At 33.4% G+C, this 133,583-nt stretch overlaps 1 protein-coding gene across 3 annotated transcripts; it reads right to left on the bottom strand.

The window, feature by feature from the left end:
- Positions 1–23,779: 23,779 nt before the first annotated feature.
- Positions 23,780–98,382, bottom strand: LOC126749408 (transcriptional regulator ATRX-like). Of its 3 annotated transcripts, XM_050459096.1 has the most exons (24): positions 98,320–98,382; positions 98,146–98,253; positions 91,378–92,865; positions 88,613–88,723; positions 88,385–88,444; positions 75,972–76,040; positions 75,811–75,900; positions 75,180–75,245; positions 74,891–74,983; positions 61,594–61,727; positions 61,437–61,531; positions 61,296–61,367; positions 60,977–61,139; positions 53,382–53,510; positions 53,172–53,319; positions 52,921–53,119; positions 52,757–52,869; positions 52,528–52,707; positions 52,154–52,316; positions 44,841–44,992; positions 44,645–44,784; positions 44,229–44,310; positions 34,284–34,417; positions 23,780–28,450 (listed from the first exon to the last, which is right to left on the bottom strand). In XM_050459096.1, exons 1-24 carry the CDS (start codon positions 98,365–98,367, stop codon positions 28,306–28,308), a joined length of 4,182 nt encoding a protein of 1,393 aa, XP_050315053.1. In that variant the 5' UTR covers positions 98,368–98,382; the 3' UTR covers positions 23,780–28,305. The 3 variants fall into 3 exon arrangements, with proteins under 3 accessions (XP_050315053.1, XP_050315055.1, XP_050315054.1); XM_050459098.1 differs by lacking the exon at positions 52,528–52,707; XM_050459097.1 differs by lacking the exon at positions 61,296–61,367.
- Positions 98,383–133,583: the final 35,201 nt, after the last annotated feature.

The following is a 133,583-nucleotide window of genomic DNA, read 5'->3' as shown; positions in this document are numbered from 1 at the left end:
TAATTTCCTTTTTTTGTGTATTCAGTCTTAAGGGTAAGTAAAAAATTATTTTTCTATTATTATAGGAAGGTTTAAAAAAAAAACTGATATAGACCCTTCTAAATATAATAAGTTTCGGCTTTGAGTGGCCATCATCAACTCGATTTTTTGGAAATTTTTAAGAGTAATGATGTATCGTAAATTTAAATTTTCCTATTAAAGGTAATATGCAATAAAAAGTGAAACTTAAGTCAAAAACAAGTCAGAAGGGAAATATTTTGATCCGTTTTAACATTTTCGGTTTTAGGCCAATGATTAATAATACGGAAATTTTCAGTTTTCTATTGACTTAGTCGTAAAAAAATTAGCTGAAAATAAATCATAATTGTTAGGAATAGGAACATTTAGTTATTTGGAATAATTGAACTAAAAAATAATAAAATTGATTTTTACATTCATATACAGGGAGACAGACTCACAGAAATAAACTTTTTTAATTAGTTATGATAAGTTATTATTTATGGTGCCAAAATCAACAAAAGGCAAGATCGTATTAAAAAACAATTAGCTGATGATAGCTATTCAGACCGAAACGTCGGATATGTTATTTAATGAAACCCCGCTATTTAGGAGGAAGTGTCGATTATTTATCTAAAAAAAAGCAAAAATTTATTATCCTCATACTTTTTTTAAAGACTTGTCAGACCCTGTATCTATACAGGTTGCCTATTTGCCATGTGTGACTATTGCTATTTACGAAACTATGAGATACGAGGGCGGTTTAAATGAGAAAAAAGTTGCCAATTTTGATGCTTCTAAATGCTTTTACAGCCTTGCAAAATGTTTTTTAGTTCGTGAGTTACAGGGTGATTATTTATAAAAAACGGCAAATTTTTTTTTTTTTTAATTTTAATCTTTTTTTTTTAATCAATGCTTTATTGTCAAGAAATTATTACAATTTGTAGACAAAGCTGTAAAACAAAAAGACACAAAAATACAAACAAAACACAATTAAAGAAAAGAAAAACAAAACAAAATTTAAAAAAAATAAATAAATAAATAGAATAGAATATCTACAATATATACAGATTAATACAATTTAAAAGTTGTAAGTAGTCAAAAATATTATTATAAAATATACAATTTAATATATACAATGTCAAAAAAAATCATTAAAAAATCTCTATAAAAAATAGCTACACAAAGCAGTATACCTAACATTGTACAGATAGTAAAAATACATAATCAGCTAGTGCGAAATTTTAAATCAATGATTAAAAAAAAAATCGTTAAACTGTGTAAAAAGCTCTCTCCAGTAAGAATGCTTTTAATAGTTTTAATGCTTCACGAAGTGCAAAAAAAGATGTGATGGATTTAATTTCCAATGGCAGATGATTGTGCATTTTTTTTTGCATTATATAATATGGAACTTTTGACCAACTCTGAATGTGGGGTAGGCAGGTATAGATCGTGTTCCGTGTTTCTAAGTGGATAACTACTAAGAGTTAATATTTGAAATTTTTTGAACAAATGCTGGCAATGACTTCTGTATTTAAGTCTCAGTGTATAACGTAAAGCTCTCTTTTGTAGTCTAAAAATACGGTCAAATTGAGTTGCACTACATGTACCCCAGAATGGAAGGGCGTTATCGAAGGTGCGATTCAAAAAGGGCAAAATAAACTGTTCTAGAAGTAGACAGGCTAAGCTCCTTAGAAACTGATCTTAACGCAAAACAAGCGAAACTTACTTTTCTTGATAAAGAGTCAATATGTGTGTCCCATTTTAACGAGTTGTTAACAGTTAGGCCCTAAAAACTTTACAGAATCAACTTCGTCAATTGTTGCGTTTGTATTGGCTTGCAAGAAGACATAGTCGAATAAATTCTCACAGCTTGACCGTTAGTGAGATAGGAGTTAAACCATTCAAAAGGCGCTCCTCTGAACCCGTAATATTGCAACTTTTTTAATAAGATGTCATGACTAACCACAATCAAAGGCTTTAGAAAAATCACAGAAAATTGTTGCTGTAAGCTAGAGTATACATTATTAAAAAGAGAAAACATAGCATCATTTGTGCATTTGTTATTTAAAAATCCAAATTGATGGGAAGTAAGTATTTTATATTTTAGCAAAAATGATAGAAGTCTTTTTTTAACCAATCTTTCAATAATTTTTGAAAGTGTGGGAAGAAGAGCGATAGGGCGATAGTTGGAAGACTGATCTTTGTCTCCTCCTTTATGTAGTGGAATTATTATCGCCACCTTAAAGCAGTTAGGAAAAACACCTTTTTGAAAAGACTGATTAATTAGAGTAATGAGATGGCATAATGTACATTCGGGCAGATTTGAAAACATTTTGAGAGTAAGTCCATCAATTCCAGAAGAGCCTTTGTTTTTGATTTCCCTAATTGAACTGCAAAGCTCTGGTAACCGTACGGCCGTAAAGAAAAAAACTGTGGAAATTCTCATTTGCAATGGGAAGATATGAAAGTGGATCATGGGAAGGCGTTATGGTACTCGTAAAATTATTTGCCACATTTACAAAATAATCATTAAGGTTCTCAGATGAAGTGGAGATAGTATTCTACAAAGAAGGCTTATTTTCTCAAAGCATTAACAATCGACCATGTTTCCTTACCCACATTTTTAGATTTAGCCAGTCTCCTATTATAGTACTTAAATATCCTTGGCGGCTTTTAAAGTTCTCTGATAAATCTTTTTGTAAAGTCTTACGTATTCATGAAAAAAAAGCGCTATCTGAAAATTTCTTAAGATGAGATAATAAGCGCGTGTTCTTAGCAGAGGTACGCAAGCCTTGGGTAGACCAGGGGTTATGTTGCTTCTTTTTAAGAGGTCTCAAAGGAAAGGATTTGTGAGAAAGACTAGATAGCGTTTTTACAAATCTAGATAATTCTGAATCAACGTCGTCAGAGAGAATATTTCAGTCAGTTGATTGACAAAGGTGCCTAAAATGTAAAAATTTTTATCCGAGAAAATACGGCCTAATTTGCGTAGAACATTTTTACTTTTAGATTTGGTTATGGAAAACTTTGTTAACACTGCTTCATGGTCTGAGAAACCTCGACGAAATCTGGCTCAAAGGAAGATACGACATAATCTATTGTACTACAGCTGGTTTTAGTTATTCTGGTAGGTGATTTAATGTGCATGATTAAGCCAAAAGAGTCAAAAATGGACTGGAGAGATTCTTGAGCAGCACACACACTGAAAAAATCAATGTTTAGGTCGCCACATAAAATGAGTTTGCTTTTTAACGCCAGAGACTTAAGCAAGCTTAGTAATTTTTGGAAAAAAACATTTACGTCAGCATCAGGTGTTCTGTAAAAATTATTATTGTAGACAATGGAAAATTCAAATATTTTTTTAGAAACTAAATTATCGAACTTGGTTACCATTGAAAAGTCGTTGCTAGTAGATAATATCACAGTACCTCCATGAGTTAGATTTGTTCTATCAAATCTGGCAACTGTAGTGTAATTATCCACCATCACAGGCTCACCACCATGCAACCAATGTTCAGTTATGGCAACGATTTCTGGAAAATGAATCTCTTCTAGTAAAAGAAATAAATCATTAGTTTTGTCTTAAGGACTGAATATTTAGAGAGAAAATACTAAGCTTGCATTGTCCAGTATTTCAGAGGGTGCTTGATCCTCTGTTCGCGTCAAGTCATTTAAAAAATTTTATTCCTGGCAGGAGATCCACCAGAATAATAATTGCTATGACTCTCTGATTTTTTTAAGGCGTAGCAGCTTTTCTGATGAGAAGACCTGATCTGAAGGGTGACAGATTCTGCTTCAACTTTAGTTGGACCAATACCATAGGCATCATGGTACCGAAAGTAGAGCCTCCGCAAAGAGTCCACGTCACCAGGAAGTCCCTCTGATGCAAGTGCCAATCGGATGCTGGTGTTGGTATGTCCTTCAAAACACACACTGGAGGATTGATCATGCAAATAGGCAAGGAATAGCCTAAGAGGTTTTAAGATGGAAGGGTCTCTCATTCTGGCCAATAAATAGCGACCATCAGTCGCATCTGAGTGTCTTGATAGTCGCACTATTGGTGGAGTCAACGGGTCCATATTTGCTGCTTTATTCGCCACTGAATTATTATCGATGACAAAATCAACCTCTAATAATTCTGTGGCAAGGGATTTAGAGGCATGCAATGGCCTCCCTATCAGAACTAATTTTTAAGGATTGAACCTCTCTGGATATTGTAGCAGATGTTGATGGAACTGAGCGAGTTTTAATTATTATTTCCAAAACTATTGATTTTAGAAAGTTACTTTTAATTACAAAGTTTTATAATATTTTGTGCTTTACAAAATTTCATCTTTCATTTTTTTATGACGTTTAGTATCTCGACAACTGCTATAATTTTTTTTTTTTTAAAACGGACCTGCATTTTTTTTATATTGTAAATTAATTACTTATTAATAAGTGATAATTATTTAAAGTGATAATATTAATAATAATAATTCCATTTTAGACACAAATTCAATATTTATTCAATAACCACCTGCTGGATAACATTATTGCTTCTAAATGTTAAAATTAAATATTAAAAGGAGATTATTAAAAAAAAAATAAATATTACAACAAAGATCTGACTAACTTTATAATAAATTTACTTTTAATAAACGATATAATAATAAACAAAAATAAATCCAGAACTTATTTAAAATAAATAAAGGCTATTAAATAATATGTACATAATTATGAAATAAATTGTTATTAATCTAAATGTTCGAAATGACCACCATTATTTTGTAAGCATTTACGCGCTTTGGTTACAACTTTTCTTTGAATGTTGTTGAATGAATTCAGATTTTATTGCACGTATCTCTTATTTTTAAACTTAGGTCCTCTAAATTTTGAGACGTAGGTTGATAAACCTGGTTCTTAAGAAAACCACATATAGAATCCATGGGTGTTAGATCAGGCGATCTTGCGGGCCAATTTATAGGACTGTTCTTACCAATCCAACAAATATTAACATGAATAAAAACTGGCGCGAAAGTTTGATGACTTCTGTCAAAAATATTATTTTTGTTTACTTCAACTACTATCACAGCCAACTAAATTAAACGGATAATATCGATAAGTATCATAATTTAAGACTACATTTTTTAACATTTAGATTAGGGTTCATCGGGTTTAACACAAATAACCACTAGTTTAATTAGCTTAAGCTTTTAATTAATTAAATTTTAAATCATGAGAAAAAGAATAAACATTTAAAAGTATTTACATTTTTAGCAATTAAAAAAGTCAGATCGGCACTAAGGAAAAATTCTTGATGATGGTTATTAATACGTTGAAATGTTAGGAAACATATGAATGAGGTACATCATTTTAAAGTGAATTAAAAATACTTCCAAATTAAGTAAGGTAAGGTAAAAAATGCAGGCCCGTATTTAAAAAAAAGAAGTTAATAGCCGTTGCCAAGATACCAAATGTCACAAAAAAAAATTAAAGATGAAGTTTTTTAGAGCACAAACAATTATAAAACTTTGTAATTAAAAGTAAGTTTCTAAAATCAATGTTTTTGGAAATAATAATTAAAATAAAATTTGGCATTTTTTATAAATTACCCCGTAACTCACGAACTAAAAAACATTTTGCAACGCTGTAAAAGGATTTAGAATAAGCATCAAAATTGACAACTTTTTTCTAATTTAACCGCCCTCGTATCTTCAATAGTTTCGGAATTATCAATAGTCACACATAGCAAATATGTGTATAAAAACCCTGTATATATACAATTTTTAATTTTTTTTCTAAAAACCCAAAAACTAAGGAAAAACAACATTTTTAAGAAATTGTATGCAGTAATTTGTACCACATTTTTGAGGATACTATTTTTGTTTTTAAAAGATTGCGTTTTTTTTTAAAATGCATTTTCACTATTTTATATCTAGTTAAATGTACCTCTTAAAATAATTTATTAGTACATATTAGGGCCAAAAAATTATAGGAAAACAGTGGCGGCTCGCAGTATTGGCTAAAAAAATTTATGACGTCAATTATTTATTTTCTTCCAGGGATTTCACGTAATTTTTCCTGGCTTTTTTTGACGTCATTTTTACATGTATATCCCAGGCAATTGATTTCGTTTCTTCCAGGCCTGGACCTTTTCATGTTTTCCAGACATTGAAAATAATTTCTTATGTCTTCTAGGCTCCTCAAGAAGTTATTTCTCATATTCCAGGCATTTCGAGAGGTTTTTCGTGTTTTTCCCTTCATTCCAGGCATTTGCGGGTTATACAGTGACCGCCTAAAGTTCCGCATAAATTCGATAAAAATTAGAGACATGATTTTTTGAGAAAACGCTCGGACCCGTCGATTTTTATTTTAGGTTGCGCATTATTTCACATACATTTTTGTATACAGGGTGGAACAAAAAAAAAGATATGACGTCATCGGTCATTTTTTTAAATGGAATGCTATATTTTTTATTGCATTTATGAAATATAGGTGAAATGCCAAGCAAGTTTCGTATAACACACCTTATCTCAAAACTCAACTGTTTCAGAAATATTTACATTTAAATAACAAGAAAACAAATAAGTATATACGACTATTTACAAATTAAGGTAAAATCGAGGATAAAAATAATGTTATAAACACTGCCAATTGTTTCTATTTCCATGGTTGCACTTGTAAAGAATCTCCATTTTTGAATGTCACTGTCAGTTCGAAAATTAATAGTTTTTATCAGAATAAATTATGGCTAATTCAACGGAAACCCAACGAATTGAAATTTTGATGATGAATTTTGACTCGATCCCCTAGGGTATGGGGATCGAGTGCGCACGCAAAAAAAAGTAAGTGAATTGTTTAATGCCAAATACCCAAATCATCCTATTTCTAAGTCAACAGTTAGTAGAATAGAGCACAAATTCATAACTCAGGTCATGTTAGGGATTTGCTAAGATCAGGTCGTCCAAAAATTTCTGAAGAAACAAAATTAAACGTTCTGATGCTCTCCGTCGAAGAAAATCCAAACAATGCAACTTCACAAATTTCAGTTGATAATAATATAGCCGGAACGTCAGTAATACGCATCTTAAAAGAGGACGATCCTGATCGAAGAAACCAATTTTGCGAGCAAATGATGAACATTCGCAATAATAACCGTCAGTTTGTGTTACGAGTTTTGTTTTCGGATGAAGCAACTTTTTGTTTAAACGGTGTCGTAAATCGGCTAAATTGTCGGTACTGGTCAGTGTCAAATCCACACTGGGCAACTGAGGCTCATACACAGTACCGTAAATCTATTAATGTTTGGACTGGTATCGTGGAAAATAAAGTAATAGGGCCATACTTTTTCGAAGAAAACTTAACAGGACAACGCTATTTGAATTTTCTTCAAGAAGATCTTATCCCTGCTTTGGCTGCCCTATACCCAGACGAACAAGACCCTGCTGTCCCGACAGATAATTTGTGGTTTCAGCAAGACGGCGCACCGCCACCTTTTTTTCGAGATGTCCGTAATTACTTGGATACAGTGTTCCCAGGAAGATGGATAGGACGAAGAGGGCCAATAGAGGGGCCGGTCAGGTCACCAGACCTAAATCCCTGCGACTATTTTCTATGGGGGGTACCTGAAAAGTAAAGTTTATATTGAGAAGCCAAACAATGTAGAAGATTTGAAAAAGAGAATTAGATATGAAATTACGACGTATATCACCCGAAATAATTGATAGTGTTTTACATGAGCTTGTAAACCGTCTTGCTTTCTGCCAAGAAATAAATGGGGTTCAGTTTGAACACTTGATACATTAATAAGAGTTTTCACAGTTTATAACATTTTATCTTAATTTGTTAATAGACGTACTTACTTGCTTTCTTGTTGGTTAAATGTAAATATTTCTGAAACAGTTGAGTTTTGAGATAAGGTGTGTTATACGAAACTTGCTTGGAATTTCACCTATATTTCATAAATGCAATAAAAAATATAGCATTCCATTTAAAAAAATTACCGATGACGTCATATCTTTTTTTTTGTTCTACCCTGTATACAAAAATTTATGTGAAATAATGTGCAACTTAAAATAAAAATCGACGGGTCCGAACGTTTTCTCAAAAAATCATGTCTCTAATTTTTATCGAATTTATGCGGAACTTTAGGCGGTCACTGTATTTATTGCCCACCAATCCTGGAATCCAATGAAAAATTACCTCACAATAACTGAAAAATAGTTCAACGTCTGGACGACATAAAAATTATTCCATTTTTTTTTTAATTTCAAAATATCTGTATTGAATCATTTGCCGCTACTGTTTAAATATACAAATATGAACAGTAGCGGCAAATATATATTTTATATATATACTTTATAAATATATATACACGGTGGGCCAATAAAAAATATAGTAAATTTGAAAATGCTAGTTATAATAAGCGTTATTATTTAGGGAAAGTTTATTTGGCCGCCCTGTAAATGTTATTTTGTGCCAATTTGTAATACATGTTGTAATACTTCCGTGTTGTATGTGATAAAATATAGTTATGGAGTTCATATTAATATATATATATAGGGGGTGTTATAAATTCAAGGGTAGTCTCTATAAATTGCCCTAGAGCTTCGAAAAAAAATAATGAAATTTTGACTAACTTAAAAAATGAAAATCTCAAAGAATCCAATAGGATATTCGAAAATTTGATATTGCTAGACCTTGGCCTAATACCAACAACTATCCTAAACATTTAGATAAATTGAGGAGCAATCAGACAAAAACCGATAAATCCATTTTTTGGCTAAAACGAGTTTACCATTGAATCTTATTAAATTCTATTCGGTCCGATACATCGACTGGATATCAGATTCAACGAAAACCCGATATATCCTATTTAAAATCGGCACCAAAGGCAACCAAATCAAGCAAAACACGTTAAATCCATGAAAAAAGATATTTTTACCCTGTTTCATGCAAAATACGATAAATCCATGTGCAGCATATTTTTATTTTTAAAAGGTAGTTTTCTATTCTTGGCTCGAATAATAAATATTATTCACGGGTTACATTAGGTTTCTTGTCAAGACTAGTTTAGCGGGGAGAACTTTTTTTTACCTAAGATCGGTTTGTTCGTCACATCGTCAGTATTTCAAGGAACGTTGTGGTAGCAACATTACTGATTTTGGTATCAGTATTGTCGCATAAGTTTAGTCTTCGTTGCTTGTTTAATAGGGCGGGCGTTTAATAAAGTATTTACTTGGGTGGTTGTTAGGTTCGGTAGTTAGTTTTAGTAGTTTACTAGTTAAATTTAGCAGCTTCCTGAAAAAAATATGGGAGATGAGGAAAGGGAGATGGATATACCTGTCAAGTACGGTAAAAATCTGTTAAGTATTATTTAACACATGCATGTACATGTTTTATTTTCTGTTAGGCAATATAGGTAGCCGCATCAAGGTTGCAAAAACGCCGATAAAAAGAAGATTACAGAAATGCCAGAAGTACATAGATAAAGATCCGGAATTACTAAGGTTTAAAAGGCCATGCAATCATAATACGCCAAGTTTTAAGTGCAACAGTGTTAAGTTAATTGATATTAAATTAATTCGCAAAAATTTTTATGATATTCCGGACAAATCGGTGCAAGACGAACTTTGTCATATGCTTGCTGTTTCTTGTGCAACAAGAAAGCGTCCTAAGAAAGATGTACCAAAAAATAGTCTGCTTAATATTGCGTATTATTTAAAAACTAGAGAACAAAAAGCAGTCAGAGTGTGCCAAAAAATGTTTACATCGAGCCTAAGTGTTACAAAAGACCGAATTAATACTGTCGCAAAAGTTATAAACCAGGGAGAAGTACCCAAAAAAAAACGCGGTGGTGATAAAGTGTCAAAAATCAGAAGAGAAGAAAACCACAATAAGGGAATTTATCGGTAAGCTAAAGGGGAACGAAAGTCATTACAACAGAAAGAAATCCCAAAGGATTTATTTATCATCCAATTTAAGTATTGCAACACTACATAAGATATACAACTCAAAACATGACGAAGAATCTTTTCTAGAGAATTTAACATCGGATTTTCTTCGCCTGCTGCAGATGTCTGTTCCCTTTGTGTACGCCTTAAACATAATATCAGAAAAGAAAAGGACTCTAAGAAAAAGTCCGACCTTATGATTTAACGCCGTATTCATATAAAAAGAGCAAATGCTTTTTACCAATTGGCGAAAGAAAACCCAGAAAATTCTCTTCGATAGGTAGCAGGTGCAACCTTTACCCTGGACTCCCATTTCGGACGCCTTCTACTCACATCAAGCTATTACGTATTACGCATAGCTATTACGTATTCTGCTGCGTTGGAATGGCTTCTAAGGATCCTACGTTCTATATCTAGACAGAAGATCAGGCTGGACGAGGTTCAGTTGAAATTGGTTCTGCACTTTTGACACACCTAGATACTCTAAACCTTGAGAATATTGAGGTAATTAGACTATTCTGCGACGGATGTGGGGGGCAGAATAAGAATTCCCACATCGTTCATGCCCTTTACTATTGGCTGAAAGTTAAATCCCCCCGGGACTTAAAGAAATATGGATGACATTTCCTGTCAGAGGTCACACACACAGAAAAATCCTGATGGATTTTTTCACATTTTGTTGTGTAAAAAAAATGTTTAATTTTAATACACAATTGTTAAATAATATCTCACAGTCCTGTATAAAAATTCTTAGGCATTTTGTATATGTTTTAATGTGTATATTTCATACAATTATTGCATATTAAATTAATACACCATAAGTGGATATTAATTATTAAGATAATGTGTATAAATATTCCACATTTTTTTAAAATCCAATGCAGTTTGTTAAAAAATCTAATAACCAAGTATATTTTTACTACAATTTTTAATTAATTTTTTATTCTGGCTTGTGTTGATTTTATTTACAATTGTGTAGATTAAAAAAGATTCTTGCTACTAGCCCTTCACAATTGTAGAATTTTAAAACATGTATTGTGTAGTTATAATACACAATTGTGTATAAAGGAGGACGCGCCCGACGCCCTTGCCACAGCATAAAGAAACCAGCAGTCGCACTTCAATAAAAATACATTGGCTTGAATAAGCGAGTTCGGTGCATGTGTACTAAGGCAGGCGAGGCATTTTTGCTTATAGTAGGGATGCCGCTGACACTCGCTACGGTCCGCGCGGCTTTTGCCTTGGCTAGAGCCGGACTTAAACATTTTTTTAGATGTTATTATCTTGTAAAATAAAAATACCTACATAGTACAAATATTGATTTTTTAATATAAATAATCCGTGCAGGAAGTTAATTAGGTATGTACCATAAATTTAAGAGACCATTCTTTGAGTAATTTTAAAACAAAAAGTTCATATAAATATATGTCCAGAAATTCTTCGTTCTCAATATACAGGGTGTTAAAATGTAACAACTAAAATATATGCCACTGACTTTTGTGCAATTTTTATTATGTTCTGTGGATTATACAAATAAAACTTTTCTGTCTCTTGAATTTTTTTCGTATCTTGCTTAGTTAATAATAAATTCCAAATGAAACTTTTCCCCAAATTCCTTGTGTGATCCAGGGACATGCAATTAAGTGGACTTTTTTTTTCTCGAAAAATAAGCGAGATACGAAAAAGTTGTATTTGTATTTGAGTAAATCAAATAACATATTAAAAATGGCACAAAATTGAGGTGCCCCAATTTTTTTGCCACAAATATTTCTTCAGGTCCCGTTCGAGATTACACTGGACCTAATAAATTTAATCATGTTAGGGGTAAATTAGCTCCTTAATGTTATAAATAACACCGCCAGAGAACTTGCGGACCTATGTTCATATGAACTTTTTGTCTTAAAATTACTCAAACAATCGCCTGTTAAATAATTTATGGTACATACTTAATTAACACCCTGTATAGTAACGCTTTTAGATTAACACCTGACTACATAGTAGTTTAAGGATAACTAATTATACAAATAAAGTAATATATCAAAACCAATAGAAACTCTTAGGCCAATAAATAAAGACAAATAGTTGGCAACAATTCAAAACAATTCTAACATCTGCGAATTTTTGTTATATTATTAAGTACCAACTAAAGTAAAAGTATACAATTTTGCAACTCTTTTAAATATGGCAACACTGTTAAAATGGCAGAAATATAAATAATGTCCTTAAAAATCCAAAAAAAAAATATTACATTGCTGCAACTTTAATTGATGCTTAATTATGTTATTTGAGCCATACAGCCAAATTTGCAGCTATTAAAAACTTTGGCAAAGTCAATTATTTTGCTTCATTAATAATTTTTGACATACCCCTCTTTTAATACAAAAGTTTTTATAAAAAACGCTACGCTTTGTAAAAATGCTATTAAAATAGTCACTAAGTACGGCGCTGAACTAGGCGATACACCTATGAACACAGTTCGATAAACAGTGAGCTCGGCATCCGGAGAACATGGCTGCGGCATGGCTAAGGATGCTATTAGTTCGCTTACATTTTCGAGCGGAGTGAGACTGCTGGTTTCTTTATGCTGTGCCCTTGCCTTTGCCGCTAGAACTTCGTTGTTAGCGTCAATGTTGCCAGATTCAATATTAAACAGTTGTAAAGGTATGCATCAAAATTTGCAGTCGATTTAAAGTTGTTAATTAAAAATGATTTATTAGGATATTTAAAAATAAGCCCAATCAGCATAAGTTCTAATTTTATTTATTTAAATAATATCGTGATACTAACACGCGCAAGGAAAAAGGAAACGTAACTTTTTTAATTGACGGTGTAATCTTTAAGATACCTTTGATTTGGCAGCATTGCTATAATTCCCAGTGCCAAGGTGTTCGACTGTTCATTCTTCAGTCCTTCAATCAACCGACCGGCATTAATTTGTTTTAAGGTTTTTTCGTTTCATTAAGTGTTAAAAGTGTTAAAATTGCATAAGAAAAATATGGATATATTCGTTGAAGATAAACTTAAGGAGTGGGGTTTATTGGAGCAACTCCAGGAGCATATTATTATGTACCTGTAAATAAAACCCTTAGCTTAAAACTGTATGTTGTTAATATGTAGGTATGTATCTACATAAGAATTTTCGTTAAGTTCCTAATTACGTTCCTATTAGGTATTTCTATTTTCTTTTAAGTTTTTTCGTTTTGTTGTGTCATTTATTTTTATTAAGTGATTTTGAAATAAATTGATGAAGGGCGATTTAAAACGAAATAACAATCATTTTGATTTCCATGGGATATGAAAATCCGGTATATGTAAACATGCCAAAACCTTACTTATTGTAAACGAACCACCCTATAGTCAACACATTTTTAAATTCTACATAAAATGTTAAAAATTTTCATGTATCATAATGTCATACTTGTTATAACATTATGATACATTATTATAACTATTTTTTTTAAATAAGGTGTTGAAAGTGGCACTTTTTATGACTTTAAAAGGGATCTAAAGCTAATTCTGTTATGAAGAAAAAACATATTTCAATTTTCCATTTCGTGATTTTAATTTAAACTTTTTAAATGATTTCTAAGGTTTTTTTTCTATTTTTAACAGAATTAGCTCTAAAGCCTCCTTAAGTTATGAAAAGTGCAATTTTCAACACCATGTGTTAAAAAAAAATTGATAGCAGTAAATGATTGTTGTTTTGTTAACAATTACCCGCCTGATATACTGTAAATGTTAAGTAACTACATACATATTATATGTACAGGGTCATTTTTTATATTTGCGAGCCCATATACAGGGGTTAATATTAGTGATATAACTTTGCAATGCGCTTTTGTTTTTTTTTACAAATCTAGAAGATAATACGGAAAAAAGTATGCAACTTTTGTATAAAAAGTTTTTCTCTATCACTTAAATTACCCCTGTTTATGGGCACGCAAATATAAAAAATGACCCTGTACATAAATGTATGTGTTTATGAGCCTTTAGGTTAAAATCCTGTTTTTACAACTCAGAATTTCCATTTTACCTATACAACTAAAATTTTTATAAAAACATAAATGTTAGAGTGCTTGGGAAAAACAGTCAATATGGAAAATAAGTCAAATTAGGAAAATACATATTCAATCTGTATTTTTCTAATATGACTTCTTTTCTTACCAAACGTTGGGCCTCACTTATTTGCCATTTTTTACAAGACTTATTTTATTTTAATCAAATTATGACCTATCCTGTTTTTCCCAGGCGCCCTAGAATTTATTATTACACAGATTTATGACAAAATTCTCTAAAATGTATTTTAAATTTTTAAACAATTTGCTTATTTTTTTATACAAATATATTGATTATTTTTAAATTTTTGAGAATATAAATACAAAACATTCTAATAAAAAACTCCAGTCCTTATGTTAGTTTGATATACAAACCTAAAATAAATAACCTACACTATATTTAAATTTATAAAATAATATATAGTATTAATATACACAATTTGTAATAAAATTTTATAGTTGAAATGAAGGAAAATAAAATATATTGTAAAAACAACAACCTACACTAACGTGTGTATTTAAAATGCACAAATTGTGTACTATATACAGGGTGTCTCACGACGAATAGACGCGATCGATATCTCGGAAACTAATTTTTCAAACATTTTGAAAATTTGGCAACATGGCACAGTCGATGGGGGCTACACAACTAAAATATTTTGACAGTTGTGACGTTTCCAGTTATACCGGAAGTATGTGTCAACTTCGTTATTTTAAATGAAACACCCTGTATATTTTTACATTTTTGGCTTCCACGTGAAATTCTAGGTATATTTTGTGTATAATGTCCTATACCTAAGTGTAACCGTTTTTGCCATATTTTTAATTTCATGTGAAAAAATATGTTTATAAGCCCTAACATAATTACCGATTACTCCCTTTTAGTAGCCTTTATTTATTGGTTAGTTTTGGTTTTATTTTAAAGGAAGGACCACTTTAAAAGACTATTTTAATATTTGGCTAAAAAAAGATACAGGGGGGTCAAAAACTAGCATTAAAAATTGAAATGAAAAAATCATTAAAAGTCAATTTTTTTAAATGGAAACCCCTTATTTTTATTATTTTTTCATAAAGATAATTAAAAATAAGGTTAACTTTGTAAAAGGTTGTCTAGTCCAAAAATTGATAGTTTCCGAAATATTGGCAGTTTAAATTTGGCCTAATATTAAAACCCGTATAGTAAACACGGCTCAAGAATTGTTGATTAGTTGATCATGACGGTTGTCATAGTAACCGCTAGAAGCCGCAGTAAGACAATGGATTATATGCATTCAATTTATAAGTGACTCGCTATTTAAGTGTTCTTCGTAAAAGTGTAATTTAATGTCTAATTTATTTAAAAAGTGTACATTTCTGTTATAATCCATCTTACTGCCGCTTCTAGCGGTTACTATGACAACCGTCATGCCCAACTAATCAACAATTCTTGAGCCGTGTTTACTATACGGGTTTTAATATTAGGCCAAATTTAAACTGCCAATATTTCGGAAACTATCAATTTTTGGACTAGACAACCTTTTACAAAGTTAACCTTATTTTTAATTATCTTTATGAAAAAATAATAAAAATAAGGGGTTTCCATTTAAAAAAATTGACTTTTAATGATTTTTTCATTTCAATTTTTAATGCTAGTTTTTGACCCCCCTGTATCTTTTTTTAGCCAAATATTAAAATAGTCTTTTAAAGTGGTCCTTCCTTTAAAATAAAACCAAAACTAACCAATAAATAAAGGCTACTAAAAGGGAGTAATCGGTAATTATGTTAGGGCTTATAAACATATTTTTTCACATGAAATTAAAAATATGGCAAAAACGGTTACACTTAGGTATAGGACATTATACACAAAATATACCTAGAATTTCACGTGGAAGCCAAAAATGTAAAAATATATAGGGTGTTCCATTTAAAATAACGAAGTTGACACATACTTCCGGTATAACCGGAAACGTCACAACTGTCAAAATATTTTAGTTCTGTAGCCCCCATCGACTGTGCCATGTTGCCAAATTTTCAAAATGTTTGAAAAATTAGTTTCCGAGATATCGATCGCGTCTATTCGTCGTGAGACACCCTGTATACAATAAAATAAATCAAATTGATACACAATTTGTTGATTATAGAACCACAGTTGTTTAAACACAATAGCATAGAGAAATTCTACACAAATTGATTCTGTACCATTTCCAGAATCAAATTGTATGTAAAATCTATACAATTGTTGAATTTTTATTCACCTACTTTTAAGAGTGCAGTTTCCTTCCAGCCGATAGGGTCTTTGGCCGCATGGAAAAGAGTCTGCGAAAAAGTACGACAGTGGTGAAAAAAGAAGAATATTGTGAGATGTATTCCCAGTTTGGTAGTGTAAAACAACAAGGAATTGATTGGAAGTTGTATAATAATAAAGAGCTGCAGGGAAGTTTGAAAAAAGTTACAGGCATCTCCGACGATACACTTACAGAAAACCAAAAAAAAAAGGCAGAGAATATTGTAAAAGTTCAATGCCATCAAAATTACAAAGTAGTGCTTTTAAATGAAACTTCTCAACTTTTATTAAAAGCGCGAAAGACAAATCCATTTAAGTTAACTTAACTTCCGCTGGGTCGTCCATTTCCTGACAAGAAGAAAAAAAGTTTAATTCATTTAATGGTCACCTGGTACCTAAACTTATTATGCGAGCCCAACGAAATCAATGCTGAAGAAAATGATAATGGAGAATTTCATTGTGACTGTCTAGAGGATGACGCCGGAATGCTGATTTAAAGTTTGTTGTTAAATTTAAAAGGACTGTTTTAGGGTATCATTTATTTTTCTTTGTTAAACATTATCAGGGTAGTAGCATTTATTTTTGTTTATTTAACATTTTCTAAAATCGTAAATTTGTCTAAAATTTTGTATTATCTGTTTTGTTTTTTTTATTTTGTTTTTGTAAACTGGCTCTGCCGTATATTGAAATAAATAAATAAATAAATAAAATTACGGAATAACTTTTAGGTAAAAAAAAATTTTCATTAAATATGTTTGACTGCGCAATGTGTGTCTTTTTTTTTAATAATTTTTAGAAGATAATATAAAAAATCTACGTTAGGTTAGACTTATTTTGGTTAGTACTGGGTAAGCAAAAGTAGACAAATCTGTTTCATTCAAGCAAAAACCGATAAATCCATTTTTTAAATTGCAATAACTTTTTTATAAATAAACTGAAAAACTTAAAATTTTCTATTATAAAATGTTTATTATAGCACCTACCCAAAGCAAATTTAAATTACCAAAAAAAACAGTTCGGATTTAGCACCATCGGTTTTTCGCGAATATCTCAAAATTGTTTTAAATGGATTTATCGGTTTTTGTCTGATTGCTCCTCAATTTATCAACATGGTAGATGAGAAAACCCAAAATTTCCTTTAATTTTGGCCCTTGAATTTATAACACCCCTAAAGTTCCCCAGTACAAAAAGCTCAAACAAAGTAATTTTTACCTTTTAATTATCGAAAATCACCATAGGAAATGTCATATTATACGTTATTTATTAATAAAAATGCATTTAAACGAATTCATGTAGGTTATAAAAAAAAAAATAAATATCGTGTTTAGACTTATTTATATGTTAAACGATAAATATTGTTATAATGTGACACGAACGAAATTAAACAAAAAAAAACAAACGTTATTAAAATTACCGTAGTTTTATTTATAACAAAATGAAAAACTATGTATATAAGTACTATTTGTATATAATATAAGGCTTTATTCGTATGTATATAAAAATCACACTACAATAAAATATGGTAAAAAATTATATAAAAAAAAAATTGTCACATTCGCACGTACACATATAAATATAACTTTTAGGTTAAGGTAAGTTGAATAAGTTTACCAGCAGTAAAAAGTGTTTATAATGACGTTTCGGCCATTTTATTGTCATCTTAAGGACACCACCCAAATATACAGTGTGATTTTTTTTTGTATTAAATCAATGATATTGGGCATTGAAGCTATTCTTCGTGAGGAATTATAAAAGGGTTCCGAAAAGATTATTATTCATTAGTCACAAGTAAAAAAAATTTTTTTTTTTAAATTTCACAGTACGGCAACGTGGATTATTTTAGGGCGCGGTCGAACCTTTGTCTGGGGCACATCCACCCTTAATATCTTAAGAGGGGAGATATTTTTTTGTTGTCAATGGGTTTGATTTCATTGTTAACAAAGTTTTTTTTACGGTTTCAGCCCAGAGGATAAAGATATTAAAAACTGAGTATTGCATTAAATTCTGTAGAAAAAAAAATAAGAAAATGAGGTAAAATGAATGCCATGTCAATGAATTGATTTTAATTTTTAGGCAAAAATGTCAATTTTAGGAGAACCGTCAGGGTACAAATATTTGATTTTACCATTGAATAGCATGTCGATGGGTTTTAGTTTAATTTAAAAAACAATTCAGGAAAACTATCAGTGGTACCAAAAATCTGATTTAATTATTGGATTAAATGGGAAAAAATTAGCTGAAAATGAGTATCATGTTGATGGGTTTATCTAAGTTTTTATGAAAGTTTTTTTTTTTAATTTTAGGCCCAGGGGATAGAAATATTAAAAATCTGAGTGTTCCCTTACTTCTGTAGAAAAAATTACATAAAAATGAATATATTAATTTTAATTTTTAAACAAAATTTTCAGTTTTAGAAAGACCATCAGTGGTACTAAAAATCTGTTTTTACCATTGAATTAGTTGGAAAAATGATCTAAAAATGAGTACCGTGTTGATGGGTTACTCTCACGAGATGTGTAAACTTTTTAATTTTTGGAAAACCATCAGTGGTGCCAAAAATCTAATTTAACTACTGGATTATTTGTGAAAGAAATTAACTGAAAATGAGTACCATGTTGACGGGTTAACTTTAATTTTCAAGCAAAATTTTTAATTTTAGGAAAAGCGTCAGTGGTACCAAAAACCTGATTTTACCATTGGATTAGTTGGGAAAAATGAGCTGAAAATGAGTAGGGGAGAGTGGGGCAAAGCGGAATGAGAGGCAAAGTGGAATTATACATATGGCAACGTCGCATTGATAAGTCATTGCCCAAAACACGTGGTAAATTAGCGGTTCATTTCAGTACGTCAAGCGGTGAACACTGCGCGTATGTGCTGTTTAGTTTTTTGACGTTATGTGAAACTGGTGGATATTTGTTTATTTCTTAAGGTGATAAATTTGTGTTAAAATCTGGATTGTAATATTTTAACAAAAACTGTAACAGCTATTTTCAAGGTAGGGCATATAACTAAGTGTACTAAATAATATAGATGGATCGAATCACAGTTGTTAAAAAAAACAAACATTTACTAAAAAGATGCCAAATGGGGCAAAGTGGAAAATGTCAAAAGGGGCAAAGTGGAATGCATTCTACTTTGCCCCATTAGAAAAACAATATTTAAACTAGATTCATTCAAATGCATATGTTTATTTTTTATTCCTATTTTTTTTAGAGGTCCGACAAAAATGGTTAGGAATTATGTCCGTAAATCCGCACAACATGTTTGGGATGAGGAAGATATGGTCAACGCTATTACAGCAGTTCGAGCAAATCGTTTGAGCTATGAGCAGGCAGCTCTTAGCTATAATGTGCCACAAACAACATTGTTTCGAAGAGCTAAAAAAAACTGCGCGTCCGAGGAAGCTTCAAGAAAAAGTTTGGGCAGATTTACTCGTTGTTTTACACCACAACAAGAGCAACAGCTTGCTGAACACTGTCTGTTCATGGAGAGCAGATACTTTGGCTTAAGCATATCAGACTTAAGGCATCTAGCCTATCAGTTCGCTGTAAGGAACGGGATAAGCCATTCATTTAATAATGAGAAAGGAAAGGCGGGAAAAGATTGGGTTTTAGCCTTTTTAAAGCGGAACTCAAGGCTTTCTCTGCGAACTCCCCGAAAAAACCTCAATCGCTAGAGCTACGGTCTTTAACCGGCATACCGTTTCTGCCTTTTTTAGCCTGCTCATTGAACTACAGTGACTCTCACGAGATGTGTAACGATACAATTTTTAATATTTTAAGCTAAAATCATACGGTATATTTTCTATTTGCACATAAATGTTTTTATCACTTCATGTTAAGCTTGCACATGCATAAATATTTGGATTTGAAACAGGTTTGGAATCTGATATTTTAACAATTTAGAAATACCTTGGACAGCTAAATAAAAACGATTCATCTTTTGTTTTTTTTTATCAATTTTTGTCGAATATGAATGTGTAGCATTTATTTATCATTTAGTTGGTGTCTCACTTAAGTAATACAAGGTCAATATAAAACAAACTTTATGGGTAAAAAAAAGAGTTGTGACCCTGAAAAAAGACAAGTAATTTTAAATTTGATTCAAGAAGGGCATTCATACAGTAAAGTTGCAGCAATGCTAAAATGTTCCAAATTTATGGTTCATAATGCTATTAAACATTATAAAACTCACGGCACGGTTAGAAATGTACCTAGGAAGAAAAGGCCTAGAATAACAACCGCAAGAGAGGATAAAATTATGGTACGTTTAGCAAAAAAGTCGCCCCATTTAACAGCAGTAGATATCAGACGTGAAATGTATGCACAAAACGATCCGAAGCCATCAGTAAGAACAATTCGCCGCCGACTTAATGAGTTTCAACTATTTGGAAGAGTTTCCCGAAAGAAGCCACTTGTCTCAAAGAAGAATCGTAAACTCCGATTGCAGTTCGCACGCGATCATTTGAGTTGGACCCTTACCCAATGGAAAAATATACTTTGGTCGGATGAAACAAAACTTAATTGCATCGGATCGGATGGTCGTACTTACGTACGAAGACCACCTGGTGAGGAATTAAATCAAAGATTCACAAAATTAACTGTTAAACATGGAGGTGGTTCAATCATGATGTGGGGCTGCATGTCATGGTATGGAGTTGGACCAATTTATAAAATAGATGGAATTATGGATCAGGAGAAATACAAATCTATATTAGAAAATGTGATGCTTCCATATGCAGAAGAAAAATTACCTATTACCTGGAAATTTCAACAGGATAATGACCCCAAGCATACAGCACGTTCAGTAAAAAGGTGGTTTGAACAAAACGTCATTGATGTAATTGAATGGCCCTCGTGTAGTCCAGACCTCAACCCGATAGAGAATCTGTGGAATGATCTTAAAAGAATAATTCAGCCAAAGCAATTTAAAAACATGGGCGAACTAGTGAAAGGTGTTCAAGAAGCTTGCTATTCCATCCCAATTACTCGCTGTCAAACTTTAATAGAATCTATGCAAAGAAGATGTCTAGCAATAAAAGAAGCTAAAGGATATCCTACCAAATACTGATTTTTTTTGGTGTAAAATTAAAATATTGAATTCGTTTTTAATTTGTTGTCCATTAATTTTGTAAAATTTTTTTTTCCCTACATTTTTAAATAGATTACTATTGATTTATGGTAGAATGTGTTTAATATGTCTAACCCTTATAAATAAATATCATTCGTAAAACTGCAAGAAATGGTTTTCCAAAAAAATTAAATTTTGTGTCGTTTTTAATTAGCTGGCCGCCACTGTATATGATCGCTACAAATTCTCGCCAAGCCAAATTTATAATGTGGACGAGACAGGAATCACAACGGTTCCAAACAAACCGTGAAAAGTGAATCTTACTAATTCTTGATGGTCACGCAAGCCATACAAAAAATATTGCTTTACTTGAAACAGCTAGAAAAAAATCATGTTCATATTATTTGCCTACCTCCACATACCAGCCATCGCCTTCAGCCACTTGACGTTTCGTTCATGTTTCCTCTCAGCAGCTTTTACACGCAGGAATGTGAACTTTGGTTACGAAATCATCCTGGAAGACCAATAACAATACGACAAGTTGGACAATTGTTTGGGAAAGCGTTCCTAAGGGCCTCAACTGCGCCATTAGCGGGTTTGCAAAAACAGGCATTTGGCCTGTTAATCCACATATTTTCCCTGATGAAGCCTTTGCAGCAAGTGAAACAATTAATAGGTAGGTATCAATTTTGACAGTTTATTTTATACCTAACATAAATTTGTTATTTTACAGACCCGCTCCGGAAAACGAAGACTCGTCATCCGATGATAATATTCCTCTTATATTGTTAAAAGGAACTGCTAAGCAAGGTGATAAAAAAGCCATTTCTTCCTGCAGCAAAGATGTTGAAGACGAAATACCATTATATTCGTCGAAAATAGTAGCGGTACCAGCTCCCGATAAAGATTTTGTGTTAAAAATAACTGAAAAAGATAGAAAAGCTCTTCCTTCTTGCAGCAAGCGTGTAGGCAAAATGCCCCCATGTTTCCCAAAAGTAGTAGTGGAATCAGTCCCTTTGTTATCAATTCATTCTTGTTCTTCAAATGTCTCTCCTTCCTGTTCTCCACAAGTTCTAGAGGAGACAGGTCTTTTGACCGAAAACCAAATTTGCAGTCCCCGTGACATTATACCGGTACCCCAGGTGCAGCAGACTACTAAACAGAAACCAACAACACGTAACAGAGGAAAAACTGCAGTGTTAACCGCAAGTCCGTATTATCATGAACTGCTAGAAAAAAACGGTAGTCCAACTCCCATGGAGTTAGTGACTGTAAAAAAAAAAGTTTTTGAAAGCAAAAAGAAAGACCCGGAACATCGTCAAAGTAAATGCAAAAGGGTAGAACACGTTTCTGCACAAGGTGTTCAAAATGATGATGATACAAGATGTATTTTTTGCGATGGTGAATTCCTTAAATCCAGTTCTGGAGAAAGCTGGATATCCTGCAGTCGCTGCGAAAGATGGGCTCATGAACAATGTACCGCCTATGATATACACTCTAAAAATGCTTTTTATGCGACTTTTGTGAATAAAATATGTTGTTAACTTTTTTAATGCCTAAAAATGCTTTTATATGCGACTTTTATTGATAAAATTTTCCAATTCACTTTGCCCCGTATAGTGTTCCACTTTACCCCACCGAAGGGGCAAAGTGGAATGATTTTCTCTTTTTTTTACAAAAACCATTCACCTTAGATATATTTTATCACTGCCCTTTTTAAAGAAGAGTCTAAACTTTTGATTGACAGCATTTTTACACCTTCTTTTTAAATATTAAGATCGCCAACTAAAAAAAAGAAATATCATTCCGCTATGCCTCACTCTCCCCTACCACGTGGAGAATTTTTATATTTAAACAACATTTTGAATTATAGAAAAAGTATCAGTGGTACCAAAAAATTTGATATTACCATTGGATTGCTTGGACAAAACTAGCTGGAACCATGTGGATTGGTTTATTTCAATTTTTAAACAAAATTTTCAATTGTAGAAAAAACAATAAGTGGTACCAAAAATCTGATTTCACCCTTGGATTACTTGGATAAAAATACCTAAAAACGAGTATTATGTCGATAGGTAAATTCTAGTTGTTAAAAAACTGTTTTGATTTTCAACCAGGAATTAGAACGCCCGGAATTTAGGATTTTCATGGATACTTTTGCGAAAACATTTTTATTCATTGTTTACAAGTAAAAAAAAATTCACAACGCGGCAACGTGGCCTATTTTAGGGCATGGTCTAACCTATGCCCGGCTACATCCATCCTTAATAACTTAAGAGGAGAGATTTTTCAAAGTTGTTAAGAGGGGAAATAGTTTCTTGTTGTCTTTTTTTCCAGCCATGACTACAACGTTGTCAACTCTTGCTTTAAGATTAAATCACTCCCATTATAAAAACCCATTTTAGCCTCCTTAAGATGACAATAAAATGATCGAAACCCAATTTAAAACAAACCTGTAACCTCAATTACCGCGTCACAAAACACTTGGCTTTATTCCTTAAAAAAATACTAAAATATGCAACTTTTTTTTTAATTAAATGATCCAAATCGGTATCGTTTGAAATATTGTTGGGTTTAGGGATCAATAAATAAAAGTCCAAGCCCATTTAAATTTGCCGACGTTTCGCAAAAATATATTTGCATCTTCAGGGCGAATTCCGGCGTGGGCGGACTCCATTGCAAGTATTTGCTATTGGACTATTTCTTCACTTTTGTTTTCAGAGTATTGTATATATTCATGTATTGTCTAATGTCACGTACCTAGAAAAAGCTTTCAGTATAAATGGGTCATTCTCATTTAACTTTGATATTTGATGTCTTCAAGACTTTTTTCTTCAGGTTTTGTTTGTTAGTGTCGGTTAGATGTTTTAAAATAAAAACTAAACACGGATTAATCACATGTTTAGGAAATAATATATCTTGATTTTATCAATGTAATTTTATTTCATTTTAAAGTCACAAAATGTCAAGGTTCGTCACGGTCTCTTTCTTAGTTGCTTTCATACTATCATGATTTTTCGTTAAGGAATTGTTTTTTACTTAGGCTTTTCTTAGATAACTAAAAAATATTGATTTAATTTTTAACTTTTCGCCTATAGGAAACACGTCTTTGCTTTTCGTATTTATTAAATTCTTTCAAAGTATTGTCTCTAAAAAATATGTCAGGTTCGTCACTACTATTAAGAAAGCGTAAAATTCTTATATGGACCAATTTACTATTTCCAGTTAACCACCTGCTTGCTAAATGAAACCATAGTGTCGCTACGCAGTGTAAAGAAAGTGTTTTTTTAGTTAAATACTGTGTTTAAAAAAGTGTTTTCTTGTGACTTTAAGGTGAGTATGTTTATTGCTTGTCAGTTACGTCACGCAAATAACTTTAAATTTCTTTATATTTTCTTAAAACTAATTATTGTGTTTTGTTAACCAAAGCAAACTAAAAGTTAGGTTATGTTTACAATAAAATACCGGTCGCCGGTCATAGTCAAATAGTCTTATTTTTAATAAAATGTCAGGTTCGTCACGGTCAGCTGCGTTACTATTCTTTCGTAACGCAGCTGACAAGTTCGTGACGAACCTGACGTTAAAAGTAGTAAAGTAGACATTATTTTCAGCAATGCCGTTAACACCGGCTGAACGTGCAAGGCGTTATAGAGAAAAACTGAAAGAAAACCCCGAAAAAAGACAAGAATATTTGGAAAAAAGCCGAAAGAGGGCAAAGAAGTCCAAAAAGTCTATAGAAGAACTTTCCGATAGGGAGCAGCGTTACCAAAGAAAAAAATGGAGATTGTACCAACAGAAAAGTCGGCAGATAAAAAAACATGAACGTGAACAGGACCAATTTCTTCAGCAAAATACTCCACCGGGAAGTCCGATACCCCTGCCCGATCATATTCCTATGGAAGATGTTGGAATAGTAAATGAACCTCCAAGAAATCAATCTTACTTAGAGGCTAACAGGTCTTCTGGAAGAAAGAGACTTCGCAAGGACAGAACTGCTGCATACAGGAAAATCAAGCGTTTGGAAAAGGACTTGGAAAAAACAAAGCAGTCTTTACGGAAGTATAAGAAACGTTGCCAGCGATACCAGAAAAAGAATGTTGTGGCAGGGAGTCAGAAAAGTGAAACAGCTAGTCCTTACAGTAAAGCCATCCAAGATACCAAAGGATATAATGTTCCTAAAACTGTAAAAAAAACTCTAGTTTTTCATAATGCACTAGTTGCACAAATAAAAGACAATTACTCAAAAACAAACAACGAAAAAGAAAAGCAAATTATTTCTAGAGCCACTAGTGGAACCATTGTCAAAAAATATAAATTTTTAACAAGAACTAAAAAGGTACTCCAATGTCATTCTTCAACTACAATGTCAAAAGGGAAAGGAAGATGTCGACTTACTTTACATCCACTTCATAAAAAAATACGAGACTTTTTTAACAGAGATGACATAACTACGTTAACACCGGGAAAAAAAACAAACAGTAACACGAGGCAAGATCAAATATCAGAAAAGATTGCTAAAGGAAACCCTTAAAAATCTTTATGAAAAGTTTTGCAAAGAGTTTGCTTGTAGTAAAATTAGTTTTGCGACATTTTGCAGGCATAAACCTTGTTGGGTTGTGAAACCAAAACTTTCCGATAGAAATTCTTGCTTGTGCAAAAAACATTCCAATATACAGCATAAACTGGATACTTTAGTAAAAGAAAAAATATGCACAGAACGCAACATCGAAAACGTATGTAAGCTGGTTACGTGTGATGTAAAATCAAAAGATTGCATGAAAAATATCTGCCCAAAATGCCAAGATCAGGCCGCTATAATCCTCGCGGATATTAAAGATCCAAATAAATTAGTTAATTGGAACTTTTGGAAACTTGAAAAAGAGGAAAGAAGCAAATCAGGCAAAACATTTTTTGTTAATAAAACAAAGCTTATCCGTGAATCTGGAATGCTAAAGAACCTATGCACAAATTTTAATGCAGAACTAAAAACAATGTTCTGTTGGCATGTCTTTAAAAAAAATCATCAAGCCAGTCAAAGGCAAAAATGTATTTCTGAACTAACTTATGAAGAGGCTGCTGTACATATAGATTTTTCTGAAAATTACTCATGCAAAATGAGTTCAGAAATACAGGCAATGCATTTCGGTTCCTCACACAACCAGGCCAGTCTCCATACCGTTGTAGTTTACTATGACAATAAACCTCCTGAAAGTATATGTACCATTTCTTCCTGTACTCGGCATAACCCTCCTGCTATTTGGGCCCACTTACGTCCTGTTTTAGAAGAACTAAAACAAAATGGTGTGCAAACTGTTAACTTCTTTAGTGATGGCCCAACATCACAATACCGCCACAAGGACAATTTTTTTTATTTGAATACATATTTTAGAGATTATGGATTTTCAAATGCTTCATGGAACTTTTCAGAGGCTTCGCATGGTAAGGGTGCTCCGGATGGTGTTGGGGCTGCAGTCAAAAGAGTAGCTGATGGACTTGTCTGTAAAGGGAATGACATTCCAGATGCAGAAGCGTTATTTAGGATTCTTCAAGGAAAAGTAAATGTGAAACTTTATTGGATCGATTTAGAAGATGTCATTAACTTTGATTCCCAAAAAGAAATAAATAATCGTTACAAAATGACTAAAGGCATTATGAAAGTAGGTCAAATTATTTTGAAAGATTCTGAGTCCGATTTATATGGACGCGAATTATCGTGTTTTTGCAAGAAATTGCCTACAACATGTGATTGTCATTCATTGCAACGGATGTATTATCAAGACTGTGAAACTGTAGATTCAGACGATAACCCAGAAGATACCACTCCTCAACAACAGCTTCAACAACAACAATTTTTACCTGTGACCTTTGAAAATGTAAAAATTGATCAATGGCTGCTTGTTAAATATAACAATGTGATATATCCGGGCGTTGTTACTGATACAAATAACGATAAATCCTGTGAAGTTAAAGTTCTGCATTCTGTAGGAGTCAATAAATACATTTGGCCAATCAAGGAAGACAAGATCTGGTATAAATTTGAAGATATAGTGGGTTCTATTGAAGCACCTACTAATGCAACTAAACGAATTTTACAGTTTAAAACGCCGTTTTGGCTTGAAAATGGGGAAGGCATCAACTAATTTCACCTAAATATTTTATTATTTGTTATGAGTTACTTAAAATTTAGAGTTTATTTTGTTATGTTTGGTTAAATTTAGAATTTACATTTTTGGTTAAACGTTTTTGTAATTGGAGCCATTTAATAAAAAAAAACAAATATTATTTAAATGTGTTTGTTTTCTATCAATTTTTAGCATCATTGTCAGGTTTGTTACATCAGTGTCAGGTTCGTCACTATTTAGAAAAACACATAAAATATGGTATTGCTTTTTAAAAATAGAAACTAAAAAAAAATAAATTACCCATCGGCTTCTTGCAATAATTAATGTTTTAAAAAGAATTCTTAACCTGGGTCTAAGGCTAATTTTCTGACTTTTAAGAAATAGTGACGAACCTGACAAATTTCAGTAAGCAGAATCACTCAAAAATGGGTAAAATAAAAAAAAATTTGCACTGCTTTTGCCAAATTGTGTTATAAAACATGATTAGAAAATGATTTGTTTGTTTTTTTGCATAATATTAAATATTTTGTAATGAACGATTTTCACTATTGGTTTGACGACTTTAAATGAGAATGACCCAAATGTTCATTTTAATTAGTTTTCTTGAGTTAAGTCCAACATATTGAATTCGCCCTGAAGATGCAAATATATTTTTGCGAAACGTCGACAAATTTAAATAGGCTTAAACTTTTATTTTATTGATCCCTAACCCCAACAATATTCCAAACGATGCAACTTTATAATCGTTTTGCACGAATAAAAATGTCTACAACGAATTATTTATTTAAAACTCGAAAGGCAATTGTCCGGGGGCTTACATATCACATTTACAGTAATTTCTTTCGTAAAATAAAATTTCTCTACGCCACTGTGGTGCCGTTCTGCCATTTTTCTTTATGCTGATCCAATCCGAAGGCGGAGTCGTAGTTTCCCTTCGAGATGAAGAGCCTTTTAAAGTGGGGGGTGCAGTACAGCAGCCCTTGGTTGTACGAGTAAGAGTCCATTCTGAAAATGTTGTAAATTAGGATTATTTAAATTGAATCATGGCTGTTAAAGGTATTTGGTTCCCAGAAGTGCTTCAAGCTCTGAAGGTCGATATTTTCCTTAAAAAACTGTATTATAAAAAAATCACAAGTTTATAAGTACATTACAAGCTGCCGTACAATTAAAAAAATAATTTTGAATCTAAAAAAAATAAAAGCTCTCTTGATTGCTATTTGGTGAAAGCAAAAATATTTCCTCTTTACTTTTACCCCTTACGATCCTCTCTAATGAATATATAACTCAGTCGAATTATCCTATCAGTCTGAAGTGCCCTAGGGTAGTGCCAATCGAAAAAAAGGGCTGTAAAAAATTTATTTACCGGATCAACCCCATTACAAAACAAAGAAATTCAAATACAAAATAATATTTTCGCCTAACACCCAATTTAACACTCCATAACAAAAATAATACAGTCAATATGATATGTTGCTACATTCCAACAAGTAATATAAACTATTAAAACAATAACAAATAACAATCCATATTAGCCCAATATTTGAATAAAATTAACAATAAATAAAAATATATCAAATCATTTACTATTAATTAAGATCCAACATTAATCAATAGCAATTCACTAATCCACATTATAACAACCAGGTTATGGAAATAACAAAAAGATAATAATATTACCCGATGACACTAAATAGATCTTTGAACACTGAACTTAGATTAAACTTTTAATTTGCCTCTTAAAACTAGGTAAAGTAATGCCCAATATTTCAACTTCATTAGAATTAATAAATTTAAGTGTCCGTTCAATAGGGGAGTGGGATGCATAATTAGTGCTATGAAATGGTGTGAGAATAATCTATTATGTCTAAAATTCCTAGATGGTATATTGAAAGATATTGCACCAGGGAGTTCAGGATAGTTTAACTGACCATTCACCAATTCATACAAGACAACCAAATCAGCGTAAACTCTCCTTTGCCTCAGTGTTGATAAATCCAACAACCCCCGAGCATCATCATAAATTTACTTATTTTGGACCAATATCGTCACCATTATCCCGCTTTCTTTCTCCCTTTGGCATAACCCCAGCTTTTAAAACCAATAATACCTTAAAAAGACATCTAATTAAAACTAAAGATAAACTACCCCCGCTATCTTCTCCAGGAGTTTATGAGATTAGGTGTAAAGAGTGCCCTGCAGTGTACGTCGGCCAGTCTGGTAGGAAGATTTCTACTAGGATTAGTGAACACAAGGCCCAATACAATAAATTTAAAAATACCGAAATCACAGTGACCAGATCAGCTTTTGCTAATCACCTTCTCGACTCCAAACATAATTTTCCTGACAGCCAAAATATAAAAATACTGCATCAATGCAACAAAAGTAAAAAACTAGACTTGTTGGAGACAATGGAGATTAGCAAAGCTTTTAAAAGCCCAGATCTGTCCTGTGTTAATGAGAGGTTTGATTTTGATGGCCACCTAGTTTTTAATAACCTCAAGTAGTTCTAGACTCTGAAATGATGGTTAGATTTCTAAAATGTATAAAGGATTTGATTGTTTAGTTGAGTTCTTTGTACATAGATAGTGCCACTTTATTGTAATCTTTGTTTACTTAATTATTAGGTGTTTTGTGTATGTTATGGTAAGTTTTTGTTGAATTCTCCTTTTTTCGGGTTACATAATTTTAATTATTGTTTAGGTCTGATGATGCTCTAGTCGAGCGAAACATGTAACCTTCGTTATTTTATTAAATGTATTTGTGATGCTGTAGATTTCGTGTTTTTTACCTTTTATAAAAGTGTATGACCAGCATCTTTGGGATAATAGATGAGTTTTTCGAGATAAATGTGATCGTTGGGAATCCTCATACCAAGCTCATATAAACAAAATCAAATAAATTTATTTTGGACCCTTTCTAGATCAGTACAACAGTTGTATAAAAAGGGGACCATATCATTGATGCATATTCCAACTGTGACACAACGAGAGACATATATATCCTTTTATAGGTCTCAACAGAAAATTCCCTATACAATTACGCAAAACAAAGCCTAAAACTTTTGAGGAGTTAAGAACCAGATTAGTTACATGTGTGTTAAAGTTTAGGTGCTCATCAAACCAAACACCAAGATCCTTAATAATATTACATGACTGAAGAGAAACGCCATCTATATTGTAAAATGAGTCAAACCTTTTATTTTTCTTGTAGAAACTAATAAACTTATATTTACTCACATTCAGAAACAGTTCATTGGCAATACACCATTGATTGAGCATATCTAAGTCACTCTGTAATAAAACTTGGATCAGAAGAAGAAACTACTTTCCTATATAAAACTTGACATCGTCGGCAAAAACCAAGAAGAAACTGTTCCTAAAGCACTTATTTATATCATTTATGAAAAGGATAAATAGTAAAGTAGAAGGATGCCCCCCTTGGAAACTCCTGAGGTTACACTCGCACCACTTGATCTGGCATTTTCGATTTTCGTCTGTTGAGTCCTGCCTGACAAAAAGTCCCTAAACCAAGCAACCATAAGATTCGAAAAACCAAAATGTTCCAGCTTCCTGAGCAGTATAGTATGATCGACCTTGTCGAATGCCTTGGAGAAGTCGGTGTATATGGCATCAACCTGACCCCTCCCCTCCAAAACACTCAACAAGTTCGGCTGGAAAACCAACAAGTTTGTCAGAGTAGACATACCGGTCCTAAAGCTGCTCACTCCATGCTACTCACTGATCAATTGCTCCTTACTATAAAAATACAATTGGTCATAAATAAGACTATCCAGCGGATTTCGGAATGGCAGATTGCAGGCAAACACTTTTTTATTCTCAATAATTTCACGGTCTCCAGACTTAAAAATAGGCACAGTGTAACTATGTTTCCACAATGATGGTAATACTCCAGTATACAAGGATTTTTAAAAAATTATAAAAAGAGGATAAGAAACACTGCATACCATTTTTATCAGAAAATAATTGGGCACGCAATCAGGAGCCAAACTAAGTTTAGGTGATAGTTTGGAAATTTTGTCGAAAATTAATCCAATAGATAAAACAGGGTCAGGGATGGATATAGACATACTCACGCTCGACTGCTAATTCTCATTGTTGGCCAAACCATTATTACTTTGACTATAAACGGTCAAAAAGAATTGAGAAAAATCTTGAGCGGTTTGATCGCAACCTATCAATTCACTCTCCCTATAATAGATTGAATTTGGTAATCTGTTTAATGCTCTTTTACTATATACCAAAACCCTCTGGGGTCAGTATAGAGCAGCTGATCTAAGTTTGAGATATAGCTATTGTAACAAATATTTGATAAGGTTTTACATCTTGCTCTAAGATTTGAAAAATTGTTATAGTCAGCCACACCATTACTAGCACTATACCTCCTGTGAGCTATTTTCTTTTGCCTCACCAGAGATCTTAATTCAGCCGAGAACCATACAGGAAACTTGGAGGTTTTATATTTTTTTAGAGGAACAAAAAGAGCCATGGCCATACTCAAAATGTGATAGAACTCTACTGTGACATTTATATCGTATAAGTTTAATACCAAATCCTAGTAGACCCTACATAAGTAGTTATTAATACCCCCTTTAAAATCATAGTAAAACTCTGTATATTCGATCATATGGACATGCTCCCTGCCAATATCTATAACAAAGTTATATGGCTTATGATGTGACTCTGGAAAAAGACTATCATCAGCCAGTGTTACTGAGAGACTGCTTATGTTGGTAAAAATAAGATCTAGGTAAACAAGTCTATCATTAGGAATAGAAATACTCTGATAGAAGTTTAAATAGGCATAACGTTGACCCAAAATTAATCCTGCTGAATTCAGCGGACAAGCAACTACCACCCCAGAGTCGTCATTCTCCCAATTTGCATCGGGTATGTTAAAATCCCCTAAAATATAGAAATTAATATTAGAAAATTCTTGTTTGAGAATGTCAACTGTGTGGGGCAGTGTTTTTCATAAATCCCTATACCCTTATGATCCTTCCTTAAAATGATCCTTCCAAAAAAGACGACATACAATAAAAAATATCTTGAAACAAATTATTTATTTAGTAAATTCCAGTTTGGTTTTAGGCTCTTCAGAAGTATAGTTGAGTCTATAAACACCCTAGGAAAAATAATAAAACTTGTTTTCTATATATGTTTCAGACATGAATCAAACCTTGCAATACTCTAAATTACAACAATATGCAGATGAGCTATACAACTTTTGCACTTTATTAAATTACAATACTATACAGACTCAATTAAATAGTGACCTGAATAAATTAAATAAATATGCACAAAGTAATAACTTAAATTTAAACCCCACAAAATCTTGCATATTGCTGTTTGGTAATAATAATATTAATTATATTTCATATTGCCGTTCTCGAATTACAATAATGATACACTCGTAGATGTTTAGAGTTAACCGATCTAGATCTAAGATCATCCTTTATTGTAGGAAAACCAACAAACAAAAAAAAATTTTATTCTACAAGTAGTAACGCATAAACAGTGATTTACAACAAAATCCACACAAAAAAAAAACAAAGACATTCTAAAGCTACTTTGAACCCAGAATTGCTCTTGCAAATTCTGTAGAATCCAGAACCAAAGGACGATTATAAAAGGAATTAAACATTGAACTATTTTTCGTCCATCCCACGGTTTTTCTGATTACTTCAATTGATAGACCAGCTCTATATGCTGCAGAAGTAGACGCGTGACGCGTGCCATAAGCCGAGAATTGAGACATATCAATTCCACTGCTTTGCAGGGTAAATTTAATCAAATTACTGATACGCTGCGAGCGTATTGGTGCGCAGGGTGTATTGGCTTTTTATATGTTAAAATTAAATAATCTATATCATTAGGTATGTTTTCTTTAGTTCTTTCTATATAAACTTTAATAACAGAAGCTAAACATAACTTTGGCTCTTCTCTAAAGTATGGTATAACTAAAAGTGGTTGAAAATTTTTACATTTAGAAGTTTTTATCAGATCTGGTATTCGTATTTCTAATCTATCGTCAAAATCGAGTGGAGACAGAGCCGGATTTGCTTTAAAATCGTGAATGCCGGACGCAGAAAAATTGATACTACGAGTGTATCATAATTGTAATTCTTCAAACGGCAATATTCATATAATTTCGATCAATTTTCCTTAAGGTAAGTCAATTGATCTATTAATTATAATCATATTAAAAATAATATTAAAAGTTCAAATTCAAAATAATGTGTTGCCTATTATTAAAGAATCAACAAAACTAATTTTAGACTCTAAAGTAACTATGCGAAAGTCGAAACTAGTGTTGTCATTGGTTGATTATCGAGATATTGTTTATGGTGAATCACTCACAGGATATCGTAAAATCTAAAAATTACAAAACTCTACTGACTAGACTGACTTAGTTTCCTGAAAAAATCTCCAAGTTGCCCTCAATTTCCTGGATAAGTGAATAAATTATTCCAGGAACTTGAAATTTATAAATCATTCCAACGAAAAATTAATTTTTTTATTGGAATAGTGGGTAAAAAAATATTGAGCACCATACCAATAGAGAAATCTAGATATTTGAAAGTTTCTTGATTTTAAGAAGAAATTTTCAAAATTCCTTAAAAAAATTATGGTAATAAATAACTCGATTATAATAAAAACGACTTTCTTTTATGAAGTAGAATTTCAGGTACACTTTCACTACACAGTTTCTTTTCAAAACGTTCATAGAACATTCCGGGTATGTTTACTAATCAAACATTATTAAAATCAACTTTTATTGTTGACATATTATTAATTAATTTACTTATTTAAACACTTACCTCAGTACACAGGAACATTCCATACACTTAAAGCAACCCTTATGGTAAATATTGCCGTGAATAGAGATCTTTTCCAATGGGTAAACTTTCTCGTGGCAACTCTGGCAGGTTTCCGTTATTGTTGTCGAAATTTCCTTTAAATAGTTAATGAAAAAAAAACTATGGTTTTTCCAGTGGATATGATTTAAATGTTGCGCCTTTGAATTTTCTTTTTTGTGTTAGACCAAAAATTCGTTGTCGATGTTTTTTTTTGTTTTTAAAAAGCTGCGGCACTAAAAATTCAACTTTTAAAGGGAAAACAATTGAAACCCATAGGGGAGGCTGGAAGATAAATAAGTTTTTATTAAAATCACTCAACATATTTTTAAAAAAAATTGGCACGATAATACTATGTCTAAAAACATGAAAAATTGTAGTAGTGGCAAGCCTGTCCTCGAAATCCTACTAATAAAATATATATAAAAATATCTATTAGGTACCTAACGTAACAAACAATATAAATATATAAGCTATAAGAGGTTAACAGAGAGAGAGAAAACAAAATTAAACGTAACAAACAAAAATATCTAAATTTAACTTTTATTATGGATTAACAAACGGGAGAGAAAAGGAACGATCTATATAACATTTAGAGTGTTTTTCTGTTTATTAAATACATATTCAGAGCTATAACAAAAAGCGAGAAAGAAAACCTTAACTCCTATTCCAGTTATTACAAATAAATTGACCATAAAACACGTTGTATACATTTTCTACAAGAGATCACTAATTTAAAACACCGTATATAAAAAAAAATTAATATATACAGAAAAAATAATTTTTTGGAAATTTTGGCTGTTTGATGGAATAGAAACTTTAATTAAATCGATTTTTTTTTGACATTTAATAATTAAGTAAATCGTGATGAAGGACATGTTTTTTTAACGTTAAAGTTGTTTCACTGGAAAAGAAAAGAGGAAAATCGTTAAACTTTTGCATTATTTAGTTCGGAACTATGTCAATTTGCTCTTAAATATTAAAAAGAAAAAATTGTTTTGTATGCACGTCAATATTGAAATTACGGATATAAACCGAGAAATTCTGTGCGTTTTTTTTTATGATGATTCTGTTGATAAATTTAATTTTTGAGTTGATGAGGTTTTTTAATTCGGAGAAATTAAAGTGTCTATATTTAATTGCTAGTAACCCATTTATGGCCAGTGATATATATATACGCAACACTGCACTAATGATTTATTTACAAAAAAATAGTGCTTTTTTCGCCTGAAATATGGACTGGTACCATTGACGCAAGGTTGAACAAAAGTGACTAAACTATTAAATTTGAACCATTTTTTTCATTTGCCTTCTTGTACGAATTTTTTAAAAAGCCGGATTTTTTCTTATATATGGCCGCACATTTTTAAAAATCATATACTCCTATTTAAAGTTTTTATTTTCAAAGTGTTGTATTTTTTTAACACTAATTACATTCCAAACTACACCATAAAATTGAAAACCGGGGCCTAGTTGAACCAGGGTTTTCCTAATTAGGTCATAAATTTTGCTGTTGCGTTCTCGCATCACCGGCCGAATAACTGAAATTGCCTGTCACAAGTGTGCCTAGACAAGTTTTTTAGGGCAGTCGACTACTATGTTTTATTTATACAATATTTAGTCTGAGTCTGCATCTAATCGAGTGCGTGTTATTTGTAATAAGAGTTGTTTGTTGAAAAAAATGAGAAAATTTCTTACGCAAAAGGAGTTAGAGTTGGCCTTGGAGGAGGTTGTAAATGAGCTTGCAAATGAAGTTGGTAAGTATTTCTTGCACCTTTTTTTCGATTTTTTTTAAATTATACATACAATATTATACACACAACAATAATTTGTGATTTTTAGAACAAGTCGACGCTGTCTACATTCCACCCGAGGTAGATCACAGACGAGGAAGAATTTTCAGAGGACCCGGAAAATATCGAAAATAGCCAGAATGGAGATATAGCGGGAACTTTCGAGATCCACACCACCGTTCGAGAGGAGATTTACGATGAATCTGACGAAGAAGATTTGGCAACAAAACGCCGAAAAATCCTAGAAAAAAAAAGCGGTAAGTTACAACCCGACTTAGAGATCTAGATCATTTATACACAAGAATTTACCTTTATCCAAAGAAGAGCAACACATTCAAGAACTTAGGGGCGAATTGGAGGGTTTGTCACCGTTGGGCATTTTTTTCAAATTTGTCGATGAGAATCTTATGGATTTCATTATCCAGTAACATATTATCCATATGATTATCCATAACAGACACGAGTTTCATCTATCACGAGAAGAACTGCTGAATTTTCTTGGGATCCTAATTTTGTCTGGATATCACAGCTTACCCCAGACAGATATGTATTGGTCTTTAGATGAGGACAAAACTGTGCATATTGTCAGAGACTGCATGAATAGGAATTCATGCATTCAAAAGTTCAGATCGATAAAGTGAAATCTACACTTGAGTGATAATAATCTGGATAAAGGAAACAAGTACACAAAACTCCGCCCTTTTTTTGATACAATGAATGAAAAATTCTTACAGTTTGGCATTTTTTCATTTAACTTATCTATTGATGAGCAAATGGTTCCTTATTTTGGACGCCATTCTTGTAAGATGTTTATAAAAGGCAAGCCTGTGCGTTTTGGTTTCAAACTGGTGCATTTGTTCTTCGAGTGGATACCTCTACAAGTTCATTCCTTATGCGGGAGCAGCAGAGAAGAACAGTGATATTGGACTTGGTGCGACTGTAGTTGTTGAACTTTTGTCAATTGTGAAAAATCCGCAAAATCATAACGTCTTTTTTGATAACTTTTTTTCATCCTACAAGCTCTTATCTCTTTTGAAAACCAAAGGCTATTTTGCCACAGGAATGATTCGCGAAAACAGAACCAGTCATTGTCCTTTGGTTGATAATAAAGTCATTTCAAAAATAGAAAGAGGCACCTATGATTCCCAATTTGATGAATCCATACAAATTTCATTGGTAAAATGGAACGATAATTCTATTGTCACGGCAATTAGTACCCATTATCATGTAGAACCTCTTACTTTTGCTAAAAGATATAATAGAAAATCGAAAAAAGAAGTGTCAATCCCACAACCAGCTGTAATTTCAAGTTATAATAAATACATGGGAGGAGTAGATTTGCATGATAATGGCGTGGCAAATTATAGAATCGGTGTGATGGGTAAGAAATGGTGGTGGCCACTATTTAAAAATACAATAGACAGTACTCTTGTCAATTCCTGGAAACTCTACAACATGGTGAATCACAATAAAATGTCACAACTGAATTTTAAATCATTCATCGCCGTACGCTTATTAAAAACAAAGAACTTTGTCGCTAGACCACTTCCATTAGAACCACCCAGTGAAGTGAGGGTTGATCACTCTGGACATGTACCTAATCAGTAGGACTGACTCCCGAAGTAGCAGATTTATTTCTTTTTTGATTTCACATATGTGTTTCTGTAATGTGTTTTCATAATTAAAATATATAATTTAAAAATTGTGAGTTTTATTTCTATCCTTGGCCGTAAATCGGTTAAGCTAAATATAATAAATAATGATAATATAATATAAAACTGTAAAAAATTTAATCAATTTAACAAGGTAAGTTTTTTAGATTAGAATATATGATGGAATGTTAATTTCTTCATACACTGGAGTGTACCAGCTTAATAAGAATCTTTAAACATCTGGAAGTTTTTTCATAGTAGAGTACCATATCGCTGAAAAAATTTTAATTTATAAAAAAAACCTTTTTTATTTTGCAAAACAACCTATAAATTCGTGGGACAAAATCAGCTAAAAAAAGAGTATCATGCCGATGGAAAAATTTTGGTTTTGGGAAAACTATTGATGGTATCAAAAATCCATTTTCACCATTGGATTCGTGGGTCAAAATTGGCTGAAGTCGAGTACCATCTCAATAGGAATATTTCAATTTTTGTTTGCGATTTTCTAAAAATTAGTTTTTACCATTCACTTAGTTCGACAAAGTTAACTGAAAATGAGTACCATATCGATCAAGAAGTTTCGACTTTTGAAAAAGAGACTCGAATTTTGAGAAACTTTGTTGAATTTGTATAGAGTTTAGTTAAGTGAAATGATTAGCCAAGTTTTTCCTGTATATTTTTAAAAAAAGTGCACAATCACGTTTCTTGGGATGTAACCAGTTGTGATTCCTATAAGCGAATTGAAGAGTTACAGAGGAATAAATATATTAAGTAGCAATTAGACCTAAATATTGCACTTAACACCAACATTGTTTATTTTAATTGCCAAAGTTATCTAAATAACAAAGATAACATTATTTTACTAGTAAATGACTGAAGGCCTAAGATCTTGCTTTTGAGTGAGACTCACGTAACGCCGGTTATTGACCATGTGAGTTGATTATTGATGGGTACAATTTGGAGCAATGCACTAGTAACAACAGTAGAACAGGTGGGGTCTTGGTCCTTATTAGAAACGATATTAGATATAAAGTGGGGTGTGTATTGTCTATTGATGATTATGCCTGGTTGTTGTCTTTTGAGCTATCTATGGGTGGAGGTAAATATTTGTGCTCTGTTTTGTACCATTCGCCTCAGAAACAAGATGCCAAATTTATAGAGTTTTTTGGAGAATATTTAGAGCTAGTTAGTTGATTTAATGGCACCAACATTATTTTTGGGGATTTTAATTTTGATTTATTAAAAAACTAGATTAGTCCAAAGAAGTCAGACTCTGATTGATTATTTAATTTCAAATGACAAATCTCTTTCGCATAAAGTTCATCAAACTCCTAAAATTAGTGTCCATTCTATTATATCAATTTCTATAGATCAATCGAAGGAACAGCCAATGGATATAGTAAGATATACTAGGTCTTTTAAAACCTATAAATGCAATAAACTTCAGGAAGAACTGCTTACATGCAATTGGAATAGAAATAGTTCAGATGTTGACTTACTAGCTAATACTTTTATCACAGATATTAAAACAATTCTTGATAGTATGTGCCCAAGGATTAAAATTATGCAAAAACAAAAATATGCCGATAAAAAATTGATAACTCAAGATATAAGGAAGCAAATGCAGGAAAGGGATCGATTATATAAAAGGGCTACCATAGAAAATAACGACAACATTTGGAATGAATATAAGGCTATAAGAAATAACATAGTAAGCAAGATAAGAGTAGAAAAGGACAGATTTTTTGCAAATACCATAGGTCTAAATAAAAATAATCAAAAAGAACTTTGGAAAAATCTGAAGACGCTTTTGCCAGAAAAAAACCAAAACATGCCTAATGAAATAAAGTTTGAAAATGAAATCATTACACAGGAGGATGATATTGCACATAGATCTAATAATTATTTCGTGAATACTATTGATCTTATTCTTGCAGATATTCCACCAGCAGCAAATGGTCAAACATATTTCATTGAACCTACAGTCCAGAACACCTTGACACAATTTAATAAAGTTTCTATGACTAAAATGAAGGAAATACTTAAAAATCTAAAAAACGCTGGTGGTGGGGAAAGTGGCATTTCTAAGCAGGTTCTTTGCAATGTTGCTTATGTTGTGGGTGATCGTCTTTTGGATATTATCAATACATCCTTAAGTACTGGGGTTTTTCCGCAAGCCTAGAAACTTTCTACTGTTGTTCCTGTTCCAAAAGTGCAAAACACTAAATTGTGTAATGAATTTCGGCCAATTAACACCGTACCTATTTATGAGAAGCTGCTTGAAGTATGTGTTAAAGAACAGCTACTCGAACATTGTAATATAAATAAAATAGTTGTACTTAACCAATCGGGGTTCCGTGAGAATCATTCATGTGAGTCTGTCATTATTAATATAGTTGATAATTTTCTCAGGGCCCTTGACTCTGATAATCTAGTACTTGCTGTGTTTTTGGATTTTAAGAAAGCGTTTGAAACCGTGAGTAGAGAAATGTTAATTAGGAAATTAGAACGGTTAGGCCTTAAACATAATGTATTGAAGTGGTTTCAATCTTATCTAAGTGATAGAGTTCAGCGAGTCATGTACAAAAATAATTCATCTGAAAGTGTTAATGTAAAGCATGGTGTGCCGCAGGGAACGGTCTTGGGCCCTTTGCTATTTTTATTGTATGTCAACGATATGGTGGAGGTAATGCGAGGGTGTAATATGGTGTTGTTTGCGGACGATACAATGTGAAAATTTGCTTAAAGTAATAATTTTTTTCTTGGCAAATTAGAGAAATGTTTAACTATGGTTTATGTACCTTAAAAAATGAAGTAAGAGTATTTTGAGGTTCTTTCAATTTTTTTCATGGAATATTTCCTTTTTCGAATGAGTTAGTAAATGGTTTTAATGAATTTTCAATAGTTCTGTGATTCTTTTTTTTAAGTTTTAATTTAAATTAAGGTTTAAAAATTTTACACTTCAAAAAATCCAATAGACATAGAAATTGTATTTTGGTGCATTATTTATTGTAAACTTTAGGATAGTTATGATAAATTTTATGACATTTTAGTAGACTTTAAGAATTGCATTTTATAGTATTGTAAAATATTTTTCAGAAAATTCACATTAATAGCTTGGAGGGCATAATTTACATTTTTCATGGCATTTTAGGTATGTTTTTCCGTAAAGTTTTGAATTCTTAAAATTGTACCTGTAATGGAAAAAAAAACTTTGATTTTAGTTTTTGTGCAATTTTACATAAAATAAACAAGAGTACCCTTTTTATTCAAAATTAAACTGCTTTTTAGATTTTCTAGTCGTTTTAGCCATAACTGATTAAGCAAAAAAGAAATGTTGTAATTTACCTAAGTAACAGGGTGTAACTAACGCCCTGTATAAATAATGCTAAATTCACCACAAAATTCGTAATTTTCATGACAAAACACATACGTCGCTAATTTTCAAGACGATACTGCTTAAAATCACAAAATTATTAAAAAATTTCAAATTAAAACTCCAACTTTAAATACCCTGTATCTCGTAAACCTGCAACATTTGTATAAGACATGTTAAGCTCAATCGCCATATTTTGGTATGTAGTATCTCCAGTTCAGAGATTGCCCATTTTTAATGAATTACCCTGTATACAGGGTAAAGTCGGGAGAGATGACGCGCCGGGACAGATGAGGCAGAGCCAAAATTACGGCGTAACCATACCCAATTTATTAATCGTGCACGCCATGTGGTAGAGCTGGTTTTGTTTTCGGTTTCTCTTGTTTTTTCATATAAAAAGAAGTTAAAATATAGGTGCAGTATAATTTTTCTAATTGGTAAGTACCACGAAGTTTCGGAACATGTTAAAAAATATTTTGTTTTAACCAAAGTTCGTAAATAACCAAAAAAATACTTGACGTAGGAAAAACTAGGTTATGTTATATATGTTATGCATGTTACTAATAACATGCTTATATTAATGCGAGTGCGTTTACTTCATAACATATAGAATAATATAGGTGCGTCATCTCTCCCACACATCTGGGATAGATGACGCATATTTTATAAAAATTTGTTTACTTTTTTAAGCCAATGTTTATTTTCAGATCCTTCAAAATGCCAACATTTTACGGTCCTAGAAAAAGATCAAGAGGCAAATGGATAGAAGAAGAACTGCTAAAAGCTGTAGAATGTGTAAGAGTCAGAAACGTTTCAATAAGACAGGCTGCAAGAAAAAATAATATTCCTGAAAGAACGCTAAGATTTAGAATGCACAAAAACGATTTTAAGAAGGGTGGAATGGGTGGAAAATCACTTTTGGGGGAGGATGTTGAAAAAAAGCTTTGTGAGCATATTGAAAAGCTACAAAATTCTGGATTTGCACCAACAAGAACAACTGTTAAATAACAACTGAAATAAGAGCCTTTTTATAAGAAAAGCAGAGGGCATTTCTTTAGCAAGAACTCAAGGGCTAAATAAAGAAGAGGTTAATAATTATTTTCAATTATTATCAAAAATGTTAACAGATAATGATTTGCTAAATAAGCCTTTGAATATTTTTAATATGGATGAAAGTGGCTTGCAGCTTAACAATGATCCTGGAAAAGTTATCGCTGCAAAAGGAAGTAAAGATATTCATGTTATTAAAGGTCAAAAAAGAGGAGAGACTATAACTCTTGTCGCTTGCTGTAATGCAGAAGGTTCATTTTTACCACCATATTGTATTTTTAAGGGGGTGACCAAGCAACAAGTTTGGGAAGAAAATATGCCGCCCGGAGCCATAATTAAAATGAGAAAAAAGTCTGCTTATATTTGTGAAGAGCATGTTCATGGATTGGCTAACAAATCACTTCATACCCAGGAAGCCAGCTGGAAAGTGTTTTCTGATTTTAGATGGTCATGGTTCTCATATGAACTCCTATGAAATGCTAGAAAATGACATTTTATTATTGTGCCTGCCCAGCCATACTACCCAATTTTTTACAGCCCCTTGATCGCTCTTTTTTTAAGCCACTGAAAAGTTACTTTAAACGTGCATGTGATGAATTTATAAGGGCAAATCCAGGTAAACGTATTGAACGCAGACATTTTGGGAAACTTCTTGCTGATTCTTGGACACGTGCAGCAACAACTGAGATTAGAATATCAGGATTTCGTGCTACAGGAATTTATCCCTTGAAACCATCTGCTATCCCAGATCATGCTTATCTTTCTGCCGAGGAAAATGAACTACCTTCTCATTTACCAAGTGAACGCTCAGAACCTGGTCCTCCTCAATCCACATTAACACCCAATGTGGCATTGACAAGTTCAAACTCTTCCCCTCTTAAGACATTCTCCTGTTCCCAAGATCGTAGCTTAAAAAACTAGAGCTTGAAGCCAAAAAATTAGAAAACCAGAGGCAAAACCACAAAAAGAAAAAGCACTCTCACTTTCTCGCGTGAGTGCTCTTAATTCTGCCAAACGCAAATTAGTTGAAAGCCAGTCGTCATCATCAGATAATGATGATGATTTTTCAATTAATGATTCCACCGATGACGAGATTTTTGATGAGAATGAATGTGTTGGTTGCTTAGAAAAGTACGACCAAACAACCACTGTAGACTGGATAAAATGTGTTAAATGCTTTTCCTGCACTGAGAGATGCTTTTTCCTGCACCTCATATAAACAACATTGCATGTTAAGTGCTAAACTAGTTTTTAAAAAATAGCCATGTTAATATTTAATTCATATTATCTAGAATTCTTTCTGTTACTTTTTTTTTATTTAAGCTACCTATATTTAATGTGCGCTTAATACTTAAATTTTTCTTACACATTATTCACTTTTTTTTTTAATTACGTATAAAGCTCATAAGCAATAACACCCACCTGGTCGGCGTCAACACACCCATATAGGATGGGTGAGATTGCCAAATACATAATAAGGAAAAAAAATGCTACTGACAGGAAAATCTGATTTATTGAATCCAAATAATACATTTTTCACATATAAACTTAAACATTTAAATGTGGTTTTTATTTACTGTCTCCCAATGTTAGAACTATAAACTTTATCACGCAACAAAAAAAGGTGAGTCATCCGTCCCAACTCTACCCTAAACAGTCTGGAATAGCCTTTTTTTTACTTAAAAATCTTATATTTTCGAATTTAATTTTTTTTCATGAAGTTTAGAGAATTATTGTATATTTTTTCGTTTTTCAACAATGACGTGCATCAAATACCGTCCATATAATATTTTTTACTTAAATACAAATGCGACATAATTCCTCGAGAAAAAAAAAACACCTATGTGCAGCAACATGCAAAATTAACCGAATATAAAGGGGAAAGTCAAAAACGAAAAATTAGTAACCGAAAAAAAAAAACAACAGAAGGACAACACAAAAACAAAATTCAAACGCAAAATAAACGAAAAAAAAAAATTGTTAAAAAAATTATAAAAAACCAGCGAAATTGGAGAATTTTTAAAAAATAAAAACTTACCACAAAACGATTTGGCTTCACTCGCGGCGACTTTGACGATTCGGTGCTCACTTCCCTCATTTGCTCGAATCTGGCTCTCAATCTAAAAAATTATAATTTTTGAGAAAACCATTGATGGTATCAAAAAACTAATTTGACTATTGAATTCCTCGCTTAAAGTTAGCTCAAATAGAGGATGTCTATTAAAAATTTTTTTCATACTCAGGACTGACAAGAGCCTCAACCAAATTTTCAAAAATTCAGAGATTGAATGGACTTTGTGCAATGGTCTCAGATTATGTTTTTTTTCAATTATCTCTGAGTTTTTATTATTAAAGAGGTCTCTTCGAGAAAAATTGACATTTTTTTTGATATTTTTCAAAATCTTCACTAAAACTGGAACTTTCCCGAAATGAAAATTTTAAGTGGAAACTTACACTCTGGTAGATTCGATTTGAGACTGTTCCTCGCCAAACTCCTCGACGATATTCACGTTCTGTTGTTCCTTTTTGATCTCGTTCGCCTCCCACCTCTCGAATTTCGCACGTAATTGTTTTGCTCTGGCCGCTTTTTGAGCCTAAAAAATTTTAAATTTTCAATAACCGTTCATATTCAAGTGTCATCAGAACATACCTCAATGATATCCTCGGGCAATTTTCCGGTGGTGTCGACCTCTTCCTCCTCCTCCTCTTCTTCTTCGTATTCGGAAGATTCTTCCTCCTCACTTTTCGATTCAGGTCGTGCGGGTTCTGGTGGTGGGGTGAAGCATTTTAGTGGTTTGGGACCTTAAGAATAAGTTTTTCAGTTAGAAATCTAAATTTTAGCGAGAAATACATTTCGGAAACGGCACGTCGGAGAAAAAAGTTCAAGAAACAAAGTTTACTCTAAACTAAATGAGGAGTTAAAAAATATTGTTTCAAAAAGAATAAACACCACTTGCAAATGTAAAAATACTTCAAATAGTTGCACCAAAATTAATTCACTTTTTAACACTGACAACAACTAAAAAACCAAAATACCAACATTTAATTTAGATAAGTATTTCTTTAGTTTTACATTTTATCATCATTTTTCGTTCAAAATTGCTTATGTAACCACTATTCATTCGTATCATATCCTTTGTAAAAAAATCCGTTCTTTCTTCCGTTTTTTAACCACCCTTTATATTTAATTTCCACGTAGAAAAACCCTAAACCCAATATTAAAATCGACGGATTCGAGCATTTTTTTCGAAAACGGTCCATTTAATTTTTATTAAATTTAACCGCTACTTTACGGATGCACTGTATTTGTACATAATTATGTAAGAGTTTCATATTCTCAATTCATATTCAAACTATCCTCGTAATAAATAAAATTGAAGTCTGCCCTCTACTCTTGACACAGGCCACGTGATCGAGTGTGTATTCGTAAAGCAACGGTCACGTGTCAAGGCTAAGCTCCTCCCAAAATTTCACGTAGCGATCCAAGATGGCCGCCGAAATTCATTTAGCAGGGTGAGACAAAAAGTCATTAAGTAATAATGTAATGCAAACATACCATGGATAATAGAAACGAAATACCTAGGTGTATACCTAGACCAAAAATTAACGTGGGATACTTATATTGACTACATTCCCAAAAGAGCTTAAACAGTGTTACACACAAAAACCAATAAAAAAGGACCGAAAGTTTAATGTGAGCAAAAAAATTGTTTAAGTTAGAGAACTTGCCGAAAAAGATCTATTTGATATATCATTGTGTAAATGTAATGATTTTAGCAAGTGCCATTGCAAAATTAAGATACCCTTAGGCGAAAGAAGTTTTTTAACAGACCAAAGAACATCAAGAAAAATGGTAATTGGAAAAGTTGATGCAATGGCAACTAAAATACTTCAAAAAAGCTTGGAACGTAAACATAAATCAGAAGAAAGTCTCCAAAAAAAGCGAGTTACTCCTCAAACAATATTCACAGAGTTTTCCTTGAAAAATATTGCAAAAAGTGTTACTGATTGTTCTAGTGAGAGCACCGAAATGGAAGTTTCTAAAAGTGATGATGATGATACTTTAAATCAACCTTCCAATTCCCAGATGAGAACAACACTTCCTTCTTTAGCACAGGCTTGTGACAGAACGGGAATTTCAGACAGATCCGCTGCAATTATTGTTAATGCCGCATTAAATGACATGGGAATAATAACAATGGAAGATTCGTCCAAAATAATTGACAGATGCAAGATTAGAAGAGAAAGAGTCAGAGCCCGCAAAACTTTGAAGGAAAAACAAGAATCGGAAAATAGCTGCACCTATGGAATATATTTTGACGGGAGAAAAGATAAAACTTTAGTTCAAGTAAGGCAACACGATATCCTTTCAAGAAAAAAAATTACTGAAGAGCACATAGTAATAGTTTCAGAACCAGGCTCCATCTATCTTGGCCATATATCTTGGAACGTCGATTTTTTGGCTTGTAATAGTTCAACTAGTACTCTTGATATCTTTTTTAATTCCTTTTCTCTCTCGCAAGTCGTAAAAGAGCCAACGCGACTCTCTAACTAATTGTACGTTGCTGGATTATTTTATTATGTCTAATGTTAATATGATTCACGGTGACATCAAACATCATGATATGCATGAGTTAACAGACCACCAGCTTATATCGTGTGAACTCTTATGTAGAATACCTAGTAGGAAGCCTAAATTTGTTGTATTTAGGAGTTTTAAATATTTTGATTTTAAGGCGTTTAACTCTAATTTGATAAACACTGGCTGGGGAAAGATTTTTGATTTTGCTTGTATAAATGAAAAAGCACAGTTTATGACAGACAAAATATTGGCGTTATTAAATTGCCACGCACCTATTCAAAAGGTACGTGTGACAAAACCAAAGGCATCATGGTTTACGGATGTATTAAAAATTATGAAAAGGGAGCGAAATAAAACACTATCTAAATATAAGCGAACAAAAAAACTAGAGGATTGGCAAGCTTATAAAGAGATCAGGAACTATTTTACAAATGCTGTTCAAAAAGAGAAAAAGGCCTATTTACAATTTGTAGCGCGAAATAATAGTAGTAAAGATACATGGAAAGCTCTAGATGAACTTAATATTTATGGGAAACAAAAACACAATATAACAATACCAAATCATTTAAGGAATCCCGAAGATATAAACAATTTTTTTATAGAATCAGTTGATGCTTTAGCAATATCACTGACGTTTGTATAAATAAACAGATACATCCAACAAGCAGTTTTCAGTTTACACCGTGTTTAGAAATTGATGTATTAAATGCAATTTTTACTATTAAATCAAATGCCTGTGGGTCGGATAGTATAACGATCCAAATGATTAAACTTTGCTGCCCGGTTATAGTCTCTTTTCTTACACATCTTTTTAATGAATGCCTTCTGTGTGGCCAAGTCCCTGATCTGTGGAAATCATCTGTGGTTCTTCCTTTGCCCAAAAATAATAAACTAGTAACGTTTTCTGACTTACGACCTATGAGTTTGTTATGTGTGTGCTCTAAGATCCTGGAAAAACTAATTTACGCCCAAGTGACTACTTATCTAAAGCACTACTCTCTCCTTAGCCCTAATCAATCAGGCTTTCGTAAAGGCTATAGTACAACATCTATTTTATTGCGCGTCCTAGACGACATATATGAAGCAGCTGATAAGGGTAATACTACAGCACTGGTTCTGCTTGATTACAGCAAGGCTTTTGACACGATAGATCACAAGCTTCTGTGCGCTAAGTTGAGTTCTTTGGGATTTTCTCTTTCGTCCATTCGTTTTTTTTTGAGAGCTACCTATTAGGTAGAACTCAGTCAGTGCGTTTTGAGGATGGGAAATCATCTTTGAGGCCTTTGACTAAAGGCGTGTCACAGGGATCGATTTTGGGACCCTTGCTGTTTGTTATTTATACGTGTGACGAGGATTCTATTGTCAATAATTGTATAATTCAACGATACGCGGATGACACCCAAATATATACCAGTTTTTCTAAGGCAAATGCGGACGAAGCTGTTCTTCGATTGAATGAGTGTTTAGAGTCAGTAGCTGAATATTCTAAAAATATTGGGTTGCGACTAAATCCGTCGAAGTCAGTCGTAAAATACATTGGTCCTGATCATGAATGGGCAACGAATAATTTGGCTATTCATGTATCCCAAACTCCAATCCCGATCGTGAGAGAATGTAAGAATCTCGGCATCATAATTGATTCTAAGTTACGATTTCGCAGCCAATTGGTAAGGGTCCTTCAAAGGTCGTATATGTCATTGCGGAATCTGTACAAAAGTAAAGATATACTCGAACTGCCATTGAGAAAGGTTTTATGCGAAACATTGGTTCTCTCTCATACTGCTTATTGTGATTTTGTGTATGGCCCAGCCCTGGATGTAACATCAAAAAAAAGATTACAACGCTTCCAGAATTCATGTATACGTTTTATTTAAAATTTAAGGGCCCGTGATCGCGTCAGATACAATTTACCTGCACTGAAGTGGTTAAATATGCAGGATCGAGAGACGGTACACTTCGCATGCTTTCTTCATAGAATCATCTCTAGTGGAGCGCCTGAGTATCTTAGAGATCGTTTAACTTTTAGATTCTCCACTCATGATCGTATCACACGTCAAAATATCCTTTTAAATATACCAAAACATCGCACGGCTATGTTTCGACGTAGCTTTTCGTTTCTTGCTTCAAAATTATATAACAATTTGTTGCATAATAAACTTCAAAATTGTGGTTTGTCAAGTTTTAAGAAAAACGTAAAAGGGTTTATGCTGAGTAAATATAGTTCTATACCAGGGTTGTGAATTTTTAAATATATTTGGATTGAATTTTGGAAATTTCTCATTATCATAATTATTGTAACTAATTAGGACTGTTTATACCATGTAATTTAAAATATTATGTATTGCTGATTTCTTTGGCTGCCCTTCGCCGAGTTTAATAAAAAGTCGTTTATTATATAACTCCGTCTTCAAGTCACGCTAACAATGTAAAAAGGGCTTTGTTAGAATTTTTGGATAAAAATACTGATACTTCTAATATTCAAGTAATTGGGAGCGATGGAACATTGGTAAATACTGTTTACAAAAATGGGATTATCCGACAATTGGAACTTGCTTTGGCGCGTCCTCTGCAATGGTTTATTTGCTTATTGCATACCAATGAGCTGCCGTTAAGGCATCTTCTGCAGCACCTAGACGGAAAAACTACTGGGGTATTGTGGAGAAATTGGAAAAAATCTGGAAAATTGCAAAAAAAGAGCGATTGTCAACTTTAAAGAGATAGAGTTGAGTTTTTCTGAAGTGGATTCTAATACATTTAACCTAAGTACAGATCAACAGTATCTTTTCGATATCTGCAAGGGAATTTCTAGAGGGACAATTTTGCCCTAATTGCCTCAACGAAAACCTGGAAAAATGTCTCATGCAAGATGGCTAACAACTGCCAATAGAATTTTAAGGTTATATGTTTTAACAAAAGATCCATCATATAATCTAAATATTCTAGCGGAATATATCATAAAAGTTTATGCTCCAACTTGGTTTGAAATTCAAATCCGCCCGTCATGTCGATACGGTAGTATTCATTTTTTCGGCATAATACAAAAGAGTAGATTTTTGCCCGAAGATCTAAGGAAAGTAGTAGATCCAGTGCTGCAGAGAAATGAATTCTTTGGTCACCCCGAAAACTTATTATTGGCAATGCTGTCTGACAACAGGAAATATATACGAGAACTGGGTCTTCGCAGAATTTTAAAATGCAGACAAGTAAAACCAAGTGATAATCAAGTTCGTCAATTCACTATACCTCGATTTAATTTTCACGCTTCTGAATACCTTGACCTAATTGACTGGCAGTCAATCACTGTTACAGAGTCATCTTTGACGATAGATATTTCTGATGGTGAACTACAAGAGATGATTTCCGAAGTGCCCGCGGAAATTGATATTTTAAAATTTCCATGTCATTCTCAAGCCGTGGAACGCTGCGTAAAGTTGGTTACAGAAGCATCATCAGCAGTATGTGGCTACGAGGCAAGAGATGGCTTTATAAGGTCACGGATCACTTCCAGGGAGTTATTACCGAAGTTTGAGACAAAAAATGAGTATCGCCAAGCTCTTAAAGAAAAATGAATAAATAGGAGGGCAAATAATAGAAAATGGGGGGGGAGGGAGGGGCGGAACTTGAATTACAGTCACCTCCTAGTGGTGAGTTCTGGGTTATTTTCATCAAGAAAGCTTATTCTTAAGCTTTTTATGTAAATAAGCAAAGAGCTGCAAAAATGTGTTTTAAATCGTTTTTTTTTAATTTAATGTCGAATGGGCAGCCAAAGATGAAGTGTCAGATTAAAAAAAAATTACCGCCTAATTCGTATCTATAGTATGCAACTATTCCACACATAGGCACGTCTATTATTAAAAAAATATATATTTATTGCATTTTCACTCCACCCTATTAAACACCTTAAGAGCAGTTACTCTGAAAGGAAGTAGGGCTCAGACCCCAAAACATCTCTTATGTTTTATAGAGCTTTTACTAGATAATGGGGCAATATTTTATGGTTCTGCTATCAAAACCAGATTAGCTAAAGTCGACCGTATCCAATATAAAGCCTTAAGAATGGTTACAGGAGCACTGTGTTTTACACTAATATAGGCCTTGCTAGTAGAAACTTATGAGCCACCTCTACATGTACGAAGAAAAATTTTTATTTAAAAATTTACAGTTTTGCAATAATTTCCTTATTGAAAAAATCCATAGGCTTGGAATATCTATCCAATCTAACAATAAAATATTGGATTACCAAAAATAGTCCACCGTTAGCGGAAGCCTACGTAAATACTAAGCTTATAGAGGAAAATAATGGGTATTGGTTTTATAGATTACCATAATGGAATCAATAATTTTTAACCACGTATTTTAATACCCAACTTTACAGATTGTGTTATGACAAATAAAAATATATTAATGGACACTCTTAACAAGTTTCCTAACTACTTACAAGTTTACACAGATGGTTCTAAGACTGCAGAGGGCACAGGAGGTGCATTTACTATCGCTACATTAAAGATTCAAATGGATTTTAGGTGTGAAGAAAATGCTTCCATTTTCACGGCAGAAGCATTGCCTATATTAAAGGCATTAAAATATATAAACAATGCCAATACTCCCTATAATATTTTAATTCTGTCGGATTCTAGATCAGTCATACAAACTCTAAGTAATGGACATAACTTCCAATCATTTTCAAAATTAGAGCTGCGCTGGTAAATCTTTGCCTATATAAAAAAAAAATAGTCTTTGTTTGGATAAAAGGTCACTCAGGATTATTGGGTAATGAGTTAGTAAATAAGGAAGCAAATAAAGCCATTTCTTGCAACAACTTTATACCTTAAGTACACTACAGGGACTTTTATCTACTTCAACTTAAATAAATTAAGTATAACGAAAGGTATCAATAAAGATTTAAGTCCATATTTCTTTTAAATACGTGAACAAGTTATTTTCTTCTTCTTTTCAATTTTTGAGCGTGTGAGATAGTGTTTTCCAGATTGATTTTTGCTATAAGTGACGTAATACCCAATAAAATAAGTAACTCATCGTATATTTGGTAACATCGAACCCGTTTTCAGCTAGTTTTTACCCTATGAAGGGAAAAAAACGAATTGCTGGTACCACAAACTGTTTTCTTTTAAAGTCAATAAACTTTTTTAAAAATTAAATCATTCTGGTTGATACGGTACTTGTTTTCAACTAATTTTATCCACTAATTTTTGTTAACACTAACTGTTTTCTAAAAATCAAAAAACTTTTTTAAAAATAAAAATAGTCTCTTTGAGTTTGTAACACGACTCAAGACTCTAAAACGAATTTTTGTGCTATCAACCATTCTAACAATTTCATAACTTTCCCGTACTTTAGGCATAAAATAGGGAGTTCCGTACCTTGAATTTCTGGCTCCCTGGTACCGTTTTCCTCCATTTGCCTGAACTTATTCAGCATTTTCGATGCCGTATGGGTCTCCTTGGCGATTTTCGAATCGTCCACGTACTCCTCGGACCTAATCACGTCCGGATCCCGATAAATTTCACGTTCGGGCGTTTCAGTCTAAAAAAAAACAACATAAAATCCATATAAAATTCCCCCAAAAAAAAGACACATGATAAAAGTTAAACGAGAAAAATGAAACAAAGCGTTATCCATCAGCTCCACAGGTTTACTCTTAAGTTGGGTTATTATTAAAAGTATAATGGGGCGGCTAAATGGTGTGGGTATTAGACAAGAGAAACACACTCAAAACACATCTCAGTTTATTAACCTTAACTTGAGAAGGATCCCTGGGCGGGGTTATTCTGAATTGTTTCTTTTGCTTCTCCGGCTCCTTATAGGTTTCGAAGAATTTAAATCGCTCCTGAATATCGGCGGTTTTAACCTCCACCTCTTCGACCAATTGCGTGGATTTTACCGTATCTTCTTTCGAGGTTTTTTCTATGTAGGCCTAAATTATTTCGATTAAGGAGACTGGTCGGGAGTGAATTAAGACTCACCTCTCTGGCTTTTTTCACTTCCAGTTTTGGGGGAGTCACCGGGGAGAGTTGGGGAGGCTTGGAGGCGCTAGCGTCCAATTCCAGGAACAACGATCTAGATTTCTTGCTGATTTCTGGAATTTTACTATTTAATGGAGAGTTTGTGGTGAACATTTACTTCTTACCGCTTTCGAAGACTTCCTCTTCCTCGTTTCGTTCTTTTCCGGTTTTTTCATTGACAACTTCACCCTTCTCAAAACGTTCTTTAAGGGATTTGGTATCACAGGCCTCAATTTTGTCGGTTATGTTCTTCCTCACGTTGGTGCTGGATTCGCTTTCCATTACCGCTTGCTGGTAAGCTTCCTTCATCTTTTCTTGCTTACCCTAAGTCAATCATTAAGAAAACATCGTTCAGCGGCAAGTTACCGAGACTTACCATAAACAATTTGGTCCTAATATTCTGAATTTCTTGTTTAGTCTCTTCTCTCCTTTCTTCCCTGGCGTGGTCTCCTTGCTCCCATCGCTTTTTCACGTCGGACATGCCGGTGAAATGGAAGGGTTTCTCTTTTTGAACCCTTTTGGCTCTAAAAGAATTTTTTTTTCACGGTTAACTTTTTATTACAGGGAAATGGAAAGTGATGCTAACCTCACTAAATCAGGATCCTCGCCCTCGGGAATCTCTTCCTCTTCCTCCTCTTCTGATTCGGACTCTTCGATTGGGATGCCGTCCAAAGCTTCGTTGGATACACCGATGTCCATGCCATGTTTTTGGAACCTATGAAGGAACAGAAAGTGATTTTTACTTGCATAAGTTAGGATGTACAAAGAAGGTGTTTCATAGGTCAATTGGTTCAGAAATTCTTATATTTCTGTAGTTAACGGTCGATTTTTTTTCTTCTAATCAAAACACTCCTTTAAAAATCACAATTTTACCATTGATATAGTATTTATTTTTAGCTGTTTTTGTCTGAAGAATCCAATGGTGAAATCAGATTTTTGGTAGCATCAGTATATAATAGGCTGTTTTAAAGAAAAGTTCTGATTTTACTCGATCCTTTAAGATTTCGAGTTTTTAGTAGTTTTGAAGCTAAAATTATCACTGAAATTGACGTTATTTTGTAAATAGAAGGACACATCACGTATCGGTGATGTTAAATATCAAGTCCAAAATTTCCTGAGAAAACAGTGTTTGTTTACTATTATTATCGATTGCATTGGATACCAAACAATACCTGAATAATTTATTATCGTATTTATCTGAAACAATTTCCATCCTTTTGGTCGATTTTGGCCTACTATACTGGTTTGTCGGACAGAATTATTAAATGGATAACGTAACAAATGCGCAGATCTTTGAATTACTACAAAACACGAGTCAAGATGTTATATGCATACAACATGCATGTAACAGGATGTGGCCAGATACAAGGCGAAGGAAGTAAATTTATTGAAGAACAGTGTCAAAATTTTGGAAGCTTTAAATCAAAAGTTTCAGCAAAAATTACTAATACTTTCGAAAACAGAGTCTAGATCTTTGGAAGAGAACGTGTTGGATCTTTTAATAAAACAAAGTACGTGTTAAGATTGATAAGGATGGTCTAGAGATTTTTTTAGGGTTGTCAAAAACACTGGGAAAATTAGACCAGTTTTGGTAAAATTTGTTCGGGAACAATCTGTAAGGTATGTATTGAAAAATGCAAAAAACCTTAAAGGAAGTAATATACGCATCGCCCAAGATTTGCCGGAAGAAATAGGAATTGAAAACAAGATTCTTTACGAATATTTAAAGATATAAGGACAATGTGTTCTTTGCGGAGTTTCTATCCTTGGATTCTAAATTGAGAGAAGATGTAGAAGATTTTGGTGCCAATACATACCGTAGGCTTAGTAAGAAATTGTACAACTTAAGAATTTCACAAAGACCAAAGAGTCCTGACCATATAGAGCAGAAGCGGGAGCTGGGTAAGAGCAATAGTAACTTGTTTCATAAACATTTTCTTAATTTATCTAAGGTTTCTTTTACCCCCGAGGAGGAAAATATCCTAAATTTAAATTTAAAATTAAATTTTTCGCAACAAATAAATCGAAACACTAGAGAGGTCCTGGCAGTGGAGGCTGAGAACATCATTCAGTCTGTTAATATTCCTAACAAAAACATTTTACGATCAAAAATAATAATTTTTCTTAACTCTGAGAGACATAACTCTGCCCCTAATAATTACAACAAACAACACCTTAATTCTATTAGAAACAAAATTGAAACGCATGATCTTCTAATTTCCAGAGCAGACAAAGGCTCTTGTTTGGTAGTCATGAATAGACTCGACTATGTGGCTAAAGTGACGAAATTTCTATCGACTGACGACTTCGTGGCTATTACTAGGGATCCAACGATTAGTTTTTTCTCAAAACTTAAGAATTTTCTAGATCGATGTCATAACTCTGGAATACTTTAAGACCACTAAATCTAACCTATACCCTATGAACCCACGTACTCCGGTGCTCTATGGCTTACCTAAGATTCATAAGGAGGGGAACCCGATAAGACCAGTAGTTTCCTTCGTAAACTCTCCTTGCTACAAATTATCCTCTTGGCTTAACAATACTTTAAGAGAAGTAACTGGTTTTCGGAACGAATTCTCCATTAAAAACTCAATTGAATTTGCCAATTATCTAAAGCAAATAGATGTTCCAAACAATGCCATTTTGCTTTCCTTAGATGTAAAGAGCTTGTTCCCTAGCATACCCTCGTCAGACTTTTTAACATTGGTTGAGATCCTGCTAAACAATAATAGTACTTTGCCAAAACTGGGGTAGAAAATCTTATCAACCTTTTATCATTAGTTTTGGAACAAAATTTCTTTAAATTTAATGATCAATTCTTTAGGCAAAAATCTGGTTTCGTCATGGGTTGGTTCTTGTCTTTCGCCATTTTTGAGCGAGGTCTTCATGAGTCACTTGGAGGAGAAAATCATGAAAAGTCGTTTTGCGGGCTTTTTGAGAGCTTATAAAAGGTACGTGGACGATTTGTGCGTGTTGTGGGTTGGTAACGAGAATGATTTATTGTATTTCTTGTCATTTATTAACTCCCTTCATAATCAGATCTCTTTTACGCTGGAAAGAGAGACAAACGGAAAATTACCCTTTTTAGATCTTCTTTTATACCGAAATAATAACAGTATTTCTTTTGAAGTATATCGCAAACCTTCTGCAACAGATAATATAATCCAATTTAACTCCAATTCCCCTTATCAACACAAATATGCAGCCTTTAATTCAATGTTCTACCGTTTATTTAAATTACCTCTGTCCAAAGACGCTTTTCAAAAAGAACATAATATTATAAAAATAATTGCTGTAAACAATAATTTCTCACTTCATAATTCACTGACAAATTTTATAATAAATATAAACTGTCCTATCACATAGTCCACCCACCGAACAACATCACCAACAATAATAATTTTAGATGCCTTAGTTATTTCGGTGGCATTTCACAACAACAATTTTCAAGCCTTTCAGCCTTTCCATAGCTTTCAAAACGACTAACTCGCTAAGAAAGAACCTAGTAAAGACGTTGGATAAAAGTGATCCTCTATCTAAATCGGGTGTATATTGCCTTAATTGTAAGGATTGCCCTGCCGTTTATGTGGGACAATCAGGAAGGAGAGTATCCACAAGGGTACAGGAACACCTAAGCCTCGTTAAAAATAAGTTCAGGGGCACCAACACCACAGAAACTAAGTCAGCATTTGCTAACCATTTATTATCAACGGGTCATAGTTTTTCCGTCCCTGAAAATGTTTCCATTGTTCACGAGTGCCCTAAGGGTAGAAAGTTGGATCTCTTGGAGAAAATGGAAATCACCAAAGCCAAAAAGAGTCCAAATTTGACATGCGTTAATGATGTTTTCACCTTTGAGCCAGGACTTATCTTTAATAATCTTATCTAACCTCTTGTTTCTGCTCACGATACGCATATATGCCTTTGACTTTAATATTCATAGGCAGGGCTGGCCGAGTGGTTAACGGTTTGGTGTTTAACCGAGATCAACTTTAGAGCGTGGGTTCAAATACTACACCTATCACGTTTTTCCCCTTTTTATATTTTTTGTTGAATTTTTGTGCCGTGTTATTGTTTTTATTACAAAATATGTGGGTATTCTCAGATTTAAATTTTATTTGTCAGTACTTAGCAGGTCATCTAGCTATAAGGTAATTTTAACTAATTTTTAATATTTGATTTTGTTTTAGTGTAAGGTTTTATTGTAGTTACGAGTGTTTTTTCTGTTTATTGTAGGTCTGATGATGCTTTATTAGCGAAACATGTTACCTGATTAATTAAAAAGATATTTTGAAACTGAGACTTAGAGTTTTAATTTTTTCTCTAGTTACGTAGGTCTCTTTGAGATAATGGACGAGTTCTTTCAATGATGAATATACAGCTGAAGAATTGGTAAATTTAGATAAGGACGGGTTTTTAGAGCCGACTGTTGATAAAAGGACGCTATTCCACAATAAAGTTTCCCAAGGAAAGAACACACAAGAAGCAAAATCAAACAAACCAAAAGTAAAATTATAAGTTTGAATGTTTTAGATTTTAGCCTTTTACTCGAATTAGATCCTTAAAGTATGTTTGTATACATATCATATATTATTTTCAATTTCGTGTTTGTGACCCAATATCTTCAGTATTGCGGAGGGTTGTTGGGTGGGGTCAGAAATAAAACAGAAACCTGTTTCCCTAAATAATGTGTTTTAATTATAACTTAAGAAACCTAGACTTAGGTAAGAGGTGTAATGTATAAAAAAAAAAAAAAATAATTTTATACTGTTTTTTTTTATAAAATTTTTTTTTAACGGATTGTACCTGAATGTAATTTTAACTGTGTCGTGGTTTTTGTTTTTTGTTGTTTTAATTTTTGTAACTTAAAGAACATTTATTTTAATAGTGTTTTTTATGTACTTGAAATTACTTTGTTTTATCTCTGTAATTACTTGAATCCATTTCAGTGTCCTGAGGATGACTTAATATAAGTCGAACCGTCGACATTTAGGTAAACAGGTTTCTGTTTTATTTCTGACCCCACCCAACAACCCTCCGCAATATTATATATTATGTTCGATGGATCCATTTATTAGAAACTTCAACGAACAAACGGTGTCATCGAGTATGGTCAAAAATTTGAATTATTTCAATGGCACTGTTGTGGGCTATAATGACAATATTCTTCATTTAAATATTTGCGGGATTAAGACCAGCCTGCGAACTGCTCGCAGGTTCAGAATTATAGACCAATCAGTATTCTTAGTACAATTCCTAAATTGTTTGAGAAGTTTGTTTGTGTTGTACTTACATCTTTTCTTCAGGGCCAATTATTAGATGAACAATTTGGTTTTATTGCAGGACGTTCTACGGAACTGAATATTCTATCCTTTACTGATTTTCTGTCTGAGTCCTTGGAGAGGGGATATCAAGTGCACTCTTTGTATACCGACTTCTCCAAGGCTTTCGACAGGGTTAATCACAGGCTTTTGATCTTTAAGTTGAAAAGATCAGGGATTGGGGAACCACTGCTGAAATGGCTTGAGTCCTACCTGGTGGGTCGAACGCAGCTAGAACACGTTAGAGTTCTGGGCTTTGAGTCTCGGGAGATTTTGGTGCTATCTGGTGCGAACTGCTGTGCGTTTTAAAGTAAATAAGAGGAATTTTGAGATTATAGTTCTGCCTGAGAAACAGATAGTTTATGACATAGGAGTTATTGGGTTAACTGACTATACTACAGGGAATGAGGGAAGCTTTTATATTATAGTGTATGTCAGGGAAGATATTAAAGTAAAGCATTCCTTTGAATTTATTGGTAAAGTAAAATGTGTAAAGCTTTTATTGGAGTCGAATAAAAATTGGTTTTTCTTAACATGTAGATCCCCAGCAATAAATTAAAACACCTTTGTTGACATATAACATGTCTATCATCAGAGATAACAATTAAGGGGTTCTGTCATAGATAACAATTAAGAGGTTCATTCATCTTATAGAAGCACTAGAACTAGATGATGATGGACATAATATATGTCCTACTGGATTAAAGGTTTTAAATAAATTTACTGGAGGATGACCGAAATACTTTCAGTTAGCTCCACTGCAAGAATGGACTACTTCTTTAACTTTAAAAAATTAAATCAATCAAAATTAAATGGATTACCTAAGTTTCAGTTTTTAAATACTTCTAAACATGTTATAGGATAAACAGATAATATCTAATATTTGGATATAATAATCGATAATATATATAAATTATTAAACTCTTTTTTTTTCAGTTTTAATCTTCTCCCGAAGAAGCTAACATCGTTAAAGAAACACGTGTAGAGAGTAAAAATAAAGAGTTTTGGTTCGTGGTAAAACTGTCTCGTAATTTCAGTGTCATACCAAAGATTCCAACCATAGGACCAACCCTGAATAGATTCTTATAACTGGATACGACTACCAAAACACTAACAAGAGGCGTCTATGATGGTTCAGCGTATTATCTGTTTATTTCATTTACCTATTTAATTGTAACTTTGTAATATTTTTCATTTTTTGAAATAAACTTTTTTATTTATTCATTTATTTATTTTATTATCAATATTTTTTAGTCACTAATCATTTTCATAAGTCATTCTTCTTTTTTGAAGAATCCATTGCTAAGATCAAATTTTTGGTACCGTCAATGGTTCTACTAAAATCAAAAAACATATTAAAAAAAAAATTTTTCATAATGGTTTTTGTGGAATCAAATTTTTGACACCATAATCAGTACTCCCAAAAAACTGTTTCAAAAATCACAAAATTTTTCTCTCAATATGGTTCGTTTCCAAGTGATTTTATCTAGAAAATCCAATGGTAAGATCGGATTTCCGGCACCAACAGTGGTTTTTCCAAAACCAAGAAATTTTTTTTAAATACATATTTTTCTATTAACATGGTCAACTCAGTCAGTAACTCAATAAATTTTGTATGGAGAATTTAATTTTAAAATCAAATTTTTGGTACCAGTAACGGTTCTTCCAAAAACCAAAAAACTGCATTAAAAATAAACATTTTTGAATCAATATGGTAGGTACTCGTTTTCAGCTGCTAATATCTTTAGAATTAGATAGTAAGATCAGACTTTTAGTACCAACAATCGTTTTTCAAAAATCAACATTTTTCTATCAAGATCAGAATCTCTGTACAGAATCTGTAATTCTTCCAATTCCTAATTACCTAGACACTGTCTATGGACCATATCTCACAGAATATAATCAATTTAAATTACAAAAAATTCAAAACAGCTTTGCCAGATATGTCAGATGTGTACCTCTTAGAGAGCATGTCAGTCAGCATGTTGTGGAGCTTTTCAAAACCAACATAAAGCAAAGGCAATTAGTGCATATGGGTTTCATAGTGCATAAAATCACATTCAGTTAAGTCAAATTATTTAGCAGAATTTTTTAAGCTTCGTGGTGAATGCCATGAAGTAAATATCAGAGGAAAATATAGTTTGAATATTCCCAGGCATAATACAATGTTTTTCAGGTCGTGTTTCATATATCAGGCCGCTAGTTTATGTAACAAAATACCTGAGAATCTTAAAACATTAAGCTGTCCCTGTTTTAAAAAGAACCTAAAAGATTTGATCAGGAGTGGTAATCTGTGATGAGTCAGTCTGTAGTAACTTTGTGATATGTAATTTTTTTAAAATTTTTATACTGTGCTCAAAGCTTTTAAATAATGTCATGTATTTTAAAATTTGCCAGTATATTTGAAAGTGGATATTTTATTTGTTATTGCCTAATGGCTAAATCTTTATTGGTAATTGTTAAAACGCGCTCTGCGGATCTATTACCTTTTGACATTTTTGTTAATAAAAGATATTTTATTTTATTTTTTATTTCAAGATGCTATTCACTTTCCGCTGCTTATGTCTGAAAAATCCAATGGCGAAATCAGATTTTCAGTACCAACAACGGTTCTCCCAAAATCACAAAACTATCAGAAAAATCAAAATTTCTTTATCAACAGGGTTTTCATTTTCAGCTAACTTTTCCTCACAAATTTAATGAGAAAAACCGATTTTTCAATAGTTTTCCCAAAACGAAAAAACTCTTTTAAAAACCAAAATCCTGCCATCGACATTTTTCGGCTAATTTTGAGTCCGAATCCCACGTTATACACGAATTTTCGATCTCATTAATAAACATCATTTTTTTAACTTACTTGGCCAACTTGGACAAAATACTGGGAGACCTCTTGACATTTTGCGCTCTCTCCAGCTCGCTAGTTTCACTCTGATGGCTCTGAAACTGCTCGAACACTTGGAATCGCTCCTTGACGTTGAGTGTTTGCAGCTCTTCCAGACCCAAATCAGGTTTATCACTTGCTAAAAATCAAAATTTCAACATTATTTCAATATAATATTAGGAGTTCAACAACAATAGAAGGTTAAAATAGTGAGTTAAAAACAAATAAAATTAAAAAAAAAACACGTTTATTAATAGTTTTAGTGGGCCACGACACGCAGAAACTCATTTTCTACCTCTAACTACGTCAGGAGGTAATTCTACCGGTTGACTTTCACGTATTATTAGTTCGGGTCTTCGAGGTTTTTCTGGAACATTTCAGGCATTTTGTTACTAAATCAGTTTTCTAGAATAAAATGGTTTAAAGTGATACTTACGAGAGGGTTCTTCTTCTACTGCCTTGGGAGCAAACAGAGCTTTAAAGTGGGGTTTGCAGTACAGGGAGCCATCGTTGCTTTCGTACGTGTCCACCCTGTAAATATGCAATTATAAGGAATTGTCAGATAAACAAGGGGTTTAAAAAGGTACACTTACGTCAGCTGTTTGCTACACTCGGAGCACCTGAAGCAGTTTTTATGGTAGACCGATCTTTCCGCTTTGATTTGTTCCATTTGGAAGACTTGCTTGCCGCAGACTTTACAGTTGGTAGACATTTCGATTTGGGAGCCCTGTAAGGTCAATTTTCGTATATAATTATTGTGCAAATTATAGCATATAAATTAATATGCAGATGCAGATTTTATAATTTATATTGACATAGTGCTTGTTTTCAGCTAATTTTATCCCACGAATCGTTTGTTTGGTCATCGGATCCCAGCTTTAAACATTGAAGGGCTAGAGTAAGGCTAGCTGTAAACTGTCATTATAAAATTTTTATCAGAAATGTTTAATAACAAAGATACAGGATGTTAAAGTTAAGAATAATTATTTGTTTATTTATCATAACTTTTAAACTACCAGCTCAATTTTAATTAAATTTCGCATGCAGGTTATTGTAGTAGGGTAGACCGGGGATAAAAGTGTCACGGGGAGAAAGTGCCACTTGCCGCCATTTCTTTAAATTAACCGAAATGCGCTCGACACAAACATTCTAAGATCAGTCCTATACCGCCACCAGACGAGCCCATGGCCCCATGCATTCAGTGTTCTAGTAGCCGTGTAAGGGAAAGGACGAATCATTTTGTGTTTTGTGCCCTACTACGTAAAAATTTGCCATAGTATATTTTTTGTTCGGAAGAAGCTATTTTTCATCGAATTTAAACCAGGTAAGTTTGCTCTGATACCTTATTGATTCTATTTTCATACAGTGCTGTCAAATCTTCAAATTTCAGATAGTTTTTTTTTTTATAATCAATAGTTTTGGAAAAAAAACAAGTTGGGGTAAAAAGTGACACACACGTTCTATGTGGCACTTTTTACCCCACTATGCAGAATGATTAATTTTTTTTTTCAGAATGCGAACTTATCCCAGGAAAACTGGGAGGGGGCAAACTTCTTTGGAAGAAATGCATCGCTCAGCTGATGTTACACAAAATGGACAGTCCATAAGGTCGGTAGCCAAAGATCTTGGGATATGTAGAGTCTCTTTGAATAGATTTATTCAGCGACGCAACACCGATCCAGATACAACCTTTGAACCGTCGACCAGTGTGTGCAGTCCAATTTAATAAAGATATGCCAGACTCATGGCGACAAAACAAACAAGCGGGAGCTGACTGGTTTGCAGCGTTTCTAAAAAGAAACCCACGACTTTCTATTCGAACACCTAAGGCCACTAGTTTGGGAAGGGCAACATCTTTTAACAAGAAAAATGTAACCGATGTTTTCGACAAATTAAATAATGTTTTGGAACGCTACTCATCCACTGCTTCCTCCATATGGAATACAGATGAAACTGGAGTTTCAACAGTCTTGAAACCTCCAAAAATTGTAGGAGTGAAGGGGTCAAGGCGGGTACAAATGTAACACTTACAACAGCGCAGTTTCTGCAAGTGGGCTTTGTATACCACCTATGTTTTTATTTCCCCGAAAGAAATATAAAGATTATTTTATTCGGGGTGGACCACCCGACTGTATTGGTACAGCAAATTCATACGGATGAATGACAGAAGATAGCTTCCTTTTGTCCATAAGGCATTTCATTAAACATGTGAAACCGACAAAGCAATCACCAGTCCTTCTGTTGTTAGCTATATCAGTGTTAAATTTGGCGAAATATAATGGCATTGTTTTATTATCGTTTCCGCCCCACTGCTCTCATCGGCTGCAGCCATTAGATGTGGGTGTATACGGCCGGTTCAAGAAATACCTATCTTCTGCCCAAGATGCCTGGATGAGAAGTAATGCCGGAAAGAATATTACAATTTATGATATTCCATCGATTGTTAATTCAGCTTACCCCCTAGCGATGTGTCCTAACAATATTATAAATTCTTTTAAAAAAAGTGGCATTTTTCCTTATAATCGGGACGTATTATCAGACATTGATTTTACTCCAGCATATGTCACAGATCGACCAGTTCCCCCTAACGGAAAAGATGAAACAAGTTAAACAAAAGGCAAAGGAAGTTAAAAGAAGGGTTTATTCAAGCAAAAAGAATCAAGACTCGAATTCCTCAACCGATTCGGAGGATGACTGCGTTTGCCTAATATGTTGCGATTTATATTCACAGAGCTTACCTTCGGAGGAATGGGTGCAATGTAGAACCTGCAAAGGGTGGGCTCACGACAAATATACTACGGGTGATTCAAAATGCTTTAACTGTGACAGTGATATGGACTATAACTAAGTTTTTCGTTCTTTAACAGTTCCTTGTTCAGTTGTTTACCTTTTAAAAATGTAGTTCACTTCTTACTTTTACTTAAACGTATTAAAATCAGCCTTACTTATGAAGTTTCTATTCTATTCTATCACGGCACAACTTACCCCATGGGCGTTACTTTCTACCCCATGCATGGGGTAAAAAGTGCCATTTACCAGAATCCATAAAAACTGATAATACCAGTGTTTTTCTTCTCGTTAGATATTTGTGGCAAGCCAGTTTATTAACTTAAGGTTACAGTTACCACAGGAACCAAAAATGAAAAAAAAGTGACCTCTCAAAGTTTTTTAAAACCAATTTTTACTAGAAATGGCACTTTTATCCCCGGTCTACCCTAAGTTGTCAATTACTGATGAAGCCAATTTTTAAAAAAATTGCCAGTGGCGTAACATACGGAGAGACTTGGTCCTTTATTGCCTCAAATCTGCGAAGTGATAAAATATTTTTTTATAAGAAGTGAACTGTTAGATTCTCCATTCAATTTGGAAAAAAAAGTTACTCTTGCAAAATTTACTGATTTAAGGTACTGTTTTTAAAATATCTTAATTTAATTGTTCAGAAATACCTGCTAAAATGTTGCAAAAATTTATAAAAAAGGTGAATATAAAAGATGATCAAAAGTTATCTTAAACAATTATTTCATTTGACTTTTTTAATTTAAGATTCAAACCTAATTTTCTTTTTTTTTCAAAGTTTTTGCAGCATTTTAACAGGCGTTTTTGAATAATTAAATTAAGATATTTTAAAAACAGTGCCTTAAATCATAATATTGCAAAAGTAGGTAACTTTCTTTTCCAAATTAAATGGAGAATCTGAAAAAATGGAGAACAGTTGACTTCTTACAAAAAAAATATTTTATCATCTCGCAGATTTAAGGCAATAAGGAGCCTCCGTATGTTACGCCACTGGCCACAAGCAAAACACACAAATATATAAATCAAAATAGAAGTACTAAATAAATATATACAAAACTGGGTACAAAAGACATAAATGTACCTGGTCAAATTTCTAAATGTAAAAAGTAAGAAAATAGGAAAGTAAATAAAAATAGTTACAGGAAAGTAAAAATTAAAAAAAAAGTAACAAAACCAGTCAAAAACATTAATACAATGCTTAAAAAGTCATAAAAAATTTTATAGAAATTTGGCAATACAAAATATTGCTATTCTACACCATAAAAAATTTAATAATTAGCCACTGCAAAAATTAATATTAAAAAAAAATCATCTACTGCATATAAAGCTCTCGCCAGCAAATATGATTTCAAAGCATTGCGAAATCGAGGAAAAGATGTCAATGATTTAATTTCCAAAGGCAGATGATTGTGCATTTTTTTAGCTTCGTAAAGAATAGAGCTTTTTATTAATTCTGATCTTGAGATTGGCACATAAAGATCATGCTCTGCGTTTCGAAGTGGATAATTGTGAGATGGTCTATTAGGAATTTCTGATATATGCTTGCGAACCAAGCAAATAGATTCAAGAATGAATAAAGATGGAAGAGAGATGAAACATTTCTTGGCAGTGGGCTCGACTATCAAGTCCTAGTAAATAGCGAACTGCTCTCTTTTGTAGTTTAAAAATGCGCTCAAACTAAGTCACACAGCATGTGCCCCAGAATGGAAGGGCGTAACGAAGATGGGACTCAAAAAGGGCATAATACACTGTTCTTGATGACGAAAGATTTAATTCCCTGCAAACTGCTCTTATGGCAAAACAAGCTGAACTTAATTTTTTAAATAAAACATCGATATCTAATTCTCACTTCAAAGAGCTGTCAACAATAAGTCCCAAAAATTTCACAGATTCAACAACGTCCAAGCTGGTGTTTGCCTTTTTGCAAGTACAAAGGATTGGATAGTACCTTTATAAGATAAGACTTTAGTTTTTGAGATGTTTAAGCAGAGAAGATTCGAATCGCACCACGATTTAATGTTGATTGTATATGATTGTTCCATGTAAAGCTAGTATCATCGGTAAAGATACAGATTTTGCCGCTAATGTTAATATGGGCCATATCATTAATAAACAGCAGAAACAGAATTGGGCCCAGAACTGAATCTTGAGGTACCCCACATTCTACTGGTTTGCTAGAAGACATGGTCGTATCAACCTTTACAAGCTGACTTCTGTAGCTAAGATAGGACTTAAACCATTCGAGAGGCGTTCCTCTGAAACCATAGTGCTGTAATTTGTTGATCAAGATAGTATGGTTTACACAATCAAAAGGCTTGAAGAAATCACAGAAAATAGTTGCTGTTGAATGATGATTGTTTATACTGGAGTAAACACTGTTAAAAAGGGAGAACAAAGCATCATTAGTGCATTTATTACTCAAGAAGCCAAATTGATGGGGAGTTAGTATTTTATATTTAAACAGGAATGATAATAGCCTTTTTTTAATCAATCTTTCTATGATCTTCGATAATGTTGGAAGGAGAATGATTGGACGATAATTTGAAGCTTGCTCTTTATCTCCTCCTTTATGCAAGGGAATAATTATTGCAGTCTTAAGGCAGTTTAAAGACCCCATTTTGAAATGATTTGTTAATTAGGTTTCTCAGATGGTTTAAGGTGTTATCAGGCAGATTTGAGAACATTTTTAGAGTAAGACCATCTGTACCAGTTGATAATTTGTTTCTTATTTCATTTATGGTACTTTGAAGCTCTGTTATTAGTACAGGGGTAAAAAAGAAACTCTGTTTTCATTAGAGAGATATGAAAGTGGATCATGAGAATGTGTTATAGTAGTTATTAGGTTTTTAGCCACGTTTACAAAGTAATCGTTAAGATTCTCAGGTGAAGAGGGGATGCTAGTTGAAGAAGGCTTATTTCTTAATTCGTTAACAATAGACCATATTTCTTTAGCAACGTTACCAGAATTAGCCAGCCTGTTATTATAATAAATATCTTTTGCGGCTTTTATTGCTTTTAGATACAATTTCCTGTATAGTCTTACATAACTATGAAAAAATATGCTGTCCGAAAATTTTTTTAGGTTCGATAAAAAGCACATGTTCCTTGCAGACACACGTAAGCCTTTAGTGGACCAGGGTTTATGATGCTTAATTTTGATGGGTCTATAAGGAAAGGACTTATTCGCAATACTTGACAAGGTCTTTACAAATCTAGAAAACTCACCATCGATATCATCAGAGATAAGACCCCAGTCAGCTGTTTGGCATAGATTCTTGAACTTGAAAAATACGGCCTAATTTACGAAAATTATTTTTGCTTAAAGTGTCAATAGTAAATCTGGCCAAAACAGCTTCATGGTGAGAAAAACCTGAATTGAGAACAGTACAATCAACGAAGTTCAGAGTAAAAGATGACACGATATAGTGAATGGTGCTGGAACTATTTTTAGTTATTCTGATTGGTGAATTTAGATGCATTAAGAAACCCATTGAATCGAAAATAGACTGAAGAGATTCTTGAGCAACACACACTTGAGTAGTCAAAGTGTATGGAGTGTGAAGTGTATCAATGGAGAAAGTCTGTAAATCAGCGTCAGGTGTTCTATAAACACAAACAATATAGAGGTCATATAACTTATGGTGAACGATGGAAAATTCAAAAACTTTTTCAGATAATAAGTTATCAAACTTAGTTACTGGTGAAAAATCGGTGATTGTAGACATTATCATAGTATCTCCATGGGATAAATTACTTCTTTAAATCTTGCAATTGTAGTGTAATTTTTAATAAAGACAGGTTCATCTATGTTTAACCAATGTTCAGTTATAGCAACAATTTCTGGAAAATTTAGCTCTTCCAATAAAAGAAATAGATCATTGGTTTTGTGTCTTAAGGACTGAATATTAAGTAGAAATACACTAAGCTTGCTATTGTCCGATTTATCAGAGGGTGCTTGATCCTCTTTTCGCGTCACTTTATCTAAAAATTTTTATTTCTAGATGAGGAACCGCTAGAAAAATAGTTAGCATGACTTTCCCTAGCGTTTTGAAGCCGTAAAAGTCTTTCAGATGAAAAAATGATCTAAAAGCAGAGAGGTCTTCTTCAATTTCATCCGAGCCAATACCATAGACGTCGTGGAAGCGGTTATAAAGACAACGCAGGGAATTTAAGTCAGTAGGTAGTCCCTTAGATGCCAGCATTAATTTGACACTGGTGTTGGGGTGCCCTTCAAAACATACATTCGAGAGTTGGTCATGGAGGTATGCCAAATAGAGCCTCAGGGTTTTTAAGATAGATGGGTTTCTCAGTCTAGCCAGCAAGTAACGTCCATTATCAGCATCCGAACTTTGGGACAGCCGCACTATTGGTGGAATCATCCGGTCTATTTGTAACCCATCATCAACCTTGGCCTTCTCTACAAACTTGATGGTGACATGCTCCCGTCCTAGTAACTTGCTTGAGTTATCGCCTCTTTATCGGAGCCAATCGGCCGAACAACCAACGGCGACAATGGACACCCTTCAAGACCATCAATTACAGTACCAGCTGGCCAAGTATTTGGCTTTTTCAGCTGGATAAAAAGATCCTCATTTTGAACACCAAATTTAAAAGTGGAGTCTGAATTGTTCTTATTCTTTGGCAATGGAAAACATCGGATAAAGTCAGCAGTTCCAAGTTTTTCTTTGATGGAGTGAGCAAGTTGATTTACTGTGTAGTGGAATGAAATGTTGGATACCACTACATAATGCCATTCCTTTCTAGCAATGATTTTATGAGGTGTAGGAAATTTTGATTGTGAAGAGGTAGAAACCTCCGTGATCTTGTTGGTCTGGGTGGAAATGGACTTTTTTTATTATAGGCGGGATGTATTTGGTAACACTTGGTTTATCTTTTACGCCTATTTTTTCTATTTTAAATGCCATTTGATTGACACTCCGGCGTAGATCCTCCAATTCCTTAAGAAAATCTTGCTTAAAGGAATCGTGAATTTGAACCTTAACAGATTCATTGTGTATTTAATCGATATAATGCCCGTATCTCTTGGAATTCCCAAGGAATTTTATTAATAATTTGTCCAGATATTAACACGGAACTTATTACGGAACCCCATGTTCCGCAGGTTACAGTTTTGAGGCCTTTGTTGTATATAAAAGATCTTGTTGGTGTGGAAAAATGGAGATTTTATTTAATATTTTTATTCGAGTTTTTAAAATTAAAAATAATGAAAAATGTTTTAAAAATTAAAATATTCTGGTCAAGAAGGAACTGGTTTTTAGCTAATTTATTCCCACGAATCCAATAGAAAAATCATTTTTTTGATAGTTTCAACAAAATCAGAAAAACAAACCGTCATAAATACCAATACTATAAAACGTACCTGAAACAAGTCCATCAAACAAATTACACCAAAAACCCACAAAATTTCGTTCGACCGAAAAAGAAACACTGACTAGGCTCGCCAATACATCATATCCTGAACATGCGATACGCGGTTAGTCAGTCAACTGAATCAATCCAGATAAACGTGATAAAACCATCAATTCATTATCATTAAGAAAAAATTAGTTCCAGTCTGTTACATGAAAAATTACATAGATTTACATAATCATGTGCATTAAAACAAAATATCTCAATTGAAAATCAACGAGTTAAAACTAAACTAAAAATTAGAATGTCTGAAAAACTTGTCAAAAAGACGAGATTATGGCTCTCCTAAGACCTATATCCTGGACATAGTTTAAAAATAAGCGAGTAATTATTATAAAATGAGTCTTTTCATAAATAATTTGATAAACTCCAATAGAATAACATAATTTTAGAATGATACCGAGGATATTAAAGAACTAAGACAAAGATATGTCCGAAAAGTCGAAATTTTGGCTCTCCTAAGACCTATTATATCCTGGACGTAATTTAAAAATAAGCGAATAATTATTATAAAATAGGTGTGTTGATACGCAATTGAAAAAACTGCAATAGAAAAATACAATTTTAAATGGATACTTAGGATATTAAAGAACTAATATAATGATATGTCCAAAAAACCATCCAAGAGTCGAGATTTTGCCTTTTCTGAGGCCTATATCCTGGACGCAGTTTAAAAATAAGCGAGTAATTATTATAAAATAAGTGTTTTCATACGTAATTGGATAAACTGCAATACGAGGTCTGGCTATTAAATAACGAGACTGCGTGCCTAGAGGGAGCCCTAGACGGGTGAGGAAAAAAACGAGTAGTGCGTTGGGTATCTAGATATCTTATCTATGCAAAACACGTTTTCGTCACTATTATAGTATTCATGCAGTAGCGGTTTGAAACGAACGTGTTTTTTTCTCGTGCCGAAAACCATGTGTGACGAAAAACAAGAGCAACGCATCAATCTTAAATTTCTCGTTAAATTGAAAAAAACTCCGACTGAGTGCTATAAATTGTTGCAAGAGGCCTATAAGGAAAATTCTCTCTCTCGTGCGCGTCCTTTTGAGTGGTGTAAGCGCTTTAGTGAGGGCCGAGAGAGCACTGAAGATGACCAGCGCTCAGGTCGCCCTGTCACTGTTTCAACTCCGGCAACAGTGACCAAAATCAACCAAATTGTGCGTGCAGATCGTCGAATGAGCACCCGGATGATTGCCGAGGCTGCAGTAAACGCCGATAAAGAAACGGTTAGAAAAATTTTAGACGGGAAATTACACATGACAAAAGTCTGTGCGAAGTTGGTGCCAAAAAACCTGACTCCTGACCAAAAGCTCTTGCGTCAACAGGTCTGCTCAGATTTCCTTGAAAGGTTAGAAAAAGATCCCGGACTGATGAAAAACATTATTATTTGCGACGAAACGTGGATTTTTCAATACGATGTTGAAACCAAGCGGCAATCGATGCATTGGAAGACGCCTGAATCGCCCAGAATAAAAAAAGCAAGGATGTCCAAATCAAAATTCAGGGCAATGTTGATCGTTTTTTTCGACATTAACGGTATCGTGATGACTGAATGGGTTCCAGAGGGTCAAAGTGTCAACCAGACTTACTGTTTGTCAGTTTTGGCAATACTGCGAGAACGAGTTCGTAAGAAACGGCCCGAGTTGTGGAAAAACAACTCGTGGATTTTGCACCAAGACAACGCACCTGCCCATAACACGCTATCTGTGAAGCAGTGTTTGGCCGGTAGCATTTAAGCACAATGCACCGCGCCTCGGTCAATAAAATTAATTCTGCTGTTTTGATTGGTCTAGACGTACTTGGTACGTTTTGCTGCACTTAACGGAAACGTGGTGCAATATGCCTAATCCTGTTCAGCATCCAAGTCGAGACCGAAGACAGGTGCGTTTGGCCATGATGCTTACTGCAACGCGGTACATTATGCCTTGCCTCGTTTCGTATGCGATGTATAACTCTGGGCCTTGATTCTAAAAGGGCCAAAGTCATTTTTTTTAGATTTGGGCTTAAGTGCATTTTTGAAATCGGCACAGACCAGATTTTTATGTGTAATAAGGGCCAAAGTCTATCTTTCACAGGAAAAAAATTACAAATCCGCTAAAGGCCGTCAACATTTTAATTTTATACTCTTTTTTCAATAAAAGGGCCAATGTGAACATAGGCCCCAGGAATCCAATGTTATATAACTTCTTATAAGGCCAATATCGATACAAATAATTATGTACAGTGATTGTTGTCCTGGACAAAACAAAAACATTTTAATTTCTGCTATGCTGCTAACGATTATTGAAGAATATTTTAAACGAGAAGGAAGGCATGTCAGCATATATCACAAATTTCTTATTCTGGGACATACTCATATGGAAGCCGACCAAATTCATGCAGCCATTGAAAAGGCTAGAAAAAATACCACAATAAAAATAGAAATTCCTAGAAACTGGGCCAATTTAATTCGTTTAGTGTCTAGGAGTAGGAAACCCCCAATTTTTGTGCATGAGATGGCTCAGGAAGAATTCTTGAATTTTGAGTCACTCCTTTCGGGAAAGTTTCAGCACAAAAAAGTTAATACTTTGGGAAACCCTGTTGTTTGGGCTAAAATAAGAGTTATTCACTATTCTACCGAAAATCCTGGTCTGCTGAAATACAAAACCACTTTTGCTGAAGACCATCAACAAGAGAAAATCAACCCGTAATTCCGAAAATGCAATAAAACTTTTCCCTATTAATAAAAACCGTTAGCCATTCCAAAAAATAAAGTACAACATTTGAGGGACTTATTACCATTTATTTATAAAAACAGTCAGCCATACTGTCCGCAGTTTCTTAATAGACTAACTTCTTCTGAGACTGCAATTGATAATCTTGGTGAAAGTGAAGATGATGAAGATTCGCTTTAGGTGCCTATATTTTTATCAAAATGTATGTGCAACGACTTTTACGAAGTTTTTTCTTGTGTTTTTAGTTTCATTTTGATTTTTTTAAGTTGGGCCAAAGTGTTATTAGTTTAATTTATTATTTATTAAAAAAAGGTCAATGTCAATTTTTTTTGAAAAATAAATTTATTTTATACATTTTTAAGATTTTTTTTAAAAACCAATATCCTCTATACCCAAATCAAGCTTAAGAAAAATATAGAAACCTACCTATATTGTAAAAACCAAACCTAATGCGACCTCATTACCTTTAAAGTCAATTTGTCAAAAATTGCGATTTATGACTTTGGCCCTTTTAGAACCAAACCCCAGAATTAATTGTTGGTCTGGACCGAGCGCAGGTACATTTGGCAACAAGGACTGAGACGAGGTGGATATTGTCAATTGCCATTAATTTTTTTTTAATCAGTTTGCCGTGCGTGAGTTTTTGATTAGCTTGTTATTTCGTATTGCTCAATTATGTCAATAGATTCACCGTATCGTTTGCCAGATATATTTAGATATCGTATTAAAGATGATCCCACAGCGAATTTGCTGTTTTGTACTTTCCATATTGGGCAAGCTGTTTGGAGGTGGCTTTGTGATAAAAATCATTTGATTGTTAAAGAAGATCGTCCAGTACTGTACCAATTTTTCATACAGATATTAATCTCGTCCTCAGATTTAAAAGCAGAATCTGCTTTCCAAGAAGCTATTACTAATGAAGTCGCAGCTAAATACCCAAATTGGACAATTTATGTAACAAATTACTGAAATCTTCGAGAAAGTTGGGCCCTGTGTTACCGTGATTCTAGAACACATGGAAATCAAACGAATAATTTCTCCGAAAAAGGATATAGTTCTTAGAAGATGTAAAGCATACAATGTCGTTGCTCTCGTTGATTTCTCATTAACAGTTATGGAACAATACTATGTGAGACGTCTCAGAGATTTTGCCAACAGTCGTTGTGATAAAAATCGACTTACACTTAAAGCACAAATTCATAACGCATCATACCTTTCAAAAGAGATGATTGCACGACAAAACGAATATTGCTTTAAAATACCAAGTGAAAAGAGTAACGAGCTCTATGATGTAGATTTACAAATCGGCTATTGTTTTTGTGAAAGTGGAAAATTGGGTGCTCTGTGCAAACACCAAGCTGGTGTTTATTATTTTTTCTTGGATTTTAATGAGCCAACTGCAAATGACCGTTTCCATATAGCAATCTTAGCACTAGGTGATAAGGCCAACAAAAAAGAATTTTACACGCCAATGACAAAAAATAATAAAATAATCGATAATTCGACAATTGTTCCTAAATATCCAGAAAATACAAATGAGAACTTGACAAATAATAATCGTGGCCTGATTGGAGAAGATATGTCCCTCGGGGAAAATGTTGCAAGTGGCGATGTTAGCGACAGTACCTTCTCAATGTTAGTTGACGAACTAAAAATAAAACAACAAAAATTTGGTACTTCTTCTTTAATTGTTAACCGATGTTTGAAAAGATTGGATAAGGTTAAGAGCAGAGCAAGTTGGGACGTATTTCTGAGTACCTTCGGAAGGAATACTCCTTTAAGACAGCGATCAGGAGCAGCGATACATGTTCAGCCTACCGCACTCGCCAGAAGAAAAGCTGGAGTAACAAGAGGTAGCAGAAGGTTGCCATGTGGACGTCCACCTTCGAGTGACACACGGCCTACGATCAAACGAAAGCGTAACCTGGCTGCTAATGTTAAACAAAATTTGCCAAATGCAAAATCGCATGGTACAGGTCATTAGATCGTAAACATATCTACTACTTATTAGATCTTAGAATATTCTCTTTCATTTTTAATTATTTTCAGTGAAAGGCACTAATATATTTGTTGTTTTGGTACATAAATATTTGTATTTGTTCTTATGAAATGTTCGTCGTACCTACAACCAGTACGAAACGAGGCAAGGCATAATGTACCGCGTTTCAGTAAGCCTCATAGCAAAATACACCTGTGTTCGGTCTCGACTCGGGCGATGAAGGGGATTAAAATTTGGCATATTGCACCACGTTTCAGTCAAGTGCAGCAAAACGTACCTGCGCTAGGTGTAGACCAATCAAAACAGCGGAAATAATTGTATTGACTGAAGCGCGGTGCATTGTGCTTAAATGCTGGCCCGGTAAGCGCACTCCAGTGCTCGAACACGAGCCGTATTTGCCAGATTTGGCCCCGTGCGACTATTTTTTGTTTCCGAAGATAAAATCTGCTTTGAAAGGGACCCGATTTGAGTCGATGGAAGCGGTAAAGCAAAAAACGGCAGAGCTCCTAAAGGCCCTCACCAAAGAAGACTTCCAGCACTGCTTCAATCAATGGAAAAAACGTATGGAAAGATGTGTGGCGAGGGAAGGGAATATATTGAAGAGGAGCATTCGAATGTATAATAATTTTTATAATAAAACCTTTTTTCGTAACCAGTCTCGTTATTTAATAGCCAGACCTCTCTCTCAATTTTAGAATGATACCGAGGATATTAAAGAACTGAGACAAGGATATGTCAGAAAAAGTCGAGATTTGTCCTCTTCTAAGACCTATATCCTAGACGCAGTTAAAAAATAAGTAAAAAATTATTATAAATTGAGTATTTTCATACGTAATTGGATAAACTTTAATAGAAAAAAACTAAATTTTAAATTGATACCGAGGATATTACAAAGCTAAGACACCTTATATCCACAATTGATTACACAACCTATTATATACTCACATTGAATTTCTCTTGAGCTTTGGTGGAGTCGGAGGAGCGGACGTGGAGGACGTTCTTCTTCTGAAGGGCGTCGAACTTGGAGAAACTCGATTTCTATAAGAAGAGATTGATTAGAGTTGTTTTGATAATTTTTTGGTATAATAAGGAAATGTTGTTTCATTGGTCAAAGATGAGGACAAGTCTCTACCCTTTTTTTTATAGAATTTAGACCCCAAAGAGAGGTTTTTCTCAGGCAAGGGGATTCCCATCTTGGACCTTAAAAATAACCACACAAACAAAAAGAACTTACCACTTTTGGATCTTTGAACCGACAGTTAATTAAGTTAGTCCCTCCATCTGTGTTAAACTTTTCTTTCTACAAAATGCATTTGGCGTACATGCAAAAAAAATGAAAACATGCAAATGAGACTAAGAAGATTGTAGAATGCAGAAGGTATCATTAAAGGCGATTTTTTTGACGACAAACCTTTAATTCTTTAAAAGCAATTTTGGCGTTCTTGTGTACCTTCTGCATTTCAAACTTCTTAAATGTGACCACTATAAACTATTAGTTAGTAACTATTACGAGCTAATCTAGTAAATTGATTTAAAAAGCTGTATTTTTTGTGTAATTATTGAAAATTTTATGGTGGAATTGTAGTTTTTTCCAAGCCTGGTGGCCGGAGAAAATCCCATCTTTACCTATCAGGGTACTTAGCCTTTAGAAGGATTAAATGAATGACAATAATAATGACGGCAAATTAATTTTCATTGGGATCTGACGTGGCAACGTTACATTAAACCATCGACATGGTACTCTTTTTTAACAAATTTTAGATTTTAGAAAATACTAACCACTCCAGGCTACATATAGGTAAAAAACTACATTAAAATGATCAAAATTACACAAAAAAAAACTGTTAATTATCAATATTCCTTACCAAAGTACGCACCGACACTCCAGTAAAAACGTTATCGATAATATTTTTTTGGTTAGGATGGGTTACCATGTCGGTCAGTGATTTAGTACGCTACAAAACAAGCGCGAAATGAAATAAATAAAAGTGAAATAGGCTCGTTATTTTTAAACGTAAATTCTTACCATTCTGTCACTATTCTTTCTGTTATTTCTATACCTCTCTAATTTTGTTAAATCGCCAAAGGATCTACACTAATGAAACAGAAAAAAAAAAGCTGGAATTAGTGAAATGTACTCGGTCATGCACGAAGGTAAAAACAACAAAAACCGGGGGTTTTGCCGATTTATTCGGTCGAAATCAATAAGAGATAACGATAATAATGTCACTTTTATTGCCCCAAAATAAAATTGAAGATTAAATAAACAACTAAATGGACTTTTAAGAGTATTTGTTTACGATAAGCGCCTAAATAAATAATTGTTATTTTTGAAACAATCAAACGTTCAACAAGTCTCTAATAATATGCAACACTACGTTAACGCTAAGCAAATTTACGTAATTTGATAATTATTAAATTAATATTAACGGTATTTTTATTAGGTCGTTAACGGAAATGCTGACAATCTTTAATGATAAATGCCCTTATTAAAATAATTTATTTATTAGAGAGTTTTAGCAAGTATTATTGTATGGCACATATGGCTGTCGAAGGCAAGAAAATCTTTTGACGTGTGCGACAATTAAAACAAACGTTGCCATGTTTATTGTTTCGTTCGGGGTTGATGTGGCAACGTTGCAATAAAATAAAATTGACCTATCGACATGTGACTCGCTTTCAGCTAATTTTGTGCAACGATTTCAATGGTTTAATCAGATTAGTGGTGCCATTAACAGTTTTTTCACAATTAAAGAAATTATTTAAAAGATAAATTTTTTTTATCGATATGGTACTTATTTTCAGCAAATTTTGTCTGAAAAATTCACTGGTTTAATTAAATTTTTGGTAGTACCACCGCTGTTTTTAAAATTAAAAAATTCTTAAAAAAGAAAAATTTTTCATTGACGTACTCATTTTTAACTAATTTTGTCCAAAAAATTTAATGGTTTAATCAGGTTTTTGGTACCACCAACGGTTTTCTCAAAATCATGAAACTTTCTCAAAACTCATTTTTTTTCACAAGTAATTCTTCCAAAATCGGAAAAACCTTTCTAAAAATCAAAATAAATCCATGGACGTGGTACTCGTTTTCAGCTAATTTTTTCCAACTAATTTAATGATGTAGTCAGATTTTTGGTACCAGCAACGATTTTCTCAAAAACATAAAACTTTCTTAAGACTCAACATTTTTCCATCGATATTGTACTCATTTTCAGCTACTTTTTTCTAACTAATTCAATGGTTTTTGGTACCACAAGTAATTTTTCCAAAATCGGAAAACCCTTTCTAAAAATCAAAATAAATCCATGGGCATGGTACTCATTTTCAGCTAATTTTGTCCAACAAATTCAATGGTTTAATTAGATTTTTGGTACCACTAACGCTGTTCCTAAAATTTACAGAAGTTCTCAAAAATGAAATTTTTTATCGACATGGTACTCGTTTTCAGCTAATTTTTTCCAACTAATTTAATTATGTATTCAGATTTTTGGTACCACTAATGGTTTTCTTAAAATAAAACGACTTTTTCATTAATCAAAATTTTCTCATCGACATGGTACTCATTTTTAACTAATTTTGACCAAAAAATTTATTGGTTTAATTAGATTTTTAGTACCACAAGTGGTTCTACCAAAATCGGATAAACCCTTCTAAAAATCAAAATAAATCCATAGACATGGTGCTCATTTTCATCTTATTTTTTTTCAACAAATTCAATGGTTTAATTAGATTTTTGGTACTACCAATGCTGTTCTAAAAATTAAAAAAAGTTTTCAAAAAAGAAAAAAGTTTCGTCGGCATGGTACTCGTTTTCAGCTAATTTTTTCTAACTAATTTAATGAAGTAATCAGATTTTTGGTACCACCAACGGTTTTCTCAAAAACATAAAACTTTCTTAAGATTCAACATTTTTCCATCGATATTGTACTCATTTTCAGCTACTTTTTTCTAACTAATTCAATGGTTTAATCAGATTTTTGGTACCACCAACGGTTTTGTTAAATTCATAAAACTTTCTCAAAATTCAAGTTTCCATCGATATTGTACTCATTTTTAGCTACTTTTTTCTAACAAATTCAATGGTTTAATTAGATTTTTGGTACCACAAGTGGTTCTACCAAAATCGGATAAACCTTTCTAAAAATCAAATTTAAGACGTTGAACGCCACGTGCTCACCGGTGGTCATCATTAAAATCAGGCAGGGGACCTCGTGGTCACGGGTGGACATTTCTTGTGTCGCTTGTCAGGACCAACATTTGTTATTTAGTTTTATCGATATTTTGGACTTGGTATGACCTTAGAGTAATTATTTTTGATAAATATTTTCTTATTATGGTATCTTTACTTACTTTTTTTCATAATCCACCGGTGGTCACTTGGTCCTAGAATGTAATTTTACATCTTGGGACCAAGTGTTCATCGGTGGGCATACTGCTTTTTTAACCGTTTTTTTATTTTAATTTTATGTTTTGTTTAGGTTTTCGTTTTACAAATTCATTATTTGTTACAGAATTAATTAAAAATGACTGAAAGACGCTTAACAGATGCTGAACTTGCCGCTGAATTATAAAATTTGACTGATGAGGAAGTAATAACAGGATTTTCGGATGATTCAATCAATGATCGAGATTTTGAGCCGGAGGAGAGCAGCTCTGATTCAGAATCTGATACTGAAGATGGAGGAAATAATTCGGATGAAGATCCGGATGATGTTGTTCCTTTAGCGAATCTTATAAATGGCCGGAGATGGAAGCCTGTAAATGGAGACCGTTTAACATTCGATACATTTCCGAACAATACGGGATTAAATCCCGCCATAGCTGTTGAGTTAGCTGGAAAAGATCCTGTGGATTTTTTCAACTATTTTATAAATGACGATATAATAAATCTGTTTGTTACGGAAACCAACAGATTTGCTTCACAAAAAATTATCGACATTACAAACTCCGGCAATCAGACGGGTAAAGAAAGAATTGCAAAGTGGGTTGATACCGATCCTTTGGAAATGCGTAAATGTTTAGGAATTATTATTTGAATGGGCTTACTTCAATACAACAACTAAGGGATTATTGGTCTAAGGGTCTCCTGTATCAAAATGATATTCCTAAAATAATGAGCCGAAATAGATTCGAGAACATATTAAGTATGTTTCATACTTGTGATAACGAAAGTCCAAGAGATATGGATAATCGCCTTTATAAGATAAGTGACGCCCTAAAGATGATCCAGTACAAGTTTCAAGAAGCATATGTTCCAGAAGATATTGTTTGTATCGATGAAAGCAATGTGCCATTTCGAGGAAGGATACATTTTAGGCAATACATACCGAATAAAAGACACAGATACGGCATTAAAGTTTTTAAGCTTTGTGTAACAGGAGGATATACTTGGGCATTTAAAGTCTATACAGGTAAGGAGAAGACCGATGATATAGCAGTCTCAGAAAAAGTTGTAACTGAATTGATGGATGGCCTCTTAAATTCAGGAAGAACACTCTTTATGGACAATTGGTATCCAAGTGTCTCGTTAGCCGATAAAATGATAGAGCAGAAGACCCATCTCGTTGGAACGTTAAGAACCAATCGAAAAGGCAATCCTCCAGAAGTTACTAAAGCAACATTAAAAAAAGGAGAAGTAATTGCAAGACAGAATGAAAGAAAAACAGTAGTACTAAAATGGAAAGACAAACGGGATGTGTTGATGCTTAGTACCAAACATGACGATTCAGTTAAAACTTTTTTAAAAAAAGGTAAAATGTATACCAAACCAGCTGTTGTGTTAGACTACAACAAAGGGAAAACATTTATCGATCTCTCAGATCAGATGGCAGCCTATGCCCCCTACTGTCGCCGTACTGTAAAATGGTATAAACGTGTACTTTTTCATCTAATAACTTCTACGACAGTTGTAAATGCCTTACATGTATTTAACAAGGTAAATAACAAAAAAATGAATATAACCCGATTTAGAGAATCTATTTCTTCGGCCCTGGTAGAATCTACTGATAATTTGGATATGCCATTAGCTGCTCGCCCATCCACTTCTAGAGAGTCCCAAAGACAAGTTCACACATTAAAGGAAGTGGAGGGTCAAAAGAGGGTGACTAGAAAGAGATGTAAAGTCTGTTATACAAATATGTCAAGACAACATAATTCAGTCTATGCCCGAAAAAATGCTAAAAAGGTGAACACTATTTGTCAGCAATGTCAACAACCAATGTGTATACCATGTTTTAATGACCATAAGTAAATTATTTTTGTGAAATTGCTTAAGAATAATGTTAATTTGGTTTAGAATGTTTTTTCAGTTACTTATTTTTTGTTCAAAATATATATTTTTTTAATTTTTCACAAATATTATGACTTGTTTTGAGAATTGATAACTGTCATTATAAACTTTCAGTCGGAAAATAATGTTTAATTTCCTAAGAATTACCCAGTATTTTTTTGTACATTGTCAGACCAAACTACCAAGTCCAAGTAAAAAAAGATTACATTCTGGGACCAAAGTTTATATTTTATATGCTAAATATAAGCAAAACGTTCCCACCGATGAGCACGCAGTCTCCAAATATAATTCGTAGTGTGCCCACGGGTGGTCATATTGTCATAGCAACTAAAATCACTAATGACCACCGGTGATCACTTTGTCCCACTATAAAAAATTAAAATGTCCACTGGTGGGCACGTGGCGTTCAACGTGTTAAATCCATGGACATGGTACTCATTTTCAGCTAATTTTGTCCAACAAATTTGATGGTTTAATTAAGTTTTTAGTACTACTAACGCTGTTCGTAAAATTAAAAAAAGTTCTCAAAGAAAAAATTTCATCGACATGGTATTCGTTTTCAGCTAATTTTTTCCAACTATTTTAATGATGTAATCAGATTTTTGGTACAACCAACGGTTTTCTCAAAATTACAAAACTTTCTCAAAACTCAAAATTTCTTCCATCGATCTTGTACTCATTTTCAGCTACTTTTTTTCTAAGTAATTCAATGGTTTAATGAGATTTTTGGTACCACAAGTGGTTCTACCAAAATCGGATAAATCTTTCTAAAAATCAAAATAAATCCATAGACATGTTGCTCATTTTCATCTAATTTTGTCCAATGGTTTAATTATATTTTTGGTACTACCAACGCTGTTCTTAAAATTAAAAAAAGTTCTCAAAAAAGAAAAAAAATTCGTCGACATGGTACTTGTTTCCAGCTAATTTTTTCCAACTATTTAATTATGTGTTCAAATTTTTGGTACCACTAATGGTTTTCTTAAAATAAAACGAGTTTTATTAATCAAAATTTTCTTATCGACATGGTACCCATTTTTAACTAATTTTGTCCAAAGAATTCAATGGTTTAATTAAATTTTTGGTACCACTAACGCTGTTCCTAAAATTTACTGAAAGTTCTCAAAAATGAAATTTTTTTATCAACATGGTACTCGTTTTTAGCTAATTTTTTCCAACTAATTTAATTATGTATTCAGATTTTTGGTACCACTAATGGTTTTCTTAAAATAAAATGAGTTTTATTAATCAAAATTTTCTCATCGACATGGTACGTATTTTTAATCAATTTTCTCCAAAAAAATTCAATGGTTTAATCAGATTTTTGGTACCACCAACGATTTTCTCAACATCATAAAACTTTTAAGACTCAACATTTTTCCATCGATATTGTACTCATTTTCAACTACTTTTTCCTAACTAATTCAATGATTTAATGAGATTTTTGGTACCACAAGTAATTCTTCCAAAATCGGAAAACCCTTACTAAAAATCACAATAAATCCATGGACATGGTACTCATTTTCAGGTAATTTTGTCCAACAAATTCAATAGTTTAATTAGATTTTTGGTACTACTAACGCTGTTCCTAAAATGTACAGGGTGGCCAAATAAGAATGCGAGGTACTGTATCTGGGAAACTATTCATCGTAGAAGCTTGCGATAAAAAAATTTATTACTAAAATGGCCAAGAGAATGACCTGGAAAATATTTTCAAGTTTCTAAAATGGCCGCTAGGGGGCGCAACTGCAATCTTGAATCTAGAAAACTAATGTTTCTGTAAATTTTGCTGAATTAACCTAACAAAAAAATAGCTGATTATTAAAGTAGAGACTAATTCGAACCTTTTTTATTTGAATAGTTTTGCTGTATCTCTAAAAATAAAGTGGTGGGGGGTGTTCAAAAGTTGGCTTAAAACACACCCTGTATACTAAAAACGCCTTAGCCGATTTTATCAAACTTGGGCTTGTTGAAAAGAGCTATTATTAAGCTACGAATATTATTATATTTCGTGTTTTTTTAGTTTTACATCTCGCCGCTAGAGGGCTTTTTTCGGCTTTCTGACACAAATGACTAATTTTCTCAAAAAACTTAAATGCAATGGTATAAATTTTTTTATACAAAAAAATAGTTTAATGACGCCTAAATATGCTTACGAAAACCGCATCTTAATATCTTCATCCTAACCTAAAATTTAGGCCAAAGAAAATTTTATATGGAAATCCCTTAATATTTATAAAAACTACAAAATAATTTATTTCGAATTTATTTTATAATGTAAGTTGTGCCCCTATAAAGGACCGATTTTAAAAAGAAAGGGTTTTAATGCCCCCGTAAATGCTCGAAATGCTGACCATCACGCTCTATGCATTGCTGAAGCCTCTCATGGGTAAATAGAACTCAGATAGGCTCTCGGTGTGGTATGTATTGCATTACGAATGCGGTTTTTCATATCTTCTCTAGTCGTAGGCTGAGCCTGAAATACAATGTCCTTTAACCGCCCCCATAAATAGAAATCAAGACAGGTTAAGTCTGGGGATCGCGGAGGCCATGGAAACAGGCTTCCTCTTCCAATCCACCGCTGTTGAAAAATGTTATTAATATGCTCTCGCACATTCCTAGCAAAATGTGCTGGACAACCATCCAACTGCAAAAACAAATTTTGCCGGACTTCCAGTGGCACATCTTCCAGCAACAACGGTAATTGATTTACCAAAAAGTCGAAAAAAACATTGCCATTTAGAGATTGCTCAAAAAAATATGGTCCAATAATGTTGCCTCCAAGTATACCACACCACACATTTAAACTCCAGCGCCCTTGGTGCTGAACTTCACGCAACCAATGCGGATTTTCTGCAGACCAATAATGCATGTTATGCAGGTTGACTCTACCGTCACTATTAAATGAGGCTTCATCGATCCAAAGAATTTTAAATAAAAAATCTCTGTCCTCGCATATCATGCCTAATATCCAATGGCAATAGTCCAACCTACGGTCAAAGTCTGCTTCTTCCAATGCCTGATGTAAATTAACATGATATGGGTGCATTCTATAAATATATTAAAAAAAAAGCTGAACTTAAATAAATCCATATATGGCGATGGCTATTAGAATTTACCTATTGTCCTTCAAAATATTTTGAATCGTTGTTCTTGATATGCCTAATTCAAGGGATAATGCTCTTGTGCTAACATGAGGATTTCCTTCAATATATCCCAGTACGCTGTTAATATTGTCCACATTTCTTCTAATTCTTGGCCGTTGAAACCTAGGCCGAAAACTACCATTGGCTCGTAAGTTCGCCACTAATCGGGGAAAAAATCTAACATCGCAAGGACTTCGATTTGGATATCGAGCAGCATAAACTCTTTTTGCTACTGCAGCATTTTGAAGACATTCAAATTAAACCGCAAGCTTTTAACTTTTAACAACTTACTATTGACAATTTGAGGAATGTTTATAATTTGAGTAGACATTTGTTTTGTTGCATTCCATGGCTTGCTTTCTAATAATTATTTTTTTCGTATTATATCCATAGTAAATATATAACATAAAATAGGTCTGATTTTTGATATAAGCATTATTAATACTTACCTTTTAGTGATATTAGGTAATATTTTCAAAAATGGTAAATTTTGTTTTCAAAAGTAGTGAATTTTAAAAAATTTCAAAATAATTAGCATAAAAAAATTAAAATTTAAGGGTATAAAATATTCTTTGACCTATATTTTAGGTTAGGAACAAGATATCGAGTTGCGGTTTTCGCAAGATTATTTAGACATCATTTAGCTATTTTTCTATGAAAAAAAAATCACATCAACGCATTTAAGTTTTTTGAGAAAATTAGTCATTTGTGTCAGAAAGCCGAAAAAAGCCCTCTAGCGGCGAGATGTAAAACTAAAAAAAACATGAAATATAATAATATTCGTAGCTTAATAATAGCTCTTTTCAACTAGCCCAAGTTTGATAAAATCGGCTAAGGCGTTTTTAGTATACAGGGTGTGTTTTAAGCCAACTTTTGAACACCCCTTACCACTTTATTTTTAGAGATACAGCAAAACTATTCAAATAAAAAAGGTTCGGATTAATCTCTACTTTAATAATCAGCTATTTTTTTGTTAGGTTAATTCAGCAAAATTTACAGAAACATCAGTTTTCTAGATTCAAGATTGCAGTTGCGCCCCCTAGCGGCCATTTTAGAAACTTGAAAATATTTTCCAGGTCATTCTCTTGGCCATTTTGTAATAAATTTTTTTATCGCAAGCTTCTACGATGAATAGTTTCCCAGATACAGTACCTCGCATTCTTATTTGACCACCCTGTACAGAAGTTCTCAAAAATAAATTTTTTTTTATCGACATGGTACTCGTTTTCAGCTAATTTTTTCCAACTTATTTAATTATGTATTCAGATTTTTGGTACCACCAACGGTTTTCTCAAAATCATAAAACTTTCTTAAGACTCAACATTTTTCCATCGATATTGTACTCATTTTCAGCTACTTTTTTCTAACAAATTCAATGGTTTAATCAGATTTTTGGTACCACAAGTGGTTCTACCAAAATCGGATAAATCTTTCTAAAAATCAAAATAAATCCATAGACATGTTGCTCATTTTCATCTAATTTTGTCCAACAAATTCAATGGTTTAATTAGATTTTTGGTACTACCAACGCTGTTCTTAAAATTAAAAAAAGTTCTCAAAAAAGAAAAAAAATTCGTCGAAATGGTACTCGTTTTCAGTTAATTTTTTCCAACTAATTTAATGAAGTAAGATTTTTGGTACCACCAATGGTTTTCTTCAAATAAAACAACTTTTTCATAAATCAAAATTTTCTCATCGACATGGTACTCATTTTTAACTAATTTTGTCCAAAAAATTTAATGGTTTAATCAGGTTTTTGGTACCACCAACGATTTTCTCAAATTCATAAAACTTTCTTAAGACTCAACATTTTTCCATCGATATTGTACTCATTTTCAGCTACTTTTTTCTAAGTAATTCAATGGTTTAATCAAATTTTTGGTACCACCAAAAGTTTTCTCAAAAAACTTTTATAAATTTCTAAATTTTCGATGTGGATGAAATTTTTTCCAAATAATTCAATGTGACAGTTAGATTTTTTCTACCACCGATACCTTCTCTCAGAATCAAAAAAGATCCGTTAATCTCTTCGCACACGTTAATTAATCTTTGGCTCCGTTAATTTATTAAGCGAGTTACGGGTACCAACCCGCTACCTTATGCCGACCCTGCATACTTTATTTAGAAATAGCTTAGTTTGTATTGTCATCATTTTTAGAACCTATAAATATAATGTTATAGACAAGAGCGACAATAATTAATATAGTAATCGATGTAGTCATTATCTATCAATCAAGTTAGTTAGTCCCTGTCCTCAATAAATTTGTTTTTTTAAAAAAGCAAATGCTGGTTGTTGTCCTATAACTGGCGCAGTCGGTAGTTCGGTCTCTCCAATATTGGACAAGAATCGCCATATTTGGGTCCGTTTCTACGGTTTGAAGACCGCTACAATCCCTGGAAGCTGAAGGAAGACCTGCAGAAACCTTCAAAGAACAAGAATCGTCGGAAGTACCTGCAGCGATCTAATTGAAGCAACCACCCGTTCAGAACCGGATTGAGAACAGCTATAGTTTAGGTCCTGGGAATACAAAAATCGATTCCTTTAGGAAATTAGGCTAAGAGACAAATGGAAACTTTGGCAAGAACCTTACTAATCCTCACCCTCGTTGGAAGAGAACTAGCCCTTCCCCAATTTCATAACCTCAACCAGAACCCTGGACTACTACCACTTAAACTCGGCAATGCCCAAAACACAGCAGACTATTGGTCTTTTGTACAAATTTTTGACGTAAGTGACATAAACCAAGAAACCTAGAACAGACTTTTTAAAACTAAAAGAATCAATTCATAAATTCTTTGACAATAACTCCTTTTTAAACTCCTATAATCTTGTCAATTCGTTAAGTGCTAAAGTATAAACTTACAAATTGAACAACTAAATCCCTTATTTAACAACTGAAACAAACGTGGACTTATTAACGGTTTAGGTTCCATTATAAAATTCATAACTGGTAATCTCGCACAAGAAGATGCTGAAAAATATGACAAAGCTATTTTGGAAATCTCTAATAACCAAAATTCACAAAAAACGTTTATAAAAGAGCAAATAACTGTATCTAAAAAATCTGTCGAACATTTCGAAAGCATAAGCAAAAATTTGTCACATAATCAACGTATTTTAGAAAATCGTGTAAAAAAACTAGAATTGGTGGTTAAACAAATGAATTTGAATAATACAAATACATACTCTTTCTTTTTAAGTGAAATACTTGTCTCTCAAGTGATAAATGCGTATCAAAATATATACGATATCCTGGATAACATCGAAATAGCGATTACATTCTCGAAATTAAATATATTTCACAGCTCTATAATCGACCCAAAAGAACTTCTAAATGAAATAAAATCAATTGGCCTTAACTTAAGTAAAACTAAGTTACCATTTGCAGCAACTTTAAAGAACATTTTACTATTCGAAAAAATTGTCGAAATTAAGGGTTATACAAAGGAAAACAAAATATTCTTTATAATAGAGATACCTATAGTTGAACTTGAAAATTATGTACTATATCACCTCTACCCTTTGCCCGTACCCTCAAATGCCATTTACCAAATAATTATCCCTCAAAGTCAATACCTTATCCTAAATGAACACTCATATGTACTGTTCCATGCCAAATGTCAAGAGGTAGCTACAGAAATCTACCTCTGCAAAGAAAACAGCCCTCTGAGCGTATCCGAGGATCCGCCATGTGAAGTACAAATGTTGTTGTATTCAAAACATCCCTCAAATTGTCGAGCCATTCAAACCGAGGTCAAGTCTTTGAAAATCCAGAAGCTGGAACAAGAAAAATGGATAATTGTTTCATCCCAAAAAACCGTAGCTGTCCAACAATGTGGCCATAATAAAGAAAATATCCCAATCCAAGGCACCCTTGTCCTTGAGTTAAACCCTAGCTGCACCATACAAATTCAGGACTTCCAGATTAGAAGTTTCCACTATACAAACATCCATTTTCACAACATTGAATTACCCAAGCTGACCTTAGACTTAAATGTTCGCCCTAATGCTATTGATTTACAGCCCTTTGAACTCAATAGCTTAAACTTCGATGAACTTAAGAACATTCAAACCATGATGGACATCCAAGCCAAGAAAATGGAAGAAAGCAGCCAAGGACCTGTCCATATAACAAATGTTAGCGTATGGACCATCATGCTGTAAATCCTGATGACCACTGTAGCCGCCTTCCTGTTGCTAAGAAAGACAAGAAAATTAATCCAGACCAAAAGAAAACATCCTAACCAAACCACCACCACGACCAGTGACGACGAAGAAACCCTACAGAATCCGAGCCATATTGTCATATAATTCACCCCTGGGCTCATTTCTTAGGAGGGAGGAGTTACGGGTACCAACCCGCTACCTTATGCCGACCCTGCATACTTTATTTAGAAATAGCTTAGTTTGTATTGTCAGCATTTTTAGAACCTATAAATATAATGTTATAGACAAGAGCGACAATAATTAATATAGTAATCGATGTAGTCATTATCTATCAATCAAGTTAGTTAGTCCCTGTTTTCAATAAATTTGTTTTTTAAAAAAGCAAATACTGGTTGTTGTCCTATAACTAGCGTAAACTTCGAAAACATTACGAAAAACTTGCTAAAACGCGCTGATAATTGAGAGTTTACGTACAAAAGATGCTACGCTAACGTTAAATATAAAAATAGCACACATTTTCAACATTAAGACGTTCACGGACATTTCATTCATTGCTTTTATAACAACTAACTAATAAAAATAGACATTTTTAAATAAATTTAATAAATATGAGTAAGTTGCCTAATATTACCATTATCACATTATCGGGTAATTTGTGAGTTATTTGTTGTTAGAGAGTTTTAACAAACTGATGATCATGTTTAATTTTTTTGAAAATTGGGCGTGGCTAGCCACTACCTAAATTGTTGATTAAAAAAATATATATATTATGGTTATTGGAGGCAAAATGATGCGTTTCGGGTTAAAAGTGATGATAAATCAAGATTTCTTACCAAGTTTTTCACATTAACGTTGTAAAACTTTTCCCCATCCAGGCTGCCCCCATTTTGGGTCTAAAATAAGCAAAATGCACAACATAAAACACACAACAAGCGACACACGACGTGGACGTAACAAGATGCCAAAAAAATTGACGTAGAAAACGTCAAATCATTACTAAAGCCATCACTAACTAGCGAAAACAAACAAACGAAAAATAAAAACCAAAAAAAAAAACTTACAACAGAAATGTTCTCTTTTTCTTCCTTCCTTGTTTTTTTCACTTTTTTCTTTTTGATGCATTTCTCGCCGGGCGCGTTGGTTTCTACGATTGTTTCTGAGTATTCTGTACTCTAAAGTAAAGAAAAAAAAAGAAAAAAAAAACATAAATAAAATAAAACAAATATAAAACTCAGAACTATGAATTCTGACCTGGTAATCATTCAAAAGAAGAATTTGTTCTATCAATGGTTTCCCTTTGAGTCTAAATTTAATTTTAATAGCACTTAATAAAATTAAATGACCTGTTCATAAAGACTTCAGCAGAATTATCAGTTTTTTGATCTACCATAAGTAACATATGAGAAGTATCAATAATTTTGAATTTAGTCCAGGCAGTCTACACTAACATGAGGCTCTTAATCGCGTGCTACTCAGAAATGTCTCTTAGAAATTTTCTGAACCGTTTGGAAAATGTGTCTGGTATCATTCATGTATTATGACTGGTTTCTGAGTAATTTCGTGTTAATTTAGTCAAGGAATGAGAAATCTTTAACAATATACTCTGACATGACGCTCTTGGATCGTTTGTGGTTCAGAAGTTTTCATTTAAATCTTTCTGAGCGTTTCTTGCTCTACAATTTCATTTTTGATTTATCCATCTATTCCAAGCAGTTTCTGAGTAACTTAATTTTTAATGTAGGCATGACATTAGAAAAGCATAAAAAAATAATTCTGCTCTTCTGATCCGATTATAAATACTTAAAATAACCGTTTGTTTCAATTCTGATTTATTTTTTTAATCTGTAACAAATGGTTTCTGAGTAAATTCAAAAGTTTTAAATTCTGATCTGTTCGTCGAATGAATGACAATGAATTTTCGATTTAATTTTATTATCAATATCAAAATTTTGACTTTTTTTGAAGAAACATGGGAAAAATGTTGCAGATACTAAAATTTTGATTTTACCAAAGGCATTTGACAAATTTATTTTGATTTTTAAGAAAATTGTCTTTTTGGGAAAACAGTTACAGATATCAAAATTTTGATTTCACCAATCGATTTTTTGGAAAATATTAGCAAGGAATGAGGGGTCACTCGACTAATTTATGTTGATTTTTAAGAAAATTGGGGTTTTTGGGAAAATGGCTGCAGATATCAAAATTTTGATTTCACCAAAGGATTTATTGGAAAAATGTAGCAAGAAATGAGGGGTCACTCGACTAATTTATGTTGATTTTCAAGAAAATTGGGGTTTTTGGGAAAACGGCTTCAGATATCAAAATATTGATTTCACCAAAGGATTTATTGGAAAAATGTAGCAAGAAATGAGGGGTCACTCGACTAATTGATGTTGATTTTCAAGAAATTTGGGGTTTTTGGGAAAACGGCTGCATATATCAAAATATTGATTTCACCAAAGGATTTATTGGAAAAATGTAGCAAGGAATGAGGGGTCACTCGACTAATTTATGTTGATTTTTAAGAAAATTGGGGTTTTTGGGAAAAAAGTTGCAGATATCCAAATTTTGATTTCACCAATCGATTTTTTGGAAAAAAGTAGCAAGAAATGAGGGGTCAGTCAATTAATTTATGTTCATTTTTAAGAAAATTGGGGTTTTTGGGAAAACGGCTGCAGATATCGAAATTTTGATTTCACCAAAGGATTCATTGGAAAAATTTAGCAAGAAATAAGGGGTCACTTGACTAATTTATTTTGATTTTTAAGAAAATTGGAGTTTTTGGGTAAAAAGTTGCAGATATCCAAATTTTGATTTCACCAATCGATTTTTTGGAAAAAAGTAGCAAGAAATGAGGGGTCACTCGACTAATTTATGTTGATTTTTAAGAAAATTGGGTTTTTTTTTAAAGCGGTTGCAGATATCAAAATTTTAATTTCACCAAAGGATTTATTGGAAAAATGTAGCAAGAAATGAGGGGTCACTCGACTAATTTATGTTGATTTTTAAGAAAATTGGAGTTTTTGGGAAAACGGCTCTAGATATCAAAATTTTGATTTTACCAAAGGATTTATTGGAAAAATGTAGCAAGAAATGAGGGGTCACTCGACTAATTTATGTTGATATTTAAGAAAATTGGGGTTTTTGGGAAAACGGTTGTAGATATCAAAATTTTGATTTCACCAATCGATTTTTAGGAAAAATGTAGCAAGAAATGAGGGGTCACTCGACCAATTTATATTGATTTTTAAGAAATTTGGGGTTTTTGGGAAAACGGCTGCAGATATCGAAATTTTGATTTTATCAAAATATTTATTGGAAAAATGAGGGGTCAGTCAATTAATTTAAGTTGATTTTTAACATTTTGATTTTTCCCAATAATCACAAGTGGTCCCTGACTAAATAAGTTCTAATCATAATGAAGTTAAAATTCAAAATGCCTGTCGAAAATCATAACATTTGCAAGCAAAATAATAATGCTCAGAAATTTTAATTCTGCTCTTCTGATCCAACCAGAGATGCCTGGAAGAAATCTTTATGTCAATTCTGATCTACGTTTTACTGATCCACCATTAGACACGGATATTGTGAATCAAAAAAGGCTCAAAAGAGTTTTTCCACTTATGATGACTTCTGATATGAATGAGTTAAGAGTAAATACTAGAAGCGATAAAATACTATAAAAAAAGCTCACCAGCGCATGCAATTCTATTCAGACAAACTCACGAAATACGTTACCGATTTGGCAGTATTTATTTAGACCATTTCTGTCATAAAAATATTTATTTATGTATTTATTGAAAAAATAAAAAAAAGATCCACTCACTTCATCAGCAGTTTTTCCTCCGTCGGTCGAACTCTCGAACCTCGTCTTGATCTGATCGATCATGTTCGCCCCGCTCTTCGTCTCCGCCTCCTTTTTACCGCCCTCCTTGTGCACCACCCCCACCACTTCCACGGCCGCTTTAGTCAAAAATTGACTTTTTAAATTTTTCACGATCTCTGCCGGAACGGTTTCCGTATCTTTTTCCCTGTTTATTCCCGAGTCACTTTTGGAGCTCTTGGACAACCCCTCGGTGTATTTCTCGTAATAGTTCGAGGTTGTCTCCGACTTATGATGGTAGATCAGTTCTTTGTAGCATTCTGTGGTTAGTTTCTCTTTGCTAGAGGATTCTGTGACAGTTTTATGTCCATTTGTTGTAATAGGATCATCTTCTAATGCTGCAGAAGTTTGAGTTTCCATTAGACATGATTCCTCGTTTATTTGCTCAACTATGGGTTCTTCTTGTATACTAATACGATCAACCTCATCATCATCAACTTTAGGTGACTCCTTTCGGACTATAAAGCTTTCAGAGACAGCTCGCTCGTGCTGTATGAACTCTTCTAAACTTCCCTCGTCAGTATCATCTTTACGTAGTACCTCCTCACCCAAAACCTCCTCAATATTTTGATAAACATCCTCATTACTACTGTCGCAATGATCCTCCTCAACAATTTCAACATCCCTATTGACAATCACCACGTTTTCATACTGATTGGGAGGCGTGGTGTTTTTGAAGAATTGCACGTTTTCATAAAAGTTCTCCGAAGAGGTGTTCTTCTCCTCCTCTAATAAGGGTTCTGAGACCTCCGGACTGGTCTCAGTGGGTTCCTCCTTGGGAGGACTCGCATTGGACGCGGTGCTCTCAGATATGGTGTTCTCCCTCTGGAACCCTTTGAGGAAATCGATGTTTTCCTCACTGGGAGTGAGCATGGGCGAAGTGACCGTTTGAGTAAACAAGAGCGTCGAGGTCTCGTCGCAGCTCAGAAGCATTCGGTCTTTCGCGGAGCATTTCTGGTCCTTGTCAGGTGATTTTTCTTCTGAGCAGTCGGTGAAAAGGGTGGTGGGTAGGTTTAGGGTGGGACTCAGTTTCTTTGTAGTAGTAATTTCAACAGTCTCATAAATATTGGAGGTCTCTTGTACTGACATGTTAATATACTCCTCCACGGTTGTTATCGCACTTAAATCTACTTCTTCTTTACTATGATTATCTATCATTCGCGTGTAATTTTGGTCCGAGTAATCAGTCTTTTCTGGAATACATTCGTAAATTTCCTCTTCTTCTTCTTCTTCTACTTCATCGTGGTGTCCGTTTTGGTTCGTACCGTTTATTGGTTTTGGCACATCGTAGTGGTTTTCCGCTTTTATTTCGTTAAGGATGAAGTTGTCGGTGTCGACGATGTGTCTTTTCGGTGAGGTTTTTGTTGGTGACGTTATATTTTGGTAGATGGCGTCTGGCTCGGGTGGTTCCGCTTCTTTTTGAAGGTCGTCCTGCAATCGAGGTTAGTGAGCACACGAAAACGTCGAAGCAATTGTTAGGAATGAACGTTGAAGCTTCGAGGTTGTAGACGTGACGGTTTTAAGGTCAGAAAGTGGAGTTTCTTCGAAAAAACTAGTCACTCGGGAGTATTATTGGGTTTCTTTTTTTTTTTGGAGAAACGGTTGCAGATATCAAAATTTTGATTTCATCAATGGATTCGTTGGAAAAAAGTAGCATAAAAAATGAGGGGTCACTCGACTAATTTATTTTTCGTTTTAAAGAAATTAAGTTTTTTGGCAAAACAATTGCAGATATCAAAATTTTGATTTTATCAATGGATTCGTTGGAAAAATGTACGGCCCGAAGACACATTTAAATTTAGAAAAAATATTAATTACCTAAATAGGATCTGATGCATTTATTTTTACCTTTTGTATATTTCAGTGTCAACGTCATCGGCGTTGACGTCAAATAAAGAAAACAACAATGGCTTAAAAAAAGCAAATCATCCTATAATCTCCCCCAAATCGGTTAATGCAGCCGTAATTGAGGCCCAAACAATCAATAAGATGAAGCAGCTACAACAACTGGGAAGACAAGAGTCCAGAGATGGAGAGTGGCAAGTATCCCGACCACGAAAATCTCGTCGGTTTGTTGTGGGGCGCAATGATAAGCAAAACCAAATACAAGCAGTCCCCAAATTCTCATCGCTGCACGTAACCAGCTTAGCCCCTGGTACGAAGCCGGAGGAGCTGCAGGCCTTCCTTCAACCACATTTTCCAGAAGTAAAGTGCGAAGAGCATGTATCAAAGCACCCAGATATTTACTCCTCTATGAAAGTCACAATCAAACAGGATGACTTTAGAAATGCATGGCGTCGTCAGGTATGGCCAACTGGGGCCATAATCACCAGGTTTTTTGTAAAGAAAAGGGTGCTACCAACTCAGGCGGATCCTTAGATCAGACGAAACATCAGGCTACCACTCTACATTTACAAATCTACTATCAAAATGTTCGTGGCCTCAGAACTAAGGTTAGTGAACTCTATACTAACTTTTTAGCTGAAGAATATGATATAGTCACCGAACCTAACCTTAACCGAAACCTGGCTCACAGATGGTTTCCATAATGCAGAGCTGTTAGACAACATATATAGTATAATGAGAAGCGACAGGAAAGATGGTTGAAGGGGAGGTGAGACTCTTGTAGGAGCTAAGAAGAACTTGGACATGAAGCTCGTCCCCATTAATATCCCTGAGGATTCTAGTCTTGAGTGCTTACTGGTAAAAATTACAATTAAAAAGAAATATTTTTATTTATGTGCAGTCTATATTCCACCAAATGCTAATGTTGATATATATGTGCAATTTTTTAACTTCTTTGAATGTATCTTAGATAAGGATGTAAATATAATTATCTTAGGAGATTTTAACCTACCATTCTATGTAACAGAAGGCTGTGAGAAAAGTAAGTTGATAAATAACTTTTTAAATTTTTATAATTTAGACCAGCATAATAATGTCTTTAACAAAATGAAAAGAAAGCTGGATCTTGTACTATCTAATATGCAAATAACTAATTTAGAACACTGTGGTAATCCAATTCTTGATGAAGATCAGTACCATCCTGCTTTAAGTATGGTTTTACCGATATCTTTGAATCACATTAAAAATCACAATGAACTATGAATATATTTATGACTATTCAATGGGCGACTTTTATACGTTGTATACATTATTGAGGGAAGTTAATTGGGCAGAACTTGAAAGGGCTGACAATGTTGACATGTGCACTCATGTGTTCTATCAAAAGGTTTATGAATGCTTAGACCTGGCAATACCCAGAAAGAAAGTTAAAATAGGCACTTGAAAACTAAAAAGTTTTCCAAAATACTTCTCTCAAGAACTAAAAAAAAATATTAAGTTAAAGACACATCTGCATAAACAAATTAAAAAAGGCACTGCCAATTTTCAAATTAGGAATGAATATAGCAAAATTAGAAGTACAGTGAAATATCAAACTGCACATGAGCTTCGAACTTATCATGAGAATATTGAGAGAAATGTCAAAACTAACCCAAATAGCTTTTGGGATTTTGTCAGGTCTGGGCGTTCAAGACCTGGTGTTCCGGCTGAGGTATGCTATGGGAAGTGTACTGTTAGCGGTGCTCAGGAAATAGCTGACACATTTGCATTATATTTTAGCTCAGTATTTCAACAGTCTGAAAAACCTAACTTTGATAAATCTAGTGGCAACTTTTCATTCTCCAAGATCTCTGAACTGCAAATTCAAGAAGCCATTAAGAGAATAAAATCAAAAAAGGCCACTGGCAATGATAGTATCCCCTCATACATTTATAAAGGTTGTTCTGATATCTTGTGTACTCCATTAAAAACCATTTTTAATTTGTGTCTAAAAACAAATACATTTCCAGAAGTGCTTAAATATGCTTTAGTTACTCCAATCCTCAAATCAGGAGATAATTATTTGGTTGACAACTACAGACCAATTAGCGTTCTTAATTCTCTCGCAAAAATTTTTGAAAACATTTTATACCAAGATATTTTGAGCTCTTTCATGAATAAATTCTCTCAGCAACAACATGGATTTCTACCAGATGCCTCAACTGTCACCAACCTCAGCACATTGACTGAGGCAACTGCCAATGCAGTAGATAGCCAAGAGCAGCTAGATGTTGTCTTGACAGATTGTGCAAAGGCTTTTGATCGGGTTGACCATGGGCTGTTGATGAATAAGTTGGGTAAATTTGGTTTCTCGCTGAAAGCATGTAGGTTTATTGTATCTTATTTTACCGGAAGGCCTCAGCAAGTTAAAGTTAAAAAAAAATTGTCAAAAATATATATAGTAACATCTGGGGTGCCTCAGGGCAGTAACCTTGGGCCTCTCTTATTTCTGATTTTTCTGAACGATTTGCCAAACTGTATAAAGCATGCTAGATGTCTCGTGTTTGCTGATGATTTTAAATTATTTATGCACATAACATCTCTTATTGATTGTCTTGAGCTGCAAATTGATTTGAACTTGGTGGCCCAGTGGTTCAGAGAAAATAAAATGTCATTAAACATAGATAAATGTCAAATTCTAACCTTCACAAGAAAAATGCAATTTATAAATTTTGATTACAAAATTGATAATTTATCGTTAACTAGGAAAAGTAAATTTAGGGATCTTGGAGTCTGTTTTCAAACAAATCTCAAATTTAAGCAACACTATGAAACTATTGTAAACAAAGCATATAAGCTTCTTGGTTTTGTAATAAGAAATACAAAACATTTTAAAGAAATAAAATCAATAATAAATCTGTACAACTCACTGGTCAGACCGATCTTGGAGTATGCCTCAGTTATCTGGGCACCTAAAGCAATGGTGCATATTAATATAATTGAAAGGGTCCAAAAAAGATTTTTAAGATACCTGTACATAATGCATATCCTTATATTATCTTCTATAGTGGTATGCTAATTGAATCTAAAATGGTACGATTGAGTGTTAGGTGTAATATGAATGATGTGTTATTTATTTACTACATAACTAACAACTTAAAATATAAGAACTGTTCTTTAATTAATCATCTATCATTTGCTGTTCCTAAAATCAATTTGAGAATAAGAAATAACAATCTTTTCCAGTGTTCACCCTCAAGTTGTTCGCCATTTAATAGAATAATGCAAGAATGTAATAATTATATACAAAAATATGATATAGATCTCTTTAATATTAGTATTCGCCAAATTAAGACTGATTTTGTATCCTTATCTGATTAATCATTTACTTGTTAATCTGTTCTTTTTGTTTTTGATTTTTAATTGTAAGTAGGTGTATTTTATTAAATGTTATTAGTTTTAGTGTAGGTTTAGTTTCATCATTATTATTGGTTTTCCTTTTTCTTTCTGCAAGCCAGTAAGCACTCCCACATATAATAAATAAATAAATAAATATATGATACCATCACAACAATTGTTCAAAATGTCTTCCTTCAACCTCAATACACCGATTTAAACGCCGCACATGATTTCAACGGACTACACTAAAAATTTGATCCTCGTTTTGAATGATTTCAAATGCTGCTGTTATTTGTCCAATTAAGTCTAGCTCTGATTCTACTGGACTTTCGTAGACTAAAGACTTTACATGTCCCCACAAGAAAAAATCGAGCGACGTTCAATCGAGTGACCTATGAGGCCAAGAAACTGCTCCACCTCTGGCAATCCAACGGTGCCCAAACCGCTGAGCCAAATACTCGCGTACTTGTACAGCAAAGTGAGCCGGCGCTCCATCATGCTGAAACCACATTTGCTGTCTAACGTTTAGTGGAACATTTTCAAGGAGTTCTGGTAGAAGTTATGGCCCAATTAAATAATCATCAACAATGCCTGCCCATACGTTGACAGACCAACGATTCTGATGTTTTCTTGGAAAAATTGCATAAAGATTTTCTTCGTCCCAAACATGGATAGCTATTCCTACTATTAAAAACACCGTCTCTTATGAAAGAGGCTTCATCGGTCCACAAAACATATCGTAAAAAATTTGGTTGTGCAATGATGTGATCTAGAAGCCATCGACAAAATTGAACTCTAGGATGATAATCGGCTGCAGTCATACCTTGAACTTTCTGGAAGTGGTAAGGATGGAGTTGTTGCTCGTGTAGTACCCGCCAGACAGAAGCATTACTCGTATTTATAAAGACATTGAGAATTGACATTGATAAGCGTTGATTTTAAACAATTGTTGTTATGGTATCATGTACAAAAGGTAAAAATAAATGCAGCAGAACCTATTTAAGTAATTATAATGTTTTTTATAAATTTTAACGCGTCTTAGGGCCGTAGTGGCGTAGTGACGCATTTCAGGACATGGGTTCCTATACTCAAATGGATTCTTCTGTTGAACTGAACAACCCCCAGAAGTTTGATCCCATAGTTCTGAAACACCCTGTATAATAATACTATACTTGTAAATATCAAAATTTTGATTTCATCAATGGATTTTTTGGAAACAAGTAACAAGAAATGAAGGGTCACTCGACCAACTTATACTTAGTTTCAAGGAAATTTGATTTTTTGGCAAAACGTTTACAGATATCAAAATTTGCATTTCAACAATCCATTTTGTGGGGAAAAAAGTAGCAACCAATGACGGGTCACTCGACTTTTTTTTCGACGAAAGTTACTTTTTTTTCGATAAAACCATTGAACTTATTAACAATATACCTTGAAGCTTCAAAAAAAAAAAAACAAAAAAAAAAGCAAAAAAAAAATACCACACACTTGGCTCATGCAGTTTTTTAGTCTGAGGTTAAACTCCTCGAGTAGGGATTCCTCGAGATCCTTCTCCTCCTCACTTACTATTCTCGATTTTTTCACTGTGTCGGTCATCTGAAACAAATTAAACAATAAAAATTAACGACATTGATATATACGACGAAAACATTGTGCATATACCTTACAAAAATGACAAAAACAAAGCCAATCGTAGTCGTGAGTCGACATTGCCGCTAAATACTGTTTGAATAATTGGTCATTTATGTATTTTTCAATGTAATGAATGGCATCAGACAACAATCCGAATATTCCGGGAAGTTCAGTAAACGATAAAGCATTGGTTTCTTTCGATTATCAGTGTTTGATGAGTCAAACCGACATTGTGTGACCGTATTTAACTCATTTCTATAGTCGACGATAAAAAGTTTACGAGATAAAATTTCTTGGAAGTTGCACCACATAAGTGTTGAAAACAGTATTATGTGTATGGTATTTTTAATGGGAATTTAATTGTTTTTAAAGCTTTCCTGTATAGATTATAGGATTATTTTGGGGTAGAGTCAAATAGGAGGATGTTTTTTCATTATAAGTGGGACAAAAAACAAATATTGAGTAATTTAGAAGTGGAATTTCATCCTAATAATAACAATTATAATATAAACGTCTTTTATTCAGCAAATAAATAATAATTTACAATTTTATGAATATCACAAATACATTTCTCCATATCATTGTTATTATTATTAAGCGATTTATTAGCAAACAGCGCTTTAAATGAACGCTCATACATAGGGTAGAAAAAGACGCTTATACTTACGGAATAATTAACTTCACGAATTCTGTGAAATACAAAAGAAAATGACTTAATCAACATGCTTATTTTAAGTGTCTTTTTGTCATTAATTAGAAAAAATCCCCTCTTATTTACAGTTAGTGATTTTGTTGATTAAATAAAAACAATCGCGTTTCATATTTAAATTTATTGATAATTAATGTTCTAAATTAACAGGTGTAAAATTATACAAGATGATGCATTATATGCAAAAAATCTTTTGATCACCTCCAAAACCCTACTATTTCCAAAGGCTTTTAGATCAAACAGACACTGACAATAGAAGAATTAATATTTTATTCATCTATTTTATAATTACGTATACGTATAAGTAATATTCTAATTACTCTATTATATCATACACTAATTGGACTGCCAATACTGTAATACCACTATTGCCTGATACATTCATTTTAAAAAATAAAAATAAAAGTGCAAAAAAAATACCTAGTTAATGACAGATGTGATAAACTGTATTGGCAACATTGGGACTACTTTTCACCATATTATTAATTGACATTTATTAATTGGTTATAAATGTATTAACCAGATTCTTAGGTGTTGTATTTTGTGACTTTTTGTTTAATTTAGGGTTTGTGCCCAGGCAACCACAGAATAACGTATGACGTCAAAATATTGTCATTTATTGACGTATTCAGCAAAATGTCCTTTCTGTGATGATAAAATAACGTCATTAATTGACAATGCAGAAAAGGACTTACATTCATGTTTATAGAATGTAAATATTGACGTATAAAAGAAGTCAACATAGGGTTCTGTGTTGCCAAATTAGATATTTTCTAGCTAGATCCAGCGGATTTAGTTTCGATTTAGGGTGGTGTGGCGCGTGGTAAAATAGTAAAAAAATAATGCAAGATCAGATTTTAAGGTAAAACCGGTATATTTTGACCTCGGATGTATCGAACAAACATTTGAATATTGCGCATGTCAGTTTAAACTCGAAAAAATAGATTGCATGTTTTTGTCGCTCTATATATCGCTCTCCTGATTATAGTAAAGAAAAAATTATTTTGTTTCAAAAAAATCTAGAGTAACTTCTGATAGCAGCAAAAAGGAGGGCCACTTATTTGCTTTTGGGAGCCGATTTTAATCTAGAATTTCTTAATGTTAATAATACATCTAACTCATCTAAGTCCAGTTTTGACGACTTCATGTCTGCTTTTAATCTTAAACCATCACACTCTCTTCTTACCAGATCCATTTCAGGCTCAACGCTCGATAACATCTATACTAACTACGGTGAGATACTGTCATTTACGGAAGACTGTGAATTTCCTGATCGTAAGGCTGTCTTGGTGAACGTTGCAGCTCAGAGACAGGCCACAGAGGTAAGTGCTGTCGTAGGGCGAATTTACAATGAAACCAACAAAAACAAATTCCATGACTCTTTATTAGCAGAGCACTGGGTGAACGTTTTTTTGAGGCCAAAAAACATTACAACAATCAACTTTTACAAAAGTCTGCAAACATTAGCAAAACGGCCTGGTCCATAATAAACCGCAATATAAATAAAAACTGTTATTTTAAACCAGATATAAACATAAATACTCCCGATGGCACGGACGGGGATAAAAATAAATTAATATGTGAAAAATTCAATAAGTGTTTCCTATCCTCTATTGCCAAAATAACAAACAACCTGAAGTACGATGTAAACAAATAAGTTCCCAAATATTCGAACCGTAATTTTTTTCTTGCACCGGTCACTGACACAGAAATTTTTAACATTATTCATAAAGTCACAAAAAAACGATCAGCTGGGAGCGACGAAATCCCATGCTTTATACTCAACTATGTTGCCAAGTTAATTATTGCACCTCTCGAAAATATAATAAACGCCTCTTTAGTGAAGGTGTTTTTCCAACAAAATTAAAAATTAACAAAGTAATCCCCGTACACAAAAAAGGGGATCGAAGCATCATAGCTAACTGCCGGCCTATCTCCAATCTCTCCGTGTTTTCGAAGATTTTTGAAAGGCTTTTCTATGACAGATTAGTAAAATACTTTGAATTTAACAAACTCTTTTCACCAAGTCAGCATGGTTTTCTTCAAAATAAGTCTACAGAAACGGCCTTTTTCGAAGCACTCACCTACATAAATAAAAGTCTCGGGTCTGGAAACCTTTGGAATTTTCTACGACTTAAGCAAAGCGTTCGATGTAATTGATGGAGAAACACTAAAACAAAAGCTGGAAGCCTGCGGCATTTATGGGCCACCTTTAGACTGGCTAATTTCTTATATTTCTGACAGAAAACAATACGTTCTAATCACTAACAAACTAAATGAAATGGAAAACCATCCTTTTAAGTCCTCAACACTTGATGTTACATCTGGAGTTCCCCAGGGGGGAATTCTGTCCCCACTTCTTTTTGTTATATTTTGTAACGATCTTTCTAATAACATAAATAACCAGGATTCGCATATTTGTCAATTTGCAGTGACACCTCAATCATAGTCCGCAACCAGACATACATCGATGCAGTTGCAAGCTGCAATGAGGTTTCTATGAACTTCTCAAACTGGTGCAAGCAAAATGGTTTACTATTAAACGCCGAGAAGTCTGTTGTTATGCACTTTAAAAATAACCGTTCAACTATTAAAAATCCTCAAAGTGCCCTCGTAAAAACTGATAGCCAATCAATAAAAAATGAAAACTTCACTAAATTTCTAGGTTTACATATCGATAGCACGCTAACTTGGGACATCCACATCGATCACATAGCGAAGAGCTTGGCAACGTCGTGCTTTGTTGTAAGTAACCTAACACGTATAGTAAGCACGGATGTTGTTCGACTCTTTATTTATGCCCACGTTCAAAGTCGACTTTCTTATGGTATCATCAACTGGGAGGCTTCTTCTGAGCTGGAGCGTTTACTTGTCCTGCAAAAACGCATGATCAGAACGCTAGATGGAGCTGGGTTTTTAGACCATGCTGCACCTTTGTTTAAAAAACACCGTATAGTGACAGTATATTCGTTATACTTCTATAAACTTTTGGTTTTTGCAAAAATATACAGTCATTACTTTACAAGGAACGCAGACTTTAATAGGGGTATGCCTACAAGATATCACCAAGATCTCAACATTTTGCACCATAATACGGATCCATTTGAAAAGAGTGCGATTTTCGTAGCGTCTAAAGCGTTTAATAAATTACCAAACTGCATAAAAACAATTGACGGTATAAACCAGTTCAAATCAAAAATAAAGCAACTCCTTTTAGATAATCATTTACACTGTCATAATGACTATTACTGTTTGAACCTAAAAAATGGAAAATTTGTGCAAGTTTAGTCCCTAGTCTATAGTGTTTAAGCCTTAAAGTCTTTTTTGGTAAGTTCGTTTTAATAAGTATTGTTAGTATATGTATGTCTCTATTTAACTTTTAATTATTAATGACTTTAGCGTACACATTTAGGTAAGGCTTGAAATTGACGCATGCTATGTTCATTCTTGACCCTTTGTAATGAGGAATTTTAAATAAAAAAATAATAAATGTTATGAAATTGACGATATTGACGATAAAGTCTTGGCAAAACTGCGCCTTTTCGTCACGTGCTCTGCCATTTGTAGATGGCGTTCATGGCGGTGGAGTCGTTGGCGTTTTTGTTGCTGTACACTCTTCCACGGATAAATAAGTAAAGATAATGTGACACTATTGATTAATATTTATATTTTTTAAAAGATAAATCCCATATATATTGCGATGTTTTATAATCTAATACCATGCTCTTACAGCATTTCCGTTTGGCAATTGAAAGTTGCCGTTTTCTTTTTAATGCTTTTTAATGATTTCTTGTTTTTTTAATAGGTCACCGCCCTAGTTTTTAACAGTAATACCTCTATTAATTGAAAATGTTAGTTATTTAAATAACCACTTTATTATCAGGAAGGTGATGATTAGAGACTTTTTTTATATTTTGATTTTCAGTACCTTAATTTAAAATTTAAAAAACTACCTACAGCCTGCAAACCTTGCAATTCTTTATATTTAATTAAATTTTGTCTTCTGGTCATCCTATAAAAAATGTTCACCTATGAGTAAAAATTCAAAACGTCTTTAAATAATTAGTTAAGTAGGTAATATGGGTCAGTAATAGACGTACCATTCACGTCACACAACTGACGTTATTTTTATAATTAAAAATTAATTCACTAATTGAACAGAGTTCGTGTCGAAACCTCAATATTGCAGTTTTACTAATAGGATATGGTGATCCAGAGTATCAAAGCCTTGGAGAAGTCTAAAAGTATCGAAATAATAGTGTTAGTAGGACCTAAAAATATCATCAAGAACAGATTCTAAAGCACATACAGTACTCGAAATTCACGTTGAGTATCAGGCAGAATTTTGTCAATAGTAAAATAAGTGAATATTTGATTATAAAGAATTTTCTCAAAAATCTTTGCAATTTTCATTTTTTTTTTTTAACGTCCATTAAAGAACTTAAAGCAATTCCTAGAACAAGTCTATTAAAAGAATAATTAATATTCTACATGGCCCTTTTGCTTCGCTACTATAGCGTTACAAATTAAATGAATTAGAGAACGAACCCTTGGCGACAAAGTGCTCCCTATTTAATATGCACTCAATAGACGTAAAGTAGAGGCGATAAAAGGGCGCACCCTGGCCGGCGCAACGCGGAACGTCGGGATGGGAAATGCGTTTTCTCGGGATTTTCATAAAAATTCGGGAAGAGCGTTTTCCCCACTTTTTCCACCTGTTCTGGCTAGACGTCAGACATCATCGCATGTCTTTAGGTGTGTCTCGTGTAGACGCCGAGGGGGAAGGAGATGGCACACCTTAATAAAATTGGCCGATTAGGGCACAATTGGGTAGAAGCATTTAATATACTATTTTCTTTACTTTTAATCAGGAATCGTGGTGAAATAATTATTCGACGCTTTAATACGTAAAAGTAAAACTGGTATACACAAGCGAGGGCGAGCGTATAAACAAAGCATCAAGTATATTAATCGAACGCACTACCGCACCAGAAAGAAGCGAAAACAGGTTTCTTCTCTCTTTCCGAGTTCACTTCATTATTTTTGTCTTTCTTGTGGCTCTTACGTGGTGGACGACACCCTTGATTCCTCCTCTGTCTCGTTTGCATTTACCTTAGCAACAATTTTCTGTCTCTCTTTTGCTATTATTTACGACGATGGTCTCTTAATGCTTTGTTGTTTCCTCGGGTATTATGCGAGTGTTTCGTTGTTTCTCGGTTTTAACGCGGTTGGAAATTTCTTTTAGTTTTAGATGCATTTTCTGAAACTTTTATTATTGTATTATTAGATTTTTTGAATTTTAATTTAGCCAATCGATTTTTTGTAAAAAAGTAGCAAGTAATGAGGAGTCAGTCGACTATTTTGACTTTGCACAAAATTGGGTTGTTTTAGTAAAACGGTTGTAGATATTCAAATTTTGATTTCACCAGTCGATTTTTCGAAGTGTCACTCGACTCATTTATTTTCACTTTAAGGAAAATTGCGTTTTTTGGGAAAACGGTTGCAGTTATCACACATTTGATTTTACCAATGGTTTTTTTTCAGTATTAAGAATTTTGGCTCAAAATTTAAAATTTGTAAAAGCGCTAGAGCTTTATTACAATATCTCCTATAATGAGGCCGGAGCGCGTAACGCGTGACGTGATCATATGTAGGCCTACTTTTTATACACTACATTTGGCTTTGTATAGAAATCATCAGAAGTTTTAACGTAAAATGTGCATTATATGTGAATTTTCTGAATGATATTTAAGGGTATAAACAGGGTTGCCAGAACGAGAACTGAACCCTCAGTCGCATCCCATTCGATTTTTTTTTTGAGAAAACAAAATTTCAAAGCAAAAATCCTTTATTGTATTTGTTGAATTTTTCTTACAGTGAGTACTAGTTTTTTCTTAAATATTCTATTATTTGCAATCATTTCATTAAAAAAAATATAGTATATTCAGAAAAAATCAATATTTATGGCGATGACAAAAATTGTGCATTCTGTTCAAATCTGTTAAGTAAATACATAATGGTATTAACTTTGTATTGAAGATTGGAATATTGTGACCCGCAAACCATCGACATAAATGTGACTTTTCATTATTGGGATCTTTATGTCATTATCGATATTGTGTCATAATTGCAAGGGTTTAGTGTCAGCTCTAATTATTCGCTCTATATACCACTATGTTTATTATTTATTAAAGGTTTGTAGTTTCGTTTTTCTATTTTTACATAGTTGATTATTGTTATGTTTTGAGCAATAATTTTTAAGAAATGCTACTAAGAAAAATATTTGAAGTATTTATATGGTTTTTGCATTCCTCAAAAGGCGTTAAAAGTTTATATTTAATAAGATAATTAAAAAACATTTGGCAAAGAAAATACTTTTTATTGTAGATATCCAGAAATATAATGTATGATAATAATAATAATAACGTTTATTATTTACCATGGAAATTACATAGAATATAAACTTACAGGTGTATTCAATAATTAAGGTAGATAAAAGCCAATGTATCAGACTCCTGCATTGAAAACGCAGGTTCTGTTCTACCTACATAGCTACAACATAAAAAACTTTTTAAACTAAACTACTTTTTAAATAAAACTAACGAATTAAACTAACAACTAATAAATTAAACTAACTACTAGATATAATGTACATACATTACATCTAGGTAGTTGATGATTTGGTACAGATTACAGCAATACTACAATTAAATACGGAAGAATATATCTAATACTAGTCATTCAATTACAATTTATAAACAAGAAAAATGAAAAATAAATCTTCTAGCTCTAATATGCATGTTACTGATTATCCAATAAGATTTTCCTTACTTTTGTTTTGAATCTATAAATGAAATTCGAAATATCAGTTATATCGGGTGGTAGCGCATTAATGATATGAGAAATATTATAAGAGAATGATTTTTTGAAAAATTGATTTTTGTGTTTAGGAATAGTCAAAGATTTACTTCTTAAATTTAAGTGATGAATGTCTGTCCGAAATGTAATTTTGTTGTATAGGTAGGGAGGACTGCGGTATTTAATAATTTTATAAAATAGCACACTGGAATGTAGCTTACGTCTATTAAACATATTAAGCTTAGATCATTAAGCTTATGTGATACATGACCTCGCCTATTAATGCCATAAATAAAACGAATACAAGAGTTTTGCATTTTTTGAACTCTATACGAGTCTTGACCATCTAGACAAGGTCCATAAACCACATCACAATGATTAAAATTTGACAACACAAGAGAGTCGCATAGCCCACGTTTAATATTCAGATCTAAGTAATGTCGATGAGGGTACATGGTTTTTAGAGCACAATACGACTTTTTAAGATTATTTGATATGTGTCCACTAAACTTTAGCTGTGAATCGAGTATTAAACCCAAGCTCTTGGTGCTCTCAACTACTTGAAGTTTTTGATGTCCAACAAACAAAGAAAATTCTTCATAAATAGTCCTTATTTGAACGTTACTTCCAAAGAAAATAACTACACATTTTTAAGGGGTTTAATTTTAATATATGCTTACTAGAGACTTTAACAAGTGCATCAAGATCAGCATTCATATGGTTCAAAGCAGTTAAATAATCAGACTGCGTATCATCTGCATAGAAGTGATACTTACAGTATTCAAGATATTGAGGAAAGCATGTTGTATAAATACTAAATAGTAGTGGCCCCAATATACTACCTTAAGGCACCCCATTAAGAACTGAAAGACGACTTGAAAAGGTTGCATCAATTTTTACCATTTGAGACCTATTACTTAGAAATGACTTTATTAAAGCTATAGCATGATTTGAGAATCCTATGTAGTGCAGTAAGGCTACCAATATTTGATGATTTAAAAAATCGAAGGCTTTAGTAAAATCTAGCAATACCAGAGCAGTGACTTTGTTATTATCTCGGGCACGAAAAATGTCATCGGTAATATCTGCCATTGCTGTTGCGCAACTATATCCACTGCGAAATCCAGATTGCTTAATGGGTAATATTGAAAATCTATTAATATGGTTCCTTATTTGTACATCCAATACGCGTTTTAATATTTTAGACATAGTTGGTAGTGCACTAATGGATCGAAAATGTGTATAGTCAGTAGGGTTACTTATCTTTGAAAGGCAATGGCTTCCTTCCAACAATTGGGAAAATAGTTAGTTTCTAAGCATTTATTTATTATGTGTGTAATATATTCGCAAATATAAGGACAGCAAAGCTCAAGAAGAGTTATGTTAAGACCGTCTGTTCATCTATAATCACTATATCTACTACTTAATCACGAGGATATAAAAGAGCGCCACGACTTAAGGATTGAATTAGATTATAAAACTCTTTTACAATACAAGGTTGGTTAAAGGTAAGATTTTCCATACAAAAATCGCACTTATGTTTTTTTAAAGTGATATAGTTAGAGCAGCAATATCCACTCAAATAAGTTATAACTGGCAACTCAGATTTTATACAGGGTGTTTCAGAACTATGGGATCAAACTTCTGGGGGTTGTTCAGTTCAACAGAAGAATCCATTTGAGTATAGGAACCCATGTCCGGAAATGCGTCACTACGCCACTACGGCTCTAAGACGCGTTAAAATTTATAAAAAACATTAATTACCTAAATAGGATCTGGTGCATTTATTTTTCCCTTTTGTACATGACACCATAACAACAATTGTTTAAAATCAACGCTTATCAATGTCATGTTTAAAAATGTTATAGCTTACAATTTTTAAACATTTCTTGCTAATGGAAAACTTTACCAATCAAGAACTGGCGGATATGCATTTGACATACCGAGCAACAAACTGCAATGCACAAGCAGCATCGCGGTTGTATCATGAACATTATCCCGAATGACATCATCCTGGATACAAAAAGTTTATTTGCGGTTCATCGGCGGCTCGCTGAGACAGGCATGTTTAAGACCAAGATGCATGATACTGGTGTTGCTCAAACCGTAAGAACGGTCGAATTTGAAGAAGAGGTGCTTCAGCGAGTTGCCGATGAACCATCAAATAGCACACGTGACGTCGCTAAGAATATGAATACGAGAAACGCTTTTGTCTGGCGGGTACTACATGAGCAACAACTTCATCCTTACCACTTCCAGAAAGTTTAAGATATGAGTGCAGCCGATTATCATCCTAGAGTTCAATTTTGTCGATGGCTTCTGGATCACATCATTGCACAACCAAATCTTTTACGATATGTTTTGTGGACCGATGAAGCCTCTTTCACAAGAGACGGTATTTTTAATAGTAGGAATAGCCATGTTTGGGACGAAGAAAATCCCTATGCAATTTTTCCAATAAAACATCAGAATCGTTGGTCTGTCACGTCAACGTTTTTTTTTTTTTTTTTTTTTTTTTTTTTTATGGTAAACAAGCACAAGAGGAAAGTCCTATGTCACTCTTGGAGTGGTGCTTGCGCGAAGATATTTGTGGGCGTTTATCTTGACGCTGCAGGTTGTATGCGTCGGGAAATATGTGAGGTGGAAGCCCGTTCCACAAAGAAGATGTTCTCCAGATGAATGAGTCTCGATACAGCGACGTCCTTGGGGTAGGCAGGTGGACTCGATGTTGATGAGCCGCAACTGCTAGACGCGTCCTTCTTGCCGGAACAGCCCTGGGTGGAATCAGGCCTGCCAGCTCAGAGGAGCACTTACCGTGATAATAACGGTAGAATAAACAGAGATCAGCCACCTTTCTCCTGTGCTCCAGACTATCCAGACTCTTTGTCAGTTCTGGTTTATAGATAAGACGAATAGCTCTCTTCTGTATAGAATCTAGCAGCTTTAAACTATGCTTGGGTGCAGAGCTCCAGACATGCGAGCAATACTCGAGGGAAGAGCGTATTTGAGCCTTATAAAGAGTCAGCAGCTGTTCTGGTGTATACAGTTTTTTCGTTTTGAAAAGCACTCCGAGTTTTTTGGAAGCCGCCCTGGCGACCTCGGCAACGTGGTCATGCCAGGACACACTGTTGGTGACCTCGACTCCTAGAAGATGTAAAGATGATTTCATTGGCAATGTTCTCCCTGCCATAACCAGCTCCGGGCCACCAAGGTTGGTCTTCATCGTAAATACTGCAGCCTGCGTTTTTTTGGCGTTAAAATTGACCAGATTGTTACCGCCCCACTCCAAGATTGCTCTAATATCGTTGTTGGTTGAAGCTACTTGTTGCTGCCTAAGATTCTGAGAAGTTGCGGCTGTCGCTGGTTTGGCGGACTTAGTAGTCCCTCATGCCACACTCTGTCAAATGCCTTGGAAATGTCAAGAGCGACTGAGCGGGACTCGCCGTGCTTCTCCATGGCCTCCGTCCACAAGTGTGTGACGTAAGCCAGAAAATCGCCGGTAGATCTAAGCTTTCGGAAGCCGTATTGATGATCGCTGATGAGTTCAGATGATTCCAGATATCTTAACAGTTGTTGGTTGACTGCTTTCTCCATAATCTTCGATATTACTGGAACTAGTGCAATCGGGCGGTAATTGGACGGCATCGTCTTCTTACCCTTTTTGGATACAGCTTGCACTTGAGCAGTTTTCCAGCTTGTTGGAAATGAGCCCTGCTTATACGATGCCGTGAACAGTCTACATAAGGGAAGAGTCAATTCGTCTGCACAATGTTTTAGTACTAGGGCTGGAATTCCATCGGGTCCAGAAGCTTTGTTGGTATCTACGGTTTGAAGAATTTTATTTATAATTCGTTGGGGAAACGAAATTTCTCCGATCGATGAATTCATCCTTGGCAAATATGGCGGTGTTTTGCCTTGCGAGTGCAGAGTAGAATTGGACGCGAAGAGTTTACCCAGTAAGTTGGCTTTTTTCCTTGCTGTTACCGCGATAGAACCATCATCTGCTGTTAGGGGTGGCAAGGCCGACTTAGCAAATCCTTGAGTAACGGCTTTCGATACCGACCAGGGGCCGTATTTTTGAAACCATTCGACGTTGATTCGCATACGAATGTAGAGGATTTCGCACGAAAAATCCATATTCGTATTTTCGACCGCTTCGTATGCGAACTTTTTCGCATGCGGTGTCTCGAATGGGTATATACCATTCGAATTTCAAAGTTCGTGTGCGATTCTGCCACTTGTCTTGTTTTGATTTTAAACTAGCTTTGTATTTTTTTTTAATTTGTGAGTTGGTTAAGTATTTTCGTAGTGTTTTTTTGTTATTTATTGAAAAAAAAAATCAAATGGCAAGATTAAACAATCTTGTGTAAAGAAACGTCGTCGAAAGGAATATGATGTACTCTTCATTTCTTGACCCAGTATTGAAATGTATTCAGATGCTCAATTTAATAAATTATATAGATTAAGCAAGACTATTACGATAGAATTGATGTGCTCTTTATGTGCTCCAGAGACTGTAATCTGTCCGCTACTTTTATCCACAAGGCTTGTGCAGTTGGGTGAATTTGCCCGACTTTAATTCTGGGTGCTCTTCCATAAATGAAATTAGTTCTTTCTTTTGCTCACTCGACACAAAACCGCAATATTTTTTATTATTTTCATTTTAAAAAAAAATCAATTTGCGAAAACCCAAGAAACGCATGAAAAAACCTCAAAATTCCCTAATGTTTTTAGAGTTAAATTTTAGGTTAGGTTAAAAATCCATCCCGGTTGACACGGCCTCCAATAGCACTCGACTTTGCTACGTTGCCGCTACATTTCATGTTCGCATGCGAATGAAATTTCGAATGCTGTTCAAAAATGCACTTTTTAATTCGTGTGCGAATTTTGCCGCTCGACTTTATTCGCATTCGAAGATTCTCGCATGGTTTCAAAAATACGGCCCCAGAAAGATCTTGTTCCATTTGGGCAGTTTAGCAGTTTGTTTTTGATCCTGTTGTTGTGACTCTCTTTGCATTCATCAATAATTCGCTTGCAGCTGTTTCTGGAGGTTAAAAAGTTCCTCCAATTTTCGGTGGAAGGATGTTGACGCCATTTGCGATATGCTGCGTTTTTAGTGTTTACTGCCTTTTTGCAATTCAGGTTGAACCATTGCTTGTTGTTTGATCTGCATTTAGTAGAAAAAGGGATATAAGCTTCCATTCCTGCCAAGATCGTCTCTGTAATTTGGTTTGCACATTCTGAGATGTTATTGGTTCTAAAGCAGACTTCTTTCTAATTGGAAGAATAACAGCAGCATTTGAAATCATTCAAAACGAGGATCAAATTTTTAGTGTAGTCCGCCGAAATCATGTGCGGCGTTTAAATCAGTGTATTGAGGTTGGAGGAAGACATTTTGAACAATTGTTGTGATGGTATCATATACAAAAGGTAAAAATAAATGCAGGAGATCCTATTTAGGTAATTAATATTTTTTCTAAATTTAAACGCTTCTTAGGGCCGTAGTGGCGTAGTGACACATTTCCGGACATGGGTTCCTATAGTCAAATGGATTCTACTGTTGCACTGAACAACCCCTAGAAGTTTGATCCCATAGTTCTGAAACAACTTGTAGATAATTTTCGGGAATTATAAAATAATGATTTAAAATTCGGTATCTTAAAATTCGAACCTGATGAAAGAACGCTTAAAATTAATGAAAACTGCCTAATTGGATTTGAATTAACACCTGTAATTTCAAAAGAAGGTTCAAAATTTTTAAAAAACGTTCTGGCAGTATTACCATCATTTGTGGATCCATACCCAGGTTTTGGCTTATCGACAAATAATCCCATTTTATTTCAATAATCGAGTTGTAGTTGTTTTTTTATGCTTTAAAAAATTTTCATATTTTCTTCTCCTTTGTTAAGTTTTTAAATTCAAACGAAAACAAAAACAGTTAAAAATCGACTTTTTTTACTTTAAGAGGCTATATAGTTCTTAATCTATTTAATTTAAAAAAGAAACGGTTTTCATCGAGCTACATTTTCGATCAAGCTTTTCATCGGCCTACATTTTATTTAATTTAAGTGTCTTTAAAATTTTTTACAGTTATTTGGGTCAATAAAACAATTAAATGTACACCATCGTAAAGGTCTTGAAAAGATAATATAGGAAACTGCAAACTGTTTTTTTCTTAAGTTGAATAGATCCAGAACTGCAGCCTCTTAAAGTCAAAAAAGTCGATTTTAAACTATTTTTGTTTTAAAACAGTTGAACAAAATATGATACGTCAAACTTCTTTAATTTTTGCGTAGCACCTAAAAATCAAATAACATACAGAGTGTTCCATTTAAAAAAACATAACTTTGATATGTTTCTGCACTTTGAAATACCAAGCACCCTATATACCAAGAAACTAATTTTAAAAGATTGTTCTGGAACTGCCTCTTATATTACCATTTCTTTTACCCTATAGTTTAGCCTTAATATTCTGAATGTCTTGAGTAACCCTGTATTAAATTTAATTACATGCAATAATAATATTTTACCAAATCTTTAAGGTTTCACTTAAATGTGTATTCTTACGACATACGTGCCTGCCTTTAAAGTATGTAATTAAAAAAATATTGTAGTCCTGGCACTTCAAAAAAAGGGGGTGTTGTTAGAGGGCGGCTTTATATATACAGTGCATTCCAAAAGTTATGTCTAAATTCATTTAAAATTCAGGGGTGTGTTCGAAAAAAAAACGCTCGAACCCGTCGATTTTTATTTCAAGTTGCGTATTTTTGTACGTGAAGTTTGTATACACAGGGTTGCTCAAAAATAAATTACGACCATCAACTTAATTTTTTCAAATGAAAGCACCTTTTTTTTATTTCATTTTTGAATTTCAAATTCAAAACAAATTTATTTATCATGAAGGTAAATAAATAATCATATACAATATTGTAGCATAATAATATACATATGTTGTACAACCTACCAAATACATGATAAATAGGACCATGCCTCGATTATAGAGAACCGTTTACACAGGTTCATCATAAGATAGAACCTGTGTGGCATAGCCCTTCAAAAACCTTAAAAGTAAAAAGTAAAAAAAAAAAAAGATTTTCTTAATTAATCGAGACATGCATGTGTGGAGTATCATATTCAAGTATTTAAGTAAGGCGAAGCAGGCGGGGGTTCTGGATATGCAGGAAAGGTAAATTATTTAATATTTATAACAATAATAAGTAGACAGCAATAGAAGACCGAGCGGCTCAGCTCTTTTAGTTATTATTGTAGATTAAGTATTGTTTTTTTGAGAATCAAGGAGTTTATTACGAATATATTTTTTAAATGCAGTAAACGGAAAACTTTTGCAATTAGCCGGAAGTCTATTCCAAAGTTGAGAGGCGACAAAAACAAAAGATTTTTGAAAATTTGCTGTTCTATGTTGTGGTATTCTAAATAAATTTATAAATCTAGTGTTATGCTCATGAAGAAAATTTGTAAAATTGTTAGCTAAATATAATGGCTCCCTAGTTTTTATAACTTTATACACGAAGGAATACATGTGATATTTTCTACGATTTTTCATATTTAGAATTAAGTTATTGTTTAAATAAGGAGAAATGTGACTTCTAAATGGAATTTTGTAGGAAAAACGCATACAACAATTCTGAAGTTTTTGTATTGAGTAAGCGGAGTCTTCAGTCAATGAATCCGAATATACCACATCACAATAATCAAATAAGGATAAAACAAGTGTGTTACATAAAAAATATTTAGTTTTAGGAGGTAAATGATTTTTTAAGTCGTAAAGTTTTCTTAAGCGCATGTATGCAATTTTGAGCTTATTCTTTATATGTGTTTGAAATGAAATACCGCTATCAATGTATACTCCTAAGTTCTTGACCTCTCGTACTACTGGTAGCTGCTCATTACGAATTTTTGCATTTAAAGTTGTTGCTGCATTAAGGGCGTTCTTTCCACCACCCAGAAAAATTATACATGATTTAGACGAATTTAATTTCAAATTATGGTCGCAGGAAAAGTTATCTATATTTTCTAAATCCTTATTAAATTGTTCTTCTATTATGGGTAGAGTTTCACGTGAAAATGAAGTATACAGCTGGGAATCGTCAGCATATTGTTGTAACATTGAGTACTTTATGCAGGATTTCATATCTGCAACATACAATGAAAAAAGCAACGGCCCCAAAATAGAACCCTGGGGAACACCGGTAGATACAGGATAATAACTTGATTTTTCAGTTGTAGAAGCCTTGTTGATTACTACGCAATTCACTCTATTATTAAGATATGACTTAAAGAAATCAATCGCGTTATTCGAAAAACCAAAATAATAAAGCTTTGCTAATAACATTTCGTGGTTTAAAGTATCGAAAGCTCTACTAAAATCCAATAATCCAAGACATGTTATTTCCTTTTTTTCCTCATTTATCCTACAGTTATTAAGAAGGTGTACTAGACTCGTGGTAGTGCTAAAGTTCTTTCTAAAACCCGATTGGCAGTCCGGGATGATATTGCAAAAATCGATAAAGTTGCATATTTGTTGGTGCACAAACCTTTCTAAAATTTTAGAAACCAGAGGCAGTATACTAATGGGTCTGAGGTCTTTAAACCCTTTTGGATCAGCCACCTTTGCTAGAGGTTTTAAAATAGCTTTTTTCCAAATTGTAGGATAAAAATTTTGTAATAAGCAGCTATTTAAAATATTTAATAATGGTTTTGTAAGATATGGTAGGCACATTTCTAGATCTTTTAAGCCTATGGAGTCTTCACCTATTGCGTTACAGTGTATTGTTTTAATGATTTTAATTAATGTTGGCTCATCCAATTGTGTAAAATTTAGGTAAGACCTTGTGTCAAAATACCTATTAGCTTTATAAAAATTAATTTTTTCATTTGAAGTTGTATCAGCTGTAGTATTTAAACCTGAAAAATAGTTCCTAAGAGCAGTTGCATTTAAAAACTTGTCTGGTAAGCCAGAATTCCTCTTACAGCCAAGGTTTAATTTTCTTGCAGCATTCCAAAATTCTCTTCCATGCTTTTGTGACATTGTGTTGAAATAGGTGATTTTTTCCCTCGCAACAGCATGCTTAGTGAAATTCCTTAATTGCCTATAGTACTGGAGGTGTGCTTCAGTTTTTTGTTTCAAATATCTACGATGAGCCTTATCTCTTTCTTTCATAAGAAATTTAATATTATTTGTAATCCACGGCGTAAACGGTTTTTCTTTTACCTTTTTGGATAATAGCGGAGCATGTTTATTTATTAAAAATAATATATTCCTATTAAATATGTCAATCTTTTTATCTATATCTTGTGTATAATATATATTATCCCACGGTAGCTGTTCTGCGTCTAAGTTAAACTGATCGCGATTTATATTATTATAATTTCTATACTGGATGTATTTAACAGTATCACGTCCCTTGGCAAAATCCAAAACAGTATATACCATATTATGGTCTGAAATGTCTGGCGAAATACTTACTGAACCTGATTTTTTTATGATTGATGATTGGTTTGTTATAATAACATCAATGAGGCTGAAACTATTTGCAACAAAATTTATTCGAGTAGGTTCTGTAATAACCTGTTTTAGGTTAAAAATTTCTAAGAGTCTTTCAAGTTTTTTTTTCGGTGAATTTCGCGTGGAATTCTACGTATATGTTTCATGCATCATGTCCTATACCTAAAGTCAACAGTTATCGAAAAACATACCGAACAGTTATCGAAATCATACTTTTAATTACTCTATGGACTAATTAAAATGGCGCCTAAAAACCACCAGAAAATTGTCCTAGGTATGTCCCCACTACTTTGTCGACGGATTATTTAGGTCGCATACAACTTTGTTCCACGGAAATACCGTATTTACACATATTGGCGGTTACAACGTTGTTCCAGCATAGGGTTCAATTACTTATAATTAAAAAAATAATTCAAAACTAAATGCCTTAATATAAACAAAACTATTTTTCTTTTTCTCGTATTTTTTTATTAAGGAATATATAAATAAAAAACACTTTTATCGTCCTTTATAGGTATTTCCCTAAACGTAACGCTATAAAACTTTTAAAAAAATCTGCACTGTAAATTTTGAATTTTGTCCATTGTACAAAACACTGTGCGAGAGCCTCACAGAATAAAAAAAAATACTTCATGCCCATTTAAAGTTATCATTATCGAATTTGGTGATCAACCGTTCGTTACAAATAATAGCGTTTATGGTGCTTTATCTCGTTTCGCTTGACCGTTAGCTCGGTCAAATAGCTGATCGTAATGACCGTCTTCAAATAACGTTAAAACGCGTCAAAAAATTTCTTATTTATTTTATCGTTGATGATGCTATTAAAGATAAACGAATGTTATGAATGGAAAACGCATTGCCTTATATAGACATTTTCAAAATGTTTTTTTTCTTTTATTCAAAGAAATATTTTAGTAAGAAAGTAGGTGAATTAGTAACATTTGGCCTATTCAATGATGATTTTATATAAATGTTAGTGCAATTTATCTCTATTTAATGCAGGCAGTTGAGGATTTTTTTTTAAATTTCTTATTATTCGAAGTCTTGGGTTTAAAATAATTTTTTTGGTTTTTTTCAACATTTCAACCTCGTTTTAAGTCTCCAATAATGTCTTTCAATCATGTGATTTTTATGAAAGCGATTCCTGTGCCTCAGATAGAACCTTGTAAAAAAATCCAACTTTTATCATTTCTTCTAGTACATAAAGATGATTCAAATTCTATGTTATGTATAATCTAAAAAATCACTTCCTTGGTTCAATAAACGAATGGCAGATAAATTTGCGGATTCACATACATTATGTCAATTGAGATAATCATTTATTATATTTTTGTTACGGGATTTATAATGATTTGTTAGCATACGCGCTCTGTAACAATAGCGGTATTATATTGTAACAATTGTAGTGTTTGTGTTATAGGGCCCAGACCTCAAATCCCTGGAATAAAATAAGAAATTCTAACAAATATAGGGAGTCACATTAGCAACAAGATGGTTCTGATGCAAAGCATATTTACTGTTCTTACCTTGGCACCGATTTGCAATTCTGCAAGTTTTTCTCACAAAGCATAAATTCCTTTTTTAAATTAAAATTACATATGTAAATACGTACGTCTTACTCACATAAGCACGCACTGCTGCTTAAAGAATATAAACAAACTTAAATTACATTTTTTTTTATTATTTGGCGCACACGCTTCAAGGGAATCGGTGACTAAACCGGTTTGTAAAATGTTTGCCGATGACTAAGACATGCATGCATACACACGTAATTGTGAAAAATTATGTCATATTTTTTACAGTTTTTGAGTAGTGAGTAGATGAATTAAATCATACTGATATAAACGAGACGAAGGCTTTAAGACGAACCAACAAAGATGCATTATAAGATTTGTTGAATCTCATGAAATTACCGTTAAAAGCGCACTTCTTGGAACAGTTTTTCTTATAGATTATTATTATTATACTTGGAATATTGAATGCCATGTGTATTCAATGTTCTTCTGAGTAATTATAATTTGCCAAAGTTGATTGACCCTCTCCCCATGTTAAAAAAATTCCCTTACTCAAATTTGTGGCATTAAAAAGCTTAATTGGCCTCACCCAAAAGATTTTTAAAACCTCGTTCAACAAAAAAAGTGCAGTTTTCACGAGTGACATCTTTGAGTTGACATTTAATTACAGTATTGTTTTGGCAACGAATACTACGATTTCTGAGTTTTTCAGGTGATATATGTTAATTAATAAAAAAAAACCTCGTTGATCTCTATTATTATTTATTAGGAATAGTTGAGAGGCGACGACCGCATGCCCAATCGATTAACGCGCCATTAATGCGGTCCGACTGGAAATTATAACGCTTTAGTTGTACAAATCGATTTTAGGAATGGGATTTAAGCGAACCTAAAAACTCTAATTAAATTATTTTTTTGTGTAAGAAATTTTCCTTTTTGATTTCTATGATATTATACAGCTGTTATCAAAAGCGCATTTTTTAATTTAATTTTGACAAAGTGACAAGGGACGTTCCATTAGAGTGTTACCAATAAAACTGGAATTTGTGATATTAACGTATTTCTGGAAATTAATTTTTCCAGACTGTCTCAGATATTTTAAGGAACATAATCGCCCTGCACCACCTCGTGAGGAAGGTGGAGGGTGCTCTGAGAAGTGGCAAGGCCTGTCTGGGTGCGTTTCTAGACATTGAAGGGACGTTCGACAACACCCCTTTCGCATTAATCTGCCAAGCACTCGAGAGCCGCGGCTCAGAACCCTGTTTGGTTAGCTGGATAGAGGCCATGCTCTCGAAACGTCATGTATCTGCCCAGCTCAACCACGAGATTGTCGAAACGTTGGCGGCTAGGGGCTGCCCGCAGGGAGGAGTATTGTCCCCTACCTTGTGGTGCCTTGTGGTCGACAGCCTGATAAATCTTTTAAAAACAATGCTGGCCTATACACACACAGATAAAAATGACTTCTTATTACAAGAAAATATATTATCTTGGCTGTTAATTATCTTTAATTAAGGATATACATTTAGTTCAAACTCACGTTATCTTGTCAAAAGAGAATCCACGTTCTTCGCATTATTTTCTAATTATCTTAGCGAATTAAATCCTTGCTATTAGGCAACTGTCTTTAAGAATAAAATTGTGAATTTATCGATACTTGTTTAAAGAGTACGTTCTTGCTTTAACGTCACAGGTGCTTTGCGTTGGGTCGCCTAGGTATAACCCCGGTGTTTTCCCTTTGTCGTGGTATTGTCAACGCGACACGATTAATAATCGCATTTTTGTGTGTGAATCTGGTTTTTTCAACATGGACAACATCAATTTTGAAGTTGAAGTAAGTGAAGTTTTCTCTTTTTTAAAGCGGAATGCTTTGGAACACTTGTGGCCTGTGTTTGAAGGTATATTTATATTATAAATATATGTGGTTTTTATTTCTTTTTTTAAATTATACCGGTACCTATATATGCGTGTGTAGGTTTAAAATACTCAGTAGGGCTATAATGCATTTTTTACTCTCTTATAGGTATACCTAGATTAGTTTATAAATAACTAAATAAGCATGCATTGATTTTTAAAAGCTTTTGTGTAAATTATTATTGTATCTTAAACAAAATGGTGGACGTTTGCGTTAAAATATTCTTAAGAAGCTAATATAGCTATATAGCTATTTTCACAGGGCAGTCCTGAACTAGTCCGGGATTGTTTTCCTAAGTTTCGATTGGCCGATGATAAAATGCGGACATATTAAAACCAATAAAAATACAGGAAAAGACTCGGGAAAAGAATCCCGGACAAGTTCAGGACTGCTCCGCGAAAACCGCTATAAATTTTCCTAAAAGAAAAAAATATAATCTTAGCAGAAGAGAATTTTCTTACTTTAAAATTAAAATCTTGAAGGAAAGGTTATGTACTTTAAATAAGATAATTATTTCGAGCTAAGAATCGTACCATTTTAGGACAAAATAAATATCCTTGGCGCAAACATTTATGTAACTGTGAAAAAAATCCTTTTTTATAAAAATATAAACGTATATTTTTATAAAAAATTTATTTGTTCTCGAATATTTTTTTTCTCTTATATCGAAAAATATATGTATAATATACAGTGTGATCGTAATAGTAAGGAATAAATTCAATGTTTCATTGTCATTCATCATGTTAATTTTTTCAGGATATTCTATTAATTTATGCATAGGTGGTTAGTCTGGTTAGCAGATATTATCTACAAGTATTAGAGTTTTGGAAATGTAAATAACTTAGAAATCATAAGCCTAGACAAAAGTTATTACCTTCTGGTTTTATAAAATAATTTAAAAAAATAAGACTAAGGCAATAAGTGTTACAGATTTTTTTAATTTTTTTTTTGATGCTCATAGCATAATAGAGAGTTTAATTTTGCGTTGACGTTAAATATTAACGATATAATATTAGTATATGTATTTTGTGAAACTTATGACTTCCATAATATAAAATAAAAGTGTGTTATTAATATTTTATCTTCTTTTCTTTTTTATATCCTCGAAAAAACCTCGTAAAAAGCGCTATAAATTTTGCTTCGATATTTAATATTGAATGCGAAAACTCATTTAAGTGAATAAAATATAAAAAGTAAAATCAAAAACAATTTATGAAAAATGAAATCATAAGATACATTTTTATAAAAAAATACATAATTATAAAGGGGCTTTAAATACAATACAGATATTATATACTCGTATACGTATTTGGTTGTGAACAGTCGTAATCCACAAAAAAATGTAAAATTGTGTGAAGCTGTCTAAGTACCTTTATAATTAATATTATAGTGTTTTCTGACAGGCTTAACTTAATTTTATATTTTTTTGTGAGTTATATTACGAAATTTCGAAAAGTTATCTTCCGAAACCGAAATAATAATTTTTGGGTCAAGTAAATAATTTCTTAATACAAGATATTTAATATTTGACTTAAGAACTTAATAATCTTGTATCCATTAAATTTTTAGATTTTAAGCCATTCATTTATTTCCGTCAAAGAAATGTCTTTCAGACAAGTACATTTATGTACATATGAGAAGATCACACGTTTTGAAGTTAAGATTAAGACTCTTGTACCAAAAACATAATGACCTTGGGGACAGAAATTTTTTTTTTCTTCTCTTAGACCAAATAACTAAATAATTTGCTGTTCTTACAATTAGGACATATTTACTTAACAATTTAAAATAGTAGTAGACTAAAGCTAAGGATGTGGTAAGTTTTTCCTAAGGTAATATTCATTTGGCTATATCCAAAGACATGGCGGCCTTGGTTTAAACTCGTTTTACTTTATGTTAAGAGATCCTTTTTATCTGTGCACAGGCCTACGCTGATGATCTGGTAATCCTTTGCCTAGGGAGAGACGCCGTCTCAATGCGGGGCCCTATGATGAGAGCTCTGCGTATGGTGCCTCTCGGGGGGGGGTCTCAGGATTAACCCCAAAAAAGCAGAGCTCCTACTATTCACGAGGAGACGTAACTTTGGCACGCCCCCTGTTATATCTCTAGGTGGCGTGCAGCTGCATTACTCTAGGACAGTTCGATTTATGGGAATCAAGTTAGATCCCAAACTCTCCTGGCACGATCATGCCGACACCAGAATGAAGAAGGCCACCTGCGCGCTATGGGCCTGCAGGCGGGCTTTCGGCAATACCTGGGGTCTGTCTCCCTGGATCTACTCGCGTATTGTGAGACCTCTTCTTACATACGGGGCTATCGTTTGGTGGCCATGTACGGAGAAAGCGAAAATTCGTGCTCAACTGGACAGAGTCCAACGTCTTGCATGTCTCAGAATTAGGGGTTTCATGCGGACGGCGCCAAGGAGCGCTTGAGACTCTGCTGAGCCTTCCGCCTCTGGACCTCGTTGTGCAATTCGAGGCAATAAGGACTGCGTACAAACTATACGTCCTGGGCGAACTACGTGCTGGCGAGACCGGTCACGCAAAAATTTGGTCACGGGCCATACAGGAATGTCCTCTCCTTCTGATGGGTAGTGACTGCATGGCTCCAGTGACTGTGGACTGCGAGGGATTCGTGACTCACATTGCAGGCAGAGAGGAGTGGCAGCATTCCAACAGACCTGCATTGCTAAATAATAGGGGGACCATCTGGTACACAGATGGCTCCAGAATGAATAACAGAGCTGGATCAGGGCTTTGTGGTAGGATCCCACATACCAGTAGGGCATACTCGCTGGGGGAGCACGCCACTGTCTTCCAGGCCGCAGTATTCGCTGTATTAAAATGCGGACAGAAAATCCTAAGCTGCGGACACCGCAATACAGTCGTATCAAAATGCTCGGACAGCAGAGCTGCCATTAAGGCTATCACGGCCGCAAAGGTAAGCTCCAAGCTTGTACTAGAATGCATAAAAGTCCTGAAAAAACCGGTACAGGTTGGCTGCAGGGTCCAGCTCGTCTGGATACCTGGCCACGCAGGCCATGCAGGTAATGAGGAAGCGGACTCTCTTGCCAGACTGGGATCCGCGAATGTGCCGATGGGGCCGGAACCCATAGTTGGTATCGCCAAATGCTTTGCGGTCGCGTCAATGAAGGGTCTGCTGGACAAGTGGACCCACCGAAGATGGACTGAGTCCCCTGGTATGAGACAGGCCAAAGCGCACATAGGTGGGCCCTCTGCCTGTCTCAACAAAAATCTACTACGCCTAAAAAGACGCGAAATTCGGCTAGTGACAGGTCTTTTAACTGGTCACTGGCACTTAAGAAGCCATCTCCATACTATCGGTATTGCGGACAACCCGGAATGCCGATGATGCTGTGAGGAGGATGAAACCGTTGCCCATGTAGTCGGGTAGTGCCCAGCACACACACGCGCGCCAGGTTCAAATACTTGGGTAACACTTTCAGTGTACCGAGTGACTTTTCTAGTTCCGCAAGTTCCGTAGACCAGAGAGTCTTATCAGTTTCTCTAAGGCCGTTGGGCTCTGGTAAACCCCGGTGGGGCATGACGGGTCCATCAGGAGACCTATATGCACAACTGCCTTGGCAGCCCACTGTTTCAACAATTCACAATTCAAGGAACATAATAGGCCTTGCTCATCAGAATTTTTTAAATCTTGTACTACTATAGAAAAAACGCACCTCTCAGCACCAGTATGAAAGTTGAATGTGGCGGGGCGGAATAGTTTGCCACCCAAGATGACCGATACATTCGAATTTTGATTTTGACGTACATCAAATATGACAATAGTGACATTTTTTAACTGTCGTAGTTGACGACCGTTTATTTTCAGTTTCTTTTGGATGGAAAACAAGCCAAGTCTCATGGTTTTTTTCCAATGTAAAGTTTTTTAAGTAATTTTATAGCTTTTTTTAGTTTTCTTAAGTAATGGGTTAATAAATTATTTCACAATCGTGCCAACATCCAATCATCGTGCAACTACATAGTGCAGGAGACAGGTAAATTTTAATTATGACATAGGTACCTAAGTGTTTTCTCATAATGTTAAGGTGCATTTTGGATGTATTATCATTTTCCAGGGTTGTTACAGGATTAATTACGCTTTAGACGGGATCTGGAGAATCCTAACTTTTATTCATTTGGTTAAAATATTTAAAAATGACTTTATTCTAAATTTTTCTTTCAAAACTGAGACACCCACCATAATTACAATTGCCTTCGACTCTTAATGGAATTCGCCAATATTTTTCATTAAACCACTATCAATATTATCACCATTTTAATTCTTTGTTATTGTTTACAATATGCTGTGCATGGAGAAGATTTCACGGCAATTGAATTGGTCAACCGGTTTACTAAAGCGGACGCCAGTGGCGCCGCGTGTCGAATTATTACGATTTGGCCCGTAATTGTACTTTCCACTAGGCACTCTATGGTTTGCTTATTAGTGACCTATGTATGGGTTTTGGTTGGGCCCATAGCGGCTAAACCCATAAAGTAACGAGTGAAGTTCCTCAATCTCCGGTCTTGCGCCCAGACGTCTTTTGGACTACTACTTAAGCAGTTCCGCGACGCATCTGGGGGTCTTTCCAGCTCCTGCGTCCGTCAAGAGTGAACCGTGCTGCCCGCTGTGACGGAGAGAGGTTTGAAATAAATCTATTATCATCTCTCTCCGCCAGCACCTTTTTTTGTTAAAATAACATCTAAAACTAAAATGCATTAGTGTTTCTTCAGTTTCAACGAAATATTTTTGAAGCAGGATGGGTTTTAGTAGTTTGATGCCTCTCGAAACTTCGTAAGTAGTTTTCACCGTTGGTGACATTTTATTTGGTGTTCCGTGTTTCCATTGAGAAATCTCTCTTAGGGCTCCTTAAATATGACAGTGTAAACCGCCAGCCGTGACCCAGCGGTGATGAGGATTTCGCCCTGAAGCCTGAAAAATAATTTCGCCGCCCTTAGCCCCGTCAACACACATCATGCCGTAAGCCCTATGTGGTGAACAATTGCCCATCGCGGGCTCTCGCCCCCGAAAGAAGAACACCATGGAACTTAACCCGTAAGCACATTCTTTTAATCTTAACCATATTCTTCTTTTGATTTTTTTTGTATGATTTAACATGAATTTATTATCACTTTCTCATTTTAATATTTAAAACTTAAGTAACTATATTTATGGTATAATTATCTAAATTAAAACAATTCAATGTTACGCCTTATTATGTAATGCTTCCGAAGTGATCACTGACGAATTCAGGTATCTACCTTTGGGTTATAGACTTGTATATATCTTTTATTTATTTTTGTTTACCTTTTTAAGACCATCTTGTATATTTACTTATATTTACTTACCATGTAGATTTAACTCCTTGTTTCTGATAAATTAAGCTATTGAGTATAAAGACTTTAATAAACACCCTATTTAAATTAAATTAAGGTGTTTTACTACTGAGTGAGTGAGTGTGACTGAGGCAACTGACCATACAGAGAACCCACGAAGCCGGCCTGATAGGTTCTTTTTTTTTGTTCCATCTTTTAAATTTAACAGGGTTTTTGGAACCTATCAGATCTAGGGAGTTGTTCTTGTTGTTTAGAACTCTTAAACCAAGACTGTCGAACAAACTCAACTCCCTAGAAATAGCCCCTGTAAACCGGATAGTCTTGCCGGGATAATATTTATAACATAACAGGGTATAACTATAGATTCAATCCTATTTTGGATATATCAATGTCTGTATTCTTAATTTAATTTTTTTTTTACAATTCAGTTTTAATTCTTGGTCCTCCACGGGAAAATGTCTAGTATTTCCTTTTCATTGTCTTCATCTAGATTAAAATATTCGTGCAAATATCCTTTATGCAGTAGTTTGTATATTAGTAATTGCTCAGAAAGTCACAGAAATCATAGATTCTTTAAATTTCCATTGAATTCATCCTTACAAAAATCTTGGAGGGAGATCTGTCATGTAAGTCCAACTAAAAGTGTCACCAATTATCGAGTTTGCTCCAATGACTTTTCTGGTTCTGATTTTAATAACCCGAATAATCCTGTGCGACTTAGATGGGATGCTGTACCACATAAGATTGAAATGCAAAGTGATCATAATTATTCAAAGGTCCCTAATGAAAAAAAAGTCCTATTTGCAACACAGTCCCAAAGTGTGTCTCAAGATGTATTCATTGATGTTGCTCAGATTGACAGAGAACATCTTTACTCAGTTAGTAAAGAAGATCTAAGTTCATTTCAAGAGCAAAAATCCTTAAAAATCATGGTTCCAAATCTTACAGGTTCTAATTTACCAAACATCTCTTTAGACACTGTGAATCTGGATAATACTCCCATATCGTCCAGCTCTGATTTCTCCAGTTTGAAAACTAAGAGAGACCATAGTGACAAATACTCTTTTCTTCTTGAGAATAAGAGGGGCATTCTTGCCAAGGCAGAACTGTCTAAGGATAATCTTACAAATGAGCAAGAAATTATGTATAATGTACATAAGTCTGTGATGTGTAAGTTATCTAAGCTTAAGTTTCTTCTCAAGAATGAAAGAGCTCATGTTGCATCTCTAAAATCACTATATAATGATGGTAGGTTCCAGTTTATTGAGGAAAATCTTAATGAGGTAACAAAGAACTTTATAAACTGCCAAATTTTAAATGCAAACCGTCCTCCTTCTGGTCGTAGATGGTCTTTTAAGGATAAAGCTTTTTCCCTCTCCATCTTTAAACGTAGTCCCAGACTGTACAAGTATTTAAGACATTTTTTGCAATTACCATCACCTCGTACTCTTCAATCAATACTTTCTAATATTCCCTTTGAATGTGGACACATTAAGCCTATTCTTGAACATCTTAAGTTGCAGGCAGAGTCTATGAGTGACCTAGACCGCTGCTGTGCTCTCATGTTTGATGAAATTTCCTTAACTTCTGGGCTTTTTTATGAAAAATGTAAGCAAAGAATCTCTGGTTTTGAGGATTTGGGTGAGCTTGGCAGGACCCGTAATCTGGCAAATCATGCTTTGGTTTTTATGGTAAGGGGCCTAAGAAAACCTTACAAGATGCCTGTTTCTTATTTTTTTACTAAGGACACTATTAAAACTGAGGCTTTAAAAAAACTTATATTATCTTGTATAAAAGATTTACAATCAATTGGTTTGAAAGTCTGCACAACCATTTGTGATCAGGTTAGCACAAATATTGCGGCCTTAAGGGAATTAACTGTAGAATATTCTGATGATAAGCCAACTCCCTACCATTTTGTTGTAAATGGACAGTGCATCACTACCATTTTTGATGTACCACATTTATTAAAAAATACAAGAAATTCACTCATAAAAAATAGGATTGAATTTGAAGAAGGGAAATTTGCCACTATGAACTATATCCATCGAGCATTTGAGTTAGATAATACCATGAGAACATATAAATGTCTTCACAAGCTGAAGCAACATCATTTCAATTTTAAGGACAGTTTTTTAGTCATGAAAGTTAGTGTAGCTGCTCGTCAATTGAGTCAGTCAATGGCAGCAGCAATTGAAACTTTTTGTTCTGTTGGTGCTTTAACATCAGAAGCAATTTATACTGCTGAATTTTGTCATATGATTGACAATCTTTTTGACTCACTCAATAGCTCGCAGTTTAAAAACAGTAGTGGCAAAAAGTACCTTTGTGCATTGTCAGCTGATTCTCCTCATTGGGAATTTTGGTCAGCCATGTTGCTTAAAATGAGGAATTGGAAAATTATTGATAAGGAAAAGGGGAAAGAGAGTAATAAACATAAATTTGTAAAGGGCTGGCAAACTACAATAAGGGCAGTAATGCTTCTATGGGAAAACTTAAGTAAGATGGGTCTAAAATATCTCAATTTAAGGAACTTAAATCAAGACCCAATTGAAAACTTGTTTGGACAAATTAGGCAACATGGTATATGCAATTTAAATCCAACCTGTTTACAATTTGTTGGAGTTTTAAAAACATTGGTCATAAATAACTTAAGTTCACCTATTTCAAAAAACTCTAATTGTGAAGATGACTTTTGTCAATCTCTGGGTAACTTTGGGGATTTTCTACAAAAGTATTCTGAAAGTTCTTGTGCTGATAATTCTATGTACCCAGTGTCTAATTGCAATAATCAGCCATGTATCTTTGAAGATCCAGATATTGCCAATGAGGAGGAAATTTTGTTAGAGAATAATTATGCTACTGCATATGTGGCTGGTTATATACTGAAAAAGTTGGATCTAGACAATTGTGCCACTTGTTATAAAAATTTATATTCACCTGAAGTAGAAACACATCACCTATTTGTTCAGTTTAAGGAAAATGATGACACATCCAGATTGACATATCCTTCTCAAAAACTGATTTCCCTAATTGACTTAATGCACCTTAAGTTATACAAATTTTTGGATAACCATGGTCATTTAGTCAATTTAGAGGAAAAGTTTTGGTTGGTTTATAAACATTTTTTTAAGGACTTCTCTTTTTGTGACCAGCATGACATTGTTAAACAAATTGTTCAAGGTAACACTTCCTTAATAATTTATAAATATTTAAAGGATAAAAATCAAAAGCCAACTTCACAACCACAATCTTTAAGTGTTGGTCATTCTAAAAAACAGAAAAAGTTTCAACAATCTAAAATGCCTTCAAAAAAACAAAAATCTTAAATATTGTCATGATACACAATTAGAATCAAAACTATCAGAATCGTAAATGCTTTGCTTTTTATAGTACTATTTTATTTATTGAACGATTAATTAAAATCATAATATTTGCTTAAAACTAAAATATAGACTAATATAAAACCCTTTAAAGTATTATTTAGAACCTTAATTGTGATCATAACTACTGTGATAATCAATACTTACTAATAATAAAGACTTTCATATTTTGGATCATTAGGATGAAATACTAATTAGGATAATTAATTAACCCGATTAGGATATAATATTGTATACAGAACATACTGCCTTAATCTGTTTTATTATATTTCATGTTCCATACTTACTGGAAACAACCCCACTGACTTTTGACATCTTTACCCGATTGTGACTAACCAAAATCAAGCTTAAGGTATTTGGTAACAATGGAAACCTTTGAAGTTGCATTAAGAATGTTAGAATTTATATTTTGTTTTTATTGATTTGTGTTTAAAAAAGAGAAAAATAAAAAAAAAACATATTATGGTATTTATATCATGCTGTACATAGTTATATCATGTCACGGATTAAGTTAAGTTTTTTATTACAGTTTATATTTTGTTTTTATTTGCTTATACTCAAAAAATTAAAAAAAACATGCATATTAACTTGTACATATGAATTTGTGTTATATCTAGTCATTATTAATTAATTTATTCATAATAAGAAGCCAGATTTATTTGAAGAAATAGGTACAGTTTCTGTTGTTATAAGAGTTTATATTTTGTTTTCCATAATATGTGGATATATATTATTTTGTTACAATTGTATAGATGGTTAAAAAATATATATATATGTTTAATTTTTTATTTAGGTATGTTTGTTATATTATACATGTTTCTTATAATGTTTTAAACACTTAAGGAGACAAAAAAAAAGCAGGTACTTTTTTCTGAAAATCCAAAAATTATTAGGATATTCAGTTAAAACATACTTTATACCTGCAACAATTCAATTTTTTACATAAAAGGTCTTATTAATACAGTACCTACAGTTTACTGTATTTAATTTATAATTTATTATAACTATTTTTATGCATTTTAAAACCCTTTGTTAAATTTATTTTAATTTATCTTAAAATAAAATATTTAAAAGACAATTTAGCTTTTTTTTTTAATTTGAAATTTGCTCCCATATCGTGCCAATTTATAATCCTTGGTAAGTATCTATATCTAAAAATCTTAAATGTCCTAAATAAACAATATCTTGAGAATTAAATTTCAATCAAACAGTATGTTAGTTGATGTGTTAATTCTTGAATAAAGTGATGAGGGATGTCTGATGAACAATATTTATTTTTTTCCAACTTAAATTAAAAAAAAACACTTTTTAATTAAAAATGGGTATTAAACTTTATAATTTAAAAAAAAATGGGTATAATTTTAATCAAATGTGGGTATTTTATTAAAATTGTTTTTAATAAAATATCCACATTGAAACAAACTGATAAGCGTATTGTTAATTTTAAAATAAAATTCTATTTAAATATATCTCTCATCAGTTAACGCATCAACTTCTGTAATTCTGCAAATTACTTTAAATGTAAATATCGCCCGATAAATCATGCTTAAATTTCCCGCCATATGCCACCCACGATGGTCGCCCCCGTCTATGTCAACAACGTCAATATAGCTGTCAACAGAATTTCTGTCTGTTTATTAGGCAACACGCATTTCTCTATATTTGTGTTCTGTGCCTCTCAGTACAATTTGGACAAGTGACATTGATGTTCGATTACAGTGCTCCTATGGGTTAATAATTTTTGCTAGAACTAGTAATGTATTTAATATTACCAAACTATTTATAATTTAATTATTATCAAAAGACACCTAATCCAATTTATATTGAACGTATGGAGGCCTTTTATATTCCCATAATAGGCCTCTGTAATAAGATTTTTAAAATCTCGTACAACTATAATATTATTAAAACGGCAGCTTTAGTGCAATTTTGATTAATGACATTGACGTTTCATTGCAGTGTTACCAGTTCTCACTAAATCTGTTGATTTTAAATCAATTAGCAATGAAGCGTTTGATTACAGTGTTGTCATCAGTTACGCAACTTCACTTGATTTGAGTTATTTTGACAGATCGAACTTGTATTCGCTCTCTTCGACATGTTAAAGAGTATATAGTATGCCTTGGAAAAGAAGATTTTATATAAAATATGAAAAGCGCACTTTTTAGTATAGTTTTTGACAATTTTGACAAGTGACATCGATGTTGGATTACAGTGTTGCCAGAAGTCATACATTTTTACTAGATATAATGATTAATTCATTTTTGACAATAAGATTTCTTGTAAAAACGTATACTGACTGTCTTAGATATTTTTAAGATAGTAGGCATCTCCTAATAAAATTTTTAAAATCTCGTAAAGCTTTTATAAGAAGGGCACTTTTAGTACAATTTTGACTAGTGACATTGACATTCGGTTATAGTGTTGCCAAATATTACGAAACTTAGATTTAGTATCTAATGAAAATTTATTATATTGACAATGTTAAAATAGGTGAATTAATAATACACACATGTCGAGTATTCAGCACAGACTACTGTTATATTTATTCATTGACATATGACGTACACATACTGACATTGACAGTTTTGACACATCTTAAGGTATGACACATGACATTATAACTAATGAGAATAAAGGTGGTATACAGTGTTGCGATATTTCAATACTCATAACATATTATTACAACAGACAAAACCGTTTTAAGGAATATAGTGGGCCTTGGTCAATATGATTTTTTAAATCTTCAAACGAGAAGCGCACTTTTACCAAGTGACTTTGACGTTCAATTACAGTGTGGCCAGGTGTAAATTACGACAATTTACTAGATCTACTTTTTTAGTACAATTTTGACTAATGATATTGCGTTCACAGTGTTGCCAATTCTAAAAATATGTCACTAAATCTATTGGTTTTAGATATTATGGAACATCAATTAGCAATAAAGCGTCTGATCGCATTATTGCCAGTAGTGTTACGATACTTCACTAGATTCAATGATATTAAGTTTTGTCTTTTAGTTTTTGTCAATTAATAATTGTTAATCGAATTCGTATTATGTAAAAAAAAACACTTACTTTAACTGATTGTCTTAAGACATTTTTAATAATAATATAGTAGGTATCTCCTAATAGGATTTTTTAAATTTCGTAAAACTATTATCGAAAGAGCAGTTTTATTACAATTTTGACGAGTGACACTGTTGCTAAATTACTCTCGACACATCAGCCGTCAACTGTTGATCCGAACGCACCTGTTAAGCCGGATTCACAAAAGGGCGTAAAGCAACCCTACGACGCTGTTATCGGTTGAAAAAACAGAATCCTTTTTTTTTTGTTAACAATTACCAGTATTCACGCATGCGCAAAGACGTATAAATTGTTGCCGTTAGACTAATCTATAAAAATTCATAAATCTACGCTGGTCGTTGCCCATTACAGACCATGAATTTTCACAAAATTAGACGGCGAACCGTATAAATTTTAAAAGAGCGGAAGCGAGATAGAAATCTCGAAAGAAGAAAAAAATAACACGGTCGGGGCAATGAACAGAGAGGGAGATTGTAAAGAGGAAGCGATGGACCCGAGTCAATTAACATAAATTCATTAAGGAGTTATCATTTTACAAGAACGTGAATCATTGCTGTGAAATGTTGTTAGGACAAACGGATGAATGGCGTTTTGAGGTTAAAAACCCGAGAAAAGAAAACTTGATGATGTTGGTGGTTGAGAGTCGAAACGTTCGACGATAAGCGCGAAATGTAAATAAAATTTATTAGATTCCATGGTTTTCCTCGGCCAGAATTGGCTCACAGAATATGGCTCACAGAATATTCCCATTGCATTTAAAAGTGCTATTTTAAATTGCAAACAATACAACAAAATTAACCGCTAATTCGTTTTGCCGAGCGTTGCCTTTTTTATTTGCAATTTATTGTTATTGTTTAATTTGAAATCGGACGAGGTGTAAAGAAAGAATTGCGACACAGAAGAAAGATCGAAAGTACGAAACGGTCGATTATCGTTTTGTTATTATTAACGTTAATAATAACGTTTATATTATGTAGATTGGGTCAATTAACGCAATAAAATTGAGGTTAACTTGTCGTTTGAATAGTCAGACGCTGGAAATTCAAGAGTGGATTTTAGTGGAACGAAAGTATGAAAATCGCTTTTTTCGCTCATAGTCGTTTTGAAATTGTATTTTTTAAGCGTGGTTTATTTGATTTATTACCATTTTCATGATACTTTCATCAGAGATATAACAATGAAAATTAACCCTCCTTCTTTTTTCTACATCATCGTGGTGTTTCCTTAGCACGGTTTAGATTGGCTGGAAATAGTGTTTTTCTGACGTAGTTTTTTTTTTTCGGATAACTCCGGAAGTATCCGGAATTTTAAAATTTTTTAAACGTTATTTTATTAAGCTCCAAATTGCGCAACTTTGCCCCCTTTTAACCGACCACGTATAGTTCAGTTCAGAGATCTATTAGAATCTTTAATGTACCGCGAATAGTCCGTGTGCCGGTGTTGCTTGTATTGTCACATGACATGAATGTTTAAATAGCAAAATTTTATGTGGAAAGAGTCATAAAGTAATATTCTAAGCGATATTTAATCATTTCATTAAATAAATAAATGTTTTAAGCATTTTAAAAAAAAATTATACATTTGATTCGTAAAATTTGCCCACGTACTATTTTGTTAAACGCCTGACCTTAGTCCCAGCCACTCAAGCGTGAAAAGTTGCACAGGTCCGGCCTTAAAATTTATTTGTATTTACAACTTTATTATTCGGGATTTTTGGGTTTAGTTTTATTAAGTTAGAAATTTAGGATAGTTGATAGCAAGAAAATATTTTATTCAAATATAAGATTTAAGTACGTAAAATGAGTTTAACCAAAAATTTTAATTTATTAAGTTTAGTTTTTAGCGCCATCAGTCCCTTATTATAACAGGTGATGAGAGAATAGGTAATACGAATTACTTAGGCCCATTTATTCTGTGGATTAAGGCATTAAAAATTTACTTTTTGACACAAAAGTGTAAAATGTTTTGGTTTGTCTTAAAATTTTATATATTTCCTTTTTTTGGGAATTGAGATTTATTTTTACTTAGTGGTGATTATTAATGGGGATTTTGGCTGTCCAATGTTTGATTCAATGTCCTTTATTATAGTTTTTCTTAATTAATACATATTATGATACAGTAAAGCCTCGATAATCCGGACTAATAAAAACGACGGTGATTCAACGAAAAATTCGGATTACTGAAACATGTTGTCTTTTTACATACATATATGTTTTTTATTAGGGAATATTATATGTATATAACTAAAAAATTGCCTACAAATATGTGATAAACGCAAAAAACATACAAATTAAAAGGATAAACTAAATTACATGTTTGCTATGTAGTAGGTACATAATAAAGCTAATTAAAAAGTCTGTAATTTTTGCTTGCTTTACTTTTTCTTGTTTTTTCATAAAAGCCATTTCTTTAAGTCTTTGAAGAACAAGAATATCATGCAATGGCACTCGATTTTCTTCAGCCCACTTTAAGCATAAATTGAAGCCCTTCACTGCTTCATCATTTTTGACTCCTTTCTCTCTCCCTTGATTTTCGTCATCATCTTTACATTCTTCGCTGCTGCTATAATGCATTTCGTTGCTTTCTATCTCATCTAATACCAAGTTGTCATCATTTTCAATCCGGCTATTCACTTCATTAGGATTTATCTCGTTTTCACTTAGTGTTTGGAACATAGCCGAAACATCCGTTAAAGCTTGTAGCTTTTCCTGTAATTGCTTTAGTGAAATCAGATCATCGGCTTCGTATTCTAAATCATTACCAAAAACCGTTCCTTTTGGAATTACTTTTTCCCGACATTTTTGTAAAACCTCTACAGTAAGTTTTGACCATGCATTGCTCAGTAAGTATGTTGCAGTTTTGAGATTTAAGGTCTTTAATACCTGGATAACATTTTCTTCATTTTGTGATAAAATGTGCGCCAAAAGGCTCTTACGGTGAAACAAT

The sequence above is a fragment of the Anthonomus grandis genome (genome assembly GCF_022605725.1).
Source record: "Anthonomus grandis grandis chromosome 1 unlocalized genomic scaffold, icAntGran1.3 Chromosome35, whole genome shotgun sequence".
Classification (NCBI taxonomy): Eukaryota; Metazoa; Arthropoda; class Insecta; order Coleoptera; family Curculionidae; genus Anthonomus; species Anthonomus grandis.
The sequence above is the reverse complement of the archived record's forward strand: the minus strand, read 5'-3'. Positions and strand labels throughout refer to the sequence as shown.

What these genes read in the sequence shown, in the direction of transcription:
- LOC126749408 (XM_050459096.1), bottom strand. Translation starts at nt 98,367, where the DNA reads ATGTCGACTCACGACTACGATTGGCTTTGTTTTTGTCATTTTTGTAAG. An exon ending in ACCTCCTGACGTAGTTAGAG is followed by an intron (nt 61,140 to 61,295) that starts GTAGAAAATGAG and finishes TTTGATTTTTAG; the next exon opens with CAAGTGATAAACCTGATTTG. An exon ending in TGAAGCCAAATCGTTTTGTG is followed by an intron (nt 34,418 to 44,228) that starts GTAAGTTTTTAT and finishes AACTATTTAAAG; the next exon opens with GAAATTTCGACAACAATAAC.